General features: G+C 32.2%; 9 protein-coding genes and 2 long non-coding RNA genes across 13 annotated transcripts in view; 7 read left to right on the top strand and 4 right to left on the bottom strand.

The window, feature by feature from the left end:
- Positions 1–17245: 17245 nt before the first annotated feature.
- LOC144566883 (putative histone H2A variant 3) lies at positions 17246–19195 on the bottom strand. The gene is made up of 3 exons (XM_078316925.1): positions 19108–19195; positions 18865–18991; positions 17246–17755 (listed from the first exon to the last, which is right to left on the bottom strand). The coding sequence occupies exons 2-3, from the start codon at positions 18970–18972 to the stop codon at positions 17459–17461; spliced, it is 405 nt and encodes a 134-aa protein (XP_078173051.1). The 5' UTR covers positions 18973–18991; positions 19108–19195; the 3' UTR covers positions 17246–17458.
- On the top strand, positions 17653–18284 carry LOC144566884 (uncharacterized). Its single transcript, XR_013515299.1, has 2 exons — positions 17653–17789; positions 17938–18284. It is a non-coding gene; the product is annotated as an uncharacterized LOC144566884 (long non-coding RNA).
- Positions 19196–24747: 5552 nt separating the features above from the next.
- Positions 24748–94432, bottom strand: LOC144566239 (uncharacterized). 2 transcript variants are annotated; one of them, XM_078316205.1, is made up of 4 exons: positions 94429–94432; positions 26434–26581; positions 25147–25211; positions 24748–25019 (listed from the first exon to the last, which is right to left on the bottom strand). In XM_078316205.1, exons 2-4 carry the CDS (start codon positions 26576–26578, stop codon positions 24936–24938), a joined length of 294 nt encoding a protein of 97 aa, XP_078172331.1. In that variant the 5' UTR covers positions 26579–26581; positions 94429–94432; the 3' UTR covers positions 24748–24935. The 2 variants fall into 2 exon arrangements, with proteins under 2 accessions (XP_078172331.1, XP_078172330.1); XM_078316204.1 differs by lacking the exon at positions 94429–94432 and adding an exon at positions 26986–27122.
- Positions 33954–37426, bottom strand: LOC144566803 (3-ketoacyl-CoA synthase 11-like). The gene is made up of 3 exons (XM_078316828.1): positions 36993–37426; positions 35981–36334; positions 33954–34879 (listed from the first exon to the last, which is right to left on the bottom strand). Exons 1-3 carry the CDS (start codon positions 37335–37337, stop codon positions 34088–34090), a joined length of 1491 nt encoding a protein of 496 aa, XP_078172954.1. The 5' UTR covers positions 37338–37426; the 3' UTR covers positions 33954–34087.
- On the top strand, positions 50404–52052 carry LOC144566393 (uncharacterized). The gene is made up of 2 exons (XR_013515180.1): positions 50404–50650; positions 51679–52052. It is a non-coding gene; the product is annotated as an uncharacterized LOC144566393 (long non-coding RNA).
- LOC144566313 (pathogenesis-related protein PR-4-like) lies at positions 54862–55738 on the top strand. The gene is made up of 2 exons (XM_078316310.1): positions 54862–55183; positions 55450–55738. Exons 1-2 carry the CDS (start codon positions 54914–54916, stop codon positions 55618–55620), a joined length of 441 nt encoding a protein of 146 aa, XP_078172436.1. The 5' UTR covers positions 54862–54913; the 3' UTR covers positions 55621–55738.
- LOC144566004 (pathogenesis-related protein PR-4-like) lies at positions 57533–58283 on the top strand. The gene is made up of 2 exons (XM_078315865.1): positions 57533–57907; positions 57995–58283. Exons 1-2 carry the CDS (start codon positions 57533–57535, stop codon positions 58163–58165), a joined length of 546 nt encoding a protein of 181 aa, XP_078171991.1. The 3' UTR covers positions 58166–58283.
- Positions 77557–81330, bottom strand: LOC144566367 (putative galacturonosyltransferase 6). The gene is made up of 9 exons (XM_078316386.1): positions 81084–81330; positions 80948–80991; positions 80519–80560; positions 80349–80424; positions 80193–80245; positions 79892–80097; positions 79134–79491; positions 78235–78756; positions 77557–78002 (listed from the first exon to the last, which is right to left on the bottom strand). The coding sequence occupies exons 1-9, from the start codon at positions 81193–81195 to the stop codon at positions 77721–77723; spliced, it is 1695 nt and encodes a 564-aa protein (XP_078172512.1). The 5' UTR covers positions 81196–81330; the 3' UTR covers positions 77557–77720.
- Positions 85941–92430, top strand: CFM3A (CRM family member 3A). Its single transcript, XM_078316203.1, has 10 exons — positions 85941–86472; positions 86695–86931; positions 87321–87729; positions 88064–88194; positions 88820–89167; positions 90014–90170; positions 90588–90880; positions 91542–91601; positions 91692–91781; positions 92099–92430. The coding sequence occupies exons 1-10, from the start codon at positions 85975–85977 to the stop codon at positions 92342–92344; spliced, it is 2469 nt and encodes an 822-aa protein (XP_078172329.1). The 5' UTR covers positions 85941–85974; the 3' UTR covers positions 92345–92430.
- Positions 94433–101035: 6603 nt separating the features above from the next.
- LOC144566701 (uncharacterized protein At2g34160-like) lies at positions 101036–104336 on the top strand. Its single transcript, XM_078316726.1, has 5 exons — positions 101036–101193; positions 102791–102839; positions 103560–103622; positions 103709–103776; positions 103945–104336. The coding sequence occupies exons 1-5, from the start codon at positions 101047–101049 to the stop codon at positions 104056–104058; spliced, it is 441 nt and encodes a 146-aa protein (XP_078172852.1). The 5' UTR covers positions 101036–101046; the 3' UTR covers positions 104059–104336.
- An 11841-nt stretch (positions 104337–116177) lies between these two features.
- The window catches only part of LOC144566053 (protein WVD2-like 2), a 5179-nt gene continuing 2831 nt past the window's right edge, over positions 116178–118525 (top strand). The window contains exons 1-3 of one of the 2 annotated variants that reach the window (XM_078315914.1): positions 116214–116371; positions 116638–116691; positions 117967–118234. In XM_078315914.1, coding sequence (XP_078172040.1) covers positions 117971–118234 — 264 coding nt within the window. In that variant the 5' untranslated portion in view covers positions 116214–116371; positions 116638–116691; positions 117967–117970. Of the gene's footprint in view, positions 116372–116637; positions 116692–117966; positions 118235–118525 lie in introns of both variants that reach the window. The other variant, XM_078315913.1, reaches the window with a different exon arrangement.

Genomic DNA, 118525 nt, shown 5'->3' with positions numbered 1-118525 from the left:
AATTCAATCATTAATTATCTAATCTAGATTCCATAAAATGAGTTAAAATTTTAATATTTTCCATCTCTATTTTATCATTAGTATTTTAATCCATTCACTATGTTCTTTTCTTATAAATTTGTTATAATCGAAGGACACATCTTTTCTTATGTTTGTAATTTCTGTAAAAAAAAAATCAGAAGATTTATCGTGTTGTTTTTATTATATAAGTTTTACAGATTTTAAAAATTATTTATTTGGTCCAAAATTTATTTGACAGTAAGATTTTTATAAATACCATCATTATTATTAAAAAAAAATTTCTTCTGAAATAAATATATTTTTTCAGATGAAATCTGAGGAACAACCTTAACTAGAGAAATATTTTACTAGAACTTACACGAAAAATACAAATGTCTTAAGGCAATTTATAATAAGTTAAGGGGTTTAATTGAATTAAGTGCAATAACCAAGTAATTCACTAATCTTAGGGGGGTTACACAGATAAATTATGTATTCTATACCTTGCCTACTGGCATCAGTTCAGTGTCCAGATACACTTAGTTACAAAATTAAGACCAGATTCTGAATATTTCTACCTTTGAATCAGAAGAATTATATTTTTATATTTTTTATATATTTTTTCATATCACTACATCCTTATCTCTTCAAAGTTCAAATCTCTACCAAACCCAATGGGGAATCTCTTAGACAACTAATTAGTTAGTTTTTAAAAACATACAACTGTATTTTTCTCATTCCCGCCAATTTGGAGCATTTGAAATCTCTTAAACATTCTTTTTTTTTTATACTATTTTAAGTTTTTAACCCCACTCTGCCAAACATGTTCAGCCTCCATGTGGCTATGGCCTTTTGTGGGCCTCTTTGCCTCCATCCCCAATTCCTCCTATGAATAATAAATAAATATATTCTGTGACATTTATGCCTCTTTTATCCACATCTTATACTAGGATTCAAATCCACTTTTGTTCTCTTTTCGTGAACAGTAACTCTGATATTTCTGCTTTTCTTAATTTAACCGTTCAATTTTTATCAAAAACATATCTCAAAATATTTTTTTTTCCAAACTTTCATGTGCACACATCTCGAAACAATTCAACAACTAGATTTGGAAAAGCAGGGATAGCAGTGTTACCGTTCAAGCATGAGAATAACTGCAGATTTAGATCCCTTATACAGAGGTTGGTTAATATCAAATTCATTGTTCCTGAGGTTCCGTGCAACTAAGCCGTTTTTCAATTTTTAAAGTCCAAAAGGTCGATCAAAACTGTTAAATGTGATCTCTATATTAAAATGTGCTTAGAGATCAAAATTTACATTTTTTGGATTTTTTTTTAATTATTTATTAAGCCACTTTAAAAATCACTGATTCAATGGTCCAGTCTGATTTTACTGTTTTGTTAAACCACCATTGGATCAACGATTTTCAATGCTATGTTCTAACTAATTTCATTCAAATTTCATTTTTTAACAAAACAATCTTTGTAGTAATAATTATGTATCTTGAGCAGAAATATATTTTCACTTCAAAATTGAAATCAAATATTAAATTGTGACTACAAAAGATCAAAGAGGTTTTTCTAATGTTACCCCACTTCCAATCTATCTACCACCTTGCTTTGTCCCAAACAAATTCCTCGGCTTGGATGCAAACAAATAAAGGGGGAAAAAGGGGCGCAAGGGACCCACAACACAGAACCCCTTACTCTGCCCATGTGCTATCTTGCTTCTATTCTCTTGTGGGTTCAATCAATCAAATTTCACTTGTATATATCTCCTCATCCTTTCTTTCATATCTCATTTTTTATTTTAAGTTTACAGATATTCCTTCTCATAAAACTAGGGATAAAAACCGAGCGGATAGTGGTAAAATCATTATCTTTTTTTTTTCAGGTAGATACAAAGCGAATGTTAGACATATCAGATACTTGTTCAAGTCAGATTGAATATTTATTAAAATCATATAAATAAATATTAAAAAATATTAAAGTTCATAATATATATTAAAATATATAATATATCTACTATTCTAATACGGATAATTAAAACGTAAAATCATATAAGTATCATTATCTAGTATCTACACAGATATTCAAATATTAGATATCCACATTTAAATTTTTGAGTACAGATCGAATATTATCCATACCGTTTTTAACCACGCATAAAACAACCAAAAATGACATAACAATAACCTTTTCTTTCTTTAACCGAGACCAAATTATGTGTTTCTATCTTTTAGCGGTATATAATTAGTGCACTTTTTCGTTGAAGTCCACGAAAAGATACTAACTTTTTCTTTTTTTTTTGCTTTCTCTGTCTTCCTTTTGAGTAGTTTCTGTATGAAAACTTTAGAGCGCACATGCACATGTGCAGCCCGTCGCGTGCACCACTGAGCTCCTCTTCCTCTTATCTTAAATCCCAACACGGAGCAGGCCCACCTAACAGAAACATGGTAATCACAACCGTTGGATGCATAGATTTGGCTACTGTGAACCGTTGATTGAAGAATTAATTGTTAAAAGGAATTGAATGCAGGCAGTCACAGGTCTCTATATGAGCTGGTGATGTGAATGAGGATCACACATCTAGTTGTGTGTGTGTGTGTGTGAGTGAGTGCACATTTACCAACCTTAGCTCTCATGTTCTATAAATCTTTTCTATTTTTTTTTTAACCTTCATTTTTTTTAATGATTGTTTTATTTTATTATAACTTCATTTTTGCTACCTGTTAGCAAGTAATTGTTATGTTTCTCCAAACGCAGCACCTGGCATTAGTATCAGTTGCGCACCCAAGATTTTTGTCAAGGGGCAAAAAAATATCAAATCAGGTTTAAATAACATATCGAATTTAAACCTATTAACTAATTGAGTATTCGATAAAAAAAATAATACCTTGACTTATATTTTCCAATAACTTATAATTTCTGATGCTTTAACTTCTAATTCTAATTACCAATCATAACTCAAGAAATTTATTTTAATTTAACACTAAATTTAACCCGAATTGGAAAAGAAACATCCAGAGGGGGACAAAAATTTTTAGGGGGAGCAAAGTTGATCGATACTTATAGATTGCCACTAAAACTCGAAATCCAGAGGATGCGGCTGCCCCCCTGTTCTACTCTAAGTCCGCCCCTGATTAGTACTAAACATTAATTTTGAGATGAATATTTATTTGTGAGACAATTTATGATTAATTCTTCTAATAAAAATGAGAAAAATACTAAAATTTAACATTTGAACAATTCAAATTTTACTTGTTATTTTTTATTTCCATTCGCATTAATTTTGAAGAATATATGAACAAACATGATATATAATCAAAGGTCTTTTGCAGCAACACAAATTTTAACTATGTATATATAATTATTTTCTAATTTTTTATATACCCCATTATCTCATAAAATATCAAATTCCAGCTACTACATTGTGCATTTTATATCCCAGTCTCTTATCTCTATTAAGATTTTCTAATTCCGCCCCTACCTATGTCAATTACATTTTTAATTGTAATTTTCTTTTTGATAATCACACAGGACAATAATTTGTTTGCCAGATAGTATGCATAAAACACACAATAATTAAACATAAGAGACAATGACACAAGGAGTAGGGAAGCACTTACGTGCTCCGTTAAGCTAAAAAAAATTAAAAATATATTTCTAGTTTTATGCTCTTATTAGAAAGAATTATAAAAATACATTTAAGATTAAAAAAAATATAAAATTATGCATCACCCTATTTTTTTTTTTTAATAAAATATGCTTTTATTTCTATGTTTTTTTTCTCAGATATTATAAAAAATATACATAATATTCAAAATAATTATATAATTGCACCTCATCCAAATTTTTTGCCTCACCATATTAAAAGTATTGGCTCTGTCCCTATTTGGAAATATAAAAGTGACAATCTTGCATATAAAACCATAATATCTATTAAGTGTATCCTTAAATCCTAAACAAATTGAAAGTAAAAAAAAAAAAAAAATCAAAACAACTTAAGTGGAAAAAATAATATCTTGCTGGTTAAATGTCAATTCTACCAGTTTATGCTGAAAATGCTTACAACATAAATAAATAAAATATGATTAAATGATCATATGAGATGCATGGTTGCAACTGTTAACATCTCCTATTTAAAATTCATTAAAATATATATAGGGTTTTGTTTTAAACACACACAACTGCTGCCACATGAAGAAGCTGTCAACCATAGATTATGCTTTTAATTACTTGCCATTTGGGAAGAAGAAGGATTAAATAAAATTTGTCCCAATCATGGTTTGCATGGGATGACATAATGCCAAGCAAAGTAAAGGGTGGGCTACTAACACCTATGACCTTGCACCTCCCCCAAGGACATCTAAATTTCTTATATACCTTTTCTCTAAAAGTTGCACAAATAAAAAAAAAAAAAAAAAAACAGTACCAAGAAAAAATATTATTTTAAACAGAATTGTTAACCAACGGCAGGTTTGTCCCCAGTGCAAATCAACGACAGCTGTATTTATTTACGTGTTACCTAACAAAATTAATATATGTGTACTTTTCCTAATAACTTCTGTTTTACAAATTAAAATGCTTCTACCTGAAAAGTATAATTTTTTCTTAAAACCATAAATAAACCATAAGAACCGTAATGTCATTTCGGTCTGATTTTTTTTTTTTGAACTGAAATATCATTTCGGTCTGAGCTATTTTTGCAGATTTCGATAAAAAAAATAATGATAAAACTTGTGAAAACACCTCGGACCGAAATGACATTTCGGTTCTTAAGGTTTTTGTAAAAACCAAAGCAATCAAGTTGGTTTGGTAAAATATTATTTTTTATTTATAGTTTTTAATAAAATTCTGAAAAGTATTTTTTTTTTTTAAATCCTTGGTAGATGCTACCAATACCTGAAAACTACCTTCATAAATAACTTTTTACCGAGGTGATACATCATTGCTGTTAGTTTATTGAATCCAAATTTGAAGACCTTGCTTATAAATTGCAAATTAGGCATCATTACTCTAATAACCACAAGCTCTTGTTGCAATTAATTAAGGCATTGAAATTAAAAAAAATATATAATTTACAATTGGTGAGCTGTAATGATGCATTGCTTTCTAGCATGATGAGAGGTACCTCGGTTTAATTGCTGTCTTTACTATAGGTCATGACTCATGACCCAAGGAAAGGAAGCATGTGTTGTGGTCTTATGTTTTCATATATTGTAAGATCCAATTGGCCTACATTGCCAAATGCCAAAGGACCTTTATTTTGTCTTTTTAGGGTCTGTAAAATAAACCCAATAATTTTATGTCCATCCTAAAATTCATAAAATGTATTTCTTTTTCAGAAAAACAACAAAAACTAATTTCACTATGTTTGAAATTTGAATAAATGCACACATTTATGGTTTTAGATATTTGAATAAATGCACACATTTATGGTTTTAGATGCTACAACTGTCTCGAGGAAAGAGGTGAAGAAATAATAGTAGTCTTCCCAATAGAATCCCTCGGCAGGAATTCTTCAAGGTCTGTTCAGCTGCCAAGCGGGAATGGAAATGGGCTTGGGTTCGGGTTCGGGTCCAATTTGAATGGCCGAAACACTGTGTGCGTGGGAAAAAAAAATCACTCTGAGGCCCTGCTCGGCAGTAAAAATAAAGTTATTGTTCACGTGGAAAAAAAAAAATTCACTCAGACTGAGTTTTTTTTTCCCCCCACGTGAACAGTAACTCTCAGTTCAAAACTAATTTGATTCCTATTCCCATTCCTATGCTTTATTGAGCTGCCAAATAGACCGGAGTGAATTTTTTTTTCCCACGGACACAGTGACAGCCGAACATACCCTTGTTGAAATGCAACATCTGAAAAAAGAAGGAAAATGTCAATACTTCAGTTGCAAATCCCAATTTTTAGAATTTGCATGGCCAATCCGAATTGCTAAACGGGGTCTCTATATCAGAATCCAGTTGAAAAATAAATTTAATGATTTTGAATTTTCTTTAGTATATATTTTAGATAAAGTGGAAATTCATTTATCTTAAGAGTTAAAATTACATAAATGACAATTATATAAATAAGTTTTGGTTTCGAATATTCCGCTGTCTTTGAAAAAAGAGAGTATATAAATAGCGATGCGGTCTAATTGCAAAAAAAAAAAAAAAAATACTTATCATAACTATGTAAAATTATAGTTTTTTTAGAGCTTGACAGTGGGTGTCAAGATCACGTAAAAATATAGTTGCTCTTCGAATTTTGTTCGGAAAAATTATATGCTGTACAAAATTTATTTAAGAAAGATATTTTTTAAAATAAATTTTGTAGTACAAATTTCGAGAGCATAAATAATTTTCATAGAAATGTTAAATATTTATGCTATTAAATATAGTAATTGCGAAATTTAATTGACAAAAAATAACGAAACCAGTAGTAAATATTTCGAATAATATTGATGTGACTAGGTATAAAATATTTCAGGGTGCGTTTAGATGGGAGCTAGAATAGCTAGAATAGTGAAATTTGAGAATAGTAAATGAGAATATAGAAAAAATAGTGATTTTTAGTTTTGTGTGAAAATGATGCCATTCGGATTAGTAAAAATGTTGTTTGGATTGTATATGTGGAATGGTGAATAGATGTAATTAATAAATAATTGTGTTAATAAGGTGACAATTAAGAGAAAAGATAAGCAGATGGGATCTCAAACGAATTGTTACGAAATATTTTTTTTCTTTCTCTCTTTATTTGTCATTTTGGAATTGTGTTGTTGGAATTTTTTTTTTCTTTCTCTCTTCACACTTTCGAATAGTAGCTATTTCAATATTTACAAATAATAGATAATAGCAACTATTCTAGCTATTTTGAACAACAAAAATATTGCTATTCCGAATTACTATTCTAGAATAGCCTCTATTCTCGTGTCATCCAAACATAGCCTCAAAAAATAGAACAAGTTGGGGCATCTAGCGGGTGACTTGATTTAGTAAGAATTATAATAATTAATTACCATGATGTCAGCAATTTTGTAAATATTCTTTATAGTTGGGTCCTTGATTACTTCACTTGCATCGTCACTATATTATAATTAAGAAGGTGGTTGCTTCACATAATCATATCATTAACTCTTAAGCAAGCTCCCTAACACCTAACAAAAAATTAATGTAATATAAAATTGTTAGGGAAGATTCTCTACCAAATCTAGATTTGAATAATCTTTGGTTGCGCAAAGTAGCAGTTAAACTTAAATGTGATATGAACGAGTAAAATATTTTTTTTGTGACGATTTGTGGCATGGTCTACTTAGATTTCATATCTTGTTGCACCTAATCACTATTGTGACATAATGATAAGTTTGTAATTTAAAATAATTTGACAAGATTTAAAATTTGTTATTCGAATTAAATACAAGTACATTCAAGAACAAATGGATCAAGGGTGATCTTAAGCTAACCAATTTTTTTTTTTTGTGTGAGCTTGACTATTAAATCTATCATATTGATTTTAAACAACAAATTCAAACTATTGAAATCGATTTACTTTACAAATGTATTTACGAGTCAATTTATAAAATTTTGAATTAATTAAAATCAAGCAGTAAAAAATAAATAAAAATAAATACATTAAAATTAAATTATATCCTTTTTTTTAATGATCGACTTTTTACTAAATTAAGTTTAAATTTTATATATTTGACATCTAAAGACATCTCTTGTGAAGTAAATAGATTTCAACGATTTGACTTTATTATTTAAAGTCATCTAAATAGAATTTGAGTTAAACTTATCAAATAACTTAACGAGCTTAAGAACACCCTACTTATATTCCATAACAGAAGACTTATTTTTAAGTGCAAAAAATATCTATATGTTATTAATATTAAAAACTGTCAGAAAATTATAAAATTTTCTTTGATTGTAAAATTTTAATTATTTTGGAAAACCAATTTTATTCTTTGATTCCTTTGATTGTAAAATTTAATTTCATTGGTCGTCTTAGATTAGAGTAAGATGTAAGTTATTAAACCGCTTACTTTTCATTTAAATTATCAAACGGAGTGATTATTTAGTCTATTTATTCGTACGAATTAACTCGATCACATGTAGAATTCACTTTTATAGACAAAAGTTTATTTCTCAATTTGTCTCTCCTCCAATCAAATTAATTTAGATATGATTTAAACTGCCGAATGATATGTAAAACACGAGAGTAACATAAATTAAGTAATTTAATCTTTCTTAAATTTAAATTATAGTTAAACATGTCCATTTGAGAAACTATGCCAATATTATGTGTCAATTTGATTTTACAATATAAATAGTCGATCTAAACCGTTGAATATGATATCCATATTAAAATATATTTACAGATTAAATTTGTATATATTTTTCATTTATTTTTTTTTACTATTTTTAGATATATAGAAAATCATTTTTTTTAAATGATCTAGAATTTTTAGTTCAAGTGATTTTCTATTTATTTAAAATATAGTAAAAAAATTCTAAATTATATAAAATTTGATTTATAAATATTTTTTTATGTAGATTATGTTGAACGGTCTATATTAGTTATTTTGTCATTGAAAGAGTAAAGCTAATATACACTTAAGTGTACCGTACTCTTAAGTTTAGGCCGTTCGATTTCTTTAAAAGTCGTGCTATCATGACTTTTAAAGAATCTGCACGACTTTTAAAGAAATCGAACGGCCTAAACTTAAGAGTACAGTACACTTAAGTGTATATTAGCTTTACTCGTCATTGAAAATATAAATATTGATCAATAACAGAGGAGGAGAGTTCAAATACCTCAATTTTTTGTGCCTCTATCGTGCCTCCATTTTTAAAAACTTTAATAGTAACTAATAAATCTTGGTTTTGCAACGCTGTAATGATTCTACACTGAACAAGAGGAATGAAAACGTTTATTGAAGTGCTCATACTCACGGCTGGTTAGCATTCGATACCGATTATATAACAAGCATAGAAGTTTTCTTATTAGTATAGTGTCCACCTATTAGATCTTACATTTTGGGAACTTTACCTTTTTATTCAAAGCTCTCTTGCTTATCTATTACCCAAGCTTTTGGCACGCTTACCATAGGATGGTTCATCAGTAGCCGTAGATCCAACTTGCACTGAATATACTTCGATTTATACTTAATTTAAGACCCTAATGGTTCAGAATATAAAATTTAAAAGTCAAAATTAAACTGTTGGATGTGATCTGTGTTATTTTCTCTATGTGCTCATAAAAAGTTATCATATTTCAATTTTGCTTTTATGTGAATCAATAAGTTGAAAAATCAACATCTCTAAATTACTCACATTAGTACATTTTGTTACAAACTCTTGATGACAACCAAAATAAAGTTGGAATGTCATGTTTTTTTAAACTTGTATAGATAAAATAATATATATCATATCCAATGGTTTTATTTTGACTCTTAAATTTTAAATTTTGAGTTAGTAAAGCTTTTATAAATAGAGATACAAAGAAGGCAAAAAAAAATGGAGGTATTTAAACTCTCCTCATCATTATGATCTATGTATAGTTCCATAGTCTCACTCTATATAATGTATTTTATTTGTACTTTTGTATGTTACCCATACTTGTTTTTTCTTCTGGCATGAATCATGAATCATGAATCATGATTGGAGTTTCAGGGTACTGTTGTTCCATCTCCAGATGTTTATCATGATGAAGCTCATACATGCTGATACAGTATTCGCCGCTATACATATTACCAGTACCAAAACATCATCATTTTTTCACTGCTTTAATCATTGTACTGTAAAAACTATTTTTTTCAACAAAAAAAAATACATGTAAAAAGTATTACAATTTACAACCTCCTCCTTTTTTTCTGGATCTCATTTATTATGGACCATTTTCAACACTCTGAATGTTTCAACGTTAGATAATAATTTGGTAAGGTTTAAAGTTTGGTGTTACTGTTACATATGTTATTTATGACATATAATTCAAAAATTATTTATATCTTCAAAATGCATGTACACATACCAAAATATTTATTTTTTGACAAAACAAAATTTTATGAACAATTCGAGACCGTTCGGGATTAATTTGTGATTTGCTCAATAACAACTTGATTGTTACTGGTCCGAGCTCAAAACAAGTCATCTTGTTGGTGGCTCGATCCAGAATTTTAGCAAATTCGAGTTGACCAAACTCGCTCGTTAGTAAATTTGTATGAATTTTATGTTGTCCGACTCGGTCCAAATTGTTTCTATAATTTATTTTTTCTTAAAACCCGGTTTAGCTAGACTCAACGAGTGAATACGAGCTAGCTCAGTCCAATTATGAGCTAAGGTTTTAACTTGGCCCTCTAATCTCAGCTCCTTCGTTTCATACTACAAGGTATCTGTATCCTTTTTAATGATATGGTTTTTTCGAGCCAAAGGTGGATGGAACACATGGGTCTTTAAGATTTGTGTCAGATTCATTAAAATTCGTGCAGATTGAAACAGACGGGTGTAGATTTCTCACTCTACACTGGGAGAAATACAGAGGATACGAGTTATACGACATGCCGATTACAAACTAGACCTAGCTCAGCTCGAACCAGCTCGTTGTCTTCTCTAATTCAGTCTAATGAATTTTGATATTTTTTAGATTTGTGTCACGGGTAAAGAACTATTTCATTTTAGTAATTTTACGTAGCGGTGATCTGAATTTGTGGGGTGGGGGGATGAAGAAGGGGAACCATGTCACATGGCTGCTTGACTGTCTTTTCCTTTTCTTTTTTTCCTGAGTGTTTGGATAAGAATCCAACAGAGCAAATTAGCCACTTCTCTCTTTAGGCTGCAAACGAATCAAACCAAATCGAACCAAATTCAAACCGAACTGGATTGACTCGAATCTGAATATCCAATTGGAAAGAAGAGTTCGAGTTCGAGGTTTGAAATTGAAGCAAGGTTTAGAACTAAAAAGAAGAGTTTTGAATCGAACTTAATTCAGTTCGAATTTGAATTTGAACTAATTTCGAACATACCTGATTTGATTCATTTTAGAATAAACTAATTTTGAACCGAATTAATTACAAACTTTTTTCAAATCGAACTTCTCGAACTTGAACTACTTTCGAACCGAACTGATTTGATTCGTTTTAGAATAAACTAATTTCGAACCGAATTAATTACAAACTTTTTTCGAATCGAACTCAAATCAAATCACAAACTACGAACTTTTTGTGCAGCCCTAATTTAGCATCTATGCTTCATAAATATAGTTAAGTTTCAGATATTTTCACCTATCACTTCACTAATATCCTTACAAATAAAATTTTAATTATCTTTTCTTCTCCATTACAGTAAGACGGTTCCCATTTTCTGAAATTCTCTTTTCTCATTTAAGAGATATTATGTTTGTATTTTTTTTTCTGTAAAATCTTTTACGCAGTTAATCGTATTTTTTTATTATATCAGTGTTAATATTTAAAAAAAAATACATATTTATTTCAAAATTTTACTTGGCTGTAAAATTATTTTGTTAAATTGGTTATTGTAAATATTAAATTTTTTTTTTTTTTTTCCGGAACGTAGACCTACAAGCAATTCTAGTATACAAAGTCTTTATTCAAAGAGATACTTGTAATTCATTGTTTTTTTTTCTTATTTTGAGATTGGCATATATAATTTGTCGAGTTCAAAACATATAATCACTACGACATATGCATAGCATTTCATATTTTCATTAGTGTGCGAATGGGTACAAAATATACATAAAAAACGGTGACCAAACTTTTCTCTGTGATTGACAGGATTCTAATTCCATGGGGGAAAAGCTGAAAAGGTCTTTTTTACAAAAGGAAACAAATAAGATTGTTTGCGGCTACACTACGAGGGACCAATACCATAACTTTTCAATAATGATATATTTGTCGTACTATTTGTATAATATGATTTTTTGGTCCATTCTATACTCTCTTTTTTTGTTTTTAAATTTATATACTCAATTCCAGAAAGTGCTGTAAAGTAAAAGAGGGGATTTTGTTTGCAATTTTATTGTGGTTTTGTGCTCAATGATCGAAGAGAGATCAGTTGTAAACAATTAATTTAAAGCAAAGAAATAAAAGATTTTTGAGATCAAGGTAGGAAAGTCTAAGAACTCTCGACTTACTATCCGGTCTAGTTAATTAATCTAGTTGGTTGGTTTCATTTATTCATGCTTGCTCATTTGAGGTTTCTATGCATTCCTAAAAACTAGTGTCTAACTGAGGTCAAGATGGTATCAACATTATTGTTTATTTAGCATAGACAGTTAGACTATAACACTGGTTAGCCTAATTGTAAATTAGTATTCCAATTCAATACTTAGACTTCACGTTTAGTTTTTCACCTAAGTAATTGAACCATTGGTGCTTGTAGGCCCTGATTGGTACTGAACTTGGTCAATCAAAATTTCAATTCCTAGAGCTATTCTTCCTACTATATTTGGTTGTTAAGTATTTAATATGTCCACTTCTCAAGTAAGGGGTGATAATCTCATCCACACAAATATCAATTCACAAGAATAAATAAAATACCAAGCACAAACAAATAACAAGTGATCATAATAAACTTCTAACAACCGAGTAAGGTACTTCGATCTTCATTACTTATTCAATCACTCTTTTATCTGCAAATGCAATAGTTGCATCTGGTTCACCAATAATTATATCGCCAAGCATTCCAAAACTGATATGTTGTAGGTGATGTCAGAAGTGACACTAAAAAGAAGTTTTCATGGAATTGAAAATTTCATAAAGTCAAAGATATTTTACCCATCTGCATTAAGCTGCTGATCCTTGATTAAAGCATCCACAGGTATGGGAATGATGCATGATTATTTCCGCATCGGAGGGATAGATGCTGATCTACCTTATGGATGGATAGAGAAATGTTTTGATTTCTGCGATTATTTCTTAACAGGAGTTGTTGAATATCAAAAATTGATTACACAGAATCCAATGGGATCTTCGTGGAGAAGAAGCAGTAAATTGGGGTTTATCCGGGCCAATGTTACGAGCTTCTGTTATCCAATGGGATCTTCGTAAAGTTTAACTAAACTATCAATTTTACAAGTCCAAGCCCTTAGAGAGGAGGATTAGCCTCTCATAGGTGCATTAACAACTACAATAAGCACAAAGAAAAACATCTCAAAATGACATAAAAATAAGAAGAGTTTTTATTTTTATTTTTTTATTTTATTTTTAATTCAGGGTTGGAGGTTAAGCCACTCAACACATTTTCAAACTCCTATGTTTATTATAAAATATTTTCTCACTTTGTGGATTTCGAATTCATGACCTCCCACATGGGAGCCATGTGAATTTGCTATTAGATCAAAGAAAAGTTCTTAATAAGAAGAAGATTTGATTAAACCGAATTCCCTTTCTTTTTCTCGTCTCTCCAAGAGTCGCTCCTCGATTTGTCGGCAATTTGTCCCTTGAATCACGTGAAGGGTGTGAGGGACGAAGCAAGAACGATCTAAAACCAAGGTAGAATGAAGATTAGATCTGTATAATACCCTGTTGACCGTTTTATGGGTGTTTATGAGAATTTAGGAGAGAACCAAGCAAGAAGTCTTTAAAGCTAACATCTGTCATCTACAATCAATAACTACTCACCACTACATAATTTAAATAGAATTACACCATGAAAGTTGTAGATCTCGATTTCCTGGTTCTTTCAAGTTTTGGTTCACTAAAATTGGAATTCGTATGACCAAACTGCAGCCGAAATATGAACAATTTGTAAAACTGGATTCTGGCAATGGGGGTCGCGAGGAGGGACTTCACAGAGCACAAATCGCTCAGCCATGAGCATTATTTCAGCAGCTTTTATGTCTTCAAAGAGGCTGCGGCCCGCCAGTGATCAAATTAACTTGTTTTCTTTGTTTTTCTGCAATTAATTTATTTTTCGCATGCAGTAACTTGAACTTTGGATAACAATTCAATAAACAAATCAAATTTTTAAAAAAAATTGGTATAGTCTATAGCTAAAATCTTAGTTAAATATATGTATATTTGCGGCCTGTCAACTATAAACTAGCTGATGATATATATAATGCAATTTTTTCGATCTAATAGCCATAAAAAATACCATGATAACGAAACTCACTTAACCCAGCCAAAAAGTATTCCCGAGATGATCCTCTTTTATCTTAAAAAAATCAATGAACAAACGACGGTAGATGTTTGCTCTGAATCCAATACTCAGGATATTTTTCAATAGCAACATGCAACAAATTTTACATTTTTTCAAATCTTGTAAAATTTTAATTATTCCATTTTCCAAGTTTTAGGAACCACTATCTTACAATCCTAACAAATTGTTGCAAAATCGAACTGCACACTAATATGCTCAAATTTGAGCTCAACAATCATATTTTTACATATTACATATGAATGTTCACTTAATGAGGGATATAATAGCCAGTGTAGTAATATTCAGTCTATTCGGCCAAATATTCCAATTCAGTTTTAATCCGAATAGAAAATTTATATTCAGTTTGAATATGCGGTTTAGAGCATATTACCGGTTTAGAGTATATTAATAGTGATAAAAATACCAGCTTAAGTATATTAACAGTGATTTATACCACATATTACCGTATACTTGTTTATATATATATGAATTCTCATTTTAAATCTGCATATATAAGTCTGCATAAAAATCTGCATATGCGGTGACTTTCCTCATACCACAGATAAACCGAATATTAAAACACTGACAATAGCAAACAAATTTTTTTATTAAAAAAAACCTGTATAAAGATCACACATTTCATGGAATTATGGAAACAAAAAATCACATGTATAGCATAGAGATTGGGGCATCTTTCAGAGATCAGGCCGCAGCCCAAGGTGGCTTATTATTGGCTGGATATGAGGTAAGCATAACATCAGCACTCAGTCAAACGGTCAATTTCAAGAAGAAATCTCAGATTGCCTCCATTTTTATTTAACCGGTGGGTCCGTTCTTCTGCAATCCGATGTCATTCATCTTCATTTACTGGAGAAGTGGAGGTAACAGTAATGGAGAGGATTGGACCAGGATCTGAATCCTAGAATCTTGGGGGGTGGGAGATCTGTGTATGGTTGAGACTTGAGACAAGTTAAGCATGAATCACCAAACACAGAATCTGACCAGTGGTTGATTGACAAGTTTAAGAGACAATGTTCTGATTCTGAATTATCGTCAGTGAGAGAGAACAGAGCCTCTGACAAGGTACCAAATTAAATCCCACATGTATAAAACAAAAAAATCATTTCATACTACAAATCACGACTGTGTTCTGTTGTCTGTGTACCTGCTGCCCTCATTGGTACAATAATAATCCAGTATCACTATACCATAATTTATTGGAGGTCCTTGATCGTAATCAAGCGTCTGATATAAGAAATGAAGAACAAGGGACCCAGCGCCACTCCCCCTGTTGCTGACATGTCCTATGCGCATGCGACTATGCGAGCATGTAGTAAATTAAAAACTGGTCGGATCAGGTAGGGTTGGTCCGGACCCGGCCAGGTTACGGACTTGGCTCAAATCCATACTAGATCCATTATCCAAAATTTACATGGATCAGTCCGGGTTCTGATCTGGTCCATATCTTTTTAAAAAAAAAAAAAATAGTGGACTGTTTCTAGCCGAAACATATCTGTTCCTGGCCGAAATAGATCTATTTTTGTTTAGTCTGATCCGGTCAGGGTCTAGGCAGGTCTCGGATTAGTCCGGTCTGAATCTAGACGGGTCTCGATTTTGGCCGGGTTGGGTTTGGACGGATCTAGTGGAAAAATCCAGCCCAAACCCTTGCTAGACCCGATCCTTAGATTAGTCCGGTCTGGTTCGAAGGTCTAGCAAGGGTCGGATCCAATCCACAGTTCGACCGTTTCAGATCTAGACCCGTCGGGTTTTTTCAATACACTACATAGAGGGAGGGGTATTATTGGCGATTGGATCACATATTATGAATATTTGGCAACTCCCACCTGCTCTTCCTATTTTTATTTTGTCACTTGCACATCCAATAATGGTTTAATTAATTTAAACATCCCACGAGTGTTATCCATGTTAGATGCCAGTACGGCAATACACACTAAGCTTTGTTTTTTTTATATATATATATTCTTTAATTATTTGAGCTCTTTTTCAGAACTTCAAAATCCAAGAAGCAACAGTCCGTATTCTCACAGTAAAGTATATTTAATTTGAGTTTAAAATCCGGATCGTCTAAACATAATCCATATCCATTTGGGCCAATTTGAAAATTTACGAGACTGCTTTTACATTCGAGGCAGTTTATATCCGACAGTCTGATTACAAACTCAAATTTAAATCACCTCGGAGCTGTTTGGTAATATATGGGAGATTAAATATTAATCCGCGCTAAGCAGATGCTGTTCGGTAAGTCAAAGGAAGTAGCAGGAAATTAAGAAAGCTAAAAAAAAAGAGTAGAGATGCCTTAAAAAGAGGCAGGGAATTAAGATAAAAGCAAAAGGAGATTAAAAAAGGTTGTCTTAATTTTCTCTAAAGAACCGGTATTTAACATGATTGAGCGACTGAGAAAGCTAAAAGAGACTGCTTAAGAAGGCTCTTGCTGAATAGCACCCTCAGGTTCTGCTCTCGGTATAGCTCCGTAGTTTAATGGTGAAAACTTAATCCGAATATCTTCTGATAGCAACAGCAATGTTGTTATGATGAAAGAAAAAAATGTTGGACTGATTTAGGCTGGTTTAGCTTTGAACTTATTTAAAATTTAGAAACAAGGCGGGCCAGATTCCAGCACAAATGGAGCCCATATATCTATGTTGAGCTCAAATATAAGATGTTTATAGGCCTTATACAGAGCCCAGATGTCTTTCTTTGCATGCTCTCTGGTCATTTACCAGAATCGGTTACATTGCTGCTGTGCTTCGTCGGCCTACAATGCGATTAGGTGTTAATTCCCCAAGTTTTCAAAATCTAACCCCAAAAGCAAGCAAACCACAATTAAACCAAATATGATAGTTTGCATTTTGCATTTTGCTTCAAAAGGAAAATACTAAACAAAAATACAAACTAGCAAAATTGCTGCAGCTTCATATTTTCGATGGCAAATGAAACATACCGTAAAATACATTTTACACGGCACAACATAGCACGTAATAACATCAACAGTATCTGTACTATGGAAATCCCAGTAACGACTGACGAGGGAACAAGCGCCAAACAATATGGCACATAAAACCATTAAGAATTAAGCAACAGCCATATACAACTACAATCCTCCTATTATACGCAATGATGAAACCATTTCCTAAGAGTCACAGACACAACACACCAGTAATACAAGTTAAAGATCTGACAACACACAACATCTATCTAACTGGTAACAACACACATACACCCCCACATGTCCACAATAGATGTTCCCTGCAGCTAAAATTAGACACAATTACCAGAGCACAACAAAACATGCCACACCTACTCCTTGGACGACTTGTTGATGAGCGACTTGTGAATATGGGGAATAACACCACCACCTGCAATTGTGCCCTTGATAAGAGTATCGAGCTCTTCATCACCACGAATAGCGAGCTGGAGGTGGCGAGGTGTGATACGCTTCACTTTCAGATCCTTGCTAGCATTTCCAGCAAGCTCCAGAACCTCAGCAGTCAGGTACTCCAGGATAGCAGCTGAATAGACAGCTGCCGTGGCCCCCACACGCCCATTGGCCTGGATGCGAGTTTTCAGCTGTCTGTGGATACGGCCAACCGGGAACTGCATTGTCAAGAGTATATTGTTAGATAATATAGTAATAATTGTAATATCAGATCTCTCATCATATTATAGGTTTCAATGCTGCCAGAAAACATACTAAGAAAAATGACAGATTGGTGACCTTAAAATTAAGAAAACTTTTCCAGTAAGATCCATTGTCATAAAATATCTCATTATAAAAGGAACACGTGCCAGTGAATACTGCACACAGATGTTAATCATTTATATATGTAAGGATCACTTCTGGGTTCCAAAATTAATTTCATATGGTAATAACAACTACAATGCTGATAGCCAGACACAGCCAATGATTCAGAACTACAATCTTCTTTATGTAATTTACAATGATTGATTAGTAGAAATACTGGTAGTGGTCCAATATATCGTATTACAAAATATTATGATACCCAGTAAGCAATTTTTGGCATTTCTTTACAAAATATAATTCAAAATGAACCAAGTTTTAAAATATTTGAATCACAAAATACATAACTTGCATAGACTCTTATAATCTACGTGAATTGAGAGATGCAAAAAAATATCCTATATTTAGATGGTATATATCAAAACATTCTGAATTCAATGTAGCAAATGAGAAACATGTTATGTAGCCTTTGTTTTCACTCCTATTGATGCACAATTTTTGGCAGCTTGAGAGTAAATTTGTCAATTAATAAAGGTGCCGATAAAGGTAGCCTCATTTTATGTATTTTAGAGGGGGCAATGCTAATAACATCAAGGCTTTAGTTGGTTCTTCCTAATTGAAATCTAACTCAGCTCTAATTCTCACACAATGTCTGAACACCTCATGCTTCCAAATAGTTTACAACGGGAATCAATATCAAAGGAAAAGTTTACAAGAAATAATCTTTCTAACATGAATTATGTCAATTCCTGTTGAAAGAACTTCACAATATCAAAAGCGTCAATAATTCCAAGGCCATGTTATCTAAAAGGTGTTAAACCCTAAATAAATGCATATAAAATCAGATCCGAATTATTTCGACAAAAAAAAGTCGGCTAAGACGGACAAGGGAGAAATTATTCATCTAATTTATCAGAATAAACCTGTGGGGAAATCGAAATGGAAAGGAGAAGTAGGGTTTTACCTGGAGACCAGCGCGGGAAGATCGGGAGACAGGTTTTTTCTTGTCTTTGTCCTTGTTAGCGGCAGTAGTTTTCGCTGCGAGCAATCCTTTACCTCCCTTTCCCGCCATGTTGCGCTTATAATTTAAACTTCAAATAAATAAAAAATCAAACAGAAAAATCAGAGAAGAGAAGAAATCCTAACCCTAGTCAAGCAAGAGAAGATAAGAGAAGAGAAGAGGAGAGGAGAGAAAGATTAACCTAACCTGGCTGGGTTTTCTTGGTCTTGATTGATTGAGGGACACGAAACGAAAGGATCGAGTAGAAAGAAACCAACCAAAGGTATGTCGAATTGTCGATATGAGGGAAGGAAGGGTAATTTTGTTATTTATCCCATGTTTGTTGCTTCTTTAGATACAATATTTTGAATAAACTCGGTACACAAATGGACCAGGTTTCTTGTAGGTTCCTTCCTTCTTATAAATATTATCAGTGTGTCAAAGACCAGTTCTAGCCTACTTTTGATTTCATTAGTAGGAAGGAAAGTAGCCTATTGGCCTACCGCTAATTCATTTTGCTAGATATATTATCAATTTACAAAATATATTATCAATTTAAAAAATGTATTTGCTAGATAATCTTATTCGAAGTAGAACCCAAAAATTAAATAGAATTTTTAATTTTATTAAAAAAACTCTTTTATTACTATTAATTTTCATAATAATTAACGAATGACTAGCACGATTTTTAAATTTCACACTATTAATTTTCATTATAGAAGTCAAGCCAGGATTCATCCAAACGCAGGTTAGCTGCTATTTCACACGATTTTTAAATTTCTACTTAGTGTTGACAACATCCGATAACTTTATAATTTTAAAAAATTTGGAATCCTAAGCCAGGATCGATCTTTGACCCGCCTAAGAGCTAAATTTTACTCGCGACATGAAATGGTGCAATGTGGAAGGCACAAATATAAAGAAAAAAAAATCGGAAATCGAAAGCATGTATGGTGCCAAAATAGAAAATTTATCCTTGATTGCATATTGTCAAATTCTAAGAATTTTTTTTTTTCCGTTTCTCATAATAGAAAAATATTCTCTTTACTGTTTAGATTTTCTACGAAGAGAAAAGATTAGCATCCGAAATGACTGCTAATTTAACTTTTTATTGGATGCCGCTAATTCAAGAGATTTCGAATTGGATGAAAGCTTGGATTAGCGAGGTTAGTAGCTAACCCAAATGTTAAAAATAAACGTCAACCCAATATTTTATTGAAATAGCATAATAGGTTAATAGCTGCTAATTAAGAAAAAAAAAGTAAAGCAGCTTTACTTTTTTTTTAATAGATAGCATAAGACTTTCCGTGCTACAGTCTTAAAAATCTATTCTATAAACTTCAAACTTTGATCTAAGTACTCAATAAATTTGTCATATAATAAACTTGTAGAATACTAATTTTTACTATTTTTGAATTTTTTTATGATTTATAAAAGATTATAAAAAATGACTTAAAAATTAAAAAAAATTGCCAATGTTTTAGACCATTTTTTGTCATTTTTTATAAATCATAATTTTTTTTTTCAAAAATAGTAAAAATTAGTAATCTACAAGTTCATTATATAATCAATTTATTGAGTTACTTAGATCGAAGTTTAAAGTTCATACAATAAATTTTTGAAATCATAGTACGAAAAGTCTTATGCTATCTATAGTACCTAAGCACAAAAAGAAAAGCATAAAAAGTTATGTCCAAATACGGAATAAATTTCCGAATGAGTGCTATTCCTTACCCATCCCGAACATTTTCTCCTTACCCATCCCGAGTACAATTAGCTTTCATTTTAACTCCCAGCAGAGCTATTAGAATTTGGTGCCTATTAAGATATAGGAAATAGGATTAGGGGGTCTCTTTTGAGATTCATGCATGCCCAGTTAAAACCAAGGACTAAGATCTAATTGTACCCAGCTCAGTCAGGCTCAGGTATTAAGATATAGGCCGGGTACGTACTTGCTTCTCACCGAGGCATTCCCTCAGTCTGAATCTCAACCCAACAAACCAAATTCATGGCGTCAGGAGAAAATGTTCTGACAATCTCATGTCCGTTCTGAGTTCTGAGAAGACCTCAAGGGGCTCACTGCTTCTATGCTGAAGGCTCGTTCAAAGATCCGGATGAAGGGAGGCCGCATATGTTATGTTCAATACAATACAGGGGGCACAAAGATGGTGCGGTACGAACTTAAGTGCTTTCAGGTGTACTCGGCGTTTCAGATGGAAGCAACTGGCTTGCTGCTCGGAATGAAGGCGGCTATGTCATTATATCTGTCCAATTAGTAGTGATTGGAGAGCTCATGGGGAATTATAAGGAAATTATGTAAGGGGGTTTAAATGTAGTGTAGATACATAAGTAAGGATGATAACTATATATTTAGCCCACAATCTTGCAACAAATTGGACAAACAATAATTCTCGAATTCTCTTTCCCTAGTTAGTTTACAAATTTGTAATATGCTATGAATGGAATGCCCAAGGGCAATTTGGCCAAAAAAGAAGAAAGTTTGTCACACCTTATTCGTATATATAGAAAATATATAGAAACATATTACTGGTATTATCACACCTTACCTTACTGGTATCATTGTAAGGAAACAGTCTTGCCACATCTCTTGGAAATCAACAATTAACGTACAAAACAAATTAATTAGTTTGGTTGTTCGTGTAGACTGGGAAATTGGGAAAGGACAAATTAGCATATGGACTCTAGCATGAATTTCTTTTGATTCTTATAAAACTAAAATAGGAATTAATATAAGTTAATATTAAATATTTAAATATGAGTTTTTACGGTTTTAAAGGGTAAATATTATATTATAAACTTTTGAGAAAAAAAAGAAAGCGTAATATTGAAGTTTTTGAGGGGATACATGAATTCCCCCTAAATTATTTATTTATTTTATCACAGTACTCCCTCTCTTTTTGTCGCTAGCTAAAAACCTTATCCCTCTCTTGCAGTTGCAGGGGACTGACTTCTCTCTCGCTCCCTTTCATTAACTTAACTCAAGGTTAAGGTTAGTTATCTTTCCAAAATCGATAAATCTTGTAAATGGCTTAAAATTGAGATTTAATATATCCAGGCCCCAGCTAATTTGTAATAAGGTCCTTGTGATTACCTTCTATTGTAATGTTCTGATTTCATTGAAAGGGTTCTCCTTCAACATTGGGCCTGGCCACATGCTGATTTAAATTAAATTATTGAATTTCCTATTAACAAGCAAAACAAAATGATTGAGAAAACAATTCATCTATTATGATTTGTAGAACCTGCAGTTAGTCGTCAGCTGAACACTTGCAAATAAGAATCAGATGGTGTCATCAACCTTATCTCTTGCCTCACCTTCACCTTCACCTTCACCTTCACCTTCACCTTCATTTGCTTCTCGCCGAGGCCTCTGCCTTGTCTGCTATGCATTCCCCCGGTCTGAATCTCAACCCGACAAACCAAATTCATGGTGTCAGCCGCATTGGAAGGAGAAAAGGCCGCACCGGAAAGCGCATGCCATTATTTCTGATCAAGAGGTGGTTAGCCAGTTTGATCAGCTGTTGGCTGCGAAGAACCTCCGTGAAATCAATCAATACCTCAAGGACTACACCAAATACACCAAAATATCAAGCAACCCTTACCCCATCGTCTTTTCCCTCTTCACCCGCTTAACCCAAGCAGAAGGAATCGATCCTAATGAATATACCTATGAGATCTTGATGGACTGTTGTGCTAGAATGAATCAGGTCAACCTAATGTTTGGTTTTCTGGGATGATTTCTCAAAGAGGACCGCAAAGCTAATAATGCCAAGATCTTCAACCCAATACTCAAAGGCCTGTGTTGGGAGAAAAGAACTGGTGAGGCTGCTACTATAGTGCTTTATAAAATGGCTAAGCTAGGATGTATACCTGATGTAGTCTCGTATAACATTCTTATAGATGGACTGTGCAAGAAAGGTGACATTCATGGGGCATTGGATATTGTAGATGTCATGATTTCCAAAGTTGAGCCTAATGTCGTGACCTATAGCACTCTTATAGATGGGCTTTGCAAGAAAGGTGAATTTGAGAAGGCAATGAATTTTCTAGATGTCATGATTTCCAAAGGGTATGACCCGGATGTCATCACTTATAGCTCTCTTATAACGGGGCTGTGCAAGAATGGTGAAACTGATAAGGCATTAGATTTTGTAGATGTCATGATTTCTAAAGGGCATGAGCCTGATATCGTGACTTACAACACTTTTATAAATTGTGTGTGTGAGAATGGTGAAACTGATAAAGCATTAGAATTTGTAAATGTCATGGTTTCCAAAGGGTATGAACCTGATATTGTGACCTACGGCACTCTTATAGATGGACTCTGCAAGAAAGGTGAAATTACAAAAGCAAAGGAGTTGTTTTATGAAATGATTTCCAAAGGGGTTGATCCTGATGCAGCGATCTATTGCACTCTTATTGAGGGGCTGTGCAAAGTGGGTGGTGAAATTGAATAGACATGGGGTTTACGGTTTATCTATTATTGATATTTTGGAAAATTGTTATATAATATTTTTTTGTGCTAATTATTAATTTGCGCATGTAATTTAATTGTTGATGGAAAAGAGTTTTAGGCATGGAAGTTCATTTATGTCATAAATAATATATCATGAGAATTAATTTGTGCTTGAAAAATATTGCTGTACATCGAAATTGATTTATGTCGTAAAGCATATATCATGAGAATTTGATTTGTGTATTAAAAAAAATGGTTTGTATATTGTGTGATTTGCATCAATATATTGAGTGGATTTAGATTGCAGATGACAACGCGCCATAACTAATCGGATTGCTTCAAAATAAAGGATAATTAAAATGACAATTATATTTGGAACAATGTGTGCTCTATTTGTTGTTAGCTGGCTTGAAAAATGTACATCAATAGACTAATAACTCCACCTCTCAAAAATCTCTCTTCCATCACAAGATCCTCTTTTTTCACCATTTTATCATCAAATCCTTGTCATTTTCACTCAGCATCTATACCAGTAAGTAGCTTTAAGGTAGAATAGTTGCAATTTCAGTCGTATTAGGAGCTTTTAGGATAAAAAATTGTGTAATGCAACATTTCATATCTTCCTTTTTGAATTTTGTAGTGGTGATTAAAATTACTTGGTAGGCAGCTGAAGTACAAACTAGTATAGTGTTGATTGTTCCAGGCATGGTATAATGTCCCAATATGGTACTTCTAGGTTGTACCAGTCCTCGACTCAATTTTTCCATTTCTAACCAAAATTTCAAACTATCTTAGTTGATTTTGAATTATGCAATTTGCAGCACTGTTCTGACACGGATAGCATCTGTGGATAGGATAGTTTTAAAGAAGCCACTTCATGCTGATACTGATCTCAAAATATCCGGTGCTGTCACCTATGTCGCTCATTCTTCCATTGATATTCAAATTGAAGTTACACAACTCCCTCCCGGTGCTAACTATACAAGAGCTACCGATAACCATATATGGGAATAATCACAACCTATCGGACAGGTATAGTATATTATATATCAAAATAAGAACAAATATGTAAAAGAAAGATACTGATTTTTGTACAAAATAATAGATGTAGTATTTAGTATTCATTTTTGAGGAAGTCTTGGGTGCTATGAAAAGCATAAGGTCATCCGTGCTACGGCCTCAAAAATCTATCGTATAAACTTCAAACTTCGATTTAAGTAGCTCAATAAATTGGTTTTATAATAAACTTGTTGAATACTAATTTTTACTATTTTTAGAATTTTTTTTACTATTTTTTATGATTTATGAAAAATGGTCAAAAATGGCAGATTTAGTGAAGAGAGAAAAATACACAAAAGACTGGGCAGCTCAGACAAAAAGTTCCATCAACATAGATTAACCGGATTATAATCCAAACAAAATCCATCTTTTTTTATCTCAAAGCATGGAGAGAGTGTCAGCAACTCAGGTGCTTAAATTTAGGCATGGTATCAACAAAATTTCTCTCATTAAAATTGCAACAGTGAAACCCAATTAACAACAAAATATGCCTTCACTTTCAAGCATTTGTAGATTCTGTAGTTGATGATGTGGCAGAGCCTCCAGATACATCCCTGGCACACTGTGACACATATGCCTTAAGCTGCCATACAATTATATCACATGTTAATAATGTTACTTCTACAGACTACAAAGATGTCAAAAAGATCTGAAAATGCCCACCAGTTTCTTATAATTCAAGATTTCTAACAAAACCAGGGCAAAGATACCTTGAAATCGGTCAAGTCAGGTACAACATAGCGTGGCAACTTCTCGTCCATAATAACATATCCACCTGTCACATTAACAGATGATGATCAAATTAATGGAATAGTAACTGAGATTTATGCTTTGTAGAATAAGAGAGATCTGGCCCAAACCGGAAAAAAACTGCCCAAAACAAACCTGACTAGACCTGAAACCTGGCAATTATGGAAGCAAGCACCCAATAACCCAAACCGACCAGCCATGCAATATTCTGATCAATCTCATCTGACCTATATCCAATTTTGACCCAAAAATTACTCAATTTCAACTCCACATAAGTTTTATCTACATAATAACCTGAAACTACTAAAATCCCCAACAGAACCGAACATAAGCTGATATCAACCCAAGACATGAAATGACACAAACCGAAGCTAACCAACCCAAGAAATGAACAATTGCAAGTGAATATTATTGAGGCCAGAACTTCACACAAACCGGATCCAACCCAATCTCGAACAGTTACCAATTCGAGCTACAAGCAAGAATGACTGCATACAGAACAACTCGAAATGCAGGAACAGCCACAGGTACCCACTATAAACAGACAGACTGACGGACAGGAAAGTTCAGATATTTTGCTGTTTTTTCTCATATAGTCAGATACACAATCACTGTACATATTTTATCAACAATCATAGAAGTAAACTTCCTGCATTATGAGATCCCTAATTTAAACTTAATCTTGTCCTTGAACTATGTAAAGTGTACCAATTTGGTCAATCATTCATCCCCTGTGAAAGAGAAATGAAGACAATCTCCTATCATCACAGAGACCATCCCAATAATATAGCGACCTAGGAAGAAATCACAAATGATTGATTCCACATGACTAACATATGAACTTCTGACGGAAAGATACATCATACATCAGATTTATATGCTAACATCTAAGGACCTAAAAGGAACTGTCAAGCTTCATTGACAAGAAGAATGTGATATTCTTGGAATCATTTGCGAAATTTACTCAATAAGGTAAATACCAAAAGCATCTAGCTAAAACCTAGCTTATTTTTTTAATTATTGTTACAGGTGCATTAAATAATACTGGATTCCTAGAACATCTTAGTCATAGTATGAAGGAAAAAGCCTTAAAAGAGTTCATGGAATCCAATTCTTGTTACTGGCAAAAGTCAACCATACAAAGAAGGCACTTCCATAACCTCAGTCAAAAAACCCACCTTACTAATCGACCGTGGCATTAAAATAGTATTAAATAAGAAGAAAGAGGAATTAGGTTTAGGCCAAACCTTTACGAGTGTGAAAGCCAGTAGGTTTGCAATTCTTGCCCTTATAATAGTCTCGGGGACCTCTTTTTGAGGTCAATATATTAAGTGATGATGTGCGCTTCTTGCGCATTACCCTTCCTATTGCTGTTATCAACCCTAGAGGCATTATCTAAAGCCAATAGCATGAACGAAAGGAACAAAAATCATTTTAAAAATATGAATTACATCGAATCGAATTATTGTGTCACATGTCAGAGGAAAGGATTACATCGAATTCCAGCATATTAAAAATCTTAAAACCAAATTTCAACTCGGATAGAATCGCATGATGCCAGCCAGATGCAAATATGAAATAATTGCATGATTAAAAATTAATATGTTTGTTTAAACTTTAAATTAATGGTCAATACAATACAAGGGTTATTTAGACTTGATTAACCCAGACAGACAGACGAGAAATGCAAATTAAAAGGAAAAAGAGATGAAATATTAAGCCTTAGTTACAGAATAGCTAAACCAAACAATCCAAATCTAGTGACAGAATCGCTAAACCAATTCAATTCAGTGAAATACCTGGAGAGAGATCAGACGGTGATGCGCTGGGTGGAGAGAGGCAACGGCGGACAGTGGGGAGGAGCCGCTTGAGAGGCACCGGAGGAGGGAAGGGAGAGGCGCCGGAGGAGATAGAGGCGATCGGCACCGGAGGAGGGAGAGGCGATCGATTTCGGAGAAGAGACGGCTATGATTTTGGTTAGGTTAGGTCTGAAACTCTGAATGAGGGATCCGTATCCTCCCAGGTACCTGACTGAGTAGAATTGAATCGGACGGTCCGAAAATGGATTGGCACTTGCCCCTCTCTCATCCCGAACCCGACCAGATGAGAGTAAATCTGAGACGTCCGTTTAAATTGTGTTGAGTCAGGTACCTGGGAGGACACGGATCCGAATGAGAGGAGCGATAATTTTGGTTAGGTAAGATCAGAGAGACACGAATACCATTTATACCCATTTAAAAAGTGTAAATATTTTGAATTATCTAAATTCCTATCAACGTAGTCGAGTCTTTATTTTTCGTTCATATTCGTTAATTTTTTTTTTTAGATATTATATATATTTATTCAATTGTAAATGTTAAATAGTATATACTGTTACATGTACTACTTTACAATCAAAGTATGATTTCGATAGAATACATAAGTAGTATGTTCTTACTTTGTAATTTTTTTTTTTTTTACTTTCTTTTCTAAATGCTTAATTTTGTTACATTTTCACTATTGTTAAGAGAGCATTGATTATTCAGTATCAGAGGAGGCGATAGGAACGGAAGTTGTAATTACATTTAAATTTTTGCACACTTGTAGCTCCTACCAAGCCTTTAAAAAAAGATTATTTGTTTTGAATTTATACACGTTTATAATTCATTTTGCATATATGTGTGTAGGTGGATTTTTTTTTAAATATAACTGTTTTTAATCCTTTTAACGGAACAAACACTGTTTGTGGTAAAGTTATAAAAAAAAATTCACCGATCTTAATGGAGTCAAAAAACCATTTTCTCCACAAATCTCTAGGATCAACGGAACCATTTTCGGATCACAGATAATGTTGATTTTAGATAAATGTGAAGTTTTTTTGCTCCACTAATCCTAGGGATCATGGAAAAAATATTTTTTTGCTTCCATGAGTCTTTTTTTTATATATATATAATTTATCCACGTATAGTGCTTGTTCTGTTAATTTTTTTAAAAACAACTTATTTAAAAAAAAAATGGTGTAGGTGAGATGTCCATGTATGAAAGGACAATGCTCATTCATTATATCCACACATTTTCCCACAAATCATTAAGCTCCCAAAAAAAATGGGGATCAATTAACTCTCATTAATTTCGAGTGGCTCTGCCATTGATAGCGAATGATCAGAATCAGTGTTATCAGAACCGGACCGGACCGCTGGTTTAACCGAAAAAAATCGGAACCGGTCACCTGTCCGGTTCGGTTCTGTTTAAAGATCGCTTAAGCATCTAACTCGTTAAAAACCCACTTAACCGGCTGGGGTTTTATAAAACCACCGATAAAAACCGATGTTAAACCCCGGTTCAATACTGTTTTCATAAATCTAGCCAATATCGCGACTCTCTCAGATTGTAAAATTTTCTTCCTTTTTCTCAAATCGCCAAAGATGAAAACCGCCTGGAAATTGGATCTCCTTCCCCCTACAACCTCCCAATTCTCATTTTGGCCATGTTCTTCAATATTGCTCATCTATTTATGTGTATTTCACGGTGGCACAAGTAGCTTGAAAGTTGAAACGAAATCGCAAAAGAAGTTGTCTACATCCTATATTGTAAGTAATCTCATTCAATTAATAAATTTAAATCTGTAAAGTACGTGAAAAGGTTGAATTATTTAGTAAACTTTATTGAATTGATGCATGCATGTTAAGTGTTTGATGAAATGCTCAAATGAAAATAGAATTTTAGATGAGAGCAATGGGGTTGCCAATGATTGCTCAAATGAAAAACCGAAGTTAAAAAATCAGTAAATTATTGTTTGTTTGCTTGTTTAAGTACTTCTCGATGTTTTTTTTATCTATCTTACTGTTTGGTAGTTCCAAGTTGATACATGAAGCACTAACAATGTCATTTATGTGTAGAAGGATTAAAACAAAGATCAAACATGTGTACTCGAGTTGATCCATTTAAATTTTGCAACTTGGTGGTCTCAACATACATTTCAAACAAAATGAGAATTGGAATATACTAAATATTGGTACAATAAGCTAACAGCATAAATGAATCCCCTCAATTCGCATTAACACAAGTCAGGTGTCTTATGTAATTATCAGAAAGTATAAAAGAAGAAAAGGTATATATCTGGCGCCAGCATGTACTGTCTTTTGTGTCACATATTTGAATACTGGAAACCAAAGTGGAATGGCAATGGAATAATAGAAGGGTCAGAAGAAGGAAGCTACTGGTAAATAAGGGATGAAGGAAATGAAAAATTGAGGGTTTTCTAGATTTACTGGTAAACGAAACATGTTTCTCAGTTTTTGTGTAAACGAAACATGATTCCTAATGTTTCTCATTTTTGTGGTAAAAAACATGTTTCTCAGTTTTCCAGATTCCTAATGTGTATGATATTTTGATCTCTGATTTTTGAAATGAATTACAGAGATGACTCTTTATTTTATTTTTCCTTTTTCTGTTTTTTAGCTGTACTGGTAATTTTCTTGGTTGCCTTCTACTGATTTCTGTTAGAAAAGCCAAACTGAGGGGCCTAGATGCAAATATTCCTTTTATGGCTTGGACCCCTTGTCAGGGCTCTTATAGGCACCGGGAAATGGGACCCCTTGTCGGGCCTATATGCATGTTACTAGGAAAAATTTTGTATCCATATAAATTGTTGTTGCTTTAGAAAAAAAAACGACGGTTGGACCGGACGACCCGACGGTCGGACCAACGAACCGTTGACCCGAAGATTTATCGGGTCAATGTCCGGTCCGGTTCTGATAACATTGATCAGAATAGACATATATTCTCCTTGACATAGGCGGATCGAATAATAAGGAATGGATCAATCCATCTCTGTTTTTTTTAAGTTTTTTGCATTTATATATATATAGAGTCAGGCTGGGTGCTATGGATAGCATAGTGGCCTCCCGTGCTACAGCTCAATATTCAAGTTTTCAAAATCCAAAAGGTCGATCCGAACCGTTCATCTTATTCTCCATATTAATATCTACTTGGAGACCAAATTTTATAATTTTCTGAATTTTTTTACTATTTATTAAGCCACTTTGAAAATCGCTAATCCAACGGTTTTACTGTTTTGTGCAGCCACCGTTGGATCAACAATTTTGTAAAATACTTAATAAAGAGTAAAAAAATTCAGAAAAATGTAAAATTTGGTCTCCAAGCAGATATTAATATGGAGAATAAGATGAACAGTTCAGATCGACCGTTTGGATTTTGAAAACTTGAATATTGAGCCGTAGCATAGAGGCCACTATGCTATCCATAGCACCCCAGCCTAACTCTATATATATATATATATCTTTTTATATTATTTAAAGCAAAATGTTGTAATACAGTAAAATTATTTTATATGCTTCAATTTTTTTTTATTGATTGATTTCATATGTGTTTTGATTTTTGATCTTTATGATTAAAAAAGTATGACTTTATTCCTGATCTTTCATTGTCAAAACTCACTTGAAAAGTTTAACGTAAAAAATATTTCTGTCAAACACAAATGACAATATCAGATAATACTCTTTTATCACTTTTATTATATTTTTTTCTCACTCTTTTATCACTCTTATTACAGTTTTCTAGAATGTAACATGAAGCTTACGTTGCAAAAGCGGATTAAAGAATAAGAAATGGGGTCAATTCACTCTTATATTGTCATATTGAATTTTTTTTTATAAATCATAATTAGAAAAAAGATTTTTATGAAAATAACATAATTACTTTTTTTTTTACAAAAATCATAAGAACCGGAATGTTATTTCGGTCATTTTTTTTGGGACCGGAATACCATTTTGGTCCTATCCGTTTTCACAAATTTTGAGAAAAAATATGTTGAAAAATTATAAAAATACCTGGGACCGAATTGTCATTTCGGTTCTTATGATTTTTATAAAAAAAAATAATCATGTTAGTTTCATAAAAATCTTTTTTTCTAATTATGATTTATAAAAAAAATTCGTCATATTGACCTCCATTCTCTGCACGGAATTTTATATAATTAACTTCATATGTGTTTGACCCTCATAATTTGAAAATCTAACTCCACCTCTGGTTCATTGACCGTTCATGTGACAGTGAAATAATTCACTTTTGGCCCATGCCATTGTTGCCAGTGTTGGTCCCAAAGGCACCTAGAGGGGGTGAATAGGACATTTTTAAATTTTAATCTAAGTTATAAAATTCGAGTATATCCTAAAGTTATTCTTGGTGGAAACTTAGAATAACTTTGTCCTAAACTAAAAGTATAAAATAAATAAAGTAAAGAGTAGTGATTAGAGACACTTGACACAGGAGTTGTTTACGGAGTTCGGCAATAACTCCTACGTCTCCGGGGCCAGCGACCTTCGAGATGGCGCGCCTTTCGTTACCCAATGAGAAATGATTACAAAGTGGAACCGGTGAGTCCTTACAACCTTATGGGAAGTCACACGGCCTGAACAAGGAGCACTAAGGCTCGGGTTGGTCAATTTGATTCGCGAGGACTCAAGGATTGCCGGGTGAGCACTACAGCTCAAAGTAGTAAATGGGTTGATCACGCAGGATCACTCTAGGAGTTGTGTAATTGATTGAATAAACTTGAGATTGATTGTGAGTATTGAAGTTTAAGCACACAAGCAACAATGGTTTTCTCTAAATCTGTAAATACGAAATATTGAAGTTGGGGGCGGCTAGAATGACAATCCAAATCTTAAAATAGCTTCTATTTATAGAGAGCTGCCAACAAGGCAACGGTTCATGGACCGTTACAACGGTAGGGTAGTTTGAACAGATTTGGATATGCAACGGTTCCCGCAACGGAAGTTCTCTGGAAAATCTTCCGGTTAGGGCCGCTTGAATTGATTTAATGCGGCGCAGTCATTTCTGCGACTCGATTTATTCTGTTGCAACGATTCATGAACCGTTGCAATGGTAGGCCTCATTTAGTTCAGTCTCAAGCTTATTTTACCAATTTTACATATTAATTGTCCTTAATCTTGAGTTATGCTTTTGCTATCCATGTTCTTGTGCTTCATGACCACATCCTTGATGTTATATTGTAGTTCATCAATTCATCCTCGATGTGTATTTATTATATCTCCAGCTGTCATAAACCTGCACATGTCTCAAGAAGAAAAACTGTAAAATGCAATTATGTATGTTTTGCAAATCCAGTCAAACGAATAAGTCGAGGGCTCCAAAAGCCAATAGCCAGTAGCAATGTGCCACTAATTACGTGCATTTGGTTTGGACAAGAATACAGCTAACCCAAAAATAACACTATTCTTTTGAACTAATCCTTATTTGAATCAAGAGCTGCCCACTATTCCTTATTTATCTTTTGTGGGTTAGCTCATTATTCTTACTAATCCACCCATCCATCCAAATGCATCCTTAAACTAATCCGTGTTTTGATCAAGAGCTACCAACTATTCTCTATTTAGCTTTTGTAGATTGGCTCACTATTTTACTAATCCGAAAAAAAAAAATAAAGTTAGCTGCTATTCTCAATTTGACACTAGCTCACTATTGTCACTAACCCACCCCTCCATTCAAATAAATTTATACACCTTTAAAAAAAAATCTGACTTAGAGGTCTCCAAGGCTCCAACCTTTATTAAAAAAAATAAAAATAAAAACGACTCGTAACCTGTGTATCATTCCTTGACAACCGAAGCGGTTAATTTTCACTTTTAGGCTTTATGCCCCAGCACCCATATCACAAGATTCATAAATTATTTGTAAATTAAACACGAATAATTCATTTTTTGGTGATTCTGAACCGAACGCTGAATTATTCGGTTGACCAAACATTGACCGAATTAAACCTGAATATTTGGCGAATTCTTCCCAAATTTTTCTCATAACATAATTTTTTGTTCTTTGTTTTGTTCTCTTACAGAACTGAGATATCTGATCTAGATAATTACGAATTATTTCCGAATTATACTTGAATTACTTTTGAATCACAAATTTTTAACTTTGCCAAACCAAAACCGAATAATTCATTTGTCACTATGCCAGCACCTACCTATTTGTTGTTTTATCCCACACGGGGCAGGCCAGAAGGAAACCGATTTCATGTTGAATAGCTTTTTTACTAGCTGGAGATGAAGGCATTCAGGCTTCAGCAATTCTTAATGATTAAAAAATAAATGAAAAAAAAGGAAAAACACAGAATTTTTTTTTTTGTTTATATCCCTATATATATAACTGGATACTGGAGAGTGTCCATCAGAAAATAATTGAAAAATATTTTTTACTGTCTTTTTTTAGAAAATAATTGTTAAAATATAATTGTTGTTCAAATAATTATAATTATAAAATTATGTCCTATCTTGAAAACCTATTTGCAAAACGTTGAAAGTGAAATGGAAACTAATTTTCTATTCGTTTTTTTCATTGTTTTGAACCCAGTTGGAAACTAATTTTAAAATGATACAACCGTTTGCAGAGACTCTCATCGTAGCAAATTGTGTTGATATTAAATTATACACAATTTTGAGCTTCAACTATTAATCTAGTGATAAAAACAATGCTCTCTGTATAAGATGTCTTAAATTTGAAATTTGAAATCTTTTGTAGATATTAAATAACCTTTACTTGAAAAAAATTATACAAGTTTAAACTTTCGAAAATATATTTACTTATTTTCAAATCTGCTACATGTAAACATTATAAATAAAAATATATATAATTTTATTATTCAACCTTTATTCGGTAAACATTTTTTTTTCCGAAGCAAAACCTGAAAAGCCGCGCTAATTTATTTAAAGCCGAATGTTAGAATTGCTATATTCTAATAAACGAATTGCAAATTAATAGTTTTAATACATTAGCAAATTTCAAGAGAAAAAGAAAAATTAAAAGAGGCACCCAAGATCACACAGAATTCATATATAAAATGTATAACTTAACACTGAATCAAGCAATCTTTGTTGCAGATCAGTTCTTAGAAGCAATTGCCTCAACCTTTGGCACATGAACAGGGAAGTTATCTATCCCATCCTTCCAAGGGTTCGTCTTCTCCTTCGCAGGATTTATACTCCGCAAAGAGCGCCACACCGCACTATTACACTTGAATCCCGATCCAAACGCAATTTGCCATGTGCGGTCGCCTTTCCTAATCCTCCCTTTTGCTTCTGAGTAAGCAAGCTCGTACCAGAGCGAGCTGCTTGATGTGTTTCCCCACCGATATAACGTCATTCTCGAAGGCTCCATGTGCCAGTCTGACAACTCCAGATTCTTCTCCAGTTCATCCAGTATTGCTCGACCTCCGGCATGGATACAAAAATGTTCAAATGCCATTTTGAAATCCGGTAAGTACGGCTTGATTTTTATCCTGAATATTCTTTTTGCTACTAGTGTGGCTAGGAACAACAACTGCTCTGACATTGGCAGGACCAACGGGCCGAGAGTTGTTATGTTGGTCCTGAGGGCCCCACCAGCAATTGCCATGAGGTCCTTCGACAACGCAACACCCGTCCTGCTGGTTTCGTCTTCCTTTTGGAAGACACACTGGTAGGCGAGGTCGTCGGCCCCCTTATGTGTCCTGACTGTGTGTTCTAGTTGGTACTTGGAACGACGTCGTTCTAATCGGCGGTTTGTGAGAAGGATCGCAGCACCACCCATGCGAAATAGACAATTCGAGAGGAGCATGGAGCGATCGTTGCCCCAGTACCAGTTGAGAGTGATGTTCTCCATGCTTACAACTAGCGCATATGTGTTTTTATGTACCTGTTTCAAGTAAGAGATGTTATAATTAGTTAGAATACATATGAACAATAGTTTAATTGAAAATTTCAAACAAAATCCCCTATTTTTCCTCTCAAAAAGAAGTTTCAAACAAGGGGACGTATACCCTAAAAAATTTCAAATACGTATTCCCCCCTAAAGATGGAACACATATTTTTGCTTCTAAACTTCAAATACACACAAATTTGTCCATTTGTCCATTTTATTCTTTTATATTAAAACTCATTCTAAATTTATAAAATGCCCATTTTACTCTTTATTAAATGCATATAAAGCCTACCATACTCAAATTTGAATCTGAACGGTTTCTTAATCGTCTGAACTGCTTTTAGATATATGCGAGCAAGATCAGCACAAAACTTGATGCGAACACACACACATATTGAAGCAATGTGCACAGATCTTAATGTGATGCATGCAGATCAAAATTGCTTTAAGATCACTAGATCAGCACGAATATTGAATTAATGCGCACATATCTTAATGCGATGCATGCAGATCGGATGGTATAGAAACCCTTTAAATTCAAATTTGAGTACGATGTGCTTTATATGCTTTTAATAAAAGATAAAATGAGTGTTTTAAAATTTTAGAATGAGTTTTAATATAAAAGACAATAGAATGGATAAAATTGTGAGTTTTTGAAATTTAGAGGGGAAATACGTAATTTTGTAGTATTTGAGGGGTATACATGAATTTCCCTTTTCAAACAAAAACTATTTGAAGAAATGACCCTGTAAGTTGAATTTGGGCCTAATTTTTGGGCCGGACTGAAAACTTCCATTATTAGTTAGCAGCAAGCCCATTTTTTTTTTTGTAGGAATGGGACTGTGAGCTTGAGTTTGAAAAAGTAATTAGGTTTGCTCAACCACACCTCAGTTCTTGGTTGGAATAAGTTATGTATCACAAGTCCCAATTATGGCTAACTAAATTAGACACTGTCCTGAGTAATTAATTAAGATCCATGCCTTAGCCTTTGGGCATTAAAATATACAAGTTAGACAGCCATATTCAGATCAGTATGTACAACAATAAATTATTTATTGTAGTAATATTAATGGTTATTAATTTGGTTGCACCAACCTGTAGCAATTGTTTGGCAAGGTCAACTGAAATCAACCCAGCACTACAACCCATTCCACCAAGATTATAGCTAGAAATGTTGCCTCTGAGCTTATAATGGTTCACCACCATGGCAGAGAGCGACGGTGTCGGGCAGAACAGACTGCAGTTCACCACTAATATACCGATATCCTTTGGCTTCACCCCAGTTTTCGCAAGAAGTTCATCGATTGCACCGAACATGACCATCTCGGCCTCCTTCCTGGCCTCAGCCATGCATGGGTTTGGTGGCACGTTTAAAACGGCCTCCGGGAAGTATGTGTCTTGACCGAGACCCGACCGCTCGAGGATTTTCCTCTGGAAATTTAGGTTTCCCTGTAGGTATACAGAGGTGTTCACTTTAATTAAATCTCTAATTAACTTGCAAGACATAAGTTTCATTGACTAATTAATATTTACCATAATAATTTTTTATCTACTGATAATAAATATCTAAAATTTAAAGGAAATTTGTTATATATTTAATTTCATTTTTAATGTACATGATAATAACCAATAGTGTCCCGGTTATTAATTTGATAAGTGTAAGTAAAACTGTAAATTGATATAGGTCTGTAAATTAAGTTTCATTGCTGTTGCTTAAATGTTAACATTGCAAAGTTGAATTTAAAGTCCTGCACATGCACGTTTCTCAATTAATTTCTTGTCTCTCCTATAATCCCATTTTTTTTTTTAAAGGTTAGTGGCCAACTTGTCTCTCCCATTACTTAGGTTTCAAGAACTTTTGCATGATCCATTTTTTTTATTTTATATTTGCAAGTATACTAACTAACCAAGGGGTTAGACGTAAAATAATCTATATTTTCTAGAACACTTAACACAGGCACGACAATAATAGCTCCATATATATATTAATTAGATGTTTGGAAACTGAAAGGAAATATATATTCTTGCGTAGTTGCATGTTCTTTTCCATTTGAATGTTCAGATAATGACTAATATAATTAAACAACTATATGTAGGTAAATTGTACCTCAGTGAAGGTACCGGCTAGCACAGACCGCTCCATGAAAATTTCTCGTGTGACCTTCCTTGAATCCTCAGGCTTGTAACATGAAAAATCAAGAAGGTAGATGGGCCGGGGTCGTCTCATGAGATATATTGTCGAAAGAACAAGGACAAGTGTAGAAGACAGAATGACTGATACAACATTGTTCTGCAGGTGGTCCCGAAGCGCCAGCAAATCGTCAGCTGTCAGATTGGACAGACGGAGGGAAGCAACAGCAAGGAGAGGTATGAGAATGAGATATGCGAATTTGGATATCAAGTAGTGATACAATAGCTTTAGGCTGAGATGCCGACGAGGCCGTTGTGTCATGGTACAAGAACAGCTAGCACAGAAGATATGAGCTTGGAATAGAGAGACAACTTAAAGATGTGTAAATGTTTGTTTGTTTTAGGTTAGGAGAGAGTTCGGATTGGTGTCGGTCTCATTATATGATATGAGAGAGAGAGAAAGAGGAGAGAGGGGGTTTGGGGGACGGATGCAACCACCTAGCGAACTTATTATTATTGAATGGTTCTTGGAATATTGAAGTCCTTGAGAGGTAAAACGAGGTTTTCCTCCATTGTACGACACTAGAGATAACTAGTGACCAACCCCTGTTTCCAACTTCAAAATTATCAATTTGGACAATATGTAATTAATTAAATGATGGACATTTCCGTGTCTAATTGCCCCATTGGATTTGATAAAATCGTTATATTTATGTCAAAACAAATATTCTAATATATTATATGTTCTAGGAACGGATCCAGACTTTTCGTCACGGGGCCAAATAAATATCAAATAGGGTTTAAATAACTAATTAGATTTAAATCCATTAGCTAATTGGATACTCGATAAAAAAAAATATTTTAACTTATACTTTCCAATGGTTTGACTTGTAATTCTAATTTTAATTATAATTCAACAAATTTATTTCAATGTTAACTCTAATTTTAACCCAAATTACAAATCGAACATTCAGAGGGGAGCAAAAAAAATTCCAGGGGGGCAAAGCCGGTCGGGATCGATAGATCTCCACTAAAATTCAAAATTCAGGGAAAGCAGCTGCCCCCCCTCACCAGGACCATGTAAGTCCGCCCCTGATATGTTCATGGCCACGTTTTCTATATTGATTATAAACAAGGTTCTAAATAGCGATTATCGCATCGTCGCGGAGAGGCTTAAAAAAGAAGCTATTGCGAATAGCATAGCTATAGCAAAAGCTATCGTACATAGCGTTTTTTTTTTCTTTTAAAAATTATATATTCTATATTTCTACTAATTATCAACATTATCAACATAGGGGAATTGGTGTAACAACCAAAGAACAACTAATCTAAGTCTATACTTTTTTCAATCATGAAAAAGGTGAAATGAAGTTAGTACCTGTTTGATTATGTTACATATTACAATAATTGAAATCAGCTTTCAATTGAAATGAAGAGCAATAATTTTAGAAGTGAATATTAGAAAAGAGCAAGCAAAAGGAGGAGGATATTTGAATATTTTTCGATATAAAAGAAGAAACTTAATCACAAATAGGAACAAAAACACAGAGTTCTATTTAGCATACCTAATATAGCGGATCACGTAGCATCACAAATAAAAACAGAAATACAAGAGCCTACGCAAATTGTAAAAAATAAATAATAAAAAAAACCCATGTAGTATTGCAGTCATCAACAATAATGCATAACACGTAGCGGTAATAGCGGTAATCTATTACAACTATAACTGTCATAACTGAATTAGCGAATTTTATTTCCATAGCGTCACTTTAATTTATTGTCCGGAAAAACTATAGTAAGCTATTTAGAACACTGGTTATAACAAGAGTTTGTCATGTTGTGTGTGTATGTATTTTGTACTTAAATGTTAATTTACAGATTTACTTTTTCAAATATTCTACTGGTATCTATAAAGTTTTCTCAATGGCAAATTTATTAGTTCATCAGAATACGAATATAATTAAATTATATTTCCTGAAGAAAAAACAAATTTCTTCTTGTTTTGTAAAATAGTCTATTTTATGATTTTATCTATAGTATGTAATTATGTATATCTGAGACAAATTGGTACAAGGATGCTCTCCAGTTTTCATTGACTGTAGAGAAAGCAATTGGAACATGTTTATAGGTGTCCAGCAGGGCATTTAATTCGCCAACCCAATTAATTACCGCTTGTGTTCGCATTGTATTATATATTATTAAAAAAATTATATCTCACGAGTCATATTCAATTATTCACTGTGACGAACGCTCTCCTCACGGACTTTATACGGATCTAAGGATCCTCACACCCGTTAAGCTTTTATGAACCTGGTATATATAGTTTGTGAATTATTCCTTTTAGCGCCTCCTCAAAGAAATATTCGTATTAATTAATTACGAATTTCACAAATCTTATAAATAATACACAAATTAGTTATAAATGTTTCGTAAGATTTTATTTTATTTTAAAAAACCACATTTTTCACACTTTTATTTGTAAAATAATGAATTATTTTTTAATTATATCTTTATTATAATCATATCACGAGTTTTATACCCCGGCAATATTTTTTTCTTCTAAATTTTGAATTTGTGATAGCTAGGGATTCATGATCTTCACACCCGTTAAGCTTTTATAAATACGAAACCACTATAATCAAGAGAAACATATATATATATATTTTTTTTTTTTTTTTTTTTTTTTGACAAAAGCGGGTGAACCCACCAGTTTCATTACGAAACCAATATAGTTGTGGTTACAAAAACAATACTAAGATAGTCTTGCAATTTAAACAGAGCTACATCACTCTGACAAACAAAAAATTAGTCTAATTCTAACCTAAATTACTAAACAAGTAGAAAGAAAAGAAAAAAGTAAATGTAGGAGCAAATTAATACAATTAGATTACTAATCTATTACACAAAGGAGTAATTACTGGCTACATAGCCACTACCAGTTTATGATGAAGAAGAACCAGAAGTAGAGAGAGATGGAAGTAAACCAGCAGATGCATCAATAGTTGCTACATCTGCCACATCTTGCATATATTATTGCTCCAAGTCAGACTCCTTTGAGACAAGTCCAGGATCTGATAACCAGTGGGAGCTTTCCCTTGTCTTGTCTGGGTATCGGTATCTGATATCTCTATGATGGAAGCAAATCACCTGCTCCCCGGGGTGCAGGAAAATCCTGCCCCCTCAGTCACTGCGGGGTGGGGCCGGGTTTAGAGTTTAGAGGTTTAGGATTTAGGGTTTAGGGTTTAGGGGGTCCACCAACAGTGACTCTGGGGGCAGAAAATTCCTGCCCCCAGGGGGGCAAACGATTCAATCCCCTCTATGATGGTGTTTGTCTGGTTTAAAAGGTCATCAACATCGATCGAAAGGAAAGATCAAAGTTATTTTGAAAAAAAAAATGTCATTTCTAACTTTACACTAGCATGATGCAAGAGAAATTATACTTGATTCTATAGAGGCTAAAGAAGACACAGGGCTATTATTAATTAAAACATATTTTATTTCTAATTAACCAAACAGTTCAAAGAGTAGCAGTTATTATAAGCTCTAATAGTAAGCTATCTTAACTCTAGTAAGAATCATTTTGGTATTTATAAATCATAGAAATGTCTTAACTTTCAATGGTATCTTAGCAGCTCAAATAGCATCATAATTAATGTTAGATATATAAACCACCATAGTCTAACTAAGAGTAAAGAGAGTGTACATAAAACCTTTTTTTTTTTTTTTTAAATGACCATCTCCGTAGGAGTATTATCAAGTGTATTTACATTAGATAGTGTTAATTTAAGTTGTGGTTCTATTCATCTAATAGAATATCCAACAATTGCCTATTAAATTACAAAGTTAACACATAATTGGAGAAGATCATTGGAAACAGTTATCCTAATTGTAATAATTGATACTGTACTTTGTCATGTTGTGTGTTTTGTCTTGCTCCCTATTAGTCAGGATTTCCTAATATGCTACTTTCTTACTTGCTGATTAGGTACCTAAGATGATCTCTTAGATCTCTTATGGGCATGTTCTATTTTTCGTTATATTTTGTATCCAATGGATTTATCCATTACTTTTGTAAGAACTAATATTTGTTTCAGCTAATGAAACAGGTGGGTCACTCCCACTTTATTCAAAAAAAAAAAGGTATAGGGAAATCTTTTATATATTCATAAAAATTATAAAATTCGGACGTATAGAAATAGAAAGAGTGTCTCGTTTATATCAAATATAGTAAGGTGAGATTCATCGAGTCCGATCTATTAATTTTTTTTTTAATTGCGAAAAGGGAAAAAAAAATTATAGATCGGAAACAGTGATCTCGATCCATAAAAATATTGATTTTGTGTGGCACAAAACCCTCTCTAACAATTGATTTTCTACAAATACAGAGAGTTTTGTGTTGCAAAAAACCAATCACTTTATGGATCAGAATTACTGTTCACAATCCATTCACTAGCTGATTGATTTTCTGCAACACCAAACTCTCTATGATTTTGTGCCACAGAAAATCAATCCCTTTATGGATCGGACTCAATAAGTCCAATCTTACTATATTTGGTAAAAACGATGAACACTTTTTTATTTCTGTATACAGTCTATCAACCCAAAATTAAGAGAATAGGATTATCATTTCCAATTTCCCTATCTATTCCTGAATTAATAATCTAGAGAAACATCATAAATGATATTCTTTATGTCAAGGGTCGGTGTAGATTAATTATTATTGCTATTTATTTCATTCAGCCTAATCAATTAAAATTATAGTTCCGGTTTTCATTCTATCTTTTCTTTTGAAATTGAGAATGAGTAACGCATTGATAAACTTATTTTTATCTCACATCTTTAATGTTCTCTTTATCCACATTTTTTTAAGCTTGCTCAATTTTTAAATTATGATTTTACATAGCTTAAGTATTTTGTTAAACTTAAAACTTCCTTAAAAAAGTTTCTTTTTAATTTTATTGCCGTACAAATGCGGATTAGTGCAGTTTAAAAATTAAGCCTAACATTAACATGAGTGTGGATTTATTTGTTGTTTTTGTTGTCCTTGTCATTGAATTTTTGTAATTTTATTTTTTGTTTGGGGATCAAAGCTAGAAATTAACTGGCGCGCACCTCAAACCAAGCAACGACTAATTATTTCAGCAAACGGAAATGGATTATCAATTTTCTCAAAATCCGGTTAGAAAATTCTTATAAGCATTTAAAGTTAGAATATTAAACCTCTTTTTTTTTTATCTTCACAATATATTGAATGTGAAGCTTTATTATTGCTGTAAAATATTAATACATACAACATCAATTAATATTTTATCTTTTTTTCATTTAATTTATTAATCTTTAAAATTTAAAAGTATCATATTAATACATCTGACAGTTGCTATTAATTATAAATTTTATAATTCACGGTATTAAATTAAATTTAGACATATATAACCGCTACATATACATGTAAGGGTTAATATATATATTCTCATATAATTCTTAATTATGATAAATAAAATAAATTATAAGTGTTTTCTATAAAAAAAAAAGCGACCTACTAAAATAAAATTCAAATGCAAATTGAACATTTCATCTTTTGTTTTGAACTGGAGAAGGAAAAAAATTAGCGTTCCAGCCTTTTAATTAATCCCCTCTGCAGTACTGCCCTTCCTCCGATTACTGAATAGGCAAAAATAAAAGAAATTAAGCCTGGAATTGTGATATTAGATTATTAGTAATGGATCACATGAGATAAGAAGCTATTTTCAATTTATAAATAAGCTCGTATTAAATCTTAATTAATCATGACAGTTTACTTAAGGTAATAAATATGTATTATAATATCTTAGCATTAAATAATAAAATATAGTGGTGTTTCCACTGATAATAAAATCTAATAATTTTTTTTTGTACATATTAATTATTCAAAAATTGAGACCGTAGACAGACCTTATTTATTTTAGTATTATTTAAAAATAAAGGTTGTTTGTGGAAAAGTTGTTGGCAAATATAAGTTTGTTATATATACTCAGAAGAAGCAAGTGCACATTTTATTTTGACCGGTCAATATTTTTCATTAAATACCTCTTTAATTATCACGCACAACATCCAACTATATATGGTAGACATATTAATTAAAATATAATCTGGAGAAACGCTAGATGATACGTAGTCGTCTCAATCTCCTGCAGTTTGCAATAAGTCATTGAGTATGAATGAATTCGAAATGAAAGTTGGTTTACGGTTGGAACAGCTTGGACCTATACTTCTCTGTGCTATTTCTGTAGACCCATCTATGTAGCGTTCCATCGGAGCAGGCAAAAGGAAGAGCAAATCACTTGCAATACACGAATACCACAAAGTAGAAGCATCAGAAAAAACCAATTTGGACGACAGGGAACTTGTAAAGGGTAATTCATTATTGAATTTGAGTTAAGGACAGTTGGCTGTTGGCCACCTCACCAACAAAATAATAATAATAATAATAATAATAATAATAATAATAATAATAATTGACTGGGCCTATGGGGTGTCAATGGCATCTTTTATCCGTTTATCCGACCCGTACCGTATTCGATAAGATGAGTATAGGTAAGATTTTTTTTCGTAAACTTATCGGGTACGGGTAAAGATTTTTTCCGTTATCAAAACGGGTAAGGGTACGGGTAAAGCCTATTTCGTATCCGTTACCCGATCGGATAATTATATATATTATATATCTTAATGAGCATTGAATTATTATCCATCTCCAACAGGCCAACTGGCAACTACTCTTGATCTTGGAAAATCAAATTTATTAAATTTTCTAACTTGAACAATTGACCATTTATGTAACTGTGTTAAACATAATTCACCATTAAAGCACTTGAATAATTGACCATTTATTTGCATGCCTGATTTTTTTTTTATTAAAGAACAGAGATATTTGTGTTTCGATAAAATATAAAATAATTTAGTTGGAATTAATTTTCATATTAGTAATGTGATTATATATGCGACAAATAAATGTGTCTTAGTGTTTTATTTAATAAATAATAAAAATAATTATTATACAAGCATTAACTGTTATTTACCCGCTACCGTTTCGTTATCCGACAACTACAATGGATAAGGATAGGGTACGAGTAAGACAATTTGTAACGGATAAAGATAATTTGTGACGAGTACGGATATAAAAATGCTTCCACCTAATTCTTATCGTACCTGTTGACACCCCTGAGAGGGCCATAATTTTTATGGCCTAAAATAGATTGTTAGATCTGTTATTTAGGAAATAAATCTGCTGTGATTTCAAATAATCGCAGGATTCTGCAATTCTATATCTCATTATTTTTTAAAAATGTACGAATCTCAAAACAAATAAAGAGGTGGATGTGGAATCGCAGGATTCCTGCAATATTTTGGAATCGCAGCAGATTTATTTCCCTGCTATTTAACAGTAATAATAATATTTTTTGTACTCACATGTATTTCTTACTATAAAAAAAATAAAAAATAAAACCTGACAAGAAAATAAGTTAGACTTATTATATGGAAGCTTATGCAACTGGATTAATTATTGACCTCCTTACAAGAATATGTGAATATGTGTGTATTTGCAATTTCTCAAAAAATAATAATTTATGTCAGTATGATCTTTATAGTCTAGATATAGTGATTTATGTCGGTTTATCATCGACAATAGTTATTTTTATTCTCATGGATACTCATATTTTTTCTGTAACCAACAAAAATGTTATGTTTTTTTTTTCTTTTTTTGGTAAGTTCTTTTATTGCTTCAGTGTCTTTTTCTTTCTTTGTTGGAGAAATTATTGATTCAGTATCTACTTTTGATTTAACTAATTAAGACCGCTATGGGAAGTACGAAATGTGACAAATTAATCAGATTTAGACATTTTATCATCCTATAATTAATATTTGTCCGGCTCCACTCGAATCCAAATCGGATTCAAACCTAATTTTTGTTTTATTAAGTCAAAGTGATCTAAGAAATGCCTCAATCCAAAGACAAATGATTAGACATCAAACTCTTCTGTTTTTGTTTTTTTTTTTTTATGGTTAACCAGCAAGTGTCAAGTTAACAAATATATTATAAGAACTTCTGCTTTTGTTTTGATATTTGTATGTTATTTTGTGCTGCTTTTTGCCTTCTTTTCTTCTGCCTTCTATCTTCTCTTTCAGTTTACTGGTAACTGTTATGATCGGTTGATTAAGTTCTCAATCCGATTTAATTCAGTATCTTATCAGCTAACTGGTGATTGTCCTAGTCCAACCAATTCAGTTTACAGTATGATTTTGATTCAGTGCCTATTCAATTGCGATATACGTACAGATGAAACAATCACTAAACTTATATAATGGCATTGTCTTAATAACTATTACTACTTGCTAGTGGTGAATCCGCTTGTACAACGGTTTATTGATGTGTGAATCCGCTTGTGCAACGGTTTATTGATGTGTGAATCCGCTTGTGCAACGGTTTATTGATGTGTGAATCCGCTTGTGCAACGGTTTATTGATGTGTGAATCCACTTGTACAACGGTTTATTTTGAGATTTTTAGTAGAAAAGATTGAAAAAAAAAATTCAAAACTGAAAAGGTCACTTGTTTTGTCAATTGGTGGACGACACACATTTACTAAATTTCGAATTTAACAATAATTTGTGGATTTCAATTTCAAATTTTATGTTATTGTAGAGGATACGGAATCGTAACATCACATATGGATAAAGGTGGAAATATGGAATGTATTATGGATTCGTATTCTAAAATTTTTATTTTGTAAATAAGGAATTTAAAATTAAATTTTACAAGAGTATTCAACGGATTTTGAAAATATAAAAGGGTCGGAATATTCCGGTTCAACCTTTTTCTTAAAATCACGACACCGAAAGGTCCAATTTTCAAATCACAGCATTTAAAAAATCGAATTTTTCAATAAGATTCGTGGATGACGAGACTATCAAATCATAATTTTTGTTTGTTTGTATGTATATTGCAACTGAAAACATGTCATTTGAAAGTTTACATGTATTAAATAAAGAGGTTTTAAATGCCTTTATTTTTTGTGCCTCCGTCATGCCTCTATTTTTTAAAACTTTGATAACTCAAAATTTGAAATTTAAAAGTCAAAATAAAACCGTTGAATATAATCTACATCATTCTATCTATGCACATGCAAAATATTATGACATTTCAACTTTTTTTTTTGTTGTCATCAAGATATTGTAAAAAAAATGTACTAATGTGGATAATTTATAAACGTTGATTTTTCAACTTATTAATTCACATAAAAATAATATTGAAATGTGATAATATTTTATGAGCATATAGAGAAAATAACATAGATCACATTTAACGGTTTTATTTTGATATTTATAATTTAAATTTTGAGTTATTGAAGTTTTTAAAAATAGAGCCACGATGGAGGCACAGAAAATGAAGGCATTTGAACCCTCCTCTAAAATAAAAAAATATTCTGGTAAAAACCCTCCTTTCAGGTTAAGTATATATAATTTCTGTGAAATGGTCAATTTTGTAATGAACATTTGCATTGACCATCACAAACTCTGAATAAAATCCTACTATTAATCTTTATTTTATTGTTTAATTAAAAAGCCTCAGTATACTCCAATATATTTTTTATATTATTTTTGAAAATTAAACTTACATCTCTTCACTTAGAAAAAGAACTTTCTTTCACGTATAGTTCTTAATAATAGCATAGGCTGTTGGATTGTAGGATGTGGTGGGGCCACATTAAATCAGGAATAAATAATTGTCTATTTCTAAATTTTGAAAATCAAGTATAGGTCTATGTATAATTAGATTGTTGTCTACATCAGAAGAAATTTTTTGCTCACTTATGAACAATCTACAATCTAAATTAATTAATCCACGACAGTCCACAACATGTTAGTTGTACTAATATTTTTTTTTTGTCTACTCGTAATAGAAATCTTGAATATACGAGCATGAAAATGGCAATGGATTTCTCTGAAGGGGGGTTTGGGTACGGTGCACCCGAAACCGTTTAGGTTGTGTGTGGGGGATCAATGCAAGGGGATATGGTCAACACTTAGGGTCCGTTTGGCAAACCATTGGAATAGAGAAATAGTGAGAAAAAGTGGAATTTAGAATAGGCTTCAATTATTCACTATTCTTAAGAATATTGGAATAGTAGAAGAGTGAAAGAACATTGGTAAACGAGTTAAATCTATCTCTTCAGAAAAGTTAATTTCTCTATTCCACTATTTCCATGGAATAAAGAATTGGCTCATAGAGGAATAGAGGAGGGACTAAAATTCAAAAACAAGAGTTTGACTGCAAAAGTTCAAACTCAATTCCACTCACTTCTTCTCTTGTTCAGCGGGAATAGAACATCTTTTTCACTCTATTCCTTTATTCCATTCTTGCCTAACAGACCCTAAGAAATTAAAGCTTGTTCCAAATCAATTATTGTAAGCTGTAAACAGGAGGCAGTTTGTTCACAGATCCATCATTCATGTGCAAGATTATTAATGAAAGCAATTTATTAGTTTATAATGGAGGTGCGGTGGAGTTTGAACTCAAAACTTTTAGCTGAGATGTGATGTTATGTTATCCAATCATTTGTTCTAAATATCTAAGTTTTCAAAATAGGTGGTCATTTAATTCTTATATATATTGATGTTGGTAACGGCTATTAATTTAATTTTTTTGGGTTTAAACTTCGTTTGATTGAAACGGACAAAATGAAGCATGAATCAAGAAGTTCTGAAACGGACAAAATGTCATTTCACAGAAAATAATTATTTCCCTTGCTAAATGTGAGATACTTTTCAGGAATTATGGTTGCTGTTTACCAGTTGGGTATTTATGATCGATATCCAGCATGCATTTTGTAACAGATATATCTGAAATTTTCATTTACAATTTTTTGTTAAGCTAAGAATGACAGATCAGGCCCAAATATTCTTAGGAAAATAATGGACCAATCTTTTCTTTTTAGCGCTCTAATTGCAGAGACAGATCAGGCCCAAATATTTCAAGGCCTTTTAGTTCGGCCCGTTGGTGGTTCTAAGTTCTAACCATGGTTCTTAAAGTGTGTGCTTTTCAGATTCAATTGATTTATGGTTGAGAGGGTAGGAAGTTTTAAATACCGAAGTTTGAAAAGATTTTTTATATACAATTTCAAATTTATTATTAGATTCGACCCCTCCCTCCAACCCCTACGGCCTACCGTTTGGCACACTCTCAAAGTCAAACATTAAAATTCTAGATCAATTCACAGAACATCTCCATTCCTCTAAAAATTTACCGGACAAGTATCCTCTCTGTTACTGTAAAATATTTTCTCAAAGTTTGAGATTAATTCCCAGCTGCTTTGGAATTCGGGTTAGAAATCATTATTATTGGGCTTTGAGATTTGTGCCAAGTTAAAAAGAACATATATAATTTGAGATTTCCTTCACTTTACATTGTATTACTATATTAAGTAACAAATTTAAAAATCGGGTTTAATTTGAGGATGTCTAAAATTTATTTGTGATTTGAAAATATGGATATAATTTGAGAATAATTTGTAATTGAATTGCAAAACATATTTCAAAATATTAATTTTTCCGTAGATAAGAAATAAATTATGCAAAAATATATATATAAAAAATTGCGTATTATTCACTAAATTGATAAAAAAAATGACAATTCTTGTGAATAGTTTTAATATCAAATAGAATTATTCAAAATGCATATCAAATTATAAGTTATTCAAATAGACTATTCAAAATTGTGTATTATTCATAAAATTGATAATACTTGTGAATAGTACAATATCAAATAGACATTTTAATTTGTATAATTCATTTAAAGAAGTGTTAAAATAATAAACAATACAAATATTTTACTTTCGATAATTAACTACATTTCACAACTGTGACAATCAATTAAGTCGGTATGAAAAAAAAAAGTGATTTTTTTGTAATATTTTACAAAATTCACTCAGCACGCACATAGTGTTTTGGCTATTTAAATTGAATCCGAACTCAAACCCATTCTCGTTTCCTTCTGACAACCAATCATGCTCTGATTAAGCCGATCTCAAATGACGTAAATTTGATATAAAACAAATATTTATAATTTGTTTAGTTTTTATATTTATTCTAATGTCATCAATTCATCATTGTCATGCTTAAAAATGATTTACCCAGGAGGTCACGTGATTATAAAGAATGGACACCTCCATTTTTTTTTGAATGGAGAGAGAGAGATTTGATTTGAGATGGGCCGATGGGTCCGCAGAGAAGGAAAAGATATGAAAAGACGCCCATGTCAGTTGCCTCTTTTCACCTCCCTCCTCTCTTCTCTCCTCTCTCCTCTCTCTCTCTCTCTCTCTCTCTCTCTCTCTCTCTCTCTCGAGCCCCTCGCCAATTTCTTCTCCGGTGAGGTCACTTCAGTACCACCCATCCGGTGAGTTCATCTCTCTTCTTCCTTTTCCTTTTTGCATTTTTCTTTTCTTGTCGCTGTTTTCGAAAGAAGTAGCTTAAGTTAAAAATCCTAAGAATATGCACACTTTTTTTTCACCTATAACCACATTTAAAAATCGACGAGCAATTTGCATTGTGTTGTGTTGTGCCAAAAATAAAAAAGTTGTCCTTTTTGTTTTTGGTTTTGTTCTTTGTTCATTTTTGTGTGTTTATGACCAATGCTTACCAAATCGCATTAAAAGAAGGAACAATTTTAAGGTAGAAAGGTACTATTTTAGGCCTTGGATCTTACATTGTTTTTATTTATTTATTTATTTTTTATTTCAAACATCTTTGTTTGTCAGATATTTCTTATATAGTTGAATTTTTGTTTATAGATTTTAAGTATTTTAACAGTTATAGCTTTGGCAATGATATACTGCAATTTTGTAGGAAAACTAAAAATACTCTAACAATAGGTACCGTATTTAACCCCTCTACACTAATAACATGACTAAACTAGCTGGCCATGCATTTGTTCTTCCCAAAAACCTCTGATTGGTCTCAACTCTCAAACAGTGAATTTGACATGTTGATCTTGCTTTTGACATGCCAAGAGCATACAGTCTGTATAAGATCAAGAGGTTGAACTTTATAAAAAGAAAGGTAGAATATGCATTTTGGCTATTTTTTTTTAAAGGAAAGGATGAGGCATAAGAGAAGTCTCAAATAAACTTCGTTGTTAGGTTTTCGGATGTTGGTACTAATGATAATTTTTATGGTGTCTTTTCGGTGTATACTATAGTTACTATTGATCAAAGTCTTATATTAATTTTTTTTTTCACCAAGTAATTGCTCACTTATTTTACTGAAATGCATTAGTCCCGGATTATGCGAAATATGACCAACTGCACAAGTTGTGCATGTGACACCGCAACCCACCATCTCAGCACATCACTCTTGCTCATTGATAGCTCCTCCTTCCATATGTATAGTATCATTTATAAACATCTTCCATGCTATGTAGCTTTCTTCATTCCTGGCTTTTGTCTTTATTGAGTACTATCATGTGTTAAGTCTCTCTCACTCTTTGTCTCTCTATATCTTCCCCCCCTCTTTCTCACCCAATTAGAACCAATTTGAAATCATGAAATCGCCTCAATTTTATATCTTGCGCTCAACTTTTTGGGTAACATGGATCCCCATCCAGGTAAAAAACTGTATACATATGTTCCCATAAAGTTTCTTTTTGGGTGGATATGCATACATAATTTTCTTTTCTAATTTGATTTTATGTGCAGTTTCCTTCTTTTCTATCTAGAGGACCTTTATCTTTTATCTAGAAGAGGATATGTTGATTAAGCAGCTATATCAAAATTTGAGTTCATGGTGTTGATTATAGATTCTTTATTGTTTGTGGCATCTTCAGTATGGCTTATTAGATGCTAATATTCTCTATATACTGAGGATACTATTTATTATCAAGAAAGTATTTCAAATTTCAGTGAAAAAGTAGGTTCAATAGAATTGCTTTAGACTGCTCTTTAGAAAATATTATAAAGTGCCACCTGCACCTGCTGCTTAATCTTCACCTTCTTTTGCAGTAAATTTAGCCCTAAAGCTTCACGGGACCTTGGTTTTCATACTATTCAATTTAATTGAGCATATTTTGCTAATATGCTGGTATATCTTGTTCTTTGAAACTGTCTTTTAACCATAATAATGTATCTTGATAATATAAAATTTTGGTAACATTATGGTATATGTCAGACATTACTGGTGATGTCTACTGTACCAGAGTATATATTAGTATTTACGTATGGTAAACCTTCTGTTTTGGGTTGGGCAAACTTTGGGAAGCATGAGATTTGTGATAGTTTTATTCATGCTATAGAGAGAAGTAAATGAACAAGCAAGTTTGCACTTTTCTTGAATTTGTCTCTTAGCAAAAGAAAAGGAGAAAAAAATTAAAAAAAATTAAGAAGAAAACCCAACAATACTGGCTGGAGTGGTTCACATTACATGTTGCTACTTACAACAAGTCATGATTTTTTCTACCATGTAATAAGGATACGTTGTATCTACATATCCAAACACCCCATGTGCCATCTGTGATGATACATGCTTGTTTTGTGACCTTTGAGTTTGATGATGTTGGCCTTTACCAAATTATATCACACACACACACACACACACACACGTATATCATCATACTCACTATTTTCTCATCTATTATAGGGCAATAATCATGGAAGGATTGTATTGTCAGAGAAAATTTCAAGCAGTTGCCATTTGGTGTAAAAATCTTGCAGTTGCCATGATCGAAGATGATTACCCGCCTTAGGTGGGTCCCACTTATTTGCACGTGCCCATTAACTACTCCTGATATATTAATCCTTTTTAGTACTAGTAATAGTAGTGGTAATTGTAGAAGCTTTCTCTCTCGTTTCTTTTTATTCTTGATCAATTTCTTTCTTAATTGGTTGTTTCTTTTGGCAGACTGTTGTTTAAGTTACAACTTCTAAGAAAATACAGTATTTTGTAAGTGCAAGAGTATACCATGCTTGGATGTTAATTTCGTTCATGTTATATATTAGATTGCTTTTGTTAAATTTTTTTAGAAATAGGTTTCTTTTGATAATTGATTGTTTGAGACATGGCTGTATGTTTTGGTACTTGTGGCCTTTAAAACAAGGCTATTTTTTTGTACCTAATGTAGCGGTCAATTTTTGTATAGTAAAAAAGTTATACAAATGGACAAGTTGGTATGGAAAAATAGGAGTTGTTAGTCTCTGCTACAGATGAAAGTATTTTCAATGTGCATTTGCAAATAGTTTTTGACAGCTATTAAAGAATGCAACTTGCTAAGAAATCTGTTAGCTATGCATATCTTTTGAGCCATGAATCATGATAAGAGAGTATCTTATTCACGGACAGATATGTTTTATTCTCATATGAGAAAAATGTTACTGTTTTTGCTTTTTGATAGAATATAGGATATGATTACGATATTATGTAATATGTAATGTGTACAGAGATTGATATGCTGTTGATTCTTGTAATGATGTAATTATAGACTTATGGCAACGCATGATGATTGCAACTTTCTGTCTTTTGGACGCACGGGCATGGAGGTTTAGGTCATCTCCATTATATAATGAAATGGAGACGACCATTGATCTTATCTAATGGAGTTTTTGGGAACCCAACTTCTTACTGAATTCAGGTCGGTACCATAGTGACAAATAAATTATTCGTATTCGGTTCAATGAGGTCAAAAATTTGTGATTTAGGAATAATTCGGAAATGATTCAGAATTATTCCGACAAGAGATCTCAGTCCTGCAAGAGAACGAAAAAAAAATGTTCTGGGAAAAATTCATGAATTATTCGGTTTTAATTTGATCAAAGTTTGGTCAACCGAATAATTCGATTCAGTTTGACATCACCAAAAAAGCGAATTATTCAAATTTAATTTGCGAATCATGTGACTTGGTTCATACCAATACCTAGCCGTGTAGAATGAGATTGAGTCGTCCGTTTTAATGTATAAAAATGTTGATGAACATATATAGGCATGTGTAGATGTTTTATTTATTAATGGATAATTTGGATGTGAAAATGCACTATTTGAATAAACTTATTAGCATCATTTTAATTATATTTCAAATAAAGAAACCGTTTATTCTCATTTGAATAGTAAGATTATAACAAATTGAAAACTTGTGCTGAACTTCTGAGGAAATTGGCTAGCTAGCAAGAGATTGGTAAGAAATTGCTTGTAAGCATGAAATTGGTAGCAGATCAGTCATTAAATTCCACATTTCTCCGTAAAATAAGGGGAGACTTCTCAAATTTAATTTTGTACAAATTGGACTGGAGGAGGCCTACAATTTTTTACTATTCCATCTAAAACAATTTCCTATTCCAGTAAATTGTTGGATATTTTACCCAGATTTTTTTTTCTTTATTAATACAATTTGTTTGGGCAGCTCGCCCAGCAACCTTAAATAAAATTTGTTAGATATTGCACAATTTTTTTTTTATGGATATTCTGCAATTTATCTTGAAAAGTTCAATTTTGATTTGATTAAGTTGTGGAATTGATGAAGCTGATGCAAAGAATTATCTTATCCACCGCCAAAGAAAAAAAAGTGTGTTATGTTGTCTTTATTTAATTGGTCAAAATCTTTCTAGAGTGGAAATTAATGCTCAGAATTTCCAAGTCAACATTTTTAGTCTCCACATGGGCGGAAATTTTTTATCCGTAGAAATGAAAGGAAAAGGAAGAGAGAGAAATAAAAGAGTATATTATATTTTTTATTGGTAAAAAAATTGGTAGAATTTTTACTGATTTAAAAAATTAAAAAATTAAAACAGTAGGAATTATACCGATTTAAACTTTTTTTTTATTAATTTGATGTATAGATAGAGGGCATTACTATATTAGATTTTTAGTAAAATGTAAAAAGTTTTTGAAAAAATAGATGAAATGTTTCTAATATATATATATATATATATATATATATATATATATATATATTGAGGAGGGTTCAAATGCACTCAAATATTCTCTATCTTTCAAATCTTTTTTCTCCATTTTCAAAGTCCGAATAGTCAATCCGAACCGTTAGATGCGATCTATATATTAAGATGTGCTTGGAGACCAAATTTTACATTTTTTGAATTTTTTTTTTACTATTTATTAAAGCACTTTGAAAATCGCTGATCCAATGGTCCAGAAAATGTAAAATTAGCGATTTTCAAAGTGGCTTAATAAATAGTAAAAAAATTCCAAAAAATATAAAATTTGGTCTCCAAGCACATCTTAATATATAGATCGCATCTAACGGTTCGGATTGACTATTCGGACTTTGAAAACGGAGAAAAAAGATTTGAAAGATAGATTGCATTTGGGTGCACAAAAATTTAGGTGCATTTGAACCCTCATATATATTTTAAGATTCTCTATCTATTTTTGTAAAACCATTTTATATTTCACTAGAAAAGTTTTAAAGGAAAAAAAATACAAAATGGTTTTAGATAGGTAGAATTCCTACCTATCTAACTACCTATTTAAACTTTTTTATTTTTAAAATCATTAAAAATCCTACGTTCTTTCTACTAATAAAAAATATAATGTATTCCTTCTGTTTCTTTCTCTTACTTTATTTTAATTTCTACATATAAAAAATTTCATACATGGACCAGGGCCATCATAACTCACAAATGTGTCTCAAACGCTGACAGGTGGATTTCATCTACATTTTCATGTACTTGTGAAGACTTTTGAATTCACATTTAATATACATCGCAGCAAAATTTGAATTCAAACAAACAGTCAAAATCTGAGACTTATGGATATGAATATATAGTTAAAAGACACATCTATAAATAGAACCAATTCTCTTCTCTGAAAATTCCATCCTCTTCTTTCTCAAACACATTCAAAAGGTATTGTTAACCATCCAGCAATGGTTCTCAAGGAAAGGAACATCCTTCTTGCTGCGGCCTTGCTGTGTGCGGCCGTTGCTGTGGCCACCGCACAATCAGCGTCCAACGTGCGTGCAACATACAATTATTATTACCCAGAGAAGAACAACTGGGACCTGAATGCAGTGAGTGCATATTGCGCCACATGGGATGCAAGCAAGCCGCTAGAATGGCGGAAGAAGTACGGCTGGACGGCCTTTTGTGGGCCCGTCGGACCTACCGGTCAGGCTTCCTGTGGGAAGTGTCTCCAGGTAATTTTTTTTTTCTTCTCTTTTGACAGCGTTAATACTTTTAGGTCACTGTTTTTGTAAGATGAGATATCAAATACCTCTATTTTTTGTGCCTTCATCATGTTTTTATTTTTAAAAGCATTAATAAATCAAAATTTAAATCATAAACGTCAAAATAAAATTGTTAGATGTGATCTATGTTATTTTCTCTTACATTTGAACCCTTATTTTTTTTTTTATGTACCAATTTTCCATGAACACTCCATAACTAGTGTGTAATTTGTTAGGTGACCAACACTGCAACTGGAGCACAAGCGACGGTGAGGATCATCGATCAGTGCTCAAATGGAGGGCTAGATTTGGACCAAGGCGTCTTTGCTCAGCTTGACACCAACGGAGTAGGCAATCAACAAGGCCATCTGACTGTCAATTACCAGTTTGTCGACTGTGGCGACTAGAATATATATTATAATGTTTCTCTTATAACAAAATTTAAATAAATAAGGGAAGGAAGTGAGATGCTTCATTGTATTACAGATATTTTAATAGAAATAAAACGCGATTTTTAATTTTCGATCCAATGTTAATTTGAATAAACCCCAATTGTTAATTTATGTTCTTTTTAATCAAATGGATTGTTTTTGTTAGGACTTAGAAACAACAAGCATCTGCATTTATATATTGGCAAAGGCTTCTATGGACATAAGGACCTATTTGTAAAATGAACATATTTTTATTTTCAAAGTTCAAACAGTCGATCCGAACCGTTCATCTTGTTATCCATATTAATATGTGCTCGGAGACCAAATTTTACATTTTTCTTAATTTGTTTACTATTTATTAAGATGGGTACAAAATTCAATGGTCTGAATTTGATATTTTTTGTACCCGTCTTAATAAATAGTAAAAAAATTCAGGAAAATATAAAATTTGGTCTCCAAGCACATATTAATATGGAGAACAAGATGAACGGTTCGGATCGACTGTTTGAACTTTGAAAATAAAAAAGGGTGTTCATTTTACAAATAGGTCCTTATGTCCATAGAAGCATCACTCTTATATATTTATTTATTTTTGGAATAGACATTTCTACTCAACATATCTCAAATTCGAATAAAAAGTTTCCCGAAATTTGAAAGGAGAGATGGGAAAACTATTAATAAAACATCTAAAAACCTTTTTCTATATTAAAAAAAACTCTGATGAAAAACCTAATAAGTGAATGTTGTTGGATTTCACTAAAAACTGGGGCAAGCATTGTAAAAATTTGTTAGAAGTTTACTTGATATCTTCAATTAGTGTCAAACTGTACCAAATGTCATCGAAGTGCTATACTTCTCAACTGTTTTTTTTTTATGAACTACTTTTTAAAGTAGATTGAAATCATTTTAATACACATTTAAAGAGCGTGATACATATATTAATATTTGACGGATGTTAAAATTTAAATTATTGTCCTACCCCGCTCATAAGCAAGCCTACCCGGTACCGTAATAGAGAATTTTTTTAAATTATTAGATCTGGACCATTCTTTTAAACTTGTCACGAATCACAAAGCTCAATAATACTGCTTCTAAGCTAGTCCGAATCTCAAAACAGCTGAGAGTTAATCTCAAACCATAATGTATTATGAAGATAATCTTTCACATTACTGGAGAGGAGAGAAGACTTCTCCGAAATTGATAGCAGATCAGTCATAAAATTCCACATTTCTCCGTAAAATCAGGGGACTTCTCAAAATCTTGTAGAAGTTGGACTGGAGGAGGCCTACAATTTTTTACTATAGTCCCAATAATCTTATCCATTGGTCTGGTATTAGCAGTTATTCGATCTAAAACAAGTTCATATTCCAGTAAATTGTTGAATATTGTACAACTTTACATTTCAGTTCTTATGATTTTTGTAAAAAAATAAATAAATAATCATGTTGGTTTCATAATTTTTTTTTTTAATTATGGTTTTTAAAAAAAATTCTCGCCCAGCAACCTTAAAAAAAATGTTAGATATTGTACAACTTTACATTTTTTTTTTATGGATATTCTGCAATTTGTCTTGAAAAGTTCAATTTTGATTTGAATCAGTTGTGGAATTCATGAAGCTGATGCAAAGAATTATCTTATCCACCAACAAATTAAAGGAAAAAAGTATGTTACGTTGTCTTTATTTAATTAGTCAAAATCTATCAATAGTGCAAAATGGTCAGAATTTCCAAGCCAACATTTTTAGTCTTGCTGTGGAGTACATGAACCATCATATCCCTGACAGGTGGGACTCCATGTACATTTTCATGTACTTATGCAGACTTTGAGTTCAAATTTAATATACCACAGCAAAATTTGAATTCAAACAAACAATCAAAATCTAAGACTTATGGCTATAAATAGAACTAATTCTCTTATCAGAAAAAAAATCATCCTCTTTCCCTTCTTTCTCAAATACATTCAAAAAGTATTGTTAACCATCCACTATCCAGCAATAGTTCTCAAGGAAAGGAACATCCTTCTTGCTGCGGCCTTGCTGTGTGTGGCCGTTGTTGTGGCCACTGCACAACAATCGTCCAATGTGCTTGCAACGTACAAAAATTATGACCCAGAGAACAACAACTGGGACCTGAATGCAGTGGGTGCATATTGCGTCACATGGGATGCGAGCCAGCCGCTAGAATGGCGGAAGAAGTACAGCTGGACGGCCTTTTGTGGGCCCATTGGACCTACCGGCCAGGCTGCTTGTGGGAAGTGCCTCCAGGTAATCTCTGTGTGTGTGTGTTTTTTTTTTTTTTTTTTATGTACCAATTTTCCATGGACACTTCATAACTAGTGTGCAATTTTTCAGGTGACCAACACTGTAACTAGAGCACAAGCAACGGTGAGGATCATCAATCAGTGCTCAAGTGGAGGGCTAGATTTGGACCAAGGCGTCTTTGCTCAACTTGACACCAACGGACAAGGCAATCAAAATGGCCGTTTGACTGTCAATTACCAGTTTGTCAACTGCAGCGACTAGAATATATATATATATATATATTATAATGTTTCTCTTATAACAAAATTTAAATAAATGAAGTGAGATGGTTCATTGTATTATAGATCTTTGAATAGAAATAAAATGCGATTTTTAATTTTCGAGCTCTTTGTTCTTCCCACACCCTTCCCCCAATTTCAAAGGAGAGATGGAAAAACTATTAACAAAACATCTAAAAACCTTTTCTATATTAAAATTACTCTGAAAAACCTAATAAGTGAATGTTGTTGGATTTGGATAAAAATTGGAGCAAGCATTGTAAAATTTTGTTAGAATTAGTGTACTTGATATCATCAGTTAGTGTCAAACTATACCAAATGTCATCGAAGTGCTATACTTGTCAACTGTTTTTTTATGAACTACTTTTTAAAGTATATTGAAATCACGTAATATACAACAAGTGTCATTAAAGTGATATACTTTGTTTTTTTTATGAACTACTTCTTTCTCTCAATTAGACACAGTTTGTCACCGAGACCTAGCTAGCTTCTATTCCCCAAAAAAAAAAAATTCTAGAAATTCCTTGCCCCTCACAGAACAGATATTTACATCCATACAAAGAATTAGAGCTTGCGAACGAGGAACTTGCAATGTTTAAAAAAAATAATAACAAGACAAGAATAGACCTCAGAAAAAAATAATAACCTCAGAAAGGCCTCAGCCGCATGACTTTGACTGCAATGGTAACACAAGGCCCAATAAGATTGCTTAAAGAATTGCCATAATTCCAGAGGCCCAATAACATTGTCCTTTTCAGAGGCCCAATTCCAGTTTCCTTTTGTTGGTATTTAACCGGCTTATAACCGGAGCGTTTCTCTTGCCAGTATAGAACGAACTCAGCAATATTCATGAAAGGACTTTGCTGATGGAAACGAAAACCTTTCTCTTTCTTTGCTGCAATTCGTTTCACAATTTTAAACAAGTTTAGTTCTTTGGGAAGGAGATAGATTTGGGCTTTTTTGGGCTTCCAAGCTTCGTTTATATGTCTATTTTTTATGGGTGGTTTTGTTTAGTTGGGCTTGATCGAATAATGAATTTTAGGAGGGTGCGCTGTGCTGTATCTAGTGATATAAAATAAATAAATGCGTATGGAGTCTCTGAGATATCTCACATTTTGCGTGACCGACGTGTCCGGTTCCTATTCGGGGATAGTCTATGGGGCCAGTATTATTTATGCTTTGATATTCGTGCAGAAATATTTGAACGGTTGAGATTTTACAAATAGTCATGAAAAATATGAGATATCTTATCTAGGATGCGAATTCATCTAATCTTGAGAAACGCTCCACATGAATGTCATTTAATGCTTTCTGAATTCATCCGATATGTTCGCAATCTCTAAGATATTTCAAAATTTGAGTGTTTTTATAGCAAATCTCAACCGTCCAAATACGTTCTGCACGACTCTTAAAGCACAAGTAATGCTGGCCCTCAGGCTATCCCGAATAGGAACTGTACACGTAGGTCAAACAAAAGTTGAGATATCTCTGAGGATATGCTAGTCTCATCTTTGCTTACAGTAGGTTGTGCGCCACAGTTAATCCCAAACTGCATGCTTGCTTTTGTGCGGTGTTCTCTGTTCTCTTTTCTCCTCTGATGTGTTTTTGGGAAATTTTTTTTTATATACAATAAATAAAAACAGAATTTTAGAAAATCAACTTGATTGGTTGGTTTTTTTACAAAAACCATAAGTATTGAAATTTATTTACTTTTTGTGTCGTAGTTGATGTGGTGTTAAATAATTTATTCGCTACTTGTGATTTTTTTTAAAAACAAACAAATCAAAATTCTATTTTTTATTTATGGTTGTAAAAAAAAGTTCGTGTTTTTGGTGTGGCATATCGACGCAACTTGATTGAACTTAGGAACTCTATTTATTGGGTCAATAAAGATATTTATTTTGGAGCAAGGATTGGTGCCATGGATAGAATAAGGTCATCCCGTACCGTGCTATTTAAATCGAAGTTTGAAGGTCATACGATAGGTAAAAAACTAGTATTCTACAAGTTTATTATATAACCAATTTATTCAGCTATTTAAATCGAAATTTGAAGGTCATACGATAGGTTTTTGAGGCCGTAGCACGGGATGACCTTATGCTATCCATAGCACCCAAGCCTTACTCTTTATTTTGTGCATTGAATTAATCTAATAAACACCATTTTCTCTATGGATTTTAATTAACTTTGATATTTGAATTTTTCAGATGCCTTAGTTAAAAATGAAACGTAGAGAGAGAGAGCCCAAGAGTTACCTTCCCAAAAAATTACAATTTTCATATGCTTTTTCTATCATTTTTATAAATAAAAAATTTAATTGCCTCCTTATAAGTTCAAGAATATGCTTAATATAAGCAATTAATATTCATTTTAAATACATCTTGTAAAAATTTTATTTCTCATCAATATTCAGCCCTCACAATTATTATTTTTTATTATATTTCTGTTTATCAAATTCGCATTAATGGCACGGGACAAGTCACAAGAGGAGAGAGAAACAAAGAGGGAAGTAACAGAGCAATAGATCTCCAATAATAAATTCTCAAATTGAACCCCACAAAATTTCAAATCCATTTCATTTTGAAAAATTTTCAATTTGTAGTTTCTTGGTGGTACATGTATCCAACAGGAATCTCAACCCAAAGTTCTATCAATTGAATTGAATAGCTCCGGAATAATTATCGTTACTATTTCAACTTGTCACAATGCAACCTGACGTGTAACCTTTTGTTTGTTTTTTTAATAAATTATAGTAGAACCAAATATAGTTTGTTCTACATATTTACTTTTCGAAAAAAAATATTCTCAAGTCAAGAAATCTTTTCTTTTTAGCTCAATTTTTCTCGTTTACCATTTCCCTTTCGCCACTGTCAACCTTTTTTCACGATCATATTACTAATTGCAGTTAGAATCATAACAGGTTACAGGTAGAGTGTTCAAACGGTCGGTCGATCCGGTTGAAACCGAAAAAAAGATTTAAAAGTGAGTTTAAGAGAAAAGACCCGCGTCCAAATCGTACACAGTTCTGGCAAGAGAAAAGACCCGCGTCAAATCGAATTCAAGAGGGGGCGGTCTCCTCCATTCCTTCTCCAATAAGCAACGAAGAGAGAGAGAGCTAGATCGAGTGGGGTCGGAAATCAGTGAGAGAAGGGAAGGCGTGGGGAGTGGGGACTAGGGCACCAGCGAGAGAGAGGAGAAACGGAGGTGACTTCTGTCTCGCGTGAACAGGAGAAGAAATAGAGTTGCATGGCGGACCCGATCCCTCTGTTCAATTCGATTAAATCCAATTTTATTTGGTGTTGCATGGCGGACCCCAACTGGGCCTCAAATTTGGTTAGAACCAAATTCCTAACTCAATTCAAGCTTTGAGATTTGTGCTGTTTAAAATCCAACGGTTAACATACTATTCTATTTGAATGGTTAATATATTTTACAATTTATAATTTGTCATGTAGCGAATTTATAATTTGGAAGCCCATGGTTGATACTTGATACGCAATCTTGAAATGTGCCAATTCACTACGTGGGCACTCGATCGAGCAATGATAAAAACCCTAATCTAAGCCCTGGTAAATGGTAATTAATGTTTATGTCTGAATGTAGCTAGCGGGTCCACTCCGTCAGATCTGGTACAGGGCCAGATCTAGTAGCCACCCTAACCCTAATAAAAGCGCCAACCCTAACACAACATCCAGAAGCATACGAGCTGCTCAGTTATATATGTATGCATCCAGAAGCGCCTACCCTAATAAGATTATATATGTATGAAAATTCTCATATCAGATTGTACAGCTCAAGTGTATATATATATATCATTCGTTATAACGGAAAAAAACCACTCTTGAGTCTTGATGTTGGGTAGGTGGCTGGGTGCTAAAGTGCTAATTAATTAATAAATAAAGCGTTTTTGGTACATGCGCTTAAAATGAAATGAAAGCATCACTGCTACTGCCTCCCAATCACAATCACATTAGATGAGAATGACTCAAGAGAAGGATTCAAATGTCTCCATTTTTTGTGTTTTTATCATGCTTTTATTTTTAAAAACTTAAATAACTCAAAGTTTAAAACTTAAACGTTAAAATAAAACCGTTAGATGTGATCTATGTTATTTTCTCTATGTTCTCACAAAAAATTATTACATTTTGATTTTGCTTTTATATGAATCAACAAGTTGAAAAATCAACGTCTAGAAATGATTCATATTTGTATATATTTTTACAAGCTCAAGATGACAATTAAAACAAAGTTGAAATGCCATAATTTTTTACATGTGCATAGATAAAATGATATAGTTCACATCCAACAGTTTTATTTTGAATTTTAAGATTTAAATTTTGAGTTATTAATTTTTTTTTTAAAATGAAAGCATGATAGAGACACAAAAAATAGAGACATTTGAATCCTTCTCATGACTGAATGAGAACCATCATTTCGTTATTTAAATATTTAAGCTGATCTCTTTTACTAATTAACTATTGAGCTAGTTTTGGTCTTTTGGGTTTGTATGATCCCTAGCTACACATATGATAATATGATACGATAGAGCTAGCTATAGCCTATAGGTTTTAATTTGATGACTATATATCTAGCTAATTGGCCTGGTAATGCACCCATCATTTGTGACAGTCTCCTAAAGATGAGACAGGCCAAGGAATTTAGAGGAAAAAATGTGCCGTCCCATGTCGTGTGGTGATCAAGTTAATTTTTTATGTACCGTGTTGTAACTAAAATTATGAGGAGTGGTTATGACACGCAAATGGTCACTGCACACGAATTATGTCGTGACTCACGTGCCGTGACTAAACGTATTGTGACCGATCCCGTTAGTCATGTTTGATCGTATTTAACGTTATTTAAATTTATTTATTGAGAAAGGCAATTATGTAAGTATAATATATGGACATTTCATGCCAAATAAAAAGTAAGCCTAGGGGACATTTCGTAGCATTCAAACGAACCAGTGTTCAGATTATCCAAATAAAGCAAAATTAAAATAAAACTAAAACTATTATAAATATATTATAAATGTGTGGATGTCATTCATGTTGTAACTCTCAAAATCATCAATTTATTTCCCACTACTCCATGCACTACAATTGAAATTGATGGCCACTACTATTGAAATTTATTTCTCTATTTATTTAGATGGTTTTTCATTTACAATTTGTAGCCTATAAATAGAGGCTTTGTAATCTTGTATTGTACATATATGAGAAATGTATGAATAAAGAGATTGTCATATTTTTCCTCTCTATTTTGTTTATTCTTCTTATGCTTGTTTATATTTATTTTATAACACGTTATCAGCACGAGAGCTCTACTAGCTAAAGATTCGAGGTAACTTTGATATTTTTTTTATTTTAGTATCATTTATTTAAATGATACTTCTAATTAGTAATTGGTAAATGCAATAAGATGATTTATTCATATATACTTGAGAAATCAAATTATTTTTTTGACATTATGACATACTACAAGTCTTTATGAAATGGCCCGAAGACCAATCTATTATTTTATATTATGTTATGACTCTCTTGTGCTAAATATAAATTCGAATGACAAGAGAGCAATTTGTTAAATTTGAGATAAATTAGATATGAATTGATTGATTATCGATTTGAGATAAATTCTCAACTTTATAAAATGGCCCGAAGCCATCTATTAATCATAAATTTTCAATTTTATCAAATGACCAGAAGTCATTTGTTAATCACAAATTATGGACTTTATCAAATTGCCCAAAGCTATCTATTAATCATAAGGCCTTAATTTATCAAATGGCCTGAAGCCATCATTGATCATAAATTTTATCATGTGAAATTTAGATCTGATTCATATTTTTATGCAATATTTTATTTTCAATAATTTAGTCTTTTTGAAGAAGATTTCAAAAGATATTAAGAAAATCTTCCTGAAGAAGAATTAAAGAAAAATTTATATGATGGTTAATGAAATGGCCTGAAGCCATATAAATAGTGTGTATCGAAGTTAATATTATATTTATTTTATATTAATATCAAATAGCCTGAAGCTATCTGTTAAACATAATTTTTTATCCATATGTGCAATTTTAGATCTGACTAGATTAGATCTATTCAATATTAATTTTAGATTATACTCATATTTTTTATAATATACAATTTGAATGGGATTATAAAAATCTGTATTTTTATATCGTTTTAATTCATGTAATATGTGTGAAAAAAATATATATATATCGTAGAACATGAGATGTAAATGGGGAGATGTGTTTTGTTGTAATTAAATACTGTCTATTAATCTGAACAGTAATGGTAATAAATGGAATTCAATTCAAGAATCAGATTATCGCATACAACGTACGTTTACCCGTCTTTTTCTTTGATTTCTTAATCAAATATTTTATTGACATTGGCTAATTGCAGTTATTTATACCGGGGAATAGAAATTGCACATTTATATTTGATTTCTTTGAAAAGGCCTCATGTAACATTTATATTTATTTTATAATTTATATTTATTTTATAATGTTGGAGGTGTTCTTCATATTACCAAATTTAATTAAATCGGTGAATAAAAAAAATTAGGTAATGATTGATTTTCTAAAGTACATCTTCACACTGTTAGTCACAAAATTTATTTTCTTTTATCAGCAAATTCATTTTTTTTATTTTAAATAATTTAATCTTTCTGATGAAGAAGATTTCAAAAATATTTTGATTTGATATCTTGTTCCTCTATAGTTGAACAAAATAACGAGTTGTTTTAAAAAAAAATCATGAATTTAGTTATGTTTCATTCCCTGAAGTGAAGGTAGCACATGACAATCATAATAATTTCTGGACATACTCATGTGGACGTAGTGATGATGAAAATACACATTTTTCCATTAGAAGTGAAAAATAATGAAGAAAATGAATGAGAAAAACATAAAAGAAAATATGATTTAAGGCTCCGGAAGAGCAATATTTTTATTATATGGAGGAATATAAGTTTATATTGACGATGCATTATATTCTTCTAAGTCTCAAAGAAATTTATTAAGTTTTAAGAATATCCGCCGAAATGGATATTATGTTGAGACAACTAATAAAAAAATGGTGAATATATGCATATATACATTAAAAAAAACAATGTATATTGAAAACAAATTGCATATGTTTCTCCTTATACTACATATATATTAGTACAATTAAAGCACATGTTATTGTAAACCAGAAGTTTACATACAAGAATATGTTTATCGTTTGGCATGACCGGTTGGGCCATTTCGGATCAATAATGATGCGAAAAAATAATAGATAATTAATGTAAACATTCATCAAAGAACCAAAAAATTATTTAATCTGATGAATTTTTTATGTGTTGATTTTATTTCTAGAACGTATACAATATGATATTTGTGGAACAATATATCCAACATGTGAACCATTTGAATATTTCATGATTTTAATTGATGCATCAATAAGATGATCACATGTATGTTTATTATCAAATCGCAACCTGGCGTTTGCAAGATTACTTGCTCAATTGATTTGATTAAAGAGCATAATTTTATGATTATTCAATTATGAAAATACATCTAGAAAATGTCGGAATTAATATTGAACATCCTGTAGATGTTCGTATATAAAAAGAAGATATGATATTTTACATGCAACAAAACTAATTCGCATCATGCCAACTAGCTATTATAAAACTTCCCCTTATAATTGATTTTTGGTCACATACCTAATATTTCCCATATAAGAATTTTTGAATATGCGATATATGTTCTAATTACTCCACCACAACTCACTAAAATGTGATATAAAAAAAAGTTGAGAATTTATATTGATTTTGAATCTCCATATATAATAGAGTATCGAGAACCATTGATGGGAGATTTATTCATGGATAATTTTGCCGGTTGTGATTTTGATGAATAAAAAATCCCAACCTTAGGGAGAGAAAACTATCAGCTGAAAAAAAATATATTAGTATAAATTATCATTGTCTTATTTTGATCCTCGTACTAAAGAATGTGAACTAAATATTCAAAAGATAATTCATTTACAAATGTTAGTGAATAAATTGCCAGACACATTTACAAACTCAAAGAAAGTGACCAAATCACATGTACCAGCTGCTAATGCTCCAATTAAAGTCGGTGTCCCTGTTGGACAGACTAATTATAACATGCATGAAGCGTGGAAAAACAATCGGTTCCAAAGATTAAAAATATAAAAATCCTCGAAAAAAAGGAGCAAAGAATGAAAATGGTCAAATCGAGGATATAATAATTTCAGATAAAACTTCAAAAGAGAATAAAATTATAAGTAATATTGGAGTTCCAGCAGAAACTCAGGTATCTAAAATTTATGAAAATAAAGAGATCTCGATAAATTATATCATGAATGAAATAAGATGGAACCGAGATGAAATTGATATCAATAATATTTTTGTATATAATATAGCGCTAAACATAATAAATATTGAGGATCATGACTAGAAGTCTATTAAAGAATGTCGACAAAGGAATGATTGGCCAAAATAGAAAGGTGCAATTGAGGTAGAGGTAAACTCTCTTGAAAAATGAAAAGTTTTTGTACTTCTAGTCCTTGTACCTCAAGGTATAAAACCAGTAGGATATAAATAAATATTTATGAGGAAATAAAATGAGAAAGGTGAAATTTTGAGATATACTCACTTGTGGTGGATGCAACAACTTTTTGATATATAATTAGTCTGGCAGTCCATGAAGGACTTAATTTGCACCTAATGGATATTGTTACAGCCTATTTAAATGGCTCGCTTGATAATGATATTTATATGAAAATATCTGAAAGATTTAAGATGCCTGAAGCATGTAATTTAGGTTCTCGAGAACATTATTCAGTTAAATTGAATAAAATTTTATATCGATTAAAGCAATATGGACGCATATGCTATAATCGTTTAAGTGAATATTTATTGAAACATGGATATAAGAATGATAAGACCTGTCCATGTATTTTCATGAAAAAATATAGAAATGATTTTATTATAATTACATTTTATGTTGACGATCTAAGTATCATTGGAACTCCTGAAGAGCTTCCAAAAGAATAAATTATTTAAAGGAAGAATTTGAGATGAAAGATCTTGGAAGAACAAAATTTTGCATTGGATTGCAAATTGAACATTTAAAAATGATATTTTTATGCATCAAGAAAATTATATTGCAAGAGTGCTGAAATAATTTTATATGGATAAATAACATTAATTAAGCACTCCGATAGTTGTAAGATCATTAGATGTGAATAAATATCATTTAGACCTCGAGAAAATGATAATGATGAAGAACTATTTGGTCCTGAAATACCATATCTTAGTGCAATATGAGCACTTATCTTGATGGGCATACAATACATGATATATCATTTATAGTAAATTTATTAGCAAGATATAGTTCTTCTCTTACACGAAGATATTGACATATAATTAAACATATATTTCGCTACCTACGAGAAAATTTAGCAATACACAAAAGCAAGTCAAGTATGTGTTTGGTTAAGATCTGTGATTCAACAGATTCATCAGACATGTAGATTATCTTTTAGAGAAATGATCCCAAATATCATATATGAATATAATATTATATATATTGATCAATAAAATGAATGATACATTAAAGGAGATAGAACAAGACATATTTCACCAAAATTCTTTTTCACATATGATCTCCAAAAGAATAATGTTATTAATGTTCAGCAAATCAGTTCAAGTAAAAAATCCAGCAGATTTATTTACTAAGGCACTCCCTACTGCAATATTCAAAAAGCTAGTTCGTAATATTGGAGTTCGCCGACTTAAAGATCTTGATTGATGCTATCATGATGGGGAGTTAATATGCACTATATTTTCCTTAACAATGGTTTTTCTCACTGGGTTTTCCTGGTAAAGTTATAGTTGCGTATTTAGAAGAACATTGTACTCTTTTTCCTTCACTAGGTTTTTATCACATAGGGTTTTTCCTAGTAAGATTTTAATGAGGCATATTCTTATGTAATGGACATCCAATGGGGAGTGTTATAAATATATTATAAATGTGTGGATGTCATTTATGTTGTAACTCCCAAAATCATCAATTTATTTCCCACTACTCCATGCACTACAATTGAAATTGATGTCCACTACTATTGAAATTTATTTCTCCATTTATTTAGATGGTTTTTCATTTACAATTTGTAGCCTATAAATAGAGGCTTTGTAATCTTGTATTGTACATATATGAGAAATGTATGAATAAAGAGATTGTCATCTTTTTCCTCTCTATTTTGTTTATTCTTCTTATGCTTGTTTATATTTATTTTATAACAAAAACATAAATATAAAGGAAGCTGACTTGAATGGAGAGGAGAATTAGTGAGAATTAATGAGGTGAAGTTTTGCTGTGGTGTTACTAGTTGTCAAATCACTTTCTGCAAAATAAAATAAAAATAATGAGTTGTCAAATCAACTTTTGTACTCTCGTAGCCTTGTACCTTTCTATGTCGCACGAGACACACTATGATGAGATCGAATCCTCTGCCTCCAGAGTCATTGTTAGTGGACCCCAAATTAAAAAATGAACAATGACCGACCCCCTATAAGAATGACCGGTCCCGGTTGCAGGGATAGAGGGGGCAGGATTTTCCTACACCCCGGGGGCTAGGTGATCTCCTCTCCACTATGATACTAGAGACAGCATCCGACGATACCAGATGACAAACATCTATTCAAATTGGAATCATCTGTATCTTCCGTGTCTAACGTGCCGTGCCTTGCCATGTTTCTTGTCATGCCATACTGTGTTCCGTGCCGTGCTGTGTTGTGATCAAGTCAATTTTCGTGTTGTGCCGTGTCTTTTTTTTGCTAATAATTGATCACAGTACGCGAATGGTCATAGCATGAAACATACAAATTATGGCACGTAACTGACACTCGTGCTGTGTTGTACCGTGACAGAGCTGTGCCGTTTCATGATGAAACCGACTCCGGCGTGCCATTTTTCCCACACAACTAAGGATGAAAAGACTTGGTATCTCTTTTCTTTTCTTTTGTTTTTTTTTTTTTTTTAAATTAAGGCTATATATGGCACCTCTAGTGGGATCCACTTGTAATCCAGATCCTACTAACCTTTTTTCAAGATCGATTTGTCATGTAAATTAAGCTTATATATTGAGCTGTTAAGTGCAATTTTACGCGGGTAATGAAATTTTGTGATGATAATATTATTGCATCTAACAAAAAATAATAAGTTGCATCCGTTTTCATATTTTTCAAAATTTTATAGCATTAGTTATATAGATTTTAATATTCGTGAAGATAACTCAATTAATTATGTGCTTTTTAAAAGAAAATCAAAATATTTATGCTATTGCAAATTGTTATCACTATATATATATATATCTATGCAATGAAAATGAAATATAAATGTCTAATAAAATAAGACAAATATACTGTCCAATTAATATTCTTTAATCAATGCAAATTTAATAAGATAGCTTGATAATCGTAAAATTTTATTTAATCGGCCACATGGCAACTAGTTAACATCACGTCGAATGTATTTCATTTTTACAAAACTGTTGAAAATAAATAATCGTTAAACATATTGCTCCCCTTTCCATACAAAATATCTCCTCTATATACAAGAGATATCTTATTAATTTAAACATAGTGAAGAGACCTGTTTGAATTTAGTCCTTCCAAAAGCGAACCAAGAAGGAAGATGTATATATAGTGGGAACTGGGAACGCAAGCTGTGAGTTTGAATTTCAGTTCGGTAATTGTGCCGTTTCCATTAATGCATCATAAATCAACATTAAGAACAGATCTGACGGTTCAGATCTAAACATAAAATTTGAGTTACTTTAGGGATATGAATTCAAACGGAGAAACCCCTTGGGATATAAGCACTGTTATCAAAACCGGACCGGACCGGCCGGTTTGACCGGAATAAACTGGAACCGGACAGGTTTACGGTTTGGTTCGCTATTTGAATCGGATATGCAATAGAACCGGATATATTTAATTAAACATGAAATATCGGCCATGACAAGTAAAAATGAAAATTATACAACTATAGAAGACATATAACTAAATGATTTTGTTGGTATTTGCCTCGCAGGTTCTAGCGCGGTATGCTGATCTAATGACACGGGTCACCACTTTCTTGCTGGATGACAACTCCTCAAGGTATAATCCCTTACTTCTGACAAAGATATTTACAGAAAGGATTGATATAGCAGCACCACTTGCACAAATCCTGTTTTCTCTATATATATTACCAAAATGTAGAAAATGGCAGTTACAAATTACCAAAGGGTATTAGGAGTAGTCTCAGAGCAGAAAATCACTGCTTAATTTGTTGCATTAATTAATAATTTTCAGAAATTGATTTTGGTGGGATTTGACTTGAAAATAAATGGCAAATGCAGTAACTATATGAAGCCACATCATGGTGTCAATAGCCTAGTGATTTAGCAAGCCCAATCTTTGATGATTAAGGAGAAAGTTTGGTATTGTCGCTTCCTAGAATGTGAGCCAGTACATACTAGGTACATAGTCTAATTGAAAACAATCGACATTACAACAACAATAAAAAACTCAAAAATAATTCTAGGACATGGACATGAAATCAATCAATTTTTTCAGACAACCTGCTCCAACGGAAGCCAGACCCAGTACAATTCTTGGACAACTCAATTTCGTACCATTGTATACCAGTACCAGTTCTTACAATTCTAGTCACTGTCTCGCAAATTGGAGAAATCAATTCATTAATTTCTTTATTTTGGCCAAGGAAAATGCGGAGAAATCAATTCAAAGTTCATGAGCATACCATGAAAATTTAAAATATGAAAACCTAATAAGTAATATCTATAAATTCTAGCAATGACGGGATCAGAGAAAACAAGGGAAAATATTAGAATTAGAGAAATTAAGCAAAGCACTCACAAGGCCCACACCTCATACTTTTGTTAAAGAGAAAGAGAGCGAAATTGTGAGTTGGGGAGAAAAGAACCTTAAGCAATGTCTAAGAATGAGATTTGACGAGTCCTTTAAACCAGTCCATCGGAGAGTAATTGCAAAGTTCTAATTTATTTATTTCTAGACTGAATTGAGAAAGGGTAATGAGTAGAGAGAGAACAAACCTAATCGGAGAAGAGAGAAATCGGAGACAGAGTGGAGACTGAAGAGAGGAGTCGATGACGGTTTTTCCTTTCTCACGAAAATTCATCACAAAAATAATCGGAGAAGAAGAGTTTCATCTGCGCTGGTGTAGGGAGGAGGCGAGTTTATTAGCAAGGTGCCATCACAAATGTCTGGAGGAGGAGTTAATCGCCTGTTTGAAGAGGTTCGCACCTCACAACTGGAGGCATGCGGTATACCAAAACAGAAAGATGAGGTTTGGAGTAATGAAGGGTATAATCGGAAATACAAAAATACGTATACCAAAACAGTATTTTTCAGTTAATTTTTAATAAAAAAAGTATAAAAATACAACATCAATGGCATTCTCACAAATTCATAAGTTTAGGATGGCATTTTCTCAATTTCAAAGTTTAGAGTGACATTCTCACATTTTCAAGGTTTTAGAGTGGTATTCTCACAATTTTTCCTAATAAATACGGTTTGGAGGGGAGGGGGGGTCGGTTGTTACGGAGGACAAACATGTATCCCGTTTTATATTTTTATTATTGTAATAGACATTTTTAATCAATCTGTCTTAACTCTAATTAAAAGTTTTATGAAAGAGATGGAAAACCATTAATAAAATTCCTATCTAATACGTGAATATTGTTAGAAGTGTACCAGATATCTTCAATTAGTTCAAGGCCCGAATGCCCAATTAGTGTCAAAATACACCAAATGTCATAGAAGCGCTCTACTTGTTAATTTTTTTTTTTTTTTCCAAATTTATGATGAACTACCTTTTACAGTAGATTGATATCAGGTAATATATGGCTGAATTATATCTCTGAAGTCAAAAATGGGTGTTAGGGGTGCACAAAAAAAAAAAGCATACCTCATAACTTGTTCGGAATCAATTCTAATTTAACTCGCCAACAATTTGAGTTGAAATTGAATCGAGTCAAAACTGACTCGAGTTTATTGACTTGATTGTCTCACGAGTTGAATCCAAGTTACCTCCAACTCGATTGACTCATTGATTTGGTAAACTATGTAATGCTTTGTTATAATTTGTATTATTTAGTAATTTGATAAATTTTATACCATTTAATTATGTATTTGTTACTGTTTCATTATGTAAAATTTAAAATTGTGTACTATTTTGATAAACTATGTACTATTTATTTTATTAGACTTTGTTGTGGTAATATTTAATTTGATAAACTATGTACTATCTATGAGTCACGAGTCGACTCGAGTTGTTCAGGAGTTGAATCCAAGTTCGAGTTTTTGACTTGAAACTAGTTTAACAACTCAAACTCAACTCGACTCATGAGTTCAAGAGTTGAATCCAAGTTGTTTTCAATTCAGACTCAACTCAGCTCATGAACAGCCTTAATTAGGTGGTAATACGCCCTTTAATAGGCACTCTAATAAAATTTACGAGCTTGGCATTATAGCTGAAAAAAATATGGTATTCACTAATTGAGAATGTAAATGGAACAAATTCGGAGCGGATCCCGTTAAAATGATGTTCATAATCGTACTTTTAATGAGCAAACACAATATAAATACGGATATTAAATTAATGTCAAAATTCAAAATCAAATTTGCAGATACAAAACAAATAATTAACAAATATTGATTCAGATGATTAATAAAATTTACTAATAAATATGTAATCCAATATCCGTATTCGTATTATTAATATTTTATTTACTATTACATAATTTTTTATAGTGTGAGGACAGTGCACTCACATTTGGAGAATTTGTTTGGAGCAACAATTATTTATATAAGAGTTATTCATGTTATAGGTATAAATATTTTCATGCATATGTATAAATAATTCCGTGCATAGGTATTAATATTTTAGAAAAAAAATAGCGCTTCAGCTTTTTGAGGTTCCCCAGACAATTATAATAATTATGATACAGAGACTGTTATTAGAGTCATATATAATGTATTCATACTACACATACTGTCAATTGTAAATGTGATCATGATCCAGATAAGATCTGATCTTGAAGAACTAGCACCAACATATCGTTTTGTCATGTTTTAACTAATTTTTAATAAATCTCATTAATTTCCAATCTGAAATGTCAATAAAATAAATCATCCATATTTATCTAGGTAAAAAAAATCAACAAATTCCACTAACAAAATAACCGAGCTCCCAAAATAAAACATCAAAAAAGCCTCAGCCGCATGACCACAATTCCAGCTTACAAAATTTCCAGAAAGAGGTGGCCTTTTTCAGAGGCCCAATTCCAGCTTTTTTGCTGGTAAGCTTATAAGTTATAAATGAATACAAGGAGCGTTTCTCATGGAAATTTTTTAAGAAACCATAAATAAAAATAATAATTTATCAAACCAACTTGATTGCTTTGGTTTCTATAAAAACCATACCATTTCAGTACAAATTTTTTTTTTCCAGAACCGAGATACCATTTCAGTCCGAACTGTTTTCACAGATTTCGATCAAAAACTGATGTAGCTATTGGGTAAAATTTGTGAAAACATCTCGGAACGAAATGACATCTTTGTCCCGAAAAATAATATCGGATTGAATGGCATGTTGGTTGTTATCGTTTTTATAAAAACCAAAGCAATTAGGATGTTTTGATAATTTTTTTTTTATTATTTATGGTTTCTAAAACAATTTCTTTCTCATGAATTTAAGACTCAATCCGCAGCATGCCTGAAAGCAACCATCAAACAATAAATTGAGAAATTTTCAAACTTTTGTGGAAATTTCGTGGTTGACTTCAAGTTACCTAGAAGAAAAAAAAATTAAATAAAAACGTATTAAAGGAATATTTTTTTTTACTTACAAAAAACATTTCTGATGCATTTCACTTTATTTTATTAAATTTTGAAATTAGGTTTCTTTAAGAGAAAGAATGGTTGCACTAACCTTGCATTCCATCATGTCAGCACAAATCTATTTGTCCAATATTCGGCTTCTAATCTATGCATAAAAAAATAAAGCAGGGGATTATCAATCAGCAAGCAGAACTTTGTGTGAAAAAACCTTTTCTATCATCTAGAAAATTTGGAAAAGTTATCTTCATAAATTTTATTTGCAACAACAAGATTTATATAATCTGTAACAAACAGTTTTACTGTTTGGTTCATTGACCAAATAATATTTACAAAATTGCTTTGGTTTTTTATAATTAATTGTTGTACCTTTTCCTGTTCAACAAAGAACTTGATGTTTTCATTATTTTCCTGGGATGTAAATCAGGATTTGAATTCAAAGAACTTTTGAAGAATAAAAATGGTGGAAACTTTATTCCAAATAGTGCAGAATAATTAAAGTACAATTGGTGAGGAAAACAATTGTCTTCTGAAGCAAAACAAAACCAAAAAATAACAAATCAACATACTAGAAGAACAGTTTAATCCTACGTATATTCCAATCTATTTCTTAGATTTACTGCATGAAAACACCGAAAAATAAGCAAGCAGAATGTTAGTTACCAAGAGAAGCATAACAAGAGCCCCTGTTGAAAAAACGACAGCAGAGCTGCCGAAATGTCGATGCATGCAGCTGATCCATCTGTTATCATTCCTTGAAGCACGGTACCGGTTTAATTCCCAGTACACCCCCCTCGTATATCCGTCTACTGAACTGATACTAATCAGATCTCGAAAATTTCCAAAAAATCCATTTTCGGGTTGATCTGTGCTTCTTCTATCCACTATGATGCCTTCAGAATTCATTGTTTTCATGTCATTCGGGGCGTCTATTAGCCGTTGCATGAATGCCACATAACTACTCACATAGCCCGTATTGCTCATATGCAATAATATTATGGAATAACCTAATGCTATAATCATGGATATGCAATGTTGGGATTGTCATGACCCCGTTCTTGAACGATATATCCATAAAACTTGTTGATTTTTTATTGGTTTTTATCCTTATTCCTTCTTCAAGAAGCTTACTAAGACCGATAGTGCTCTCGATAGGCGGCGACAAAAGAGGCGGAGAGACTGAAGATGAATACTCCTTTTGGTTGACTTGTGGGATGAGAGAAAGGTAATAGGCGTGCAAGAAATGGTGGACGTGAAATCGTCGATTTCTAAACAAAGAAATATCCTCTATACCATGGGGCTGGATCTCGGAAAAGAGGTTAAGCATACAGGCCAACAAATCAATTTTTTCATCATGTTTGGTCTTAAAAATGTCGAAAAGGATCTCAATGACAAAGAAAGGTATCTGGTTCTCCACTAGGAGGAGATCATACATGACCATGTTCCAAACCCATGGTCGATTTGATGAGATGCTCAACTGATTTTGACCTTGCTCTAGTTCCTGTAAACTTTCTTCCTTCATCATGCCTGATGGGGCATGCCGGAGCAAAAGGTGAAGAAGGAAACATCCATCAAGGACCATCATCTCGGCAAGTTCTTCATTATCCAATGAGATCGAATCAGAGTAGGATTGGCGTAGCTGTGCATCCACTGCTTTCATAAGGATCATACATCGTTGCGTCAATATAGAGGCCTTTCCTGGCTCAGAAAGGCCGTCGTAACGATATATGAGGCTTTGTAAGCACCGCCATTTGTTATCTTGCATACGCTTAAGGGAAGGTGAATGCCGGTAGGAATGGAAGTAAGGACCAAGGCAAACAACCTTAGGTGAATAAGGATCATGATCTATAGCTTTACGGAATTCATGCGGTACACGGTGGATGGTGGAAGGGTCTCCTTGGTGTGGATCAGAGGTTGAACTTTTGATCAAGTTTATCACAGTATCAGGCCATATCGGGTTTAGATGCACATCTGGTTGTGACAATTGTCCCACAGGGGTAATGTCATCAAAATAACCGTCGGTAAAAATATCTTTCGATGAAACTGTGGATGAAGCTGAGGGTGATGGAGGGGGGATTGGGCTAGAGAGGCGGCCCGTGCGGTACCGCATTGAACCAAGGTTTGGTGGACCGGAGCTCCATTGACGCCGCTTTGTCGACATGACATCGCCTGAAAATGATATCGGCTGTAATGAAGGTGATCCTGAGGGAGATGGGGTAATTTGCGGCCCCAACAAATGCTCAGTGGTGCTTCCTTTCGATCTTTTATCCATTGAACTTTTGAAAATTGATCTGTAAAAGTGCACCTTAAACTAATCAAGGTGTCCTTCAATGGTGTGAAGGTTTTAGTTATATATATATTATTTACCTTAGGATTATTTTTCCTTTTAGTTATATATTAATTAAAATACAATGACCCATTGTTTTAGTTAGTTGAAGAAAATGACTTGTTCTTGCTTAACATAAAAGTTTTGGAAGTAATGTCTTCTGCCCCAAAAATAATCTTAATAAAGCAAAGTAAATGAATTCTCCAATTGACTTCTGAGCTTTGGCTCACTAGAAGAATTTTATGTTTACCTTTCTTTGATGGAGTATGCATTTCATATAGAAATATAAATCTCCTCAAGAAATGCGGGCCCACTGAACAAGTGAACATTGACCATTCCTTGAGGTACCAATCCTAATTAAGAATTTAAATAAATGTTTCTTCTTTCTTTTCCTTCGCAGCCGAGACAACTAAATAGATTTTTAATCCCAAAATTCCATTCTATGGTCTAGAACGTGTTGAATTGGTTCTAGGATAAGCCCATTGTTATTCTAATTAGCTGTTCCTTTTTTTTTATTGAATTGAATAATCAAAATAATTTCAACATGTTAAGAACAATCCAATTTGCAGTTCTCGTGCTTTATATAATGAAAATATTTTCCCGTCTTGATAATAATGTTTCCTGTTCATGTATGTTGGCTCAGTTATTGACAGTCCTCTCAAAAAAATTAGTGACTGTCCTCTCAAAAAAAATTTAAACTTCTCTCAAAATTAGTAATTTGGATGTTCAAAGCGTGAGTTTTTAGGGATGCATTAGCATAATTCTAGAATGTTCTCAGCTTTTAATTGCAGTCCATATCCTTGGTTATCTTTTGATTTTTGGAATGTTTATTTTTTTCTATTAACATATAGTTTTTGTTTTGAGCTATTACCAGTATACTGGTACAACAGTACCAGTACCAATTGTTTGTCGTTAAGCTTATGATGGATATGAATTCTTAGGGGTTCTGTTACGAAGCAACTAAACCAGTTGGAAACAGGATGCACAAGCATACCTACCGCCATCATATTAGTGAAAACAAGAATGGTAGCAACAGTAATACCGATAATAATAACAATAATTATTATAAGAACAATAGCAACAGTAATAACAAGACCAAATCTCTATAGATTGATATTTATTCTACGTTATCACTATCTAAACATAGATAACAGAGGGCATTAAGTGGCTACTGTATAATTAACTGATTAATCTGATTGCATAGAAAAAAGTATGCAAAAATACAATAAAAAAAAATTAACTGCAAGATGGTCAGCCGCAACTATTATTCGTGAATATTGCATCGTAGCAAAAATGAATTATTGTAGTTCAAGTATTTTTTCCAGTAGACCTTGTATCTTGGAATGGAGATCTCCAGCCAGGGTTTCCTGTTCCCATTATAGTGGAGTACCGCAGCTTTCTCTAGTTCATGTTCACTAACTAATCTAAAATTCGGTTGCCCAAGGCCGAACAAATGCCAACTTCTGTCAAGAGCAATGGTATGATTGTAAAATACCAACTGACCTATTGGTAGGGTTCCTCCACTCCATAGCCGCCTCTCCTTTCCCTTCAATATTACAAAAAAAGAATAATAATATCAAATATTATCCGAACATAGTACTAGCTACAACTTCCAAGAACAATGAACCAAAAGATACACATGGCAAGCTCTGATCCATACATAATGAAAGAGTTTCTTAGAAGGGTCACTATTAGTGGTGACAGCACTTGGATGCAGCACGGGTACATAACCAGTGTCAGTCAAAATGTAATCTTTAAATTAAATAAGATTGTCTTACCAATTGAAGCCATTTATTGAAAGAATCTGTCAGATCATGATGCCGCCACTTGTCTAGGTTAAATAAGTTCATCCCAAAAGCCCAAATGCAGGTTTCACCATCAAAATTACTCGCCATAATTGGATCAGAAAAATTAAGGAGGGTTTTTATTCTATTGAATGAGTAACCTGTGTCATCACATGCCTCGACTGCTAAGTTTACATTAGCTTCCATGTCAACCTGCCATAGTTCCCCCAAGTCCTTCCTCACCACCACATCATGATCCAAAAGTAATACTTTGCTTAAAAAAGGAAATATCTGTGGGAGATAGAACCGGAGGTAGTTGAGGGGAGATGTGAATCGGAGGTCTTGTAGGTCATGGAATTTGAAGGTTGAGGAGAAATTGGAGGGGAGATGCTTTAAATTTTCTATTGCTTGGATTTGGATTGTAGCTGGAGTGGGAGGGTTTAGGAGAAACCATGCTGACATGGTTGGAAAATTTTGTGAATCAGTTATTATGTGAAACACAATTTTATCTGGCTCCTGTATCAGAGAATTGCAATAATTTCAGATATACATGAAGTGTGAAGTATCACTGTAATGATGTTGGATACAGATTGTCAATTAAACATAGATTTCATATGCTTTTACAAACTTATATTATGAGCAAATATGAAATAATGGCCAAGGCCGCACAGCATTTCTCATATAGCTAGAGCCAACATTTCTGTATGGATGTTAACAGTAGCATTAAAAAAGAGGTGTGTACACAGCATTGGTATGACCCAACAAATAATTTGGCCAACACCCATATAAGGCTGTAGTTTTATGCAAAAAACTAAATCCCAACTGAAAATAAATGGAACAAAAACCGACTGGTACCAGTTTGACATGGACAAAATAAATACATAAGCTAATACCTTTGAATTGCAAATTGTTGAGTTGACAACCACTGAGCAAGCAAGTACATTATCTGAGAAAACTGCATAGTGGTACAAATCAGGATCCTCAACCAGATGCCCTCTTGGAAGCACGCGCTTCTCCGCATCCATCCGAAAATACTCTGAAATGAGGCTCAGAGAGAAGCAGTGAAGTCCCTTTGGCATGGTTCTAGCCACTACTTGTGTCAAATACGATGCTTGTTTTTGTTGTGCTCTTAACTGTTCTTCCGTATTCGAAGTCATTGCCCGTAGCTTAGATGCCATGGCTGAGCAGTCTGGGTATGTTGCTTGTGCTCTGAATAAGGTTGCCTCCATTTGGCGGATTTTCTGCAATGCACTGGGGCAGTGTTCTTGATCTCAATTTTATGGAAATAATTTTTTTATTGCTGGGTTCTTTTGCAAACTAGACCCTATGTTTCACATAATCTATGAATGATTTTCCATTAACAAAAAAGAACAGAATGTGACAGCAGAAAATCAAATAAATCAAACAAAACCGATTATAGAGCTCAACAAAAACTAGGCAGCAGAGCAAGGGGCAAATATGTAACGCTTTTTTCCTCAAAAAAAAAAAAAACAATGTAACGCTTTAAATGTGTCTTTTATTCTGCAGAGAAATGCTCTACTTATTATTTTTTTTCTTCTTTATATTCCTTTCCTTTTGGATAAAAGATATATAAGAAATGTTGGGGGTAAGTACTACGATAGAGAGATGTCATTTTATTATTCCATCCTACCTCCTAGATAAGTGATAATTTGCGGTAGTATGAGCAAGTAGCCTCTGAATCTCTTTGATCCTTAACTTGAGCTCCTTGACTAGGTGTGAGTTACTGCTATTAGGAGGGGCAAACTGCAAATATGCCCGTGCCATTATCAACTGGTCTTCCATCTCCCATATCTTCTCTCTTATGTCTTTATTTACTTCAACTGATAATTTGTTTATCTGTGTTTTGATTATTGAACAGAAAATAAGTATTGAGCTAGCAAGTAATAACAATTACCCAGTTATCTAGCTAACTTCTTTGTATGGAGCCGTACCTCTCTAGTAGTACTCCGAACTTTTCTATATGTTATACCGTTAGATACCAATCCTGATTATTTTAAACAAAAAGAAATTAACCAAATTATAGATTTGACAGTTAGTTATTGATATTTAATAATTACAAATTTATCGAAAGTTGCAAAAAGGTTTGCCTTTTTCAAGTGAGGCATTGCTTCTCATCACAGGGGTCCGAAGGGTTTCTTCTTTATATACAATTCCTTCAGTATCCTAAATCAAGACGGAATAAAACTTAATTCAATCCAAAAGAAGAAGAAAAAATTGAGAAAGAAAAAGAAGAAATAAAGTATGCTGTGCAGATAACCTCTTCAATGACATTGAGTTTATGGGAGTCACCGGCGTGCCCCTGTTTACCAAAAAATATGGCATATTAAGACAAATTAACATATGGTGTTCTTTTCTTTTTTTTGAAAAAAAATTGCACTTGAATTATCAATATGAAAAATATTGAGCTCAATTATACCCTCAAATAACCTGATTATTGTGCAACCCTCTGGCTCTAATTTAAATGCTTCAAAATTCCACCCCATAAGGCCATACTGTTACTGTACTCATCCTATAAGCAAATTCTGACAATTGAGGAACAGGGAAATTGGAACCATTTCGATCGATTATTTTAATATAAAAAGTTCTTGCCATTCTAAGATATTTCAGTAGATTGGTTCATGATGCATAATTACATACTACTTGAATTTAAATGGGAATTTCGAAAATTTAACAATCAAGCCATTACATTCTTAACCAATCCGGAGCTTTCTCTTACGAACTCCTCCCATTCTGCAAAAAAAAAAACCAAAGGTAGAAACCAATAAGAATAAAAGAATAAACTGTAACAAAATGCTCAAATAAAAGGAAAAACAAAACCTAACCAGATTTGCTATTGGTGGATGGCAAATTGAGCATCATAATAAGAAAAAAAGGCAAAACAACGAAGAACAGCCCCAAGAGAAGAACTCTTGGGAGCAGCACGGATTGCCTCATCTGACCAATCCACGGCTGAGATTGTTCTGCATCGGCGATTGAACGAAACTCGAATTTCGCGAAGGAGATGGAGACTACGAGAATCGATTCTGTGTAAAACGATCTCAGTGTAAAAATTTAGGCCTAGTCACCAGCGTGACCGCGTCTAAATTTGTGGTTTTAGTTTTATGTGAATTTATCTATGTTACTTCCGTGCAACAGTTGACGATAAGGCAACATCTCTCTGTGGATTTAGAAATGTCGACCCGGATATAAATTAGAACACAAGTTAGAGTCATCTATCTTTTTCAGCTCAGATGAAGTGAGAATTGAATGACTTGATTGAATAAGGGGTTTCGAACTGGAAATTCTTTTTCGATTCATAGATTGAAGGAAGAAGTGGAGATTGTTTGGCTCATGAGACACGTGGATGGAAATGAATGGCTAACGAGGAGTTCCCTGTTACAACAGTGTACCCAATTCATTGACCTAAAGATCGTACGTCGGCAGGAGTTACATGCACTGTTTCATGAGCGTATCTAGATTAGCTTTGAGAACCAAACATGAAACAGTAATCAGACGAGTAGATTTCTGCCACGTTGATATCCGAAGGATGTAGAATTGTAAATAGGATCTTTTTCTAGGGAATTTGCTGTATTCCCAAGGATACGGATTCCTTGCCTGTGGAGACGGTTATTGGAGGACCCACAAGTCAGTTGCAAACGAGGGGTTTTCAGGTTTTGTCTGTGTAGATTGTAAAGAATTTGAGAAAGGCAGCTATGTAGCTGTTCATGAAGCAAGTTTACATAAATCTCTGAATATAAAAATAAAATAATATAACGACTTTTTCTACACTAATGTGATTTACAAACTTCTTTAATATCCATGAAAGTATATTAAGTAGAATGTTCCAACTTTTTTTAATGAAATTTAGTTCTTTAAATGAACATTACTAAGTTATAAATTACTAGCGTTTTATTTCCCGCTAATTCACTCCGAAAAATAAAATATCTATTAAAATAATGTTATTTTTTTCAAAAAAAATCATTAAAAAAATTTGCATTCAAGAAATTTAAAGTACAAATAAATAGTTTTTCCAAACAATAATAAACAAACATGATTAATCGCACAATATTTCAACTAGAAAACTCAAAGAAATTAAGAATTATATTTCAACTAGGATACAAGAGGAATTCACATTCTCCCGGTACCGTAAAAGAGAATCTTTTAGAATTAGTGAACTCGGACCGTTCTTTTAACTTTGCACGAATCTCAAAACATAAATAATACTGCTCCTACGCTAGCCTAAATCTCAAAGCGGTGTAGAGTAACTCTCAAACTATAAAATGAAGGAAATCTTTTATGCATATTAGAGAGGATACTCATGTGATACATGAGCCATGTAATCAACAAATGAGAAGAGAAATATTGACCTGAATGGATAAAATGAGGAGGGATCCGATTACCACAATTTTGAGTTATCATAACTATTTTTTACATTTTCAAAGTCCAAATCATCGATCTAAACCGTTCAACATGATCTCCACAATAAAATGTGCTTGCATATCAAATTTTATATTTTTTTTGAATTTTTTTACTGTTTATTAAGTATTTTACAAAAACTAGTCAAATTCATACCATTGAATTTTGTACCCATCTTAATAAAAGTAAAAAAATTCAAAAAAATATAAAATTTGATCTGGAAGCACATTTTATTGTGGAGATCATGTTGAACGGTTTGAATCGACGATTTAAACTTTGAAAATGTAAAAAATGGTTGTGGTAATTTTGTGGTAACTCAAAATTGTGATAATCGGATCTCTCCTCGGATAAAATATAAGTATTGTGGCAGATCTAAAAATTTCACAAGCTTAATTTAACACTCTTTAATAATGTGTTGAAATTTGAGTTTTGAAAACTTGAGGACTAAATTAAAAAATTGATTACCTAATTATCTCTACTCAATCCTAAAGGGGCCGAGACATTTGTTGATTAATATATATTTGTTTTCTTATTTATTTTTTCTCTCTCCGTTTTCTGTACCGATTAAAATAAAATTTGATGAAGATAGACGTTCTTATCTCCATAGCACTCATACATTGTAATTATATCTGTTATCTTCCGATTGTGTGCTCTATTTTATCTCCCATTGAGATGGTTGTGGTGTATTAAATACTGATATGTGTTCAATATTGCAGAGTTATTATCAGTTATTTTTATAGTTGTCTAAAGAGAAAGAAAGATTATTCCAAATTATTTTAGTTACGGTTTCAAATATTACACGATAGTGACGAAATATCTTTAAGAACAGAGTCTCTTACACGATTCAAATATTATCCTTTCAACTTAAATTATTGTATTTATTAATTTATTTAACTATCTGAATATTTTAAAATTTTACTCAAACATATTGAGTATCAATTTATAGATAATATTTCAAAGTGCATATTACATAGGAGTACACTTAGGATGTTCTAAGTTTATCAAGCTTTTTTGTGAACTCAACTCTAAAATTTATTACATTTGCTTCAAATGATGAATCGTTGTGTGCATATCTGAACCATTAAAATCTATCTACCTCACAAAGTCACATGTAATGCATCTACATGCGAAAATTTTAAATTTTTGAATTAATTTTGTAGAGAGTCAGGTGGTCAAAAAATATTCACAAAATTAATACATAAAAATTTATTTATAAATCTTCTAATTTTAACTGCTTGACTTTATACTAAATTAATTCAAAAGTTTAAAATTTGTGTATGTAGACACATCACTCGTAAGTAGATGAATTTCAGCAATTCAGATTCGTCATTTAAAATCAATCCAATAAATTTTAAAATTGAGTTCATTTAATGAATTTAAGATCATCCTAGTTATTGAAGGTTAGAGAACTAAGTACGTTTGATGCAATTGTCTAAGACAATGTTTTTTTATGTGAAAAGTTACGAGTTTCAAAGTCAACACCATCCGAATTTCGAAAAGATGAAAGTTGTTGTTTTTGGTTGTAAATTTGAAAACCAAAATAGAACCACCCGAGTTTCAAAGCCAACAAATATTTGTGACATGTCCAATATAAACCAAATAAATTATTAGGTATATCAAGTTCCCTTGCTATTTTTGGTTGTAAATTTTGAAAACAGACTTCATTTCTATACTTCCACACAGTCCAATATGTAGCACTGAAAACTATGAGAAACACAGTTCTTTTTTTTTTTTGTTAAGAGTCATCGCAAAAATGGACACATCCCGTAGTGATCTCCACTGAGAGCAGTAGAGTTGGTTTTTGCTTAGGCAGTACCAAATTTGACTAATTAGTTGACAATGTAAAAAAGATGATTCATTGTTTCATGATGAGAACAAAAAAAACATTTAACACTACCCTCCCACCCTTTTAACCTTTTTAAATTGACCCTTGTGGGAATTTTTAAAGGTCAACCACATAAAAAATTTGATTTTAGAGGATACAGGCCAGTAAGTTCTACCACCACAATAAAGGATGTTCTGACAACACTCATTTGTATTTAAGGAATTGATATAACGATTTAACACTAAATCTCTGTGTATTTTTCCATCTCCAAGACATCTTATCAAAAGCATGTGTAAAGGATAGTTGACCACCTCTGAAAACAAGATATTTTTGTTAATAACAGTTATTGTATAATTGAGGGTATCTGAAAGCTAATGAACTGTCCAAGCCCAAATGAATTGTTCAAATTGAATAGCGTGACTATATGGGCCTGTTGGGCCTTCAGAAACAAAATGCCTCATGGGCCCTACTTTTTCTTTCCTCTTCTTCTGTGTCTAATTCGTATTATTATCTGCATTAACTCAAACTTTGAGTTGATGCAGAATAAATCTGATAGGCCCGGATCTTGATCAGATGGTAGGATACATTAACTCAAAGTTAATGTAGAAGATACAAATTTCTATTCGCTCTTATTTTTTTTTTCTATTGTTTCTCCTCTTTCTCCATGCATAATTATTTCATCTCCCACATCAAATTTTTGTTTTCTCACATCCCACATCCCACATAACTAGAAACTGTCATCTCCTTCAAAATATGTACATATTTAAAAAATATCAATCAAGAGATTATACAAAATTTGAAAGCATGAAAAAATTGCTATAGCATGAACATCCTCCCAAAATAGTTTTTGTTTCATGCATGCAACAAACAAACTATTATAGAAAAGAACTTTGTAACTAAATGCAATATTTATGTTACACAATATTTTTTCAATCCGATGAAAATTCTAATAGTTAATGGGTTTAAATCCGATTTAATATTTTCTTGCCCTCCTCCGATGAAAATTCTGAATCCACCCCTGAATTACAAATTTGAATCTCCTAAAGTAACCCAGCTTTTGGGTTTTGGATCAAAACTGTCTGATTCGAATCCGTCACCTGAGATCGTCTCGGGATTCGAATTTGTTACTCATAATGTTTGCGCTCCACTCCAGATGGATTATCGCAGATTCGAATCAGACGGTCCAGATCTAAAACCCAAAATTAAGTTACTTCACTGTTCCTGGATCACGCCCCTGTAATACTTTTATCTAGATTAGGAAATGCTCCGATTCGGTCTAATCCAATTCGGATCCGATTGAGTCTAATCCAATTCGTTTTCACTCGCAGTCGCAGTCGGATAACGGAGTTTCCAATTAATCCCAACCCGGCCAAAACTGGAGACAGGATTTTTATTGATTTTCCCCTGTGCATAATAATTAATAAACCCTCCATAAATCCACAAAGCCACTTTCTCCTCTTTAGCTGCTCTTCACCTCCTCTTCCATCTCTAAAATGCATATTTCTCATTCATTTCATTTACACCATCCGCCTTTCTCTCTTTTCCAATTGCCTTCCACAACCCTCTATTTCTTCCCAAACCTTTCCCAAACAAAACTTCTTCCCGCTTCAAGCTACGCGCCTTTCTGTTCTTCCTCCCAAAATTGCCACAAAAATTGGCACAAAACCAAGCTTCTCTCTCTTCCCAAGCGACCACAATCCGTTGTAGACTATCGAGGCGGTCTTTCAAGTGATGAGGATGAAGTTGGTACCAGCCCAAGTACTGGTACCAGCACCATGGCAAAAATTGTAGAAAGCTTGAAGAAATTCGGGTACATTGATGAATCAGAAGAGAAGAAGGAGGCGCCGTTACCCGAAAAAGGTTCGGTAGAGGATGTATTTTATTCAGAGGATGGAATTCTGCCGAATTCACAAGGTGGTTTGGGGTTGGATTTGAAAGAGGAGGTCAAGTTTCCATGGGAGAGGGAGAAGAGCTTGAGAGAGAAGCAAGAGGTACATTTTGGGTTTGCCTGCCCTTTTTATACCCGTTACTTTTTCTGTTTAGTTATTCAGTAGCAAGGCTGTACTGTACCAGAAATGAACATCTCCAGTAGAAGACTTAATATAACGAAAGATGCACACGGATACTCGAGTTCAATTTGTGAACAGACGAGCCAACACCCCAAAAGAAATATAGTTAATTTGAACTATTGTGGCATTGTGATCCTATGACAGGATAGGAGGAAGAGAAGCAAGACCTCTCTTGCGGAACTGACACTGCCAGCTGCCGAACTAAGAAGGTTGAGACACATGGCAATTAGGCAGAAGTCAAAGTTAAAGATCAAAGGGATCGGTGTGACGAAAGAAATTGTCGACGCCATACGTGATAAATGGAGAACAGAGGAGGTGGTGCGACTGAAGTGCGAGGGCACATCAGCTCTCAACATGAAGCGCATGCATGAGATTCTAGAGGTGCAGTTTTGATTTTTGGTTATAGTTGCTTGTAACAAATTATTTGTATGTGCCATCGTCTGGTATCTTTGCTGATTCTGATTGATTTTATTGGTACCGCCCTCTGGTACCAGTAGGAGTACTGAATGATGGGCTGGTTAGTCTGGTAGTGAACAATTACCACTAGCACAAGTCAGTGCTATTGCCCTGCCAGTATTGAGTCAATTGCAGTGTAGCCCTCCTGATACCTAGGTGAGAATGCTGATCTTGCATTAGAACTTAGATACATTATTGCAGCATGAATCAAATTCATATAGAAAGTACAGAAATTAGCAGTAAAAAATTGAAGGGAAATAAAATTTCCTTGTGTGTTCTGTGCACTAAATGAACTTCCATTTGATAAAATATAGAGAAAAACTGGGGGTCTTGTGATATGGCGATCTGGTTCCTCAATGTCTCTGTATCGTGGCATCAGCTACGAGATTCCAAAACAAGAAAGAGCACTGTACCGGAAGGAATGGCCTAAAACCCTAGACACACGCCAGGATGAAAGAAAAATAAAAAATGAGAATGTATCAGAGCCAAAGATTGAGTATGAAAATGAAATTGACAAGCTATTGGACAAGCTGGGGCCGAGATATACTGACTGGCCTGGATCTGACCCATTGCCGGTGGATGCAGATATGTTACCAGGTGTGGTGCCTGGATACAAGCCGCCTTACCGAATTTTGCCATATGGTGTCAAGTCCCATCTTGGTTTAAAGGACAGCACTGGTTTGAAAAGGCTTGCGAGGACATTGCCTCCCCATTTTGCACTTGGTATATATACTTGCAAATTACACTTGCTCTTTTCTTGCATCTAAAGTTCAATTCCTTTTGGTTAGTGAATCCAAAATAGTAGAGTATTGTTATCAAATGAATCATGTTTAAAGTTGGCAATTTTAGCCCTCTCAATAACTAGTCCTGTAGTTCCTTTATAATGAGCTCGCATTGAACTAATGCTAAGAGTCACCTTTTAATAGCTTGGTTGAATTACAATGAAAAGCAACACAGATAATTTGGTCATTTTGGTTGGTTTTACCTGAGTTGCCAATATATTTATTTATTTCCAGTTATTTTATGTTTTACTTGTATTGTCTTCTTAAATCTGTAGGTAGAAGTAGACAGCACGAAGGCTTGGCAGCAGCTATGGTAAGATTATGGGAAAAAAGTAGCATTGCGAAGGTTGCTTTGAAACGAGGCGTACCACTCACCACTAGTGAAAGAATGGCTGAGGATATCAAGGTAACTTTACTAAAGAAAAATAATCGAGAGGAATAAATTGACCATCTATACTTGGGAAGTGCCACCTTGACAACCAAACTTTTTTGACACCATGATAGCCTACGTCAAAAATCTTCAAAATCAGAAACTAAAATTATAGTTTTGTTCTTTGTTGTTTAGGATACTCTATTAAATTTGGTGTAATTTGAGAATCATTTGGATATATGATCAAATGCTGACATAATTGAACCATTTATTTTTTTCACAACGCTCAATGGGTTTCACCAAATTTTATGCACGTCTTATCTAATTATAGAGAACATCTCTATGATTTAAATATTTTGATTTTGACCAGCTTCGTATTGGTTCTCGCAGTTGTCAAAATAAGTTTGTTGTTAGTATAACCAATCCTTTATAGTTTAGCATTTAGGCATTGTACCTTAGTGCATGTAACTTGATTTTCAGTGCACATGATGGAGTACATATTATTTACCCATCCACCTATATATACAGGTTGAGCATTTATAATTACATTCTGGCCTTGTAGGTGTTGAATTATAGTATGACTTATACACAGTATACATGCATGTATTACTATGCTAAATTATCTCTGTGGAGTAGTAAAATTTTAATTGTTTGATCTCAGAAACTTACTGGGGGGATGATTCTCTCGCGTAACAAGGAGTTCATTGTTTTTTACCGTGGTAAAAATTTCCTCTCCTCGGACATAACTGAGGTATTGTTAGAGAGAGAGAGACTAGCAGCTCTTCAAGACGAGGAGGAACAGGCACGGTTAAGAGCTGCCTCCTCTTTCTCCGTTGGTACCTGCACGAATTCTGGGCCCAGTGGAACAGGTACTTTAAAAGAAACCCTTGAGGCCAATTTAAAGTATGGTAATATGCTTGATGAAGGGCATGAAGAGATGATGAGAAGGGAGGTGGAGCGGGCTAGGCATGCTCACCTTGTCAGAAAGCTTGAGAGGAAGCTTTATTTGGTAAAACTTATTTTGATTAATTTGTAAAAAGATTTGCACAGTACCAAGAATTGCAAAAGATCCAATATTAACAAAGTTTGCAAAAAAGAATATAAACCTGAACTAAACTATAAATAAAGAAAACTGAAGCCACTGTGTGTCACAATGGTCAATATACTGGTTAATTATTCAGAGAAGAAGACAACATTTTCCTATAATAATAATGAAAAACCTCCATTTAAAGGTTGTTGATTCATTATTTTTGGTTTTTGATGCATGACAGTTCAAATTTAATATCTTTAAGCATTAATTTCAACAATAGATATTGATGATCATTGCAATTTTTAGACATTGCTTAACCTATTGTGAGTGCATAATAAACTAATCCTGAAAGCTCCCAAAGGGTAATTGTTTGTGCTTTTTGTAATTTCTGAGAAATACGGGTCTTTTCGACATTTATTCATAATGTAGGGCCTGTTGCAATTTTTACTGTTTACTTTTCCTGTTAGGTAAATAATGGGATGTAGCTTTATTATTTGGTGCAATTTTATAAGCAACATTGTATATGCCACAGAAAACGAAATCACCAATTCTAGCCCTTTCCCTTCACACTTTCCTTAGAGACGTGTAACAAATTCCATGTTTAAGAGACATACAGGATAGTCTTGTTTTATAGTGATGAGATATTTTGCTTTCTGGGAACTTTTGAAAGTCCGTCTTGTTAGTTCTACTCTCCATTTCCCATTTAACTAAACCAGCTTCGAAGATTTCATAATAGGATTAGCATATTAATTTCATGCTCTAGCTGTAAACAAAAGCATGTGGTTGTATTAAATTCTCTTTTTTCCGTTCTTCTATTTAAAAAAGGCCGAAAGGAAGATAAGTGGTGCGGAGAGAGCATTAGCAAAAGTTGAAGAGAATTTGAAGCCAACAGTACCTTTGCAAGAGCCGGAAACAATAACAGATGAGGAGCGGTTCATGTTTCGCAAGCTCGGTTTGAGGATGAAGGCCTATTTGCTGCTTGGTATCTGTTGTTCTTTTGATTTGTTTTTTATCGTAACTAAAATTGAGATTTCAAGGGCCATACTGGTAGTCATTTGCAGATATTTCTGTATCATTGGTTGTAGCTTGTAAAGGAAAATAAGAAAAGGAGGTAATATGCAGATGATCATACCAGATGTCTGTTATTTGTGAAATGTTGAAGTGCTGTCATTATTTGGACATTAAGAAAAGTTTGTTTTCCGAAGTCAGTCTAAACATGAGAAATATGTTAGATTTACAAAATAACAAAATATTGGACATAATCTGCAAATAGTCTATTGTCTTGAATTTTGGTTGTACTACAAAATTTACAAGAAAAAATAGCTTCTATTACAAATACACCAAATTACCGAGTTTAAATACATAATGGCCCTCAAATACTAAATATGAGCTGTGCCAGGCAGGAGACGAGTGTTTGATGGTACAGTGGAAAACATGCACCTGCATTGGAAGTACCGTGAACTGGTCAAAGTTCTTGTCAACTCAAAGAATTTTAATGAGGTCAGACGCATAGCCTTGTCTCTGGAGGCTGAAAGCGGCGGCGTGCTGGTATCGGTTGACAAGATCTCCAAGGGGTATGCTATGGTCCTGTACCGGGGCAGGTCGTACCAGCGGCCTACTAAGTTGAGACCCACTAATCTTTTGTCCAAGAGAAAGGCTCTTGCACGATCCATCGAGCTGCAGAGGCATGAGGTTAGTGTTTTGACTTTTGATACCATAGTCTGAGATGGCGAAAAGGTCATTGGATATTTTTTTTTTGGGGGGGGGGGGGGGTTAATCTTTGTTTTGTTGGGTCAAGCAAGGTTTTTTTTGGGTGTTTAGTAATGGGGTGCATGCAATTTCTATTTCAAATCAATATTTGGTCTCTGGTGGTTTAGAGATGGTTTGGTTACATCTGATATGGATTTAACCAAAACCATGTTCAAGTCTCGGTCATGTCCTATGATTATCCTAGCAAACATTGTTTACAGTAGCAGCCCGTCTTTTGGGCTCAGATAATTTTCTTTGATTCAGATCAGGTTGGGTCAAATTTGGGTGTGTGAATGTTTCCCGATTTCCAAGTTAACTTCAGACCTGATTATGGATTAGTTTGAGTTGTGAGTTGCTTCAGTTCAGAACTAAAAATTCTCCAGATCTATTGAGTTACTATCAGGGATGCTTCCTGGTTTCACATGGTTGTAGTGGTAACGTTAGTTCCAGTATTTGGTATTACTATACCATAATTGGCTTCATGGGCAGGGAAGCGAGGAAAAGCAATTAAAAGAGAAAATTATGAATAAAAATTATAAACCCATAAACATTAAATGGAACTATTAGATTTCCATGTGATATTTGTGTTTTTTCCTCATTTCAGGCACTTAAGAACCATATTTCAAGGTTAAGCAAAAAGGTGGAGCAACTTAAATCGGAACTGGTAACCCTCACTTACACCTCTTTGAATTGTATTGAAAATTGTGTTTGAGCATTGATGAGTTGTTTAATATCTCTTTTTCCAAAATTTCAGGAGCAAGTGGAAAACACGAAAGATCAAGGAGATGAGGATTTATATGCAAAACTCGACTCTGCTTATTCATCTGAAGATGATAGCTCAGAGGTAAGCCAGAAACTTCTACAGAAGTTTTATGGAGTGTCAATTGAACTTGATTTGGAAAACTAATAAAAACAAAAATTAGCCAAAAAGCATAGAAATTATAGGCGGATACAACAATGGGATTCAATGTCCCCCATTTGTTGTTCAAATTAAACATGTTTATGCAGTATTATATTTACGTTATACACATCTTTTGAATTTATTAATATCAACGTTTGATATGATATAATATATGACTTTCATTTAAAAGATTTTAAAAGATTTCTGGCTCCGCCACGATAGAAACTAATGATGCCTCTTTATCCTGTGTGTCCCTGTAGGATGATGCCGATGAAGCTTATCTTGAAGGTTTTAATTCTGGTAAAGGTAATGGAGAGGAGGATAATATCATTGCCAGTGATCTTAATGATCATGATGTGGATGATGGTTATGATGAAAATCAAGTTGATGATGAACTACATGATGGGGTTTCCAATGAGAGTTGTCAAGATAGCTTCTCCTATATACATGTGTCTGAAAATTCAATTAGTGAGGAGCAAAGTAAACCTTCAAGTGTTTACAATTAATGAATTGTACATGTAAAATTGATCTTTTATGCTGTTGCTAAAGGAAGTTGCTGGTTTCAAAATTTAATCAAAGAATAATTTGCCAAGATAGCTTGCTCCCCTCATTTACGGTTACATGCTGGAATTTCTATGGGGTGAGGAGGAAAGTAGGAAACTGAACATCGTAGTATTATAAGTACAATTAATTATTGGTGAAAGGTGGATAAAGAAATTTGTTTTCAAAATGAAATTTCTGCTTTTATATGCCTAACGATTTGGAGAACTAATAAGATGATTTATGGAGGAATAACTAAGTCAACTCACATATTTCACTTCTTGTTTGATAATTGAACATTTGACTTTAATTAATTCATCTAGAAGATGTTGAGAAATTAACATCTTTCTATGTTAGTGGACCCTACAAGTGAAGTGTTGAAACTTTAATTTGAAAACTCAAAATTTCATTATTTGTAATCTCTAAAATCTGTGGGCTCATTTGAAAATTCCATTTAAATAGTTAATTTAAGTATTTCCTAATTATTTCTTCTTGTGATTATCATTAATAAATCATACACAAGAAACCTTTGTTATAATTATTACCAGAGGCGTTTCTTTTCATTTGTTTATTCTTATTACGGTTACGGATAAGTAATAGTATATATCTTAATCCTTTCCAATTAGAGTCAGATCTCTCTCTCTCTCTCTCTCTCTCAGTTTTGTATCTGAAAAATAAACAGCTCCCTCACTACTCTGTATTAGAGAATGAAATAAAATAAAGGAAGCGTCTAATTGTCCACAGTCTTTTGTCCACCATTTGTCCACAGCTTTGACTTGCGTTAATACTGTAAAATTACTTCTACATACTGTATAATTATACAATATATCACATAAAATATATCAGTTAATCACAAAACATCCAGCAACTATTTGAAGTGGTCCCATGATAGTTAGAAAAAGATTGCAACTTGCACAACAGGACAAAATAAATGTACTTTCAAATTGTACTTTCGGAAATAATTATAGGAAGTTATTGGCAGTTAGAGTTAATTATTAGCGTCCGCACCGGGTTGAATCTTATATACTGTAAAATTGAATCTTGTATACTGTAAAATTGAATCTTGTATACAGTAAAATTTTCAATTAAATCTTGTATACTGTAAAATTGAATCTTCTACACAGTAAAATTTACAACTGAATCTTATATACTGTAAAATTGAATCAGCAGAACTGTAAAATTGATTTTCAATTGAATCTTGTTCAGATGAGTAAGAAGCCTCTCTATCATCTCTTTCCTCCAGAATTTCAAAAGATGAATACTGTAAAATTACAAGATGGATACTGTAAAATTACAAGATAAATACTGTAAAATTAACAAATCAATACTCCAGTAAAATTTACAATTGAATCTTGTATACTGTAAAATTGAATCAACAGAACTGTAAAATTGAATCTTGTATACAGTAGAATTTTCAATTGAATCTTGTTCAGATGAGTAAGAAGCCTCTCTATCATCTCTTTCCTCCAGATTTTCACAAGATGAATACTGTAAAATTACAAGGTAAATACTGTAAAATCTCTTTCCTCCAGATTTCCACAAGATGAATACTGTAAAATTAACAAGGCAATACTGTAAAATTAACAGATTAATACTCCATATCGCCTCTCTATCATCTATTTCCTCCAGATTTCCACAAGATGAATACTGTAAAATGACAAGATGAATATTGTAAAATTAACGGGGCAATACAGTAAAATTAACAAATTAATACTCCATATCGACTCTCTATCATTTATTTCCTCCAGATTTCATTTGAAATGCTAGATCTATTACTGCATACAACAAAAATAACAAATTCAACAGAAATAACTTACTAGATTTGAATTTTGCCGTGCTCTTCAACAAAAATAACTTCTATTCGATTGCGCTCCACGATTGAAGGTTCCATTGCGATCATGTATAAAAAACGAGATCGAATCAGTAATCTCAATTAAAATCGACATTGCAAAGGAAAAATGAATCAGAGAAGGTAAATACAAAAAAAAAACAATTACGATTTCATTGCCGTCGCGGCCGATCCAGATTATTCTTCCGATCGTTGTCTCACTGCGATTTAGGGTTTTTTTTTTCGAATTCAACGCTGGTCTCTTTTGATGAATCTTGGCAGAAATATTAAGGAAACGCCAAACGAATTAATCATTACATCTAATATAAAATTGTGAATTTAAATCAAGAGACAAAAGCGGCCAAAAGAGAACAAATACCAGCGGCGACCCTTCTACCAGTAAGGCAGTAATAAATCAACGCGAGTCTCCACGAGCTTTTTTTTCAAAATCGACGCGAGTTTCATAGAAAATTCGATTCCTTCGTCAACGCGAGTCTCACTATTGAAAAATAAATTTTCAGAGTTCGATCGAATTTTAGATCTAGAAATTTTCGTCTCTGTAAAGCGAGAAAAAAATATCAGAAACAAATCGCCTAAGAAAGAAAACAAGTTGATCGGAGAAGGAAAGTTTTGAAATTCAGATTAAAAAATAAAAATAGAGGCACGGAAGGAAAGTTAAATAGACGGAATAAGTGGTTAGTTAGAAGGTGGGACCGGTGTCCATTAAAATTAGTTAAATAAGAAATGGATAGTGTTGTGGACAAATAGTGGACAATGTGTTGTGGATAAAAACATTTTCTCTAAAATAAAATTTCCTCTTGAGTTACTTTCACAATAAGTTAATCTACATGGAGAGGTGGAGTAACTCATTTCGAATTAACTCATGTCTTACTCTATCTTACTTATATTTTATTCTCTCTTTTTTTTAAGAAGAAATGTAGAGTTTAGCCTTCATATTTCATTAATATAGACATGAATAGTGTCATAAGTTACAAAAGTTCGAACCTATTTACCCTTTGTTTAATGGGATTAGAGGTTTACTCCACAACTAAAGACGATCATAGAGTTACTGCCGCCGCATTGAATGATATACATATAAAAGTTATTGAGCCAAATATTTATATACTAATATTAATTGTGTATTACTATTTGATCTAATATTTCTTTTCTATGGGATCTAATTGTTGAATTTTAACTAAATTAAACTAATTCTTATCATTATTATCTAGATAAGGATAAATCCATCTTCATTAACGGGTAAGATTAAATTTGTATCTATATCAACCATATTATGAATATTATCATGTCCATGTCCTCAATTAGACTACCCTAATATGGATGAACTGAATCTGCAAATTTTCGCATTGAATTCATATTGCTAACATCCAATCCCTACGGTACCGAAATTTTTATTTTTATCATCTACAAAATAGACAAAAAAAAAATTAAAAAAATACCACTTTAGTTGTTACGTCCCGATAACAGGATCGACAATCCATTGCGCTTATCAGCACAAGGCGATTTAAATCATCTCACACAGTCAAATATACATACATTACCAATGAAAAGTAAATGAGCCACAATGTATGAAGAAATTTATTTCAAGCTATATAATTTATATAATTAAATCAAAATAAACCTGTTACGGTATAATAATATACAAACGAAATACCATAACAGATTTATTTGAATTAAACAATGGCAAATTCCGCAACTATTCAAGTTCTACATGTCGTTTTTCTATCATTCTCTTTGTACCTGAAACCCACAAAGTAGAACAGTGAGAGATTGAAGAATTGTACCATATCCTCCAATTCAATTGGCGAAACAAATTGAGCTGGTCAGACCAAATATCGGTCTGTCAATTCAGACGACTCTATTCTTTCTTCTTCTTTTTTTTCTTTTTTTAAGAAGTGCGAACTAAATACGGTAATGACAGATATCTATAAATGGTATTCATTGGTATTACATTCGTTGGAATCCTTCTATTATCTAAAATAATCTATAGCGTAAATCAAACGCCCCTTGCTTCTTTGTCAGCCCACCAGGTCTCTAAGAGCCAATTCAAAATTCATGAACCTAATTAGGCTATTTGTTGTTTTGTCTTTTCATAATTCCAAAGGAAAAAGAAGGTTTTGTTCTAAATTATGCGAAGCTGGGGGTAATTAGTAATGGGAACACGAAAAATATCACTTATTCAAAAAAAATTTTTGTTAAAATTGGAATTCGAGCTACCAACTATTTTAATATAAGATTGTTTTTTTTTTCGGATTTTCATCTGTAATCTATGAAGAATATTGTTTTTGCCACTAAATTAAAGGTTAATTCTCTAAATTAGTATATAGTTAATTTATTCAAATTCTAAATTAGTGTATAGTTAACTTATACAAAATAAAGAGCGTGATAAATTGTGCATAGTTAACTTAGATAAATTATTATTGTACCATATATTGTGCATCCCTTATTGTATCCAAAAAGTATTATACTTGAAATAAGAAGAAACTATTTATTGCCCTCATCAGTCATCACCAACTTCATATTATGGAGAGAGCGATGCGGTAAAACATTGAGAAAGATGGACAACACATTGCACGACCTCCGGACTCTAAGCGATCACGCAATGTCAGTTTAGCTTGAAGCACACCCTCCAGTGAAACATGGCTTCACAAAAGAATTAGCTTTTGGTCTAATGGCAAAGACACATGGTCTCTATGTGGGAGGTTATGAATTCGAAACTCAAATGGAGAAAATCCTTTGTTGTAATAATAATGGTATGAAATTTGAAAATCAGATCTTCACCTTTCTTTAAAAAAAAAAAAAAAAAAAAACAGCTTCAAAACCATTTAATCTATCTTATTTCTTTGCTTTTCTGCAATTATTTTATTATCCTGTTCCGCCTTCATTTCTTATTTCCTTCTCAAATATATTGAGACAATCTTTTTTTTCTTTTACAATTCTGTTATGAAACTTTTGTAACGGGCTATTATCAATCAAATGAGGGTGTGACCCTTATTTTTACTCAAAAAAAGAAAAATCTATATATTTATATTTAAAATGTTATACAAAGTGCTTATCACTTTTTTTTTAATGATCATAAGAAAATTAAAGTTAAAGAATTTGTTGAAGTAAAAACTAAAGCTTTCAAAAATTTGTTATCCTTGTAACTAAAGTATAATTTTTTTTTTCATTTAATATACATATTTTTTTAATAGAAGTGTAAATACATTTAGAATGCAAATAAGGAGTGTGAATCAAGCGTGCCGAAATTTATTTATAGCATAAAAAAAACCAGAAGTTGATTTTTATTTATAGTCATAATTTTCTAGTTCAAACATTTTGATTTGCCAATTCAATTGGCACCAGAAGTTGACTAGGAAAAATAACCCGATTTTTTTATTTATATCCAAAACAATAATTAAATTTCAAGAAATAACTAAAGTTGGATATGATTTCAAAATCTACTCAAACCGGAATTTTTTTTCCGGTTTTAGAATTCCAAAACCATCGCCAAAAAAAAAAAAGAGAAACCGTAAAAAAATTTTCCGTTTTCACTATTTTTTTCTTTTTTCAGATTTGTTTTTTATTTAAATAGAAATATTTATAATTTATTTATATTTTGTATTGAAATATTATAAATATTTAATATATTTCTTTAAAAATAGATGAAATACTATATAATTTGATTTATTAGAAAGACTGCTACAAATAACCCGGATCAACATTTTTCATGCCGGATTTTTTGCGGCTGTAAGAAAAATTAATATATTTCTTTATGAGTTATTGGAAAAAAAAAAATGCTTGGATCGTGAGTTATTGATCTCGGTTTAAAAGTCACTTCTAAGTAATACAGAAAATATTGTAATCTTTCTAGTACATTTAATTTATAAAGAGTTGTATCTATTTTGAGAATTATTTTTGATAACAATCATTAAATAACTTAAAAATTTTATTTTTTTCAAAAATAGATACCACTTTTTAGAAATTAAATGTACTAGAAAGATGACAATATTTTTTGTATTTACTTAGAAGTGACTTTTAAACTGAGATCAATAACTCAGGACCCAGGCATTTTTATTTTTTTCCAATAACTCATAAAGAAATATATTAATTTTTCTTACAGCCGCAAAAAATCCGGCATGAAAAATGTTGATCCGGGTTATTTGTAGCAGTCTTTCTAATAAATCAAATTATATAGTATTTCATCTATTTTCAAAGAAATATATTAAATATTTCTAATATTTCAATACAAAATATAAATAAATTATAAATATTTCTATTTAAATAAAAAAAAATCTGAAAAAAGAAAAAAAATAGTGAAACAGGAAAATTTTTTTTACGATTTCTCTCTCTCTTTTTTTTTTTAGCCACTGGTTTTGGAATTGTAAAACTGAAAAAAAAAAAATCTGGTTTGGGTAGATTTCAAAATCCTACCCAACTTTGGTTATTTTTTGAAATTTAATTATTTTTTTTAATATAAATAAAAAAATCGGAAAATAACATACGAATTCATAGATAGAAAAATCGCGGACATTAGTAAAAAAAAAAAAAAAATAGGGTCGCCAATTCAAGGTAAAATTAATTGAAAAATAGGGTTTAGATAATCTTGATATTTGTTCAAATATCTTACAAACATCTCGACAAATAATTTTCACAATTATATCCAACATAATTTGTATACATAACAAATTTATTACATCACACATCTTTTATTAGGTAGATTAAACTTAACAGTTTCGATTTGCTGCTTGATTTATCTTAATTCAATTGAATATCTTTGTTTAGAAAAAGCTATGTTATTAAAGTTCGGCAGAAAAAAAGGAAAATGATTATTCCCTTAATTCATCTATCAAAAAAAATTATTCCCTTTCTTCCTGATTTTTTCTTAGAAATTAAAAAATATTTTTTTAAAAAGAAAATGAATATTTTTTTTTGTAAAAATAGATGAAACCACACTATTGGTAGGTCCCACGCAGAAAGAAATTATTGGACTTAACCAATGATACAGGTCCAACATTTTTTTGCACATACAACAACACCAGGCCACAAAATATCCTCAATTTCCATTTTTTAGATTCATAAGATTTTTTTTATATTCTTATTCTTTATTTTTTTTACATTTCATTTTATTATATCTCAATATTAATTATTTTAAACCCTTAACATACAACATAACATACATAAAAAAAACGAAATTATCAGAATACAAATTTAATTAGTACAAAGACCATAAAAGTTGAATACAACATAAAAAGGTAATTAGAAATGGAGCGAGGCTATGGTAATTTGTAATGCGCAGATCGTTCCGCACATTGGATTCATATCTCCGTCTTTAAAGCCCAAATAGTTGATCAGAACCGCTCAACATTATTATCATATTAAAATATACTTGGAGACCAAATTTTATATTTTTTGAATTTTTTTTTACTATTTTTTGAGGTAGATAGAAAATCACTACTTTCGGATGGTCCATAATTTTTAGATCAAGTCATTTTCTAATTGTGCTTGGAGACCAAATTTTATATTTTTGGAAAAAAAATTTAGAATTTTTGAAAATCACTGTTTTTGATGGTCCAGAATTTTCTGAAAAAACATTAATTTTGAAAAATTCTAAAAAAATAGTAAAAAATTTCCAAAAAATATATTTTTGGTCTCCAAGCACAATTTAATATGGATATCAACTTGAACGGTTCAGATCGACGTTTTGTTCTTTGAAACTAGAGATATGAGCGCAAATTAAAACACCCATTTTAATTTGCAAAGCATGGTAGCCTTACATCCATTTTAATCGTTGTTTTTAAATGGTGCAGAATTTTAATAGAAACAACGATTTTCAAACCAGCTTAATAAATAGTAAAAAAAAAATTCCAAAAAATATAAAATTTGGTCTCCAAGCACATTTTAATATAGATTGAATATCTAACGGTTTGGATCGACTGTTTGGACTTTGAAAATCAGACAACCGAACCGTTTGTTCCTGAGTCTAGGAACAAACGTTTGTTCTGAATTGTTTGAAATTTTTGGTCTAAAATTTTTTTATGTTGAATTCTATTTCGTTATGGTATTTAGAATTATATGTACACATAAAATTTGACGGTAAAATTGTTAAAAATAAAACGCACCTATTTAACAAATAAAATTTTGGACTAAATTTGATCTAAAAACTTCTACAACAAATTATGCGCACCATCTGAGCAGTGTTTTGTACTAAGTTGGTGCGCAAATTGCTACAAATTTTACGCACAATTCGATCAACGTTTTATACTACAAATTATACGCAAAACAGAAAAAAAAAAAAAATTAGTCCAAAAATTTCAAATAATTTAGAACAGAAGTAAAAAAAAATAAAAAAATTGGTGTGCATACTGAGGGTGCGCACCAAATAATAAAAAACAAAAAAATAATAAAAAAATTCAATTTGGTGCGCATACCTAGCCTGCGCACTGAAAAATTTAGTGCGCGAACTAGATATGCGTGGGTGGTAAAAACTCAAATTTGAAAGGTTGGTGGTGTTTGTTTAATTCTGATTTATTAGGGTGCTAATTAAAAAAATTCAGTTGCTAGCTTCTCGATTTTAAAACCAAGGAATATTTTTCAAAGTATTTTTTTTTTTTAATAAACACACAATAATTTCAAACCCCTCTCTTAATTACTAAAATTAACATTCTTATTATGGTCCAATCTCTCAACTGCAAAATTAAATTATAGCCATTCACTATCCATCTTTAATTAAGAAAATCTTCAACACGCAACAACGCTCTATAAATGCATAGAACTTGCCACCTATTTTCTTTGAGATAAATAGAGTGAATATTTAGAAAGGAAAAAAAAAAAAAAAAAAACATGGAAGCCCAAGAACACAAGGCACCCGAGGTGGTAGAGAAAAATATAGTGACGGTGGCAACGCAACAATCTTCAGAGAAGAAGAATAACATGATCCAAGTCTCATCCAACAAAAGACCTCTCTATTTTTATGTCAACCTAGCCAAGGTTCTCTCACCATCTTATTTTCTTCTTTTATTTTTTCTATGATATCACGAAATAACAATTAAAAGGCCGAAATTTTTATTAATATCCAAAAAATAATAATAAATTTCATATTCTATCCACTTTTTTGTTGGATTTCGAAAATTGTCCAAACCGGTCAAAATCTCACCAGTTTCCCAACTTCTTTCCGGTTATCTTCTCACCGGTTCAAGAATTAGGACCGGTGTGATTTTGACCGGTTTCAAGAAAAGCAACCGGTGAGATTCTCACCGGTTTTGTGTTTTTTTTTCTATTTTTTTTTATTTTTTACAAAACATAAAATTTTTAATTTATTTATTTTTTGTATTTAAATATTATAAATGTTTAATATATTTCTTTGAAAATAGATGTAATACAATACAATTTGATTTATTAGAAAGACTGTGACAAATAACCCGGATCAATATTTTTCAGGTCGGATTTTTCGCGGTTGTAAGAAAAATTAATATATATTTTATGTGTTATTGGAAAAAAAAAGTTTTTAGATTCTGAGTTATTGATCCCGGTTCAAAAGTCACTTCTAAGTAAATACAAAATATATTGTCATATTTGTAGTACATTTAATTTCTAAAAGTTGTATCTATTTTTGAAAAAAAAAATTAATTATTTAATGATTTTTATTCAAGAATTTTCAAAATAGATACAATTTTTTAGAAATTAAATGTATTAGAAGGATCACAATATTTTATGTATTACCTAGAAGTGACTTTTAAACCCGATCAATAACTCAAATTCAAAGCATTTTTTTTTCCAATAACACATAAAGAAATATATTTATTTTTCTTATAGCTGTGAAAAATCCGACCTGAAAAATGTTGATCCGGGTTATTTGTCGTAGTCTTTTTAATAAATCAAATTCTATTGTATTTCATCTATTTTCAAAGAAATAAACATTTCCAATATTTCAATACAAAAAATAAATAAATTAAAATAAATTATGTTTTTTTTTTTAAAAACACACACAAAATCGGTGAGAATCTCACCAGTTTCTTTTCTTAAAACCGGTCAAAATCTCACCGGTCCCAATTTGAGAAACCGGTGAGATTTTGACCGATTTGGACAATTTTCGAAATTCTACACAAAAGTGGGTAGAATTTGAATTTTTTTTTAATATTAATAAAATTTTCGGATGAATAGGCCTATAATTAATAACTAGTCAAAAATATACATTCAAACTTTTGAAAGCAACAATTTAATTTTGAAAGATGTGTTTATTTAAAAAAAATTCTCTATTAGTAACTAGCCAAGAATTTAAAAAATGGACTATAATTAATTCTTTTTTTTCCTACTTTTAAGAATCAAACGACCTATTATTATTATTATTTTCTTTTTTCTACTTTTGAAAACAATATTCGTCCAATATTAGTAATTTCTTGTTCACCTTGTAACTTTAATGTATTTATTCTGAAATGTCTGTTCCTAATGTTTTGTGCTAACATGATTAGTTGTTTTACCTTAGAGGGGAAATATACATAGTTCTACTACTAAAATTCTGTTTTTTAGTTTAATAAATTACTAAATTTCTATTTGATTTATTATATTATAAATTGTGTTCTTTCAGAGGCACATGCAAAACTACAATGAGGTCGAGCTATCAGCTCTTGGCATGGGTAATTATTTTTATTCTTTTTTTTTAATTTAAATATATATATATACCCATTAGATACTAGTGATTTAGATATTTACCCATAAAACTTTACAAATTAATTATTTCCCCATTCTAACTTATTTTGTTAATATCTCCATTTCTTAATTTAATCAATTAAAAATACAATTCAATATTAATAAATAAATAAATGACAGTTCTGCCCTTCCCTTCAAAATACTTGTGTTGTGTCTTTCTCTTCACCCCCTGGATTTGTACTGGTATCAAATATCTCAAAATTTTGTATATTTGACAGTTAATGCCAACTCCATAACTCAACTTCACTGAAACTTTAGTCAATCAAGAAGTAGAAATGGTTTTCTGGTACTAATCATTAATTGGTAGGCAAAAAAGTGTTGAATTTATGGGTTTATTCGATAATTTTTTAAAGGATATTATGGAGCTGGAACTTTGAAGTCTTTGGTTTTTATTCAACCTTGGTGTCATTGATTTTTATCATTTATCAGAATCCTTTTGTGGAAATCATTATTTCTTTTTAATGCACCCTTGCACAATATGCCAAGAGCTCAAGGAAATGAAAAGGCTTATTATATATGATACTGTGAAAGATAATACTGTTATAGATCCACCTTCTGTTAAAGAGAAGAGTATCAGCATTGCCATTGAACCTGGCAATACTGGTAACATGAGCAATCCTCCTGTAATTCTGACAATTTTATTTCAGCTATCGGCACGGTGGTGACAGTTGCTGAGATCCTCAAGAATAACGGCCTTGCTACCGAGAAAAGTATTATATCAAAATTCTCTAAGTATAATTGAGCTTTATTTTAAAAGTTCTCTAAGTAATTATATATATTCTTTCATTTATGCTAGAGATTCAGATGTCAACAGTTGGCATGAAAGATCAAGCGAAAGGAGGCAAGCTTGTACGGAAAGCAAAGGTATATTCGAAATTCAAATGCAAATAGAAGTACCAGTATTAGACCCGATCGATCGGCACAATACCAACCAGGTTTGGTACAGAAATCCATCAAGATCAACTGCAGCTAGACTTTGCATCTAGTAATTTAAGTCCATTTACTTAATATTTATTTATAATTTACTTTCAGATTGAGATTACACTGGGAAAATCAGAAGGTTTTGACAAAATGGTGTCCCCAAAGAAAAAGGATCGGAACAAGATAGAGATGGAGGCGCCTAATCAAATGGAAGTTAATACTTGATTCAGTTTAATTTGCTTGGAAATTTAATTAATAGCTTTTTGCAGTTTATTAAAAAATCATTTTTGGAGTCTCGTAAAGAGACAGGGTTCAAATAACAAGTGGAAATCTTTTGAGGAGGTATCTATAGTATTATTTCAAAGTTGATTCTTTTGTACTAATTTTTTTTATTGATATAGGATTTAGATTACTTTAAGTATTTATTGCCAAGCTTCTTTGTAATTTCCAGGATTGATTTTTCTTATTGCAATCTATATAAAGTTTTCAGATCTTTGTAGAAAATTTAAGGACCCAGATTTAAATGAGTCATTGATTTCTCCATTATGGTACATTTATTTGATGTTTATATTTCTCAAATAAAAATCTACCACTTAGATTGTACACAACTTGAAATTTATTTGATCATTTACCAAATAAGTTCAAATGTTCTATTATCTTAAATTTTCATAGTTTGGTGGATTACTCAATAAAATTTAATATATCACCTACTGAAATGATGAAGAACACATCTATATTTTATATCAAATATATATATCGAATGGTTGTATTTATATCAAATATATCAAATGCAAAGTTAAAACTGTTTTTTAATATTTGAAGATCATACAAACGATTCCGTGTCCGCCCAGGTACCTGAGGTGCAATTTAAAAGAACAAACGGTCCATAGTAAGTCTATTCAAATCAAACTCAATTCGATAGTTGTTGTGGATGTAGGGGTTGCTTTAAGATTTGTGCTAAGCTAAAAGAACGGTCCTGATTTTCAGCTTGCACCTAAGATACCTGGGGTGATACGGATTCCATACAAACGCTTAAAAAATAAAACTCAACCATCAGATTTTTTAAATAAATATCTTGAAAAGTTGATGGGCCTATGTAATAATTCCAAATTAAAGAGAGTCAAAGAGACTAGGTTGTGGGCCCTAAAAAATTCCAAATTAAAGAGATTCTTTCTGACAAAATTAAGATAGGATTTGCTTCTAAAAGAAAGATGATCTCTCTTTATTGAATTTAAGATTAATTAACGGTAAAAAGAGGACACACGTACCTCAATCTATGCCAAAACTGGAACAGAAAAAACAAAACCAGCTGGTAACATATTGTCAAATTACATTCAGATTTATGCTTCATTTTGCATCTGAATTGGATCCAATATCTTAATAGACACATTTGAGTCAAAAAGATACTGGTAACTGGTAAGCATAAATTTAATTAGGTACTGGTAAGCATCTAACAGTCTAATCAAGAGAAGAATTCCTATTAACTTAACTTTTGATTCAATCCAAGGTAAACTTCCTAAAAATGGTAAGGCATCACACATGCTTCAAATTTGATCCCACTTGATTTGAATCAGACTATTCCTAATTACACCTGTGGGACTATTCCTGGTCATGTCAGATTTCTTTTACCAAAAATTTCAAAATTCATAATTTCAGGTTAAGATGTCCATATCTAATAATCTGTTCACCCAAAAAAAGTTGATAAGTACTACTTTTCTTTCTGTTTCTGTACCAGCAATCAGTTCCCAGGAACAACATTATCATTTAGCAATTAAACATTAACGAATAGGATAATCCGGGTTTACATTTTTTTACTGCGTACCCACAACCGACCCACACATTTTCAAATTAAGTCCATGTTGAAATCGCATTTCACCATCAGATTTCGAACTGTTGCTTATTGCCCCGATAGTAAATGTACATACATATGTTATCGGCTCAAAACAAATGGCGTTAATCAATATACCATCGGCAGCACACGTTCGGCCATCGGGTTCCAAACCGTTGATTGTTATGTGGTTTTGACTACTAATTAAAAACCGGTTTAAATTGAGCAAGCGTCCTTTTCACTTTTCAAGTGAGGTGCATGCCTCTCCTACCTTAACATCCACCAGTGGCCACTTAAAAGGATAGATCATGGATGCTTTGGCTAATTAAATAAAGTGTGTTATGAAATATATTACAGTGAGATTTTGGAGGTACAAATGTAGCTTTCTGAAAAGGTGTTATTACCAGTAGGTGTAGATCCCGTTCCTGTGGGAACTGGTAAGGGACCTGTGAAAGAAATACACCAGCTGCCTAGCTAGCTCTTTGACATCTCAATCAAACCTTTTGCACAAATTAGGTTGTTAGGATCTGTCCTTACCTGTAAGCTTATCCAAAACCTATAATAATAATATAATTTGTTACCCAAAAAAATTGTTTTCAACTAGGCTTAAAAATAGCCATGTGGTCACAGCGTTGAAAATCCACTGATAATTTTTTTTTCTTTTACCAGTAGACTTTAAAGCTAAGTTGATATCTCCAAGTCAACAATTCATGAGACTATACATCCTTACATTTTAAGTAAATATACTGAATCTTTTTTAGAAACCATAAATAAAAAATAAAAAAAAATTTATCAAACCAACTTGATTGCTTTGTTTTTTACAAAAAATCATAAGAACCGAGATGTCATTTCGGTCCCATTTTTTTTTTTTTTTGGTCCAAATTTCCATTTCAGTCTCAGCCGTTTTCACAGGTTTCGAGAAAAAAAAATATTTAAAAATTGTGAAAATACATCGAAACGAATGGCCATTTCGGTCCTAAAAAAAAAAATTCGGAACCAAAATGCCTCTTATGGATTTTATAAAAAAAAATATAATCGTGTTGGTTTTATAAAAATCTTTTTTTTTTAATTATGGTTTATAAAAAAAATTAAAATATACTGAACTAGATCAGAAAGGCACCAAATAGGGAAAAACAGTAAGATCATTAAATATTATTAATTAAGGTCAGTTGTTGTATCAAGATCTCTTATCAACCATGTTCCTCTCAAAATCAACACCTTATGATATATCCTTGTCAAAATAATTGCTTGTGAAGAGGTATTTCCCTATTTTCTAATTGGAAAAGAGAATAGTACTTTGCCTTTGGAACGAAAAAGAGAAAAGAGGTTGGTGCAATGCAATGGCCAATGGTAATTGATAAACTGCAAAACTGTAGCTGCTGGTTCTGTCAGACTATGACCATTTGATATCCTAGTGGGTCCCACATAGTAGTAATAACTTGACGGAAAAGAGCAAACACCATCCAATTGAGAGGAACCTTCCAGAGGCTCACCTGAAACTTGAAAGTGCAAGTGCTAATATATATATATATATATATATATTAATAGTAAGAGATTCTCTTTATAATTTGTATAACTAATCATGAGCAAGAGTACTTAATGCCAAATTTATATTGATTAGTAGCAATTTCAAAGTCTAATAATTTAGTTCTATTAAAAAAAAAAGAATCTACGTGGATCAAATGATGTTCAAATTATATCAAAATTGACACCCAGTTATGCACATTAAGGACCTGTTCGGCTGCTAAATGGGAACGGGAATGGGTTTGGATTAGAGTCCAATTTAAATGGCCGAAACACTGTGCATGTGGAAAAAAAAAATTCACTCTGAGTGATTTTTTTTTCCTACGGATACAGTGGCAGCCGAACAGATCCTAAATAACATATATAGAATTTTAACTTTGAGGAATCATTTTTAAAATTGATTGTCAAGCTTGTCAAATAAACTTATATAATTATGTATTATCCATCATTTAATTTGGTCCAATTATTGTAATTTTCAAAAAATAGAGTACTTGCAATTAATGATATGATTGTAAGATTTCGACATCTAAGTCGTTAAAAGATGGAATGAATTGAAAATAGAGATAATAATATTGGAGTATGATGAGATACAAAATCAATGGGGTATTTTGACTCTACTATAGACTAATTTTAATCGCATGTACTTGTAAATTTTCGACATCATGACTTCGGCGGTCGTTAAAAGATGGATTGAATTGACAATAATTGATTGGTTGATTTTGCTAGCATCCACTCGTACTGAATAAAATCAAACTATAAATTCAATTAGTTTGTTTTGTAAAAATTGACATAATACTCGTTTCAGATTTTAATTATATTGGCATTGTTTGAAACTAAAATTTGGTATTAAATCTCGAGTAGAACTAAGGTGTTCTTAAGTTCACTAAGCTCTCGTCAAATCGGCTTTAAATGATGAATCTGAACCGTTGAAACCCGCCTACCTTACGAGTGGTGCATGTACATGTGAAAAATTTAAACATTCAAATTAATTTAGTATAAAGTCAACTGGTAAAAGAACTTTAAAAAAAATGAATGTATTAAAATTAATTTATTAATCTAATAATTTTGACCGATTGACTTTATTCTAAATTAATTCAAATGTTTAAAATGTTCACATGTAGACGCATCACTCGTAAGGTAAGCAGATTTCAACGGTTCGGATTCGTCATCTAAAGTGGATTTAACGGGTTTTAGACTTGAGTTCACCAAGGAGCTTGGTGAACTTAAGAACACCCTAGTTCTACTCTTAAATATCTTCTAATATAATATATGAGTAGAACTAAGGTGTTTTTAAGTTCATCAAGTCTCTTTTGTGAACTCAACTTTAAATCCAATCATATTGGTTTTAAATGACAAATCTGAACAGTTGAAACTCATATTCCTTATGAGTAATTCGTCCACATGCAAAAAAAAAAAAAAAAACTTTCGAATTATTGTAGTATAAAGTCAAGCTGTCAAAAGTAGAAACTTATAAATTAATTTTAATGCGCATTCATTCTTTTAACGTTTTTTTTACTATTGTATACAAAATTAATTCGAAAAATTAAAATTTTGCATGTAGATGCATCAATCGTAACTCATAAGGTAGATGGGTGCATCAATCATAACTCGTAAGGTAGATGGATTTCACCGTTTCGGATTTATTATGAAGTCAATCCGATAAAATTTAGAGTTGAGTTCACAAAGATCTGATGAACTAAGAACATCCTAGTTCTACTCGTAATAAATGATCAGGTTTTTTTTTTATCTTTCTTCCTAAAAAGAAAAAAAAGAAATCAGATTGTCAGACATTATTTATTATGGTGAAACTGAAATGATTGCTTAAAACGCGTCAGCTTAGCTTTCGCAATTTGAAGGTTAATTATAAAGTGCTCGTTGGTTGGTAGCTTAAAATGGAACATAGAATGTTACTGAGCCATCAACTAAGAATCTTAGATCAGCTGTTCTCTTTTGTTCCTGTAGATAAAATAAAAATAATGTTAAAATTCAAAGAGTTACAGGAGAGGAACAGTGCCAGTGCAGTGGTACTATTCATGGGTTTGACAGCAATTGGGAGGTGATTAGCAATATCATATGTCTATCTCCAATAAAAGGAGATAGTTCATACACACACTAGTGTACTCTTGTGCATGATGCCAGGGATAATTATATGTAATTAGACGGGAGCGGATTCAGAATTTTTGTCAGAGAGTGACAAATTAATAACGAATTAGGTATGAGATAAAAAAAAAATACTCTAATTTGTAGTTTCAAATGTTATGACTTCTAATTTTTAATACTCTGACTTCTAATTCTGATTACCAATTAGAATTCAAAAAAATTATCATAATTTTAATCCTAAATTTAATATTAATTACAAACTAAAAGTTCAGAGGGAGGCAAATAAAATTTCCGAAAGGGTCAAAGTCGAACTGAACCTATAAATTTGTATAAAACTTCGAAATTCATAGAAGAACAGTTGCCCTAACTACACTGGGTCCGCCCCGATTAGACGTTCCCATTCATATCCAGTTTAGAGAAACGGAACTCGTAGAATTGTAACCGCGTCGAGTCGAGTTGAGACAAACTAGCTTAGTTTTTTCGGAGTCGATCTCGAACAAGTCATGAGCTATGAATTTTTGTTTGTCAATGCTACCAATATATACTTGTCAAGCTGCAGACAAAATATAGCTAATCCACCATATATACTTGATATGAATCGTTAGATTAGTAATCTACGGTCTGAATTATAACTGACCACGCATTAATCGCAGAAGATATATACGAGAACAGACAGGAGCGGACCCATAGTAGACCAGGGGAACAAGTACCGATTGACTTTGTCCCTTCTTGAAAAAAATTTTGCCCCCTTTTAGATGTTTGATTTGTAATTCGGGTTAAATTTAATATTAAAATTAAAATAAATTTCTTGAATTATGATTAGTAATTAGAATTATAAGTTAAAGATCATAAATTATAAGTTAAAATATTGAAAAATATAAGTCAAAATATTATTTTCTTTATCGAGTATTCAATTAGTTAATGAATTTAAATTCGATAAGTTATTTAAACTCGGTTCGATATTTTTTTTGTCTGTTTCTAACAAAAATTCTGAATTCACCCCTGCTAAAAATTCTGGATCCACCACTGATAAAATTTCTGGATCCACCCCTGATAGCTCACGAAATAGGAGTTTTGAGCATTGATTTGGATTTAGTACGGGCAAATAAATGCCAACTCTTTCTAGATTTGACTTACCATCTCTCTCTCTCTCTCTCGTAATGAAGCCAATATGTCACTATCGGCTCATAGCTGCCTACGGGCTTGATGATAAAAAAAAATAAGTTTAATAAAATAATATGATATGCAAGTATGCAACGACATACATTCTTTCAAAATAAGTTTACGCAATGATATGGCAATGATGGCCCCTTAAAATATCATGTTCCTATATATTATAATTAGAAGTAGAACTTGGGTGGATTTTAAGCTAAGTTTCATTGTAAGCTTGATTCAAAAATTTATTGGGTTGATTTTAAACGATAAATTCAAACCGTTAAAATCGATATACTTTACGAGTGATACATTTCCATGTAAGATTAAAAAGTTTCAAATTAATTTAGTATAAACTCAAGTAATAAAAAAAAGATAATTTGCAAATTATTTTTTTACCACTTGACTTTATAACAAATTAATTTAGAAACTTACAAATTTGATATGTAAACACATCACTCATGAAATAAATCAGTTTTAACGGGTTAAATTTGTTGTTTGAAACCAATTCAATAATTTTTTTAGTTAAACTCACGGAGATACTTGGTGAACTTACGAACACCCCTAGTCGTACTGTTATAATTAGTATAAACCATTTCGTTATTGGATCGGATCGCTTGTATTACGAACTCATGAAATGATTATAAAAATATAAATAGGTACTAATAATGAGCTATAAAGGTATTTAAGTGGTTAGAATTATCTAAAATTAATTATTATAAATTAATAAATATAAATATAAATTTTTAATTGTTGTGCATGTTTTGAGGTGTCGTGAACAAGACTCTTCATCTTAATTTGATTTTCGCCCATCAATTGATGGATTCGGTTAGTCGCATTCAAGAGTAGTTGCATCATCAGCTTCTTAATTAGCTAAAGCAAATTAATCTCTGCCTAACTTTTATATGAGCAATTAGTTAGGAATTATCCAAACCACCATATATTCTTCCAATAAGTTCAAATGTAGCTTTTATTAAATACCCAACCAATCCTCATAGCTCACATGCTTCTTGCAGCAATTTAAAATTTCTGCAAATAACATTATATTTGTCAACTATAGTTGTATAATTTCAAGCAATTGTAGAAAAAAAATATTCATTTTTAAGCAGACGGCGTTTTCAATGTATTTAAACAAAAAGGGGAAAAAGGCTGAGGATTATAGAAATTGTAATAATTTTAGCGTGCATCTAATTTCTATGGTACATCAATGCTTATGATCCATATTTTGAAAAAAAATATTATTTAAATAAAAAATTTTAAATTGTAGATGCGTTATCAATTATTTAGATAAGGCGTGTATTAAATTTGAGTTTGATTGAAATTTGGTTGGTTATATATCACAAAATGTAATCCAAATTTCGCTGTAAAAAATTTGAAACTATTTAGTGAAAAGCTAAACATCTTTAAAATTAATTCAAATTTACTACATGTTCTATGTAAATAATTTAAAATACTTTTACATTTTTTTAAAATTTAAATAATATATTTTGGATGAGGAGGGTTCAAATGCCTCCATTTTTTTTTTGCCTCCATCATGCCTCCATTTTTAAGAACTTTAATAACTCAAAATTTAAAATTAAAAGTCAAAATAAAACCGCTGGATATGATTTACATTATTTTATCTATGCACGTGTAAAAAATTATGACATATCAACTTTGTTTGGGCTGTCATCAAGAGCTTGTAAAAACGCACTAATATGGATAATTTCGAGACGTTGATTTTTCAAATGATTGATTCGCATAAAAACACAATCGAAATGCGATATTTTTTTTAATGAGCACATAAAAAAAATAATATAGACCACATCTAACGGTTTTTATTTTGATGTTTGTGATTTAAATTTTGATTTATTAACGTTTTTAAAAATGGAGGCATTTGAACCCTCCTCATTTTAGATATATATATGAGTGAGGCTATGACACTTCATAAAGTGTGAATAGGCATGTACTACGGATTCATATCTTTAAAACTTTGTTTCAAAGATTGAACAATCGATCTAAACTGCTTAATAGGATCTCATATGATATAGCTGGATACCAAATTTTATTTTTTAGATAGATAGAAAATTACTGCTTTGGGATGGTCCATAAATTTTAAATTATGTGATTTCCAACTTATTTTAAAAAATAACGAAACAGTTTTAAAACGAGCAAGGCTATGGTGTTATGGGTTGCATAGAGGGCTGCGGTGCTACGGCTCAATATTTAAGTTTTCAAAATCCTAATGGTCGATCTGAACTGTTCATCTTGTTCTCCATATTAATGTGTTTGGAGACCAAATTTTACATTTTTTGAAATTTTTTTACTATTTTTTAGATAGGTAGAAAATCAAATATCTGGAGTTGTTTCACCAAATCTTCATGTTTAAACACAAGAGGTCAATAGCCTTTTTAGATCAAGTGATTTTCTACCTATCTAAATAAATAGTAAAAAATTAAAAAAAAAAATTCCATTTGGTCTCCAAATACATATTAATATGGAGAACAAGATGAACAGTTCGGATCAAAATTTTGAAAACTCGAATATTGAGCCGTAGCACCGTAGCCCTCTATGCAACCCATAGCACCGTAGTCTTCCTCTTTTAAAAATATGTAAAATTTGATCTCCAAGTATATTTTCATATAAATATATTGCGTTGAACAATTTAGATTGATTGTTTAAACTTTAAAAACAAAAAATATAAATTCATAATACAATGCGCTTTTCAAAGTAACATAGCCTCACTCAATATGTATCACAAGAAATGGATATAAATAGTTGGATGTAGACTAGAACTATCCAAAATTTTCTAATCAGAATTAATAAATCAAAATGAAAGTTCACGAAGAAAACGAGCATAATAATATTCATCTCTTTATCAATGAATACGGTTGGTTACATTCAAGAGTAGTTCCATCAGCTGTGCAGTTTATTTATTAGCCAAATCAAATCCGCTATTGTGCAAATAATTAATACTTCACCTTTTTATAAGCAGTTAGGAATTATTCAAACCACCATATTTTCTTCAAAGCTCAAATCTTAGCATTTTTTAAAGTACCCATCCAATCCTCAAAGCTAACATGCTACTTGCAGCATTTTTTTTTTTGACAAAGTACTTGCAGCAATTTAAAACCCAGTGATTTAAAATTTCCGCAAACAACATTATATTTATGAGGAGGGTTCAAATGCATCCAAATTTTTATGCACCCAAATGCACTATATCTTTCAAATTCTTTTTCTCCGTTTTCAAAGTCCAAATAGTCAATCCGAATCGTTAGATGCAATCTATATATTAAGATGTGCTCGGAGACCAAAATTTTACATTTTTTGAAATTTTTTTTACTATTTATTAAACCACTTTGAAAATCGCTGATCCAATGGCCCAGAAAATGTAAAATCAGCGATTTTCAAAGTGGCTTAATAAATAGTAAAAAAATTTCAAAAAATGTAAAATTTGGTCTCCAAGCACATCTTAATATATAGATCGCATCTAACGGTTCGGATTGACTATTCGGACTTTGAAAACGGAGAAAAAGGATTTGAAAGATATGGTGTATTTGGGTGCATTTGAACCCTCCTCTATATTTATATCCTATAACATTTATCCAGTACAGTGTTGTAAAAAAATCCGTTTAAACCGATTAATCAGCCAATTAGTCGTTGGTGGTTACCAAACCGTCATGGATTTTTTCAACTAATCGACTAATTATTTCTGATTATTTCCGATTAATCGCTTGACGGTACCTTGTCTGTCCAATGACCGCATACTGTTATTTACAACACCGATCCAGCCGGTTTTTTTATTTTTACCCAAAAATATTATTATTTTAATTAAAATACCCAGCTTTTCGCCGGAATTTTAAAAATACCCAACCCGTGGAATTTTTCCACGGGTTGAAATTTGAATTCCCACCGTGGAAAAATTCCACGGGCCAGACCCATTTTTTTTTTTTTTTTTTTTTTTTTTTTAACAGAAATTTGTATTTATTTTTTATTTTTTGTATTGAAATATTAGAAATATTGGATATATTTCTTTGAAAATAGATGGAATACAATATAATTTGATTTATTAGAATGACTGCAACAAATAACCCGGATCAATATTTTTCAGATCGGATTTTTCGCGGCTGTAAGAAAAATTAATATATTTCTTTATGTGTTATTGGAAAAAAATAAAAATGCTTAGATTCCGAGTTATTGATCCCGGTTCAAAAGTCACTTCTATGTAATCTAGAAAATATTATGATCTTTCTAGTACATTTAATTTATTAAAAGTTATATCTATTTTGAAAAAAAAAACAAAAACTTTAATTTATTTAATGATTATTATTCAAAAATAATTCTCAAAATAGATAAAACTTTTAATAAATTAAATGTACTAGAAAGATTATAATATTTTCTGGATTACCTAGAAGTGACTTTTGAACCGGGATCAATAACTCGGAATCTAAGCATTTTTATTTTTTTCCATTAACACATAAAGAAATATATTAATTTTTCTTACAGCCGCGAAAAATCTGATCTGAAAAATATTGATCCGGGTTATTTGTTGCAGTCTTTCTAATAAATCAAATTATATTGTATTCCATCTATTTTCAAAGAAATATATCTAATATTTCTAATATTTCAATACAAAAAATAAAAAATAAATACAAATTTCTGTTTAAAAAAAAAAAAAAAAAAAAAAAAATTGGGTCTGGCCCGTGGAATTTTTCCACGGTGGGAATTCAAATTTCAACCCGTGGAAAAATTCCACGGGTTGGGTATTTTTAAAATTCCGGCGAAAAGCTGGGTATTTTAATTAAAATAATAATATTTTTGGGTAAAAATAAAAAAACCGGCCGATCCAGTGTACCCAAAAAGTTATATAAAATTATATGTCTACTGTTCGGTATAATAGCAGTATATTTATAACCTATACCGCATTGTTATTATCACTATAAAATAGAACAAGACTATGGTGGCATGTATATTATGGATCCATTGTATTACAGATTTTTTATCTTTGCAAAATTCAAACAGTGATTCAAATCGCTTAATATGATCTAAATATAATTAAATATCAAATTTTATATTTTATATTTTTTTCAGCAGGTAATAAATCAATTGATCTGAAGATTATGAATTATCGAAAATAGCGATTTTTTATCTATTTAAATTTAAAAAATAAAACAAACTCTGTTTCTACAATTCTACTAATTGATTAAGTTTTATTTACAAGTCTGCCTTTTTCTGGTCAACAAACCTTCGACATGGACCATTCAGTTTCGAACCCGCCCAAAGCATTCGAACAGAACAACAGCAACTTTCCAAATGTTGTAAAATTAAATTTCACAAAAGATCACCGAAAAAGACAAAAAGAAAGATTTAAAACCAAAAAACAACCGAGCCCCAGTTCGCTGTAATAACAAATCTTACAATCTTTTATAACACTCTCCTTCCAGTGGGTCCCTAACTCAAAAGTAAGTTCGCAACACTTCGCCCCTAAAACTAGCTACACATTGTTCACACTGGAATCGTTACATAGAAACCCAGGTACCGAAACAAGGGATTCTTTTGAATTCGCATCCTCTGAGATATCTCAAACTTTGCGTGACTTTTTGGAAAATCTTAACCGTTTAGATATGTTTTACACGAATCATAAAGCGAAAATAATATTGGCCCCTACGCTATCCCCGAATATTCACCGTACACGTCGGTCACGCAAAAGTTGAGGTATCTCAGAGGATACGCACTCATTCTTTTTTGACAATATAAACAAGGGTTAATACTAACTGCGTTGAAATAGAAGAGAGCTATAAATGTGGCGCTACAGAAGCAGCAAGCAGCTCGCCCGAAGTCTGAACTAAAGACCAAAATCTCGCAGAGGGAGAGAGAGAGAAACAAAAAGTGAGAGAAAAGGGGCGAAGTAGAAGAGAGATCGACAGATCCCGACTCTCAATCGACCTCAAATCTGTAAGAAATCTCTAGCATTGCAACCAGCTTTTGTTATTTTCTTACTGTTTTCATCTCTTTTTACTCACACTCGGCCTCAGATCTCGTTTGATTTGATGAAATTTGGTGGATTTGATGGTACTGTTCTTGAGTGTTTTTATAGTTGCGATTAGCTTGTAAGCATTATTACCGTGCATTACCTTTGATTTCTGTATTGCCGATCTCTTGGGTTAAAGTCCGATTTTGGTGTTTACTTTGTTGATTTAACTTATTTTCTCAAAATGTAGCTATACAAAGTTTGATGCTACTGAAAGATGAGCTTAAAAAACAAAGATTAAGAGGTATTGCGTATTATCTCGGGATCTAAAACTACCTTGTCCATCCTGTTGCTTACATTTGCCCAAAGACACTGAGAATAACCTCACATTCCATCCGATTTCTCTGACATGGCTAAATCGCCAAAGCTCTATCACTATACAGTCTATACTCACTAAAAGTAAAAGAGAGCCATATTTTGGCAATTTATTGGGAAAACAGGAAGAGTGAGTGGAAAGGGTAAAACTCTTTAGGGCATAAAAGATAGTGTTTTTCAGAGGAATGTTATATCAGTGGATTAGCTAAAATATAACTTACTAAAATTAGCAAATACTCAATTAGTCAATCAGCAGATAAGTTAAGTATGACTTACTAAAATTAGAATTAGTCAATCAGCAGATAAGTTAGGTATAACTTACTAAAATTAGCAAATACTCAATTGTATTCAAGCTTCTCAATAGCTAGCTATAGCGGTTTTGGACCTAGAAAGCTAAGCTACGGGGTAAAACTGTGCTAATCGAGCTACAGCCGCTATAGCGTGTAGCGCGTAGCGGCAATAGCGGTCCGCTATGCTACATTGGCTTATGATTTTGCAATTTTAATGGACGTTAATGTCCAGATGGGTTTTTTTTTACTTTATCAAACTATATCAATATAATGGAACATGTGCGGGCTATACCGCTATATCAATTAAATTTTGTATTATGCATTATTGTTTGGTTTTCCAAAAATGAAAAATTAAAACAATGCCTAGGGACCTTGTCCGTGAGAAATTGAATTTCAATAAGAATATTAGAACTTCTTAATCAAGTTGGAGTTTTTTTTTCTTGATGAGACATGTTTACTATTAGTAGAAATATAAAATATAATTTTTGAAATAAGAAAACGCTATTTATGATAGCTTCCGCTATAGTTGCGCTATTCGCTAAAGCTTTTTTTTTTTGTCTCCCCGCTATGCTGCTATAAACGCTATTTAGAACCTTGAAATATATCGATAGTTTTTGAATTAGGGATATTTTGAATGACAATTTGAACTTTGTATTGGTTTAATATGAATATTAGAACTTAATTAATTTGATATTTTTTTTCTTGATGAGATATTTTTACTATTAGTAGAAATATGAAATATAATTTTTGAAATAAAAAAATGCTATTTATAATAGCTTTCGCTATAGCTCCGCTATTCGCTAAAGCTTTTTTTTTTTTGTCTCCCCGCTATACCGCTATAAACGCTATTTAGAATCTTGATTGTATTCCTTTTTAAACACCAATTTTGTATTCTGTATTCTTTCTCGTTACAGTGGAATGGGAAAGGAGGTGCCAAACATGAGTTTGGGTGAAGAATCAGAGAGTGTTGTCATCTCTTCAGGTACTGATGACATGGACCCGCATTTGAATGGAACAAAAGAGCCAAATGCAGAAGGAAATGGTGTTGAAGAACCTGAAGGTGCCACTCCTGAGAAACATGCTGCAAATGGAGACTATCTGATCAGAGCTTCTGGAGAGGATGGAAGCATGACTCCTGATGGAAATGGTCTTCAGTCAAAAAGCCCATCGAGGAAGGCTCAGGTTATCACTTTCTCTTTTTTCTAGTTATTTTGACAAAACCCAGAAATGCATACTAATGAATTTTTAAGAATAACTTTCAATTGTTTAACACATGTTTACGAGCATCTCTCAATCTTTTATGTTTAAAGAGCAACCTGATTTTGTATTATATACTGTGTGCATGTCTTTCCTTAATGTGGGAAAAGAAAGCTCCGCATCCTACCAAGAATTCGTTAATAAATGCTGATACATAGTTATACTGGAACTAAAAAGACGATAATAATAATACTTGAATCTATCAGATGCTTTATC

Source organism: Carex rostrata, chromosome 15 (assembly GCF_964058835.1).
Source record: "Carex rostrata chromosome 15, lpCarRost1.2, whole genome shotgun sequence".
Lineage (NCBI taxonomy): Eukaryota > Viridiplantae > Streptophyta > Magnoliopsida > Poales > Cyperaceae > Carex > Carex rostrata.
This window is presented reverse-complemented; position numbering and strand designations above follow the sequence as displayed.

Coding starts and splice junctions, on each gene's coding strand:
- CFM3A (XM_078316203.1), top strand. CDS start 85,975: ATGCATATTTCTCATTCATTTCATTTACACCATCCGCCTTTCTCTCTT. Junction 86,473..86,694: donor GCTTGAGAGAGAAGCAAGAG/GTACATTTTGGG, acceptor ATCCTATGACAG/GATAGGAGGAAGAGAAGCAA. Junction 86,932..87,320: donor GCATGCATGAGATTCTAGAG/GTGCAGTTTTGA, acceptor GATAAAATATAG/AGAAAAACTGGGGGTCTTGT.
- LOC144566313 (XM_078316310.1), top strand. CDS start 54,914: ATGGTTCTCAAGGAAAGGAACATCCTTCTTGCTGCGGCCTTGCTGTGT. Junction 55,184..55,449: donor CCTGTGGGAAGTGTCTCCAG/GTAATTTTTTTT, acceptor GTAATTTGTTAG/GTGACCAACACTGCAACTGG.
- LOC144566803 (XM_078316828.1), bottom strand. CDS start 37,337: ATGACACAACGGCCTCGTCGGCATCTCAGCCTAAAGCTATTGTATCAC. Junction 36,335..36,992: donor TAGCCGGTACCTTCACTGAG/GTACAATTTACC, acceptor GTATACCTACAG/GGAAACCTAAATTTCCAGAG. Junction 34,880..35,980: donor TTGCCAAACAATTGCTACAG/GTTGGTGCAACC, acceptor TACTTGAAACAG/GTACATAAAAACACATATGC.
- LOC144566883 (XM_078316925.1), bottom strand. CDS start 18,972: ATGGCGGGAAAGGGAGGTAAAGGATTGCTCGCAGCGAAAACTACTGCC. Junction 17,756..18,864: donor CTTCCCGCGCTGGTCTCCAG/GTAAAACCCTAC, acceptor TTGACAATGCAG/TTCCCGGTTGGCCGTATCCA.
- LOC144566367 (XM_078316386.1), bottom strand. CDS start 81,195: ATGAGGCAATCCGTGCTGCTCCCAAGAGTTCTTCTCTTGGGGCTGTTC. Junction 80,246..80,348: donor CAATGCCTCACTTGAAAAAG/GCAAACCTTTTT, acceptor TAAAATAATCAG/GATTGGTATCTAACGGTATA. Junction 80,098..80,192: donor TTCGGAGTACTACTAGAGAG/GTACGGCTCCAT, acceptor ATCAAAACACAG/ATAAACAAATTATCAGTTGA.
- LOC144566701 (XM_078316726.1), top strand. CDS start 101,047: ATGGAAGCCCAAGAACACAAGGCACCCGAGGTGGTAGAGAAAAATATA. Junction 101,194..102,790: donor TTTATGTCAACCTAGCCAAG/GTTCTCTCACCA, acceptor GTGTTCTTTCAG/AGGCACATGCAAAACTACAA. Junction 103,777..103,944: donor AGCTTGTACGGAAAGCAAAG/GTATATTCGAAA, acceptor ATTTACTTTCAG/ATTGAGATTACACTGGGAAA.
- LOC144566004 (XM_078315865.1), top strand. CDS start 57,533: ATGGCTATAAATAGAACTAATTCTCTTATCAGAAAAAAAATCATCCTC. Junction 57,908..57,994: donor CTTGTGGGAAGTGCCTCCAG/GTAATCTCTGTG, acceptor GCAATTTTTCAG/GTGACCAACACTGTAACTAG.
- LOC144566239 (XM_078316205.1), bottom strand. CDS start 26,578: ATGCCTCTAGGGTTGATAACAGCAATAGGAAGGGTAATGCGCAAGAAG. Junction 25,212..26,433: donor TGGCTTTCACACTCGTAAAG/GTTTGGCCTAAA, acceptor TTAATGTGACAG/GTGGATATGTTATTATGGAC. Junction 25,020..25,146: donor CTGACTTGACCGATTTCAAG/GTATCTTTGCCC, acceptor ATTGTATGGCAG/CTTAAGGCATATGTGTCACA.